Below are 122,883 nucleotides of genomic sequence, written 5' to 3'. Positions count from 1 at the left end.
TTGATATTGAGCATATTAAAGGAGAATCTAATTCTCTTCCTGATTTTCTATCCCGAGAATTCTTACAGGGAAAATCATGTCATCTTCAAAGTCCAAAATAAAGTCCAAATCTTCATACGCACGGCCGCCATCTCCTCCCTATCATTCACCTTGTCCTTCTGCAACTCCAAGACCTTATACGGTATTGGGATCATTACCACAAAATATTAGACCCTCTTACAATCCATTTTCACCATTAGCCTCTCCAAAATTACCAACCTATTCCAAAGCTGTTTCTCCTCCTTCTCCTTCCCAAATTATTAATCCTCCATTATTATCTCAACCTTCTTCGTCTCCTATTATTATCAAATCTCATTGGCATCCGGTCTTTCCTATTGAATCTGAAATACAACATCTGTCTGACCCTCAGAAATTACTTGATGCCTTTCTCCTACCGGACTGGCATTATGTTCCACAAAACATTAAGAAAACCCAGCATTTTTATGAATTTATATTAGTAGATACTGATTCAATTATTCTCTCAGAAATTCCTTGTTCCCTTCAAACTCAACCTTCTCCACCAGCATCTCCAATCATTGCCTTTCATAAAGTCACTATTAAGCAAGTTCTCACACTGGAACAATGGGGAAAAAATCCCTACTTGACAAGAAAATTTTCTCATCCCTGTGATCCTCCTTATTATGATTATTACGATTACCAGCAAGCATGGACAAAAATGTTTTTAAAACAAAACAAAAATTTGCGTCATTCATGGTTCCTTCATTTTGATAAACTACAGGAAATTAAAACACTCCCGAAATGGTTCTCACTATGGTGGGAATATTATGGACCTGAACCTCTTCTCCTTCCTCTTCCCCTTCAGGAAAGTCTCCAAAATTTCATCTCACAGAATGACAGCCCACCAGCATTAAACCATTGCTCATCCCTCTTGCTCTTCTTTCTCAAAACAAAATTAAATTGGATTATGAAATGGGAATACGTTATCAAACCTCATCCCTCTCTCAAAACCATTATGTTCCTAGCCCGTCAAGTTTCCATCAAATGGTGGGAAAAATACAATTATGATCATGTACTGAAGATGTTTTCAAAAGTTACCAAAGCTCCGGAAGTCCTAGTCCAGCGAAGCAGATTTCAAGCACAATTGGCATCCATTACAAACAAAAAAGATTTGAAAAAATTAGCTGAAGTAATGTCACAAATATCAGACAGTGACGATGAAGAAGAAGCACAATCCAGATTAACTCCACCACAGCAACTCGCATTATCACCAGCTCATCAGGCCTCTCCTTCCCAACAGGCCTCTCAATCTCAAGGCAACCAAGCTGCATCTCCTTCTCAAAATTATTCACCTTACCATCCGGTACAACTGATGGATTCTCAAGACCCGTTTGAACTGGAATTAGCAAATTTTGATCCTCAGAATTTGTAACTCCAAAAAATTATTATCTGATTAATCAGCATGACATGCAGATAGTATCTCTCTAAAAAGTTATTCGCGACAGATTATTGCCCAGCAAAGCGACAAATAATTCTGTACTAGATTACGTGTTCTGTACTATGTTTGTTTTTAGCGTCGGCCGACACTGTTCTTGTCTTTAATGTCGGCCGGTACTGTGTTTGTCTTTAGCGTCGGATAATACTGTTTATGTATTATTAAAGTTACTGTTTTAGTGTCTATATAAAGGGGTTCACGAGGCAAGAAGGGCATTCAGAATTCTAATCTGATCCCTTCCTCTCTCGCCCAAACCTCTCCAGTCCAAGTCCTGTCCTCCTTAGTCCTGTCCTCCTCTCTCTGTAAATCTTCAATCGTCCTTCCCTTATGTCTTCAGCTCCCAACTCCTTTGAGAATTAGTCTCCTTGTAAGTATTATATTTTTAATGAAGAAGTTTATTTCATATCTCTTTTCTTTAATTTTTATTTCCTCATGCATATGGTCGGTTATACCGCCTGCCTACTTTGCCATTATGCATATGGCCGGTCTTACCGCCTTTAATTAATACATTATACCTGGGATTAATATTTTTACTTAATTTATACGTAATATTTTTCATAATATTTTATACAATTATATTTTAAATAAAAATATTTTATAAAATATCTTATAAAAATAATATTTTTAAAAATATTTTCATTTTATAATATTATTATATAATATATTGTGGTATATCATTACTCTTCACGGATAGCTGGCGGTTGACACGTTGCTTGCCGCCTGGGCAGTACACAAGACTCATATTTTACTCCTACTAAGATTAGATAGATAGGGATAAAACTCATTCGGTAAACTCGACCGTCATTTTCTGCGCACACTGCACGGAGCGACAGCTCCAACTATTCATAGTTTCAAAACCAATGACCCGACTTCCAAAGCTGTCATTTGATTTTAATGTCGGTTAATCTTAAAAGCTTTTCCCATATTTATACGAAATTTTTAATTTTACTAATTTAGCTCTTATCTTTTGACCAATCCCCCCCCCCCCCCCCCCCTATTTTCGCTCGAAAACAAAGTTTTCATTATCTCGTGTCATTTAGCTCTATTCAAATTCACTTTAATCTATTTTAATTCATTTCATCTCATCATTATAATTTTATCAATTTTTTATATAAAATATAATAAATAATTTAATTTTTTTAAATTATAAAATAATTTTTTTAAATTTTTACGTAAAATATAATAAATAATTTAATTTTTATTTTATTATTTACAAATCATTTCAATCCGCCTTAACTTGTCTTTTAATCGAAACCATTCAATTTTTTTCTACCAAATAATATACTTGGAAAAGATAAAAAAGATTGTAATACTTTTAATAGCTTGACAATATAATTAAATATTTTGACAGAATTATGCCAATTTATTATACATTATGTTGTGTAATTGGTGCTGGAAAGGTCATTATTGTCATTTATTCGTCATTTCACAAAAGGTAAAAGAATAAATATTAATGAGTATCCTTTGAGTAATGAGAATTTTAAAAAAAAAAATTAGTGAAAATTCATTTTCCTTCATTTCACAAAAGGTTGGAGAATAAAAAGTCATAAATATCCTTTTACAATTATTTCTTAAATTTTGTTTTTTTTTTGGTATGTAAGGATTGCTGAGCACTCTTCGACTCGACTCGACCGTTTCTTTCTTAAAACCACCCCCTTCCCATCTTCGTTCTTAGCAGAACAGGAGCATTTTCCTCTATATTTTGAATTACAGAGTCGGAACCGAAGGGAGAGACAGAGGAGAGGAAGATGTTTTACTCGCAGTGCCTTCTTTCCGGAAAAGGACCGTTAGGCGCCATATGGGTTGCTGCTTACTTCTTCAAAAAGCTGAAGAAAGCTCAGGTCACCGAGACTGACATCCCCTCCTCTGTTGGTTCGTCTTCTTTTCTCTTCACCTTTTCTATATACTTCCAAGTATGCTCTTTTTTCATGTTGGGTTTGCCGTTTGGGGAACAGAAAGAGAAATTACAGCCATATTCAATTTTTTTATTGCTTCCGTTTTATGCTTTTTTGTTACTCCACTCATTTTCTTTTGCGGTTCTATATATTGCTTGTTGTATTTGAACTTGAATGTGGATGTGGTGAGGAGACAACAGAGTTTTCTTCCTCCTCCTCGGATTTTGGGTTCGTCTGGGTGCTTCTAAGTAATATGTGAAAATTGCTTGCAAATAGTTATTTTTTTTTCTCTCTCACGTGGATATATAAAAAGTGGCCAAATTAACTAACACACATCTTGGGGATTCTCTAAAAACTATATTTTATCTTTTACGTTTTGGTCTTTCTACGAATTTCTACCATTTTGTGACCTAGTTCAAGCTTATGTTCCTTGGTCACTACAATTAAAAATAGCTAGCCGTGTTCCTTTCTGTATCGTTGCTGGCCTTATAATCCGCGGATATGTTTTGGAGTGGCAGAGAAGTGTAAGTAGTTAGCATTCACTGGCTTGCTAATTTGGCCAGGAAGATTGGCCCGTTTGGATAGTGAAAGTATTTCATCCCATCTCATTATTATAATTTTCTTAAATTACTACACAAAATATAATAAAAAATTCAATTTTTTTAAATACCAAAACAATAATAATATTAAAAAATAATATTTTAACAATATTTTATTTAACTTTTAACTTTCATATAAAACCATCTCATCTCATCTCACTATCTAAACCGCACCTGAGATGGACAGCAACTTTTGTCATGAGTTTTTTCCCACGTTCTTTTTTATCGTAATACTTTAATTGAAAATTTACAAAATTTATAAAATTTCCCTTAGGGTTTTTTGTTCAGTTCTTATGTCCTGTTTTTGGGGCAAATGGGTGCAAAAGATTATATTTATGGTCGTATGATGACGCTTTTAGAGGTGATACTGTAACAATGTAGAACAGCAACGGTGAAGGTAACCAGCATTAGTTGAATTTGGGATAAATATAGCATCAACTAGGGTTGCATAAGTTGGGTAGTTAGACATCTACTTCCTTTAGCTATGTTTTTAACTTTTATCACATGGTTCATGCAACTAAGAGCCTGTTTGAGGTTGCGCTAGGAGTTTTTAAAAATGCTTAAATAGTATTAAAAGCTCTTAAATGGAAAAATTAGGTTATTTGGGTGCTACATATTGAAGTATTTTTTAATCTCAAATAAGCTAAAAAATACGTTTGAGGAAAAACATAATTTTGATGCCTTTCCTCAAACGCGCTTTTCCGAATAATCCGGAATGTAGTTCAAATTTTAAAAGACTGTCAATGGTCGAAAATACTTATACAATTTTCAGATAATTACAACTTTCAAACTTTTTAAAGATATGGTCATAATCTTTAAAATATCAAATGATCATCATTTCTACCTCAAAAAGTAATTTTTTAATTTATTTCCAAACAAATATAACATGTTTGAAAGTGTTTTAAACATATGGTTATTAAATAGTAAATAACTTTTTAATAGTAGAATTTATTATTTAAGCTATAAGTTATATTTTTCACCCCAATCCCAAACATGCACTAAGTGTCTGCTTAGCTTTAGATGTTGTAGTTGTCATTTTGTTGTGGAGTGTGCCGGTTTATCAAATTCTGAAGCTTGAGGTGCCGTTTGGATAGTAAGTTGATATGAGATGAGTTGTGATGAAAGTTGAATAAAATATTATTAGAATATTATTTTTTAATATTATTATTGTTTTGGGATTTGAAAAAGTTCAATTGTTTATTATATTTTGTATAGAAATTTGGGAAAATTATAGTTATGAGATGAAATACTTATTGTATTCAAGCCAGGCCTAAGTCTGATTCATGGGAGACCATTGGTGTACAAAATTATTTGTCAAATTTCCTTACACTTCATCTTAAACGCAGTCTCACTCTTTGTTTTGGAAATGTGGTTATTGTCAGCTGTATGTGCTAACTTTGAATTTTTGAGTGTCCTATCCAATTATATCCTCCTTTTGCTTCATGCAGATAAAATTTTGCAAGATGAGCTGGATGTCGTCGCATATAGAGTGCTGGCATACCTTCTTCTTGGTGTTGTGAGAATTTACTCAAAAAAAGTTGAATACTTGTTTGATGACTGCCATCAGGTGCTAATAAAAATCAACGACTTTGTGCTTAGTACAAAAGATAGTGCACATGTAGAAACCTTGTCTGCACCTTATTCCTCTATTACTCTACCAGAAAGGTTTGAACTTGATGCGTTTGATCTAGGGATTCTTGATGATGTCAGTGGGTAAGGTTCTTGTTGATTAGAAAAAGAAAATTGAGCGGTTGAGGCTATTTGCCTTTGTTTTTAAGTAAATTTTAACGTGTTTGTTTTTCTTACTTCCCAGAGGCAATGTGGTGCCACATGAGGAGATCACACTCAAAGGTTCTAAATTTGCTTAAAATTTTCAGATATTTCTTACTTAATTTGCTTGTGTTGTTTGTATAATTTGTTATGATGTGGAACAGATGGTGCGTGGAAAAAAAAGGGAATAGGGCAGTACTCTTTACACAAGGTATGCCACATATTCATGTTTTGCCATAAATGTTACAGTGGTCCTTAGTTTGAAAGGCATAGTATAAGTATATGCCCATGGGTATGTAAATGAGAGGAATAATAAAACCATTAGGAAAATACTTTAGCCACAAAGTGATTACACAAAAATACACCCACAAACTGATGTGGCTTGATGTGATACATCAGATTGTAAATTTACTTTTATTATAAAGTAGGTCTAACTGATCCCATGAAGCCACACTAATTTGTGGGTTTATTTTTGTATAATCCCTTTGTGTTTGAAGTAGTTCTCAAACCATTAACCACTATGATATGATAACATCACTTATGCATCACATACAGAAAGTCCGAAAGACATGTTGCATGTGTCTTGTCCTTTCTGAACCTGAATAATTTGCATCCGATTCGCATGGTACTCTTATGAGGACCCAGAATCAGAATGGGTGGAAACCCATAGATTGAACAGGTTTTTAGGTAAAAAAATCACACAGTCTCAGGCCTTGTAAAACAATTTTAATACTTTTTTTTTTTTTTTTATAACCAGAAAAAAAATGAATGTCAAGTTCAATATTTAAACCCTAAATTTGTAATGACCTATAAGGAGGTATGGTGACTTTGATATCTTCTTAAGAGATATGTACTTAAAATGCTAGCTTTTATGGTTTTGCAGTATCCTTATGGGGAGATTTCTGTCTTTCACAGTACTTGCTCCACTGATTACACTTTTGCTGACAAGTATGTAAAACATACCCCATCCCTTTGTTCTTTCTCATGAATTTTGTGTCATATTTATATGTAAGAGCAGCTCTAGTGTTATAAGATTTCTTGCCGTATATATTTATTGCCATGTTCTCTCTCTCTCTCTCTCTCTCTCTCTATATATATATATATATATATATATATATGAAGTAATTCCTGTTGCAGTGTTCTGTCTTCTGGTACTATGGAGATTGATATGGAAGTAAGCACATCACATTATCTAACCTGCATGGAAGAACACACAGAGAGTCTTCAAGGCAGAAGGTTCTCTCAAGCAGAATGTGTCGACCTTGAAATGTTTTATGAGGTTGAGGAAGAACCTATGGACCCTTTTACACCATTTGGTGAAGAAGTTCACCAAACTAATGGGGAAAAGACAAAGGCTCCAGCAATGGCACAGTCAGAAGAGAAAACACCTGCAGAAGCAAGCATGGGGAAGAATCAAGACTTTAGGTTTTCTAAAGAAGGATGCATGAACCCTGAGACGTTGTCTGGGACTGATGGAGAGCCTCTAGAACAGATTAATCTATCCGGTGAAGATCATCGAATTGATGGAGAGCAGATAAAAGTTCTAGTATTAGCTCAAGAAAACCAAATTCACCAGGTTATTAGGAAAACACATGATCTGAGCAACTCAGGAACAAGCATGGAGAAGCTTCGAGTTGATAAATTCTCTCAAGAAGAATGGATGGACTATGATATGTTTTGTGGGGCCAAGGTGGAACATCCAAAACTTGTTAGACAATTTAATGAAGGGCACCATAATGATTCGGAGGTAATAGAGATCCCAAATCTGGTATCATCAGAAAACAAAAAAAGTCCTGTTAATACAGAAGAGCGTCCACTGTCTATTATGCTTGATGGGACCCCTCAATCCAAGTTCCCAGGTGCATCAGGTGAGAAGTACCCAAAATAGTTTTTATTGTAACTTTAAAATCAGAATGCAAAGATGCTATTGCTTAGTCAGACAGTCAGAGATTTCCTATTTTACGTGTTTTAGTACTTGCAATTGTACATTTTTAAAACATTGTGGTCCTTTAGAAGTTTGTCCTAATTCCACAATTCTTCCCTCAACACAGGCACTTCCACACCAGAGTTTATTCTTACACCACTTACAAGAGAGCGAGCTCGAATTTCAAGGAAAAGAAAATGTTTAATTGATGAGACCATTGTGTTGCCTAATAAGTAAGTCCTGCTATCTCCTGTTTAACTCAATTTGTATTCATATGAGATAATTCAGTATTGTCCATGGATAATTGTCTACTTCCAGCATTTTTTTCCTAACAATGGCTATTAATTTATGACCTTCTCAAGAGCTACATTATGGATGATCCAATGCCCAAACTCTGCTGTTTTCGATATCATGAAATAGCTGTTTTTTATTCACTGTTCATTTATTTGTCTTTGACATCATGCTAGTATTCTTGTATATATAAGGAATGATTGAGATGAGCTGAGTTGACCTTAAAATCTTTCTCCTCACCAACTTTTATATGTGCGTGTGTGTGTACTTCTATATATATACATATCAACTGTTAAAGCTTGAAAATAAGATGGGAAGCCTTGTATGTGTGAACGTACATCAAGCGGCTGCATCATCATTTCAGGCGCAAAATAATTTCTGTTATGAGTATCTGATATGGACTTTATTTTTTTAGAAGTTTTATATGAAGCCCACCATCATAATTAATTTCAAGCATTACAAAGCATGAAAATGATTGGAGATTCCAGAATTAAGCTTTTTACCTAGCTCGAGCAAGCTTAGGTCTTCATCTTGGTATTTTGGTTTGTTTTGCTATGGTTTTTTCTTTTAAATGGAAAAGAAGAAATAGTGGGAACCATCATTGTGATTAGGAGCTTCATCAATTTGCACATAAGATTTCAAATGCGTGTTTTGTCATGGTAAACTTTGCAGGGTCCTTAGGCAGAGCATTCACGATGCAAGTGACTTAGTTTCTAAACGAAAGAAAACTGCTCATAATGGTCTAGCTGTGTGGAAAGCTTCTCGAATTTTCAGTCTCCCCCAGGGTTTCTTAGAGCCTTTGATGCCTTGTAAGTTTGCCATCATTATTTTCTGTGGTTCAATTGCTGTACTATCTTTTACTCATCAACATGTATCTCCAGGTATTTCATCGGAGCTTAGATCTCTCTTTTACACAAAGAAGCTGAAGATTCTAGAATCTGCTGAAACCATGAACAATCCTGAGAAGTTTTATATACAAGAATCTCCTACTGTGGGTGGATCAGATAAAGTTGCAGAATCTTTTTATGTTGGCAGATCAGAGCAAATTGCTATTGCTCCAAAAACTCCTGTCAAGTGCTCGGCATTGATAAGATCATTTGAAAGCCCAGATAATGCCAACAATGTTAACTCAGGGAGATTAAGACCTTGTAGTTCATTCAGAAATGTAGAGAAAGAGCCACCTCCAAGCAAGGATCAAGAACTAGATCTCAGTTTGATGAATGAGGTAAAGTGAGATCATTATGGGGTACCCTTAAAATTAGAAAAGACAAAACAATAATTTATTTATTTATTAGTTGAATTTGATAAGTTTGCACCCTACTAAGGCTAGAGGTCCCAAATCGACCTATGCAACAATTTGGTTTCCTTGAAGTTGGCAATATCTATATTTGGAATTGAATATTCTCGTTTGATAACTGATTGATTGTTGGTTTGTTTGTCTCAGGAGATACATTCATGTGGAGCAGATAACACGGAACTCTGTAAGAACTATCCCAAATTTATTTCATTATTTTAACATTGTTTTAGTTCTTGGGCTATTTTTTATTTCTTGTCTTAATTACTGTTTCAATCTCACGAGGATTATTTCTACTGTAGATGGATGGTCAGGCAGAACCAGGTAAGGTGGATTGTGCTTCAATTTTATCTCTTGGTGACTATCAGCTTTCAATAGTTCCTTGTAAAATTTGGTTTGAAAAACAGAATAGCAGCAAGGTACTTGTACAAAAATTTCTTTATTGGAAAGAAGGGAAGAGAGGAGGAGATTGTGAGCTTGTCACAGGTTCTAGAAGGAAGAACCAAGAAAGAAAGTGCAAGGCTATTCTATGAGATGCTGGTATGTTTTACACGAGTTTCAATTCCTTGCTGATCTTCAAGGCTTTGCCAGCAATGAACTGCTGTTCTATTGCTAATATCCTATTTTCAATTATTTGTCAGTAACTTTCCTACCTCAAATTCATCTCTCTCTCCACTGACCAATAATGATATGCTCTAGTTTTCGGGTAAAAAATTCCTTGCCCTCAACCCGCCCCCCCTCCCACTTTCTCCTCTCCCCTAGGGTTAAAGGAAGAAAATATTTATATTGAATCATCTATTTTTTTTTTTATCATTAAACACAGAAACTTACCTTAAACACAACAAAGTTGGGGAAACATGATCCAAAATCTAATAGTGGTGTGTGTGATATGTTTCTATCAGCTACTCTTTATCATTCTACACACAAACTTATGCCGGCCTTCCCTCATTAATTTAATCTTAAAACTTAACAAAGTCGGGGGAAATACAACGCGATCCAAAATCTAATAGTGGTGTATGTAAAACAACTTTGCAGGTGTTGAGAACTACAGGGTATGTGGATGTGAAACAGGATAATGCTCATGGTGACATTCAGGTCTGGAGACTCCCGAAATGGGACCAAACTTATGGAGCCGATGGTCCATGAAAGCACCCCCAGTATCTGTCTATTCATTGCATAGGAATAGGATTATAAAATATATAATAATCTAGCATGTTAGATGAGTAATTTTGACGTGTAGTCTCCTTTGTACAGAATATGCTAATCAAAAAATTAAGGTTCAGTTTAATGCAAAAGAGTCTCCTATGTAAATCCATCATCGTGTCTATTTATGCAGGTAAATGTGGCTCGTATGAGTAGCTTTTTATTCAATAAATACAGGACAGAGCTCTGATGATATTTCATATCAGTGAAATTTGACATAAAAAAAAATCCTTATTATTAGAGAAATGATAGTTGCAGTCGTTAGTGTGTAAGTGTCATGTAATCACTTTGAAAAAAGTGGATAAATATGGGATCTATATGAAAAAATAATAATTTTTTAATAGTAGACATTATTTTTTTTTAAAGCGACTGTACGGTACTTGTGCATCTCATAATTGCATTCGACTTCTTAGGGAATCCATGTAACCAAGCCCAAATCAAATGATGCAAACCCGGCCCAATTTCAATCAAGTCCATCAAAGCCCACATGAAGTACCCCTTCACGATCGCTCTAGGCTTATATGCATCTGTTTTGTGTCATAATAGGACATTTCTTGTCCCCAGATTTTGTCATTTTCCATATGCTGAAGGTGCTTTATATTGCAGTAGAGCTGATTGGCGGAGAGACGTGCGAGTGAAAAGCATCCTCTAATAATTATTTATTCCCTTGATAAGAATACATTTGAAAGGCTAATCTGACCTTGCCTCATCGATAACAGACTTGAATTTGCGGTGTAATTTGACCTTGTCTTGTTGAGCAAAAGTGGGAAAGCAAAAGACAAGGCACTGACCAATAGTACTATAATAATAGGAGCAAAAAACACCATCTTTCATTATTAGAAAGGCTACATCAGTAAAGTAAAGGAAGTTATGAAGCGCAAGTTACCTGTAGAAAACATTCAAAGCACAAGCCAAAAGAGATCATTTTCATTGATTGCAAAAAAATATATATATCTACGTGGAAGATTAGTTGTATTTCAGACATATCCGAGGTGCCGCTATTGTAGCCTAGTCGAAGGGATAACAGAAAGAGTTGAAGCGTGTGAAGCGGGGATGAATTCAGTCTTCTACCAAATAAAACAAATCATATATTGATGGTTTACTGGACAGGCGTTTTGACTTGAAGAGAACTACAGCCCCTGAGTTTTTCCTTGGCTTACAATCTGTTGGGAAATTTCTTCTTCATCTGATTCACTGCACTGCAGCTCTCATTTCTGCAGATCATGTTAGATTTTCCATGATAGCCTGAGCTCAGAATCTGCAGCTTCCATCTGGTAATTAGAGGTTTCACTTCTCGTATTGTTTTAAGATTCATGGATGCTCATGGTCTCTCTACCATTGAAAATGAGCATGTAATATACATAATGAAAAGCCTGTTTTTTTTCTTATTATTATGTTTGATAAGCTTGCGCTCTTCTTTGAGATGTTTGCTTGTGTTGGTTCACTTGCAATTTTACATCAGATTTGATCAAGACAGACCCAAAAAAAACCACAAAACATCCGATTTTTTAAACTGATTACCTGAATTTTTCTAGTCGATTGATCTATGGTGTCAAAATTCGGTCAAGCAGTTGCATGTGATCTTACTGAATTTTTCAGAACGGTTGGAGAAGCTTGTCTTTAATATTATTGGATTCCTCAGAGTCAAAATAAGGTTATCGTACATGCTTGGGATTTTTTCATTTACAACGTTGACTTCTTGTCATATGCAGATCTGCAAGTTGTCCAAGCTTACATAATGGGAATCCTCCACACTTTTTGGAACAGTCCGATTGGTCCTAAAACAACTCACTTTTGGGGACCTCTTGTGAACTGGAGCATTCCCATCGCAGTATGCTTTCAGTACTTTTACTATGCCAATCCAATGCATACAAACTTCAACTGTTCATGATTGATGTCAAACTAATGCATACCAACTTCAACTGGCCTATCCATTGATCTAAAAACTTTAAATCTGTTGGATACTAATTTTGTTAAACCTTTAACTTTTAGGATCATAATATTCCACCATGTTTTCAAATCCAATGTCGATTGCGACACACTCTATGGCAGCTCTTAGGTCGCCCTTTTATATTCGAACTCATGACGTAGTTCCTACGATGATAGAAATTGTTAAAGGCCTAATATCGATACTGAAATCTTTTAAACTGTTGGATATAAATTTAGTTAAACATTTGACCGGATCATGAAAGCTATTTTGAGATTAACATTATAGTCGTTGATCTGACAGGCACTTGCAGATTCGAAGAAACCCCCAGAGTTGATTTCTGGCAATATGACAACAGGTTTTCAATATGTTTTAGGCTCGTGACTTCTGTATCATTTCTTTATCTAGCCTGTGTTATGTGACCTCTGAATCACAACTTGTGATCATTGGTGTTGCAGTAATGTGTGTGTATTCAGCATTGTTCATGAGATTTGCATACATGGTACGGCCAAGGAACTACTATCTTCTTGTATGCCATGCCGCAAACGAGACTGTGCAGCTCTATCAGCTGTCGCGCTGGGCCAGGGCTCAAGGGTAAGCATCCCTATCCAAGGTAGTGCTGGTGTTATTCAAGGTAGTGCTGATGACAAAAGGTTCTGATGCGTGATTGGCTTATTTTGTGATAGACACTCGCAAAAGAAGGATGAGGACGCTGGAGGAGCATAGCGCGTGTGATGCAGAGATGATTCTAATATATATAAAAAATAATATATATATTTAAGGACGTACGATTTGCCTGCCATGTTTTGTGTTGTATAAATAAAGTAGGGAATAAAATAATGTTTGTGACAATCTCCTTCTTCTAGCCTTCTACATAATTTGATGTTGCTACCATCCTATCTATTTATTATTTTTTTATATTAATTTTCTTTTAATTTTTTTATTTTACTTAATGGTTAAATAAATGATTATTAATAAAATTATATATATATTTTTTAATTTTTTCTTAATGATTAAGGATGTTAAAAAAATACTTAAAAGAAGATGACAAAAAAAAATAAAAAACTCTAAATACACTCTTAAGTACTAAATGGATAGTAAGAGAATAGTAAACCTATCACTATTCTAATTTGATATTATGTAATGCTCATGGGATAACATGATTGATCTAATGGTCTATGCTTCAAACCCAATTCTTATTCAAATTTAATGGACCAAATAAATGAAAACATATCTTTTGTTTTTTTTTTTTTTTTTTTTTTTGGTGAGACTATGGTAAATTTGAAATAAATTCCTTTTCACACCAAATGGGTTTGTGTTATTAAACCTGGCAGTGCTAGAGAGTACTGGGAAATCTTTTTTTTTTTTTAACATTCTTTTGTTCTAAAATTATGTGTAATTCTCTGAAAAGAAATTCTATAAATGCAAAGAGATTATATAAAAGTAAATTTATAAATTGATCTTATTTCATACGATACGTTAGATCTACTTCGTAATAAAAATAGTTTTACAATCAACTATTCAACATCAATTCATATCAATTTGTTAATTTATTTTTATAAAATTTTTTGTGATTAAAATATTTCTCTTCCATGAAACAGTATGGGACCATCAATGGGCTTGGGCTATGGGTCTGTAATGAGCCTACTAAACCGAACGAATCCGTTTTAATCACTCTTGATTACTCGAAGATCTGACGGTCTCAAGTGTTCAAAAGAAAAAACAAAAAACAAAGGAAGAAATTGCAGTGGATCGAACCCGAACTCGCTTGAGGGGGACTTCTCTTTCTTCGCCCAAACCCTACTCTCTGAGTCTGCTCAGGGTTTTACAGGTCGAAATGTTTTCCTCTCCCTTTTACATTTTAATTTTAATTTAACAAGCCATTCTATTTGAGATTTATTTGTCTCTAATCTTTAATTGGATTTTCAGAGCTGAATGATCTGGTTGCGATTGTGAAGAAGGAGATTCACAGAAAGATAGAAATGGCAAGCCAAGCAGCTGTTTCTTTTAGTGGCAACGTGAAGGTACTACTTCCCTACTATTTATATTTCGTTCTGTACATCTCATAGATTTTATTCTTCCTGAGAACACAAGTTAAATTTTCTTTCAACCGAGACCTGTTTTCATAGAGCATATGTTAGGATGTCACTGGAGCACGCCATATGCTTGTGAAATTTAGTGATAAAAAGTTCTAAATGTTATGGATTTTTTATCGCGAAGTTTTTGAATTTTTTCTCTGTATTATCACCACCGATCTCTTCTTTACCGTTGAAAGTTCTGCTTAGCTGCAAGTATCATGGAATTGCTCAAAAAACTCCCTTTACATCTTTCTCCTTTTGTCGCCAACGGTTAAAAGAATGCCATAGTAAACTGCGCGGACTAGGTGCTTTTGTTTGCCACATACTTGGAGTGCTTTTAAGCTTGGTAAATGGTACTTAATTTTTTATATGTCGTCCCCATTGGCATGTGACTTGCTGATCAATGTTTATTAAAATGACCTAATCGATAACAGAACTTACCACTCAATATTCATACAGAAAGCACTTGCTGGGCTGAGACGTATAAATCTGGAAGGTCTGCGTTGGAGGGTATTTGATGCCAAAGGCCAGGTTTGCATTTACCTATATTTTCCCTATGTGCCATTAATTTATGCTTCCAATAGGGTTGGGTGGAAAAGTTCGCTTGTTATTTGAATTTCAATAATGATGTTGGTCTCTACTCCCTTTCAATAAAAGAAGTACCTGAGTTGATCAGCAAAGTATTATGAAACAGGCAGATATACATCTGCTGAAGAGTCTTAACTTCTTAAATGCAGTTTCTGTTAAATAATTCTCAAATTGGTGGAACCGAATGCAAATTGTTGATTCATCTTCTTGAGGCAAAGTTTTGCCAATAATTACAACAATTCTTCTTTTCTAGGTCCTTGGAAGATTGGCATCCCAAATATCTACTGTGATTCAGGGGAAGGATAAGCCAACATACGCTCCAAATCGTGATGATGGGGATATGTGTATTGTGCTTAATGCAAAGGATGTCTGTGTCACTGGAAGGAAACTCACAGACAAGTTTTATCGTTGGCATACTGGGCAAGTACCACTCTTTTCTCCAACTGCTTGTGAACTGTAGCAATGATTGGGAATTTGGGAGAATGATCAAGTTCTTGTTTTGTTTCTATATAATTTCAGTGCACAACTTTGTGACCAAGATACAGCCATAACGTAATCCAACAGTGAAGTTGGAATCTAATTTTGTATATGGTTTTTCAATATGCCCAGAAGCAAATATATAAACACTTGTTCTTTAGTTATATACTAATGCTTAGTGGTAATTAGGCGTATTCTGTGTATACTCCTTGTGTACTTGGGCCATGCCTTTTTCTATTACTAAAGTTTTACTTTTACTTATTAAAAACAAAAGTTATATACTAAAATACTTGTATAAAAAGAATTATATATTAAAGACCCACAGTGAGAGTAAAAAGTTTACTTGTTCTAAGTACCACTTGAAACCAAGTAGACTCATTTCAAATTACATCTACGAGATAAAAGCGAATTTTTAATTTTGCTTTCTAATTCCAACTAATTAATGCATTTTGATATTGAGACTGAGCATATGTTCCCTGTAGGTATGTGGGCCACCTCAAGGAAAGGAGTTTAAAGGACCAGCTAGCTAAAGATCCTACAGAAGTTATCCGCAAAGCTGTTTTGCGCATGCTTCCAAGAAACAAATTGCGTGATGTGAGTGTTAAAATATGAATCTTCTCTCTCTCTCTCTCTCTCTCTCTCTCTCTCTCTTTCTCTCTCTCTCTCTCTCTCTCCCTTGAATTTAGTTCTAAGAAGTATACACCGTCATTATGCAATATATGATTTAGTTCTAAGAAGCATACACCGTCATTATGCAATATATGAGTACGACTCATGTGCTATGATGTGTTAAATGCAACTAAATTAACTAAAAACAATAAATTTCATTGGTTTTGCTTTGACGGCAAGAGCAAGGGCAAGGGCAAGGGCAAGGGCAAAGTGCTGTTTAATTATTCTAACCTAAATAAATTAGTAGAAGCATTTTTTATGTGCTACTTTTATGGAAAAAAAAATGTCCTGGAAATATATTGCCTGACTCTGCATCCATAACATTGCGAGCAGCATTGCTGTCCTCAGCTTTATCTCAACAAGTTGTGAATCCTTTTAAAATCCAGGTACCGACCTACAAAACATCTTGTCTCTCAAAGAATTTATTCCACCTACATGGCTACATGATCGAGGCTGAAAAACTGTCCTGCAGAACAATATCATATCTCTATTCTGTAGCGAAATTGGTTGAGTGGCATGGCTTGAGTTGACCCTTGGAAAACTGAGAGTTGGCTGTTTGAGATGGACCCACCAAGATCACTTTCACAAATAAGATTTTTTGCTTGTTGCCACTTTTTGGATATAGAATCACAGAGACTATTCTTTGATTAAATAATCACTTGGATGAATTGTTACATCCCATGCAGCGTTTTGTTGCATATGCCTTTTCTTCCATATAAATGGTTTATCAAGACGTAAGTTTTGTTGCAAGAGTGTCTTTCTGTGGGTATTTCTAGGCACCAATTTCTGTTTTGGTTTTCTATCTAGTCATTTCGAAGTAGAATGTTACTTATCAGAAACAGAATATTTTGACTTGAGAGTATTAGCCATATGAATCAAATAATCTTATACTTTAGCTCCTTATGGATGCAGGATAGAGATCGAAAACTGAGGATATTTGCTGATGGTGAGCACCCCTTTGGTGATAGGCCCCTTGAACAATACATCATGCCTCCTCGAAGAGTTCGGGAAATGCGACCACGTGCAAGGCGTGCACTGATTCGAGCTCAGAAAAAGGCTGAACTGCAACAAGAGAGTGCTAATGAGACTAGAAAAGGTAAACGGAAAGAAGTCAAAGCCTACGTGAGTACGTAAAGAATAAATTGGAGTTTATTGGCATACCTGAGGGCCCATAAATGCGGACATGGATCAGCTCTTGTTTGGAAGGACAGTCAATATGTTTGGTTCGTCAAATTCTTTCATAGTTGGTTAGAATTCTAATTAAATGGTTTTATTGAGGTGTCAAAACCTAGAGCACCATAAGGAAGATGGCGACCAATTGACCCTGGGTTTTCCCAGTTAACTTCTCAGCTTGGATGATTTTTCAGACAAATTCCAAAGAATTCATGCTGGTGCCGTGAAACTTTGCTCCTTTTTCTCTTATTGAAAAAAACCACTAGTATCGAGGAGAAAAAGAAAACATTGAGAAATGAACCCACTTGGAACCATAATAAAGAGTCCAGATTCTATCGCATACATTCTAAGATTTTGAGGTTTCATTTTTTCACCGTCATAAGTTGAAGCGAACCAACTCCTTACTGAGGGACTTGTGCATTTTCAAAATTAATCAAAATGCTATTTTCAGACATCCGGTGCTAATAAAAAAATGTTTGGGCAAACCTCTAGGTTTGAGATGCATATGGCGGTTTGAGATGCATAATTTAGTTCTATACATTAAGAATTTAATAGAAGAGCATGCTGTTAAAAAAACTTAAGAATCTATGAAAGAAACTTCCAGTTGGACGTGGCAGCTTATAGAACATGTCCACCTCAGGACAAAAAAAAAAAGAAAAAGAGTACATTACTGCCACGAGATGCATTCAAACTTGGGGTAGGGTCTACATAGACGCAAGGTCATACATTGTAACACTAGGATCTCTGATCTCAGTTTCACATAAGAAGAGAAAAACAGACAAGGTGTGCAAGCAGCGAGAAAAACCAAATGAGCATTGGGCACAACCTTTTTTCTTTTTCGCTAATAAAAACCATGAGGGAAAATACAAAGATTCTAATCACTCGAAGATCCATCATTGTCGTCATCTTCATGATCTTTCACAACTTTCTCTATGAGCCTCTTGCGAACTCCTTCTAACACAGCTTTTCTTGACATATCACCCCCACTCTGGCCATCATTAAGCACGGGATCTGATTGGCAGAGAACTAATGCAACACCTAATTTCAGGGGGACACAGAAATAATAAAATGATGTTAAGAGTTCCGTCGGCATACTTGTAGGTACAAAGGCGTGCTTGCAAGTACAAAGGCAGCTTGTTGACAATATAACGAGCAAAGAGCACAGTTCTTGGGTATGATGACATATGGCTTTCAGCATAGGCTTGGGAGAAAAGCATTCTCCAAACTAAGTAATCAAAATCGTCTTATCATGTCGAGAAAGGCAAGGCCACCGACTTGCCCTTCGACTCAAAGATATACAATCCACCCAATATCTATCGGAAATCAACATTCTCGTTACAGCCACTGTGCTTCGGCTTGATTGGCAAAAGGGAGAGTCGAGTGTTTTAGGTTGAAATAATCCCAATTGACAGAAAACAGAACAGATCACTCGAGTAAAAAAAATTATGCATCCTAAAATTTCTATACATCAACATTTTCATCTAAACATTACATATATAAAAATAAAATAAAAAAATCATCTAAACACAAACTTCAACCAACAAAGTTAAAACTCTTCAATTACAGTTTCCAGAGCATGGTTCATCCACAATTTGAAGTTGCAGAAAATGCGTCAAGTTCCAATATGGTACAGGCTCTTTGCACAGCAAAACTACTCCTAAAGGTCATACTAAAAGTGCCCACAAAAGAAGCTCCATCTCCAATTTACCATAGGAACTGTCAACTAATATCATGTCCATGATACCCTTTTTTTAATGTCAGTAATATTATAAGCGCAAAAGGAGCAATCCAAGTACAACGAGATGCGTACAAGAAAGTCACCAAGCTAGAAATAGAAAATCATGTCTTTGATAACTCAAAACCAGTTACAGGTTGTAATCCAAAAAAGCATCAGTGTCATTCATTCCGGTTTAATTTCTTTCACAAAAGCATTTTACAAATTCTTAATTCCACAGAAGCTATGGTTCCATCAATCTGTGGAGAGGTGTATGAAAAATCAGAAAAAAAAAATCTCAAAGAGCTCCCTTCTCAAAAAAAGACAAAATAAAATGTACACATGACATGATTGACATCTACTTCTGAGAGTCCTCAGAAATTATCCACGCATACATGCATAGATCTCATATTTAAGAATAACATCTGATCAAGAGAGGCATCAAGGTAGCATAAACTAATAAAAATTAAGGCACACTTAGATATAAGATACCTTCAGGTGTGCATCTGCGGCCAAAACTATACAAGCCCACGTAATTTGCTTTCACTGCACCATTGTTGTATACTAATAGAGTAGGAAGATTACGATCCGGGTAGTTAGGGATGCAATCTGTCGATATTATCTTAACAAATTTCGTGGACGAGTACCTCGTCGCCAATTCTTCCAAGCATTGCATTAGCAGTGCACACTCCGGGATTCTATCAGGAAATCCCAACAAACATCAACATGAAAAATATATCAAGAAGTCCATCAAAAATAAAACAGGAAATGCATTTTAGATCTCTCATAAAGTACCCTTCTTTGTAGAGGATAACGACAACCCAAACATCAGGCGGAGCTTGTGAAACCTCTCGCACAAAATCTGACCCCGTAATGGAGATCACCGATCCAAACCTTGCTATCTTAGCTTCTTCCCTTATCTCGGCCAACCTCTTTTTCCTATTTTAGCACACACTATTCAGCGTCAGAAAATTCCAAATGACGCCCTTGGATTCGTCATTTAGTAAGATGAGATGGAATAGATAAGATTAAGAACATATGGTCAGGCCTGCCAGTTTTGGTTATGGATTTCTTAATTAATTTAAAAGGAAAGCTCAACCTCTTTGAACTAAATCATTTTCAAACTCCCCAGTCGACACTATTTATTATGTTTCAACAACCAGAACAAAGTAAACTAGGCTCCGTTTGTTCACGTAAAGAAAGTTCCCAAGTAAATCTAATTCTTAGTTATTAAAAGAATTAATGAGGAAAAGTCAAGGAATTACACATCTTGAAGAAAATTGAAAATGAAGTTTCATGATTTTTCATTCTAGTTCGTTTTCGCACAATTCAAGGCAACCAAACGATAGAAAATAAATAGCCGATTCAAAGAAACATAGGGACCTGTACTCCTCGAGGAATCGATCGTCGTCGAGATCTGGATCGTCTTGAAGTTCCTCGAGCTCCTCCTCGGTTTTATCATCGATCCAGGACTTATCTTTTGGGAGAGAGGATTCTTCCTGGGCGGGCGTGAAGGATGGGGGCTTGAACGCTGGGGGTTTCGGCGGTAAATTCCCGAGCTTCCGTTGAATGTCGTCCCACTGAGTCGACGCGCCCTCCACGTCCTTGTACACGAAGTGATAGTCCGCCATTGTTGTTCGTTCGAGCCTTCGATCTTTCGCTAACGCTTGCAGTTGCCTTCTGGCGTTCGATTTTGCTCCGTCTCGATTAGTTTGCAACTTTTTAGGTTCCGGGCTACTTGTTCTCTAAAGAATATAAAAGTCTAGCGCTGTAAAACCTCCCGGACCGAAAATTTCGGTTCATTCTTTTTGCCGAACCCGATAGTTAGCTATAGGTTCGATCGGTCTATTATCCGATTCGATTTATAAATATTCTCTCTTTTTTTTAAAATTATTATTATAAAAATATTAATTAACTTAGTAAAATTAAAATTAAGTGGTCTTTAACATTTTATATGAAAAATTCTACACATAAACTCCACATTCCTACATACCACTTAAAAATATGTAATTTTATTTTTTTACTCTTATATTTCATATTACATATTTCATAGTTAATATGTGCATAATTGTAAATGAATAAATATAGATAGAAGTCACTGTTGGGAGTAACCATTTTGCACACATGATGTGATATCATTTAGACCACACATCTCCTAAGTCTAAAATAAAAAAATAGAAAACTAAAAGCAGCCATGTAATGAATACAAAGTGTGTACTGCTACAGTACATTCTATCTAGCATTACTCATTGTAAATACCCTCAATAGAATTGAGACGGGTGTAAATACCCTCAATACAATTTTTAAACCTCAATGGAATCAACTGCGCCACTTATCTCATATAAGCCTTAAGATCCACGAAAAGAGGTAAAGAAAAAAAAATCACCCACATAAGTTTAAAAGAAACAGACGCATTGCTCGGCCGTCGACAATTGAGACGAGTGTTGGTTACTAAGCACAAAAAGAAAAATCAAGAGCGGCCCTTAATTCTTGATTGTGTAGGATGCAGCTGCTCAATTTTTTTTATTTTTTTATTTTTTTAATCTTCTGAAGTCCTACAACGCATGCGAAGAACGACTTGGGTTGGCTTGGCTTTAAACAAACCATTGATACAAAGCATATCTTGCACCATCAAGGTAAGTATCTTCTGTTGATAGAACCATCAAGGTAGAACTACAAATGATTGTCCAAAAGCCATGATGCAAAGCTGGTCCACGTATACAGGTTCCTCTCCTTTCCCAAACTCCAAAAAGATGGGAAGTCATGGTTCAACTTCAACCGTTCAATCCCTCATGAGTCGCACAATTTGACATTTGTCATGGTCTGGCCCTAAAGAAAGCAGATAGGTCAGCAAGCAAGAAACACTAAGGTAAATTTTAATGCACCAGAACCAGCAACGAAACACCAAATGCTCACCACAAAGATTTTCTTCAAATCAATCAATAATCGTACATAAGACACCAAGTTTCAAAGTGGGAACTGGGATTGAGATTGCCATGAAAGAAAAAGTAATCACAAATCGCATTCCTTGCAAGTAAATTCTCTCAGTGAACAACATAGCAATAATCAGCCGATACAGGATGTACAAGGGATTTCCCCTCGGAAGTAAAAAAAGCGGGCAAAAGAACCAAAAACTCAAAAAAATAAAAAAATAAACAGAAGAGAGCAGCACTCCGCCATCAGATTTTCAACTACCACCTAATCCATATGCCATAAATAGAATACATGTGAATGCAAAGGATATATTCATAATCTCTTATAAAAGGGAAAAGTGAACGTATAGGTTAACTCCGGTTCCTCTCTTTACACAGAATGTGCCACTCCTGGAGTACTGCAGCTTGAAGAGCACGATGTTCAGCCTCCTCTGCAGTTAACTTCGACAGGGTTGAAGGTCCCTTTGTTTTTCCATCTTCCTCACCATCTTTCTTGTCTTCCTTCTTTTTCTTCTTTTTATCCTCGTCTTCCTCTTCATCTTCCCCTTCATTCTCCTCCTCTTCATCATCCGATTTAGGAGTCTTTGGTCGAGGTTGGGCTGCCTTTAGTAAGGCAATTCGTTCAATTGAGATCCTAAGCCTCTCAGCAGCAGCCACCTTCACTTCATCTTCAGGGATGTATTCCACACCCCCATCAGTAAGGTCATCTAACCATCCCTGTAGGTCTGATCCAATCTCCTTTGTAATTGATGCATCAGAAGCTCGAACCACAAATTTGCACATCATGGTAGTTGTCTCATCTCCCAAATCTACATTTCTGCTCACTTCACTGGCCCCAAATATCATCATGCCCAAGAAGCCCCCATACCAAGTTTTTGCAGCAAAACAAAGCTGTTCCAAGTCGGTGCATTAACAGGTAAGTCTCTTTCAACTATATGCTCCAATAAAATAGCACAGACCAAATGCCACTGCTAATTATACAAAACAAATTCTGTCATTTCGACTCCAAATTAACCATCTCAAATCCTAGTTAGCAAGAGATTTCATTTATTTTGCCAATCTCCTCCAAATATCAGAAACGCTTCTGTTCTAACAAGGACAAATCAGAGCCAAAAGTGAAATTTGTCACTAGCAGAGGTCCTTTTATGACTGACCAGAGGAAGAGTTTTCAAGAAACAAACACTGACTAAATGTCACAAACTACAATAATGAAATGGACAAACTGCAAAAGAGATTGTCAACAGAAATATCAAGCAATAATACCATACTGTACCTGAAACCCTGCCACCGTCCGGATAATATGTGAACAAACTCTGTGGAATGGCTTAGATGACAGAGATTTCAGTCCACTTAAGAAAGGCGATGCACCATACTGTTGTGCAGCTGTAGCCTTGAAGCCACTTCCTTCATATGTATATGTACCTGTGTACTCCATTATAGCAGGCAAACTAGGCCATAGACGGAAAAATTCAACAGGAGAGATTTTATGGGGCAAAAGAAGCTCAGTGAGTGGAATTTTGTAAGGTTGACATCTCAAAATCACAGGCTCTCCCAGTTCTGGTCTTAAGCTTCTCTTTTGTCTCATGATTTGTGGATCCTCCTCTGCGTAGTCACCCTCATAATCTCCTGCAGCACCACTCCCATAGAATGGATAGTATAATACTTGAACCCAAAGGGCACACCTCTCAAAATGGGATACACCCACTGTCACACTGCTGAGTACTGGATCCTACAAATAACATCAAGGAAATTGATAACTGAAACGGACAAAGGAGGGAGTGTAGTTGCTATATTACACTGTAAGTAAGAAGATGAAGAGAAGAACTGCCAAGCTGTAAACTACAAGGCAATACCTCCTTAATAGATATTAAGGTAAAATGTAGCTTGCTGACCAGAATTATCACCACAAAAAAAAAAAAATAATAATAAATAAAATGGGGAGAGAGCATGAATTCCCCAGCAAAAAAGTAGTCATCTAGGTTATACTGCACCCAAGAAAACAAAGTCAAGATCATAGACCAAGAAACTTTAATAATAAGAAATGATATTCAAGGCCAATGAAAGAGAAAAAATAATAAGAAACTGAGAATGGTGATTATTTTCAGATAAAAGGAACAGAATGCAAGGATCGTGCACAAAATAATGGAAGGCAACAATATTTAGGAACTCCACCAGATGGATCAATTGAGAACATTATAATACCTTAATCCTATTATAACCAGGAAACCGACCCTATTTCTCTTAACCATAGACCACAGACAAAGAACGGTAAGGTTAATTAGTGGTTGAGAATTAGACCACTTTTATTGAGTGAAAATTTTTCATTAAACAAGAAGAAAAACTGGGAGAGTGGGCAGTAAGATGCACTGTATAGGCAGGAAAGAAAACCTGTGAAACAAGATTACGCAGTTGCCGAATTGCTTGAGGAGACCCATCCATAAAATATAATGCACCAGATAACCCAACTCGAATGTCCACCCGATTCAGTTCAAGTTCTGTTAAATTTAAGACCTGCAACATATTCACCAACAGTCAAAAGGATTTAATCAAGCACCAAAGCAGAGCAGTATCGGTCATACATCTATACAGAGTAAGTATCTTCATCAACCTAGGTTATGAAAGTTGGGGATAAAGCAGCATTATTGAATGGATTTGAATATCTATTGCTGGTTTGTGTCTTCCTAATGGCATGCACTGTATATTAAAAGAGATGCAAAACCAGCTTGCTGAGGAAGGGACGGGGTTGTCATTGGTGCCTTGCGAGGGGGAATTTTTAGGGCCTAGCCCACGGCTTGGAGCAGAGTCTGCAGAAGATGTTGTCCCCCTGATATCTCTCCCACCGATTAGCAATATAGCTGATTCATCATCGAATTGGGTTTTGGATAAGGTAAATGAGATACAGCAGTGTGTGGGGATTACCTGTGAAGGATTCGATGACCAATTCACAGCACTACTCACTGCAATAGAGGCGGGTCATGTACTTGGCACAAAATCAAGATCTAAGAAGAGCAGAGAGTTAAAGCGTCATACTTGGGCAATCAACTATAACGATAAGGGAGGTAGTTCAAGTCGAGGGAGGACCAGAGGGAAGACAGAACCAATTGTATAATGTTAGTAGGACCAGTGTGTTGGGGAATTTACAGTGACTAGGTATATGGGCAAAATCTGGTTTGGTGGGATAGGCATTGGTGCACTGGTGGTGGTTTGGGGCGGGCGCATTTTTGGGCTTGGGCTTTGTTACGTTCATTTTGCTAGATGGGTTTGTTGTTGGGCTAGGGCTTTGATGGGTTTATTGTTCCTTGTATCTTTTTTGCACCCCAACTAGGTGTTTTCTCTTGTATACATCCAGTGTACTTGGCTACGCCTATTGGTATTAATAAATTTTTACTTATAGAAAAAAAAAAAAAAATCTATTGCTTCTTTCAAGCAACTCAACTGCTCAGAATATGAACCAGAATATGTACCAAGTAAGAGTCATGAAAGCATGAGACATTGTTTGTTCGATACACACACACGCGCGCACACAGAGCTTCCATGGAAACTAACACAAAAGACAACTAAACCCCTACAAAAGGTACTAGGCAACAACTGGAATAGTAGCAATCAATATCCATGAGTTCAGATGGAGTGAATTCTAGCTACCTTACAAGTGCAAACAAACATTATCCATTCCGCATTATTGTTATTTCCCTCTTCAAATGTAAGCAAAACTATGGTGCCATGTTAGACAAGCATCTTCCTTGATTTTTTATTTTATTTTTATAAGTAAACTTACTTGAAATTTTTGAAGTATTACTTTTCTATAATACTAATTAACCATAAATAAAAGGGTGCACATGGGTTTTTTTTTTTTTTTGGGACAGATGGGTACACATAGGCCTTTTTAATAGTTACAAGTAGAACAAAGTTCAACCTTTAAATGAAGAGTGATCCTTCCATCACCCGAATCAGCTAAATGGTATGCTTCAACATAGCATGGATCACTGCTACCGGTCAAAGTAATTGCAGTTGGAGGAACCTTCAGTAGAGTAGAGTCGACTCCTTTAGTCAGCAAAAGAGTTAATTCACTAGGGTCAGGCCTCCATAGCTCTAAAATAGCCTTGTGAACCAATCCTTCCAACTTTCTATCCTGAGCAGCAGATGCCTCATAAAACTGAACAGTTAGTTTGTGGTGGCTAAATGGGTAATCTCCTCTGGCTTCACTAACCCCTGCCCACCTGAAAATGAAACCTAATTATCCCAGTCTTCAACATCTCCACTATACAAATATTGAGATACTTGTTCGGCAATTAGAAAAATACAGTTGAGGAAGTTGAGGAAATGACAATCAAGGAAAAGCAAAACTACAATGAATAAAGTTCAAATTTATTCGTCCACCATCTTGACAGGTTGTTGATTTGGACTCAAATCTGAATTGGAATAGGACATTTCTGTAAAATACCCAGACAAAAAATGGAGTTATCTTTTAGGGCGAGGGCGGGTGGGGGAACGAATTTAAGATGGAAAAGTCATATAGAAATAAGGAGAATACTGGGAAAATTCAGGACGTACAACCAAATGAAAACTTACAACATATCCTTATTCAGATTACAAGAATATAGAGTACACATACCTGCTCTCTAGATGACTTGCAACATATTTGAGTCTCTGCAATATTAGGCGGCACTGATGCTTGTTGACAGAATCAGCCAAACCATTGGTTCTAAACTCTTCAAGTTCTTTAGTCAGTAACTGCCCTGCCCTTGGGTGACGTGAACCCAACCGCTGAGCACATAAAAGAACAGCCTGAACATCTTGAAGCCTATTCGTGGTATCAGCAGATGAATCTATGTTGAACAAAACTTTATGCATATTTGCTATAATTATGTTAAGCGGATCATCAGGATCATCAGCTAGAAGTGGATCCAATCCTTCTAGATCTATGTGTTCTGCAATAGCCCAAACAATGCGGGCACATACTCTAGGGGTATTCACCTGCCAAATGGGGAAACATTTCTGATGACATGGAAAAGATAAAATAAAAGCAATTTAACATACATTACACAAAAAGAAAGATGCACAACTTAAAATGCCTTGGAGTTGAGTACCAATAATACAGAATACGTACACAAAGAAAAAAGCAGCTAAATAAAGAACAAACATCCGAGCAATATAAAATCAGAAAAGATCATAACAACCGTTTTCCTTCAAGTGAGCATTTTGCTATAAGTCCTAACAAATCAGATAACAGTTTCAGAAAGCTAAAAAAATGGAAGATGGTGCCATTATGCCTAATGTAGTGCACTTGGAATGGGAGGAATGGTCATTGTTTTGATGATAGGGAACGTTCATTGGGATGGTTTAGAGATTTTTTCTTCCATACCTTGTTATCTTGGGCTTTGGCTATTGTATTGAATGGGACTAGCTTGTAATTAGGTTTTTCTCTTGTATACTTCATGTGTACTTGGGCTTTGCCTAATTATGTGGATTAATAAATTCTTTTTTTTCATAAGTAATAAATTTTATTCAAAGAAATAGGCATAAGCCCAAGTATATAGGACGTATACAAAGGAAATACCTACAACTTCCAGAAACAAAAAAGAAAACTACCACCATAAAGCTAAAACAGATGCAGAAAATTATCCGCCATTACAAAAGCTTTAGCCCAAGAACTCAAAGTACTCAAGAAAGAAACCCTAAGATCTCCCAAAGAACGTTCTCTATCTTCTTACTTATCAAAATAAAATTAAGGGTATATTTGGTACGCAGACTAGTCGTTACCATGAATTCCTATTTCTATTTCCTCATCATTCCTACACTTCTACCTGGTGACAATACTAGTTATTCTCATTAAAATTAAATTGAAATTCCTAAAATTCCCAAGCTCCAATTTTTTTCACAAAAAGGTTAAAAACAAAATCAACATGGGCGCCCAGCAACCCCAAAATTTTTTAAGTTTTTTGTAATATTAAAAATGGGTTTGAAAAACACAAGGGAATTTTTAAAAATCCTGATCCCTGTACCCTAAAATAGCTATTCCTCTTTTTGCTTTTTTATAGGAATAACTATATAGAAATAGCTATCCCATTCTGGGAGTCAAGTCCGCATACCAAACATACCCTAAGTAGCTTCTACTCCCAAACTATGATCCTATGTTCCAACCACGTGGCCTTCTTATAGATCACTACTTCAACACTGTTTATTGGGTAATGGCCTGTGGAATCACTTGTCGGTATCAAGCAAAAGATGAGCTTATGGAGTTTATATAAAACATAGAAGTATAATTTAACTATTGACGACATGCATGACAGAAATCATGAGGACATAGCCTTGCAGTCACCAATGACAGTTCTATATATAAGAATAGTACTGCACAAACTAAACTACAAACCGTGTTTGAGTTCAACAACAATTCTTTGAAGAAAGAATAACAAATATAACGTAAGAGGATGTCCAACTGCCTACATATTCATTGCCAAAGTTTAGATCATAAGCAAGCATAATTAATATTATTCAAGTGGGGTTCACATACCTCGCGTAGGTCTTTCACAAGTTCACGCTGCAAGTTCTGCAACCTTGTCTCATTTAAAATCTGATCCTGAGAAGCACCACCCTTAACTGTTTTTACACCTCCCTTGTATCAAAGATATGGCACAACCTAACGAGCAACTTCAGGTAGCAATCAATTGCATAGGTTCGGCCATCACAGTCCCATTTGACACAAGGTCTACAAACTTCCACCACTTCCAATGCAGGCTCTGTCCAATTTAGTGCACCATAGCCAGTTCCATATGCTAAAGCTCCAATGACCCTGCTCTCCATACCCGAGTTCTTTTGCTCAGGCAAAGGTAGAGACAGCTGAAAGCAACTTTCCACCAGGGATGCCACTAACTCCTCCCTAAATAAGCTTTTACTCGTAACACTATTAAGATCATCTTTTATTCTTGTGTCCTCAAAAAGAGAAGCAATATCAGTTCCTGCTAGAGGTTTCTGACCTCTTCGAACGCTTTCCTTTGCAAAAAGATCAACACAGAGAGCTGTCCTACAAACACATGCCAAGGCATGCATGCGGTCTGATTCTGCCCTTAAGTTTCTTACCATAAGAAGCAGCCTCTTAAACAATGAAACCTAGGGACAGAAGATTTATGATCTCAGGTCATATTTAAAACTCAACCCTCAACATGGATAAGGTGTTACGGCATACACGCGTTTTTATCACTTTTACATGGAGTGACCTCTTATTCCCCTTTTCTAAAGTGGCAATTGAGCTAAAAAAGGCCACCATTCATGCATTCAGCAGCCTCCATCTAAGAAGCTTGTAAAAAATATACAAAAGGTTCATGGAGAGGAGCGGAACCAGAGCTACATAGTCATTTGGCTTATTTACAAGAAATTATTCAGGAACAAAAAAAACAAAAACAAAAACAAAAAATCTCGTTAAGCCCACAGATCTACTCAACCATACTAACCGAGGACAGGGTTCTTTTCCTGGTTTCATATTCGAAAAAATCAACCAAGTAGCGAAGATGCACACAGTTTTGTAGCTCCTAATGTTCAAGCAGTAATACTTATCAAAAGAAAGATTGCTCTCGCAGCAAATTAAACTAATAAAATTATATGACAACCGCTACCCATTATTCTTGTTGGCATGAGTATATACTCTAAAGTGACTTTTTATAGGGAAAAAATCCAAATCCAATTCAACAGGCAAATAAAACTAGCAAATGAGCACGTGGTACCTGCATATGAAGATCGAGGAGGTGTAGATTCGTAACAACAGCCCTGACAATACTCTCTCTTGCAGACGAGAATTCCTCCCTATCCCAAAGCGTGAGAATCGCAATAGTCGACTGCGAAGCCCATTCCGGCTTCCCTCCAGGCACATCGGCCAAATACAACATATTAATCGCCACTTCGAAAATCAAAGCTGGGTCCAACGACGACGCTAAGAACGGCGCCAGATGCGAAACCACGTCGGAAACTCCGACCAACCTTTCAGCATTCGAATCCACAACAGTCCTCCCATTGGTGCCACCAGATGAAGACTTAGATAGCTTTCGAATGACCTCGACGGAACCCGAAGCCACGGCCTTCACCGCATAGACTATAGGAAACACCGTGGCCTTGAAACTCTCGACTGGTAGGACCAAGGACCTCGCCATCAACGCGTTCCGCCTCTTCCACACGAAGTCCACCATCGACGAAACCCAATTCGACCGAATCGCAAGCGAGTTCTCACTATCGACTAGCTTATCACCCGCCAGTCTGCTCATTCTCTTCGAATCGAACTCCTGGAACAACCTGCCCATGGACTCGAACGCGACCTTCGAGACGTTGTCCGATTTATCGAGCATGTTCTGGCCAATACGGGTCCACCAATTGGAGACCCTGTCGAGGAGGTTCACACTGTTCTCGCAAAGCGTGACGACATCGTCGCGGGCGAGGATGCAACCTAGGGTTTCCGTGATGGAGAAGCGGAGATTATCGCTCGGAGAGCCGAAGCAGCTCTCGATCTCCTTGCTTGAATCGGCGATGAGCTTGCCGAGGCGATGGGAGGGTAACGCAGCGAGGATAGAAACGGCGGCGGAGATGACGTCGGGATCGGGAAAGTCAAGATCGTTGCGGACGCCGGAGCAGACGGTGTCCCATAGGTCGGCAGTGAGGCGGGTGGAGCGGATGAGGTCGAAGGCGAGCTTCTTGGACACGGCAGAAGCCGGGAAGCCACGATTTCCTCCACGGCGGACTTGGCGAGGACGGAAATGTCTCGGCCGGCAGCAGATTGCTGGAGGGCCTGGAGGAGAGCGCCGGTCTGTCGGAGAGCGTCATTGGAGCGGAGGTCCGCTTGGATCTGGGCGAAGAGAATATCCATCTTCCAGAAGACTATCGAGTTCTGATGTGAAACGGTGAAATGGACGTTGAAGTTTTTGTATTCCAGTTAGGGGTTATAATTGGAGCTGCGAATGGCGGACATGCTATAGTCTACACAGAGACGGGGGAATAGAGTTACGATGGCTGCTGAGAGTGGCTAGAGCCCATTTTTATATGGGCAGAGAGCATTGAAGTGACGGTCGCTGTTACTAATCGGCTTCGGTTTGGTTCGCAACCGAAACTCCTTTCTTATCTTTCTCTCTCTTAAAAGTAGTTTGGATAGTGAAATTATAATTTTTTATATAAAATATAATAAATAATTTAATTTTTTAAAATTTTAAAATAATATTAATATTAAAAAATATTATTTTATTAATATTTTATTAAATTTTTAACTTTTATCTAAATTCATCTCATTTTAATTCATTATTTAAACGGCACAAATTTTGAGCGTCGGACTAATACGAAAACCTTCAAAAATGAATTTTTTTTATAAAATATTATAAAAAGAGAAGTACTATACAATAAATTATATATAAGACTGAATTCATAAATTAATATGAATTTTATTTAATTTATTAAATTTATAATCTTATAATAATGTTCGATATAGTTATAGGTTGTACAAGTACGATGAACTACCGCACACTCTTTTTAAAAACAAATGGAGTTCAACATTAACAAAAGAGTACACGATTTTGTACACTCTATAATTATAAATATTATTTTTTATAATTTTATAATATGACATATAATATCAAATCACGTCACTTTATCGATTTGATTTATTTTTGTGTAAGTTCTTATTATCTAAAATATTTCTCTTGTAACAAACCTAGTCACATGAGTGTATAACAAATATATATAATTTGGGGAGTACTTGTATCTATCCCTCAAATACGCGTATGACAATTCATTGCATTACCTGGTGTCCCTTATATTTGATCAGTTCCTTAAGCCTGTCTACAACATAAAGAAAACCCTCTTCATCAATATAACAAAGATCTCCAGTTCTCAACCACCCATCTCCTACTAAAGTTGCAGAAGTTGCTTCCGGATCACCAACGTAACCTGCATCATGCATGGCTCCCATTGCATATATATATATATGGTCGGAAAAAAACTCAGGCCCATTGGATATTTGGAATTTCCTTCTGTTTTTACCTTTCATTATTGTAGGTCTTTAACCCACAGCTCTCCTTGCTTTCCCGGAGGCAAAGCATCAGCTGTATTTGGGTCTACAATTTTTGCCTCAAGCCCTCCTGACTCCTGAGAGCCTACCTGTTGAACCCCAGTGAAGAGTCTCCTCAACACTATTAAGGCCACAACTGAGCTGCCACAACAAATGCCCAAAGAAAATATTCTAGAAGGCACTGGACGTGCCTCTCCTTAACCGAATAGTGTGGTCCCTGTTAATTATCAAACTCAAATGAAATTTGTCTCAAATGTATTGATAAATGAACTGTTGGTTACTAAAATTGTGCTGTATAAATATGGCCTCTGGCCTTTTGTAATAGTGTGGAGAAATCAATATATTCAGAAATACAAAGCCCTCTGCGGCATTCCTTCGAGCACCTACTGTGCTTTCTCTTGCTTTAGTAAACACCAACTGTTAGGAACACTGGCCCCGTCGCTTCATTAAGCCCATAACCCTGCATTACGAGTAGTTAATTTCGTACCTAGATTATAAGGTTAGTATATTTCCAAATTAATCTCGCGCCAATTATATTTTTTGCCTTGTAATCTCAGAAGTAAAAAAATATACAGATTAATTAATTAGAAGTCTTAGGAATTTGTTGGTTTAATTTTTATTTTCAAATTAATAAATATTTGGAATTTTAATTTGTATCATCAACATGTACATTTAATATTTTTACCAATGTCATGACGACATTTATCAGATTTGACATATATTTAGAATGAATCTTACCAAATTAACACTTATTTTAGTTATAAAAAAATGAATTAATTCAGGAGTACTAATTAAATGCAAATAAAAGCTAAATAAAATAAATTAATTAAAATTATAGTTCTAAGAAGGAAAACGCGGCGACCCCTGAACACGTACGTACGTACCTACTCAAATACTACTCTTGGAAACTTCGCCATGAAAGCCGATATGACATTCTTCCCAAGCGGAGCCACGCCGCAAGTAACTCCTGCAACGAGCTCAAATCATAGCCGTTGTTACATCACTCTTTGACATGGCCGCCACCATCGGTGGTGTCAGCGCCACGTGGGTTACCCTAAACTCCTCGACGGCTCTCAGCATCCCCTCAGATCAAACCTCTCCATCACCACCATGGCCTCGCTCAGAGCCATCGACTTCACGCTAAAGGAGAACCCGAACACGTGGAAGTACGGCACCGTGTAGAGGAGCACCTTAGGGGACCCCTCCCCGGCCCTCGATTGGGAAAAACCTGCGACGATCGCTATCAAGTTCCGGTGAGTCAACATTATCAGAGTTGACTCAAAAGAGAAAAGTTAGTTGGTGCTAAGTGAAGATGAAGAAGAAATAAAGCATGAGAAAGACGTGGGAAAGCATTCTTTCATTTGATAAATTCTGTAAAAAGCTGTGTAAAAAAGTTGTGTTGTACAGTGTCCTACTTATAGAAGACATGAAATGTTCTATACAAGAATGATAATACATAAATGCCCTTAAATAACGGTATATGCTCCTGCTTGCTTTGTTTGTTACTTTTCTAATTCTTTTTGTTGAGTGCTGAGCAACCTGGCAGCTTGTATATTAGCTGGTAACATAAAAATTTTCAGCATGAAGAAGATTGGTGACGAGGATGGTTCCTGGGTTATCAGATGTTTCAAGCCGATAGGGATTTTGTGGATCTGCAAGATTTGTGTATTTGGTGGGAGGAGGTGGTGGGGGAGGATCGTTGGAGGCCATGCTTCACCTCTTTAATACCATGTCAGAGTTGGCTCAAAAGAGGGAAGTTAGTTGGTGCTAAATGAAGATGAAGAAGAAACAGGGCATGAGAGAGACATGGGAAAGCATTCTTTCATTTGATAAATTCTATAAAAAGTAGTGTAAAAAAGCTATGATGTACAGTGTCCTACTTATAGAAGAAATGGAATGTTCTATACAAGAATGATAATACATAAATGCCCTTAAATAACCGTATATGGTCATGCTTGCTTTGTTTGTTATTTTTCTGATTCTTTTTGCTGAGTGCTGAGCAACCTGGCAGCTTGTGTATTAGCTGGCAACAAACATCATCCCTTTGATTTTCCCAATGGTCTCGGACGAGTACATTATCGTCGCTAAATCGGATTGGCTCACTACGAAGCGTTCCAACTTTGCAATTGGACTCGTCGTCATTGAATCAAACTCAAGCGAGTCGAGCAGGATGGCTCTGGAAATAAGTGTGGGGAGCTTATGAGCTGTGGATGACGTGGCAAAGATGATTGCCGGCTTGCACAACTCGATCAGGCTGGAAATCTCTGACATGGTGCTGACTGGGTTGGCCGGCGAGATGACTATCGCTCGAGCAGCGAAAAGTATAGTATTGGAACTTGAACGAGGTTAGTGCGAAGAGAGAACGAATGTCGTGGCGCCTTTGGAGAGATCGATCGCAGATTGGAGGTAAGAGGCTAGGCTTTCAATTTTTTGAGTGAACTCTGAATACGATACTCGTTAGTCGACGTCCAAGTTTATCAGAGATACCAAGTCCTGCCAGGGTGAGTTGTGTTGGAGCAAGAAAGCGTATGCAGCAGCTGATAGAAGAGTGTCTTCTGCAGGAAGATCATCAAAAGGGTCTGAGGCTGTGGAACGTCTTTGTTATTGAGTTGAAACCATTAATTGGATCGATGGGAAGTCTGGGTTGGTCCATGTGAACAGAGCTCTATAAATATTTCAGTACTGTAATAAGTAAAACGAGAAGTCCATGTTGGGTTTATAGCAATTGTATAGCAGCCATTTCGACGTGGTATAAGGTGAGCTTCACATATCAATTTTTGCCCGATTTGGGTCTTGGGGATGCTTAGACGTTGGAATACGAAAGAGGAAGAAGAAGATCGTGTGACCCCGTGAGGTGCTTACCTCTCAGCTCGCATCAGATTAAAAAGTGAGAACCAACATTGGACACCGATTTCATTCCCCAAAAAAGACAGATTTCTTGCTTTTCCTTCTAACTGCATATTACCAATCAGGTAAAGTTTTTGGCTCCTTGGCCAAATAAAGAAAGATGTTCTAGAAGATATTATAGTACCATCGGTATCCTATTTATTAAAAGGAAAAGATACCAACGTCGATGATTGTCAAACATTAATCGTTGTTGGAATTAATCTTAGGTTTGATATGCACGTACACTACATATCTTCATCATATATATATATATATATATATATATATTAAGGAAAATGTGAAAATGTCAACAAAACTGGGGTTGTTTTCATCTGTATACTTTTTTCTTAGTCATACACTGTCATTGGTATTTTTGTCTTCTCTTTCAGTCTTTCGCGCATTTTTGTCAGCAGTGTTTCATGTGAGTGCATGGTAGCTACTAGCTAGGAAGTTCTCTGAACTAGCATTTAGCTAGCGCCAGCTTAGCTTAGAGCATTGGCAAGCTATTGCCAAGTCTAAAGTTTGGCTAGAATCTCAACTTTTGGTTATAGCATCAATTTTTAACTAGGTAGATTCACATTGGACTAACTATCTTAAAGTCAAAATAATAATGTAAATTTATATATTTTAATAATATTTGAGTTTTTTTATTTTTTATTTTTATTTTACAAATACACTTCATATATTTCTTAGATCTGCATGTCATGCATGTTTTATCATTCAAAGTTCCAAAAGTCAAAATAGTATTGAATAAATATTAATAACACAGTCCACAAAAATACCAACATAGTCCTTACAAATTACCAATATAGTCCACAAAATGCCAACACAGTCCATATAAATATCAACACAATCTATATAAATACCACATTCAGCAGGTTCAAGTATGCAACGGGAATCTCCAACCGATGCAACTTATGACCCATCCTTCTATTATTTCAAAGGTGACCGTTGTTCCTGATCTCTGTGCTGAGGCAACAATAGCAAATGCATCAATAGCATGCATGGAAATTATAGTACAAGAAAATGAAATAGATATTATAGGTAGAGATATAAAGCTACATAGCAAATTGTCCAACACACTAACCTTTACAATAAGCCTACAAAATATGTCCATCAAATAGCTGCAAAACATGGTTTAGTAAGAGCAACCTACAAAATATGAAGGGAATTGTGAAGGATCAAATACTACACTATAACATAGATGAAATGTAGGCACTAGTACTCCAATGATTTTCAAGCTCATAAATAACTAATATAGTAGTAAAAAGGCACAAATGTACCAAAACTGAACCAAAAACCACAAATCAGTATAAACAAAAATGGAGAAGATATAAGCAAAATCACGTCAAACTAACTGATGACTACATACTCAAAAGGCAAGCCCTTATATTCCTTGTCTGGCTCAAAATATTGTGAAGATCAAGTCAATCTTTTGCCAAAATGGAAAGACCTATATACAGAATATATTCACATAATACCAATCTCATTCACTAACTAGTCCTCACCTCCCAACGAAATTCCCCATATATACATGTACACACATGCATGGTCAACTGTTAGGATTTAAACCCATGCCATAAGACTTCACAATGTTAAAATGTTCATTACAACTATATCAATGAGTGGACTTGCTTCCGATATCACGATCTTCACACACACAAAGAATGCTCTAAAGTTTTCATAAAATCAGAAAAGTTTCTGTCGTTCAAAGAAGATTGAAGATTTATATATATATATATATATTAATCCATACGACAGTTTTACATACAACCTTTGTGTAAATAGTGTATCTGGGGAACATTGATGTATTTATTTGAGTTATCATAAACTTTGCCAAGAGATCAAGATTTATGGATTAAAACTATATATAGATTGTTTTTACCATGGCCTTACTCCTATTTTAAAGGCAGTGAATGCTATTGGATACCAGCAGCATTGGGTTGGAGTGTGTAAAAAATAAGAATTACTCTCTTTTCTATCATGCTTTGTTTCCTATGTATTCATCTTGCATTAAAAAATAGAGGTAATCAAAACATTTTCCAACTTTAACGGAAGAATGAAGCATTTTTGCACCCAATAATTTTGTGAGAACTTGAAATCAAATTGTTTGGATTGTTATTTATTGATCACGTTGTCATATTCTGCCTTTCTTTTATTTTCTTTTCTCTCTCTCTTATTTTTATTTTTTATTCTACTTTTCAAAAGTTAAAAGATTTGAGAATGAACTTATCAACAAAAAAAAAAAAAAAAAAAAAATAGCATGAGAATGAAAAACTTCCAAATTCTAAACTTGCCTTGTTTTTGTTTAGTAGCTTTGTGCTGATGAGAAGTCAATGCGTGTAAAGCTCAACTTTTCCCACAAGGTGTAATACTTATTTTGTTGACATATAAATGTTTAACATGGTTTTGCTTTATAAAATGAGGATAAAATAGTTTATTCACTTTTTATGTAGAAGGCCAAGATACATCAAGATAAAGTAGTTTATTCACTTTTAAATCAATGCAAGTTTGCAACTATTAGAGCCAGCTGAACCTGACCCTAGACAGTCACAGAATATGCACTCTGTACAAGTCATAGATCAATGCTCTGAACTAAGAACCTAGCCGGGACAATGGACCTTGTGAACCATACAGACGATGAAGATAATGGCTAAAACCTATGTATAAAACCCTTTGAATGCATGTTAACTAGACCTTTATATGTGTAACCAAGCTGATAAACACATGTAAGATCCATTCATTCAATTTATGGTAAAAATAATGAATAAAATTTTCAAAAACCAAAAAGAAAAGTTTAAGTTGTTTATGTCTTGTCTACTAAAGACACACATACAAGAGTAAATCATATTTTTATTGTACCCAGCATAAATGCCCAAGAATCTACCACAATGAAATTTGATTAGTGGCATAAATTATCGCACAAACATAATAATTAAACAAACAGATTTAACAGAGGATTTACAAAAACAAAACCATCATAGCAGAGGCCATCACACATGCATAGCAGAAATACACAACAGACACAGTACAAGCACAACAAAGAAATAGGGAATCTTTTACCTCCATGTAAATCCATATGGAAAACAAAACAATAAAAGAAAACCCAACTCAATAAAAGAATAAATTCCATATCGTATGAGAGTGTAAATCGAAACCCATGTAAGAAATCCATGTAAATCGAAACCCATGTAAATCAAAATCCATCTAAGAAATCCATGTAAATCGAAACCCAAATCGAAAATCAGTTTGTAAGAAATACCCAAATGGTGATTTTGTTGTGACAGATTTGGGATGAAATGAGCAGGTCTCTTGTGGGCTGGAAGACGACGGAGTGGACGATTTGTGGCTGGAAGATGACGGCGTGGACGATTGACAGAGAGAATAGGGCATGGACGATCGAAAAAGACGCAGGTCTCTGTGTTTCACACGTTTCGGGATAAAGAAAAAAAAAACGAGGGAAATGAGATGAAGAAATAGAAAGAACGAGGGAAAGAGAGAGGGCAGATGAAATAATAAAATATACATTTCAATGTTGAACAATCCCTTGCCAAGTATGGAGAGCTACTAACATTTACTGTAGCATAAATGTTAAACTTCAGATGTTTAGCTAGGTCAATGCTAGGGTTTATTCTCACATTTCTTTTTAATTTGGACTTGCGTTGGCAAATGGCTAGGCCATTGCCAATGCTCTTAGGCGAGTTTAGGAACAAATATTGATCTATCTATGGCATTCGCATTTTGCTTATTATTAATACCTTTGAGTTTAAAATTGTCTAGCCAACAAATTTTTAAAAAAAAAAAACACTTTGAAATTGATTCACATTTTGTTATTGCCCGGCCCCTTGTTTTTTTTTTACCTTAATTAGCTTCTTAAATTCAAAATAAAAAGACAACTCGACAATATACATGGAAAGCAAGTGTTTGATATTTTAGAGCATCCACATTTGGATGAGTAAATTTTCTAAAATATTACTCATATTTTTAAAATCTCTTCCGTCTCACTCCCTATTAGTTTCCTATTCTATTAAAATAATTTTTATCTATTCATTTTTTTTATTTTTGCTCTCACTTCCCTTTACAATATTAACAATTCAACTATTCTATCTTTTTCTTATGTTTTGAACTATTACTATTTAGATAATATTTTAAATAAAAATTTAAATTATTTTTTTGTGGGTACAATAATATTTTTAAAATTATTACATTTTTAAGAATAATATAATTTTTTGTCAAAACTCGCATTTCCCAACTCATATAATATTTTGTAATGATTAAATTTTAAAAATTAGTATGGAATTGAAATATACAATTAAATTTGAAATAAAAAAACTAGAAATATATAATTATTAGGGAATTGAAATCGTAACATTGTGAAAATGTGTGTTTGTTGATAAAAATTCGTTAAATTTATAGTAAAAATGACTTTATTTAATATTATAGAAATTTATAAAAAATTTATCTACCACACGTTAACAAAAATAAGAAAATTAAATTTTTATGATATTGTTTATAGTTTGGAAGAAAGAGTATTTATGAATAACAAATATATCTAAATATATATATATTTGGAAATAAAAATAAAAATAATGATTTAGGCTTGCTCAAAACTTTATTTTTACGATCGAAGTGATTGACATAAAAATAACTTAAAAGTATGTTGCATAAATTATTTTCGTTTAAATTTGAAGATGAGTTGAGATGAGTTGTAAATAGTAATAAAATGAATTGTGAATAATAATATGATAAGTTGAAATAAGTTAAAAATAATTGTGAATCCAAATCATATAATCAAAATGATAAGTTCTATGTGATAATTGATAAATTAGTATACCTCCGTTATATAGTATGGAGGCTGCAACTTGTAAATAATCAAGATTCTCTCAAATGAAATTAGGGTGTGTGAGTTTGTGACAATTAATCGTGGTTCCGTGATATTTTTTATTTCATAAGTATTAAGAGTGAAAAAGTAATTTTATAAAAGACCTAAATTTATAATCCAACATAATCGAGTAAAGTTATTTTTATAAAATTCGAAACATTTAAGCATAGTTTGTGTATTTGAAAAAGTAATTTTATAAAAGATCTAAATTTATAATCAAACATAATCGAATAAATTTATTTTTATAAAATTCGAAACATTTAAGTATAGTTTGTGTATTCAAATACTCTCGTCACGATAAATTATTATTATTTATCATTTTATTATTATTTATAGACAAGTAACGATATGTATATAATATTTTTCATAATATTTTTATAATAATATAAAATAATGATATTTTTATAAAATAATATTATTTTTATACGATATTTTATAATAATATTTTTTATTTTAAAATATAATTGTAAAATATATAGTTAAAAATATTTTGTATTTATCATTTCTCTTCGCAAAAACCTAATGCCAGTTCTTTATCGATCGGCTTCCCCTCTCTTATCCACAACCAGATAATAATCCCCTAGACATTTTAATTCATTTTAATTTCATCATCCAAGAAAAATATCTAACATTCAAAACCACACTCCACTGCTTCGTAAACCCCGTAACTTCTTCAACCTCAACCCTAACCCTAATGGAAGTCTGTCATATACACGGTAAATGCATTTTATCTCCAATTCGTTCCTCGTCTTCTTCTTCTTCTTCACATCGTCCTCTCTCGGTTCTCTCTAGAGTTTCAATCTCGGCTCGGAGTAACCCTCGGCTCGTGTCTTCCTTTCGCTCGGTTCGCCGAAGAAATTTGTGCTCGGCCTGCAGATTCGATACCTTGGTAGCTGGGAAAGATGAGAAGCCAAAGCATGGGGAAGTTGTGAGCAAGAAAGAGGAGGAGTTTGGGGACTTGAAGTCTTGGATGCACAAGAATGGGCTCCCTCCTTGCAAGGTTGTGCTCAAGGAGAGGCCTTCGCACAATGAGAAGCATAGGCCTATCCATTACGTCGCTGCGAGCGAAGATCTTCAGGTGAGAAACGTGTGGAATTCGTGGCTTTTTGATTGGTTTGGTTTATGACTTAGTCTTATTGCAGGTGGGTGATGTTGCATTCTCTGTTCCGAGTTCCCTGGTCGTGACGCTTGAGAGAGTTTTGGGGAACGAGACCGTTGGTAAGCTGCAGTTTTTGTTTGGGTCATTGCTCGTCTTGTTTTCAATCTTGGAAGTGATATATTCGTGTTAGGGTTAAAGCGTTTTTGCTGGTCGAGATGATGTCATTGTTAATGAATTCGATTGATTTAGAGATTATGCCCTCAAAAGGGTAATAGATGAGGGTCAATCACAAACGTGGTTGATAGGTTGGTAGTCTGTGCTGTGTACTATGATTAGCCGTGGTGTTCACATTCTTCTTTAAAGCTCAAAACATTTTGGAAAAATGGAGGCATCATTCATCCATTTAACTTGTATCAGCTACTTGATCCTTCATGCAGCGGAATTATTAACTACGAACAAATTGTCGGAATTGGCATGCTTGGCATTGTATCTTATGTACGAGAAGAAGCAAGGAAAGAAGTCTTTCTGGTTCCCATACATTAGAGAGCTGGATCGTCAGCGAGGGAGGGGACAGCTTGCAGTGGAATCCCCCTTCTATGGTCAGAAGCAGAGCTGGCTTACCTGACAGGCAGCCCACAAGGGTACTTTAAGCTCTTCATTTAGCTGTTGTTGGGTTCTGCTACTATTTAGTTAAGTTGGCAAATGGGGTTAGTAAAGTTTACTGCTTTCTGGTTGTGATGGATTAGGATGAGGTTCTTGAAAGGGCTGAAGGAATTAAAAGGGAGTACAATGAACTTGACACTGTCTGGTTTATGGCCGGGTCTCTGTTTCAGGTAAGCTTCTTGTATATTTTTATCAGGCAGTAGAAATAAAACTTCTGTTTCCGATTTTGAGTTCATGATGTGATATCATTGCGATCCCCCCTTACCTATAAAAAAAAATCATCGTGATCCCCATTTTTATTTTGTATTTTCATTTTTTGGATTTCACAGCAATACCCATATGATATTCCTACTGAGGCCTTTACATTTGAGATATTCAAACAAGCATTTGTGGCGGTTCAGTCTTGTGTGGTACATTTACAAGTAAGATTCAACCTGTTTGGGCGCATTTATGCTTTTTTAGTTCTGAAAGCATTCTTAGCCATTCTTCACCCTTCTTTAGCGAGCACCACCTGCTATTTTAGCAACTTTTTTTCTAAAAAAAATTAAGAGTGTACAAATTGATAATTGACCCCCTTCTGAATTCAGAAAGTTAGTTTGGCACGGAGATTTGCTTTGGTTCCTCTTGGACCCCCGTTGCTGGGTTACAGAAGCAATTGCAAGGCAATGTTAACTGCTGTTGATGGTGCTGTTGAACTCGTGGTTGACAGACCGTACAAGGCTGGAGAATCCATTGTTGTTTGGTATGATATTTGTTTACTTAAGATCATGTAACTTGCCATAAATATAAGCTGCTCTTTTACTCTTGATTGTGTAGCCTTGCCTCTTTTTACTGGCTTTAGCATCTTCTTTGAAAATTGAAGTATCTCTCACCTGCAGGTGTGGACCACAGCCAAACTCAAAATTGCTTTTGAACTATGGTTTCGTTGATGAAGATAATCGCTATGATCGTTTGGTAATTGAGGTAAAATATGCATATTTTCAATTTGTAGTTTCAACTTTACTGCTCAATGGTGTTGATATACGTATTATTATATTGTTTGTTCCAGGCTGCTTTAAATACCGAGGATCCCCAATACCAGGCTAAAAGAATGGTTGCACAAAGAAATGGAAAACTATCCGTTCAAGTTTTTCATGTATGGTTCAAGTATTTTTGTTAGGAGGGGAGGGAGGGGGCAAAGACCAATGTTTGGTAATTTATATGTTGATTTCATGTTTTCCTTCTGCAGGTGTATGTGGGGAAGGAAAAAGAAGCGGTTTCGGATATGCTACCTTACCTGCGTTTGGGATATGTTTCAGATCCTTCTGAGATGCAATCTGTTATTTCTTCTCAAGGACCTATTTGTCCAGTAAGTTTGTGTCATTAAATTCACTTTTAGGATATGAGTTAAATTTTTATCATGTTGCGCACTTGGAGTCGTAATGTGTCATCATGTACCTTTGAGGCCTGCACTGATCGTGCCTAATTATACTGCACAGTGCACATGATCCTTCATGCAATAACCTTATTGGCTCCGTTAAATAACAGGGCAATGGTCTGGTAAATTGTGATTATCAGCCATCTATATTCAGCAATGCAGACTGAATCTTCTTTATTGATCCTTTTTTTTTTTTTATTATTCATATGGTGACATGTTTTGCATTTTACAGGTGAGCCCTTGTATGGAACGCGCAGTATTGGACCAACTTGTTGATTATTTTATCACACGGCTTGCTGCCTACCCTACTTCGCTGGACGAAGATGAGTTTTTGGTAATCTTAACTTCTTTTAATGTGTTTGAATGTTACTTATAAAAGAAAAAGTTGTTTGAATGTTGATTAAACTTAATCTATTTTTTGCTTCGTTTTGGTTGATTTTGTCTATTACGTTAGTTGGCGGACAGTAATCTGAACCCAAAGAAGCGAGTTGCTACTCAGCTTGTTAAGTTGGAAAAGAAAATGCTTAATGCATGCCGGCAGGCAGCAGTTGATTTGATAGACCAGTTACCAGATCACACTGTATCGCCATGCCCAGCTCCTTATGCCCCTCTATTGAAATAAAAGGCATCTCTCTCCCTCTCTCTCTGTGATGTGCATGTGCATTGCTTATCCTGTTCATCCAAGTTGTGTTGATAATAACATTTTACAGAAACCCAATCTCCTTTGTATTGTTGGAAAATTTTGGAACTTTTTGCTTGGATATATCAGTTCGAATGGAAGAACACAATCCAGGTCAGTCAATTTAAATCTCATGAATGTAATGGGCTATTAGAAACCAAGTTAATACACTTGCATTTACCAGTTTTCCCATTCATTTCCGCCCTATCACACGAAAATTTATAGCACAATGCGTCAAGTATGCAACTTAAATGTATTTGATCCATGAATACACTGGAAAAGATGTGGTTTTCAGAGATCTGTCGGGATAATCTAAATCAAATGCAGAAACTTCTATAATAGGAGGAACATATATTGAGATGAAAATTTTTGGTTTTAGATGAAAGGTTAAAATATTATTTTTTAATATTATTATTGTTTTGAGATTTGAAAAAATTGAATTGAGATTTGAAAATTTTGAATTGTTTATTATATTTTATGTGGAAATTTGAAAAAGTTGTAATGATGAGATGAGATGAGAATTCTGAATCTCATCCCACTTGCCAAACCTGCCCTTAAACTGTTATATAGCATTCATTGCAGTATGTCAAAGATGATTGTATGCCATAATATACTCTTTAAATGATCAGCTCCGTACTCTGATTGAATTAAGTTTCTTTATCTTGCAGGTACATCTATGAAGCTGCACAATTTGGTGCAGTCATCGAATGCAATATAATTAATCACTGGCTCTAGCAGCCGTTAAAGAGAGAATCATGCATTTCAAGAGAGTCCAAGCTCTGAACTCCATGTTTTATTAGTTCCCTGGCGTATTTCGCCCCATTCCCTTAACCTTCTCATTGCTCTCCTACTTTCGTCAAAAGGTGCAAGTGTATCCTTAAATGACCATGTAATCACCACCACTTTGTGAATGAGTATTAGAAAAAGGATATATCCATGCAAGTTTGCAAATATTTTTGGATACTATTGTTCTTTGTAAATGCAGTTATGAATAATCAAATAAATAATCATTCGAGCGCTGTGAGGTGTTCGCAAAGGATGCATGCCCCTGGATATTATGCTGCTTCTTTTTTTTTTTTTTTTTTTTTTTTTTTTTTTTTTTTTTTTTTTTTAATGCTCAATTCGTTGGAGTGCAATTGAGCACTTCAAGTTACAGTTACCTACAGCAGCTGTTCCGTTGGGAGATTCGCTTGCCAAAATCCCAGTGAACATTTAGCGGAATGTCATATCACAAAGTTGCTAACATGCAAAGACAAGAATACGCAAATTTTAGCAGTATAAACTCACTTATCATTGTACATTAAGTTATATGGCAGTTTATGTAAAGACGTCAGTTTTCATTGCCGTCAAAAGTGAGAGCAATGAATAAATTGAAGAAATATTCTTAAACAAAAAACTTCGAACAGGCAGTACCGACCCCAAAAATGGTTTGACGCGGCAAGTTTGATCACAAACTTAATTTAGTTCTCCACATTTCTCCAATGACCTTCTTCGGCCGTGGATTATCCGGTCCCGAGTCCCTCTGTCCGGATGTAAAATACAACCATCCATCCCAAAAACCAGCTAATGTGGTTTTTATACGGAATGGAAGCTTTCCGATCACCGACCATGTCTGTTTTTGGTAAGCAAACGTAAATGTTAAACGATGTGAAATAAGAATATGATGCAGCAAACATGTTTGACAAACTATTACGTAGTCACAAATCCAAGATCTGGCTCTTCTAGAGAGTTGAAGTGGGGGGCATATTTAAAAAACATCAAGAATCAGTGAACAAAAATTGATTCCATTGGCAAATTCTTCTGAATCATTAACTATTTATGTGACTGATTATATGAAGATAGATAAATGGTTGGGATTAGTGTCGGCCATTTCCACGGAGTTAACTACCATCAGCAATAGTATAGGCAAACGAGTAGAATGACAGTATGAAGAAAATGGACATCTGATAAGATAAATGCTTTTCTTTTTCTGATTAAAGGGTACCTGATTAAGGCCTCGTTTGGATGTTGATATGAGACGAGAAATATGTGAATAATAGTAAAATAATTTGTGAATACTAGTAAAATTATTTGAGTTGAAATATTTTATTAAGTTTTGGAAAAGGCGAAAAAAAGTTGAATAAAACTATTATAAAGTTAAAATATAATTTTTATTTTGTGATTTGAAAAAGTTGAATTATTTTTTGCATTTTGTCTAGAAGTTTGAGAAAGTTATAATGATTAGGTAATGATTAGATGAAAAAGTTGAATATTTGAAATTGAAAAGTATTTATATTTGAGTGATATTTGGGAAGAAGATGAGATGAGATGGATTGAGATAATTATCCAAACGAGGCCTAAAGCTTGTCTGGGTTCGGTTCACCGCGTCAGAAGAAATGTTCATGATCTTGCATAAAAAGAGAGGATAGGATAAGAAGTGACTCCAAGAGAAAAGGTTGGCCAAGAGGGTTCCGACATGTGAAACAAAGACCAGTAACTGCACCAGTACCGAATCGCTTGAGTGAAGTTAAATGTTCCACGAGAACAAGAGCACAGCTGCAAACAAATTGGATGGGAAACTATGTGTACAAACAGGGAGAGTCTCTAGATAACCTAAAAGGCTTCATGTAACTGATCCATTCACTGTCCCATCTATAAACAATTAACGACCCAGAGGAATTACATTCTTATGTCCACTTTCGTTTGGATTCGAAGATGAGTTGAGATGAGTTGTGAATAGTAGTGAGATGAGTTGAGATTGATTGTGAATCTAAACCGGTCTAAATTGTTAATCAGTAAGGCTCCAAAAGAGGATAATAGATTGAATAGAACGATGTGCATATAATTTTCTCTGGAGTCTTCTAAAAGTCAGACAAGGTCATACCAGTGAGTCTAAATGAAACTGGAACACCTCCCCAACCAGGACCATCCTTTTGCTCACCGGATGCTTTTCTGTTGTACCTCCAGTAATGATGATTGAATTGTTGACAATTACCCAAGAACACTCTATATGGGAGTTGGGTTTTGGCATTGGTGGCAACACTTTCCATTTCTTTTCATCATCCAGCATATAAACATCAGCATACACTACCTAAGTCAATGAAGAATATAAGCTATAAAAAGCAAGATAACAATAGACAAGAAATAGAATAGTATAAAGAAAAATTAATAAAAAAAGTGCAAGTCAAAGATGATTCCAACAAAATGCCTAAGAACACTATATGGGAGTTGGGTTTTGGCATAGGTGGCAACACTTTCCATTTCTTTTCATCATCCAGCATATAACCATCAGCATACAATACCTGAGTCAGTGAAGAATATAAGCTATAAAAAGCAAGATAACAATAGACAAGAAATAGAATAGTATAAAGAAAGATTAATAAAAAAAAGTGCAAAGTCAGAGATTATTCCAACAAAATGCCTAAATCCTGTTCATGCCAAAATAACTAAGACTAACCAAACATCCAAGCACAATAACCTAACCCATAATACCTCGTGCCTGCGCGAGCACTTGAAAATAGGTGAGCCTGGTTTGGCCATAAAATCACCCTCTTGACCACCAATAACAAAAAGCCGATCATTGACCACGACACAAGCCCTGTGAATATAAAAAGTTGGTCTTCAATGATGGGAGAACAATCAAAGAAAAAGGTTCACCCTATATTGGTCAGCCAGTGAGATAATTTTGTCATGTAACTTCCGTTATAATGTGTCCCATGTATACCTTCATGTTAACCAAACAAACAATTTTCATGCAACTTGAACGAAATGCGTGTTTTAAATGTCCAAACAGAAATGCCAATAGCATCTCATAAATTGCCAAACCTATGCGGTCCCCCACGGGGAATGGGTATTTCAGTCCTCCATTGTTTCTCCAATGATTTGCCATCCTTTACTGCTATACTCCAGTGCTCCAACCCAGGTGTGTGGCGATTCTCCTTGCTGCCGCCCATCACATGGAGTCTGCCTCTCCATAACTGACTCGCGGGAGCATACCTGAAAATTTCCTGGCTTAAGTACTCTAAATATTCTGCTACTATAGACCCCTGATGGCAGCTCAATTGATTGGCAGTGTCAAAGTCAGACAAAAAAAAAAAAAAAAACTGTTTAGAAAACTGATAATCCGTTATTTCAGGAAATGCTAATCTGGGGATTTGGATCTTCTCAATAATGACTACGATGCAGACTTGGGCATTGAAAAGTAATTATAACAAGTTAATTGTAACTTCCGCTGCTACTATGACTGCAACAATGTGTTAGCACATGCCGAAACTAGTCCAGGAATGCTCTTTCCACTGCTTCAATGCAGCTGAAGTGTTCCAAATTTGGTGAGAGTGATAAAAAGTTACCCAAAAAAAATTTCTCGACACAGATTTGGTGAGCAAATAAGGCAAACTGACAACAAGGTAACAAAAGAAAGAAATCTGGTATGAATCTATGATTAAGCACAGAGGCAACAAAACTGCATCATAATGCAGCCATAGGGTTCGTGATTCTTAACGGTTAAATTGTCTACAGCTGTCACACAGAATTGAAACTTAGAACGTAAACATCTATTTTTTTATCATAACAACAAACAAGTGCATTTCCCATATAGCAATAGCAAAATTTCCTTTCATGCAAATTGTAATCAATTCACCTACCGAGGGGCTGGTAATGGTGGCATGCTTCTCCATTTCTTTGTCTCGGTGTCCAGAACAAATGTACGAGCTGTGGGCCCTCTGCATTGGGGGCCATACTGTCCAGAGACCACATATATGTATCTTCCATCACTTGCCACTCCTAAATGTGAATGCCCCATCTCTTTCGGCATATCAAACCTCCCTACCCATGTATTACTTGTAAAATTGTATATGTCCACATGAGAGTGCACCTACCAGACATAAACATGTGCATAAAAGAGATGATCCATATCAGTAACTTGAAACCCTTTAAAATTACAATCAAATATTCCGTGGAAAAGTTTGATCACAATTTTGAGCGTCTCCTTGAATTAGTAAGTTATAATCAATGCGAAATTGGGGTGCTTATAAGAGGGTGAAAGAATTATAATAATGGCCCAAGAACAGAAAGGTCTGTTTGTCAATGATATGCTATTGAATCATGAACTATGATTGAACCTGGAAAATTGGAAAAGCAAAAACTTAGTAGTGAACTCAAACATTGAACAAGTAAGTTATGGACAAAATCTCACATAGTCAAGAGAACCGTATCCCGCAAACACATATAAAATATTTTTAATCTGTATCGCTGCTCCATCAAGACGAGGTACCGGTGCTGGTGGCATCTCCTCCCATTGAAATTCAGGTGCAGGTAAATCAGCATAAGTTGCGGATAAGAACCTCTCAGGAGTGCCTTCTTTTTTCTCTTTGGCATTCTCTCTCTACATATGTAAAACGGACATAATCAATTACAACAGACTTCAGCTAGAGGAGTTGAGCAACAAGGGCAATCACTAAGTGAGTAGTATATGATCAGAATGAGGAAGTACCCAAGCAGAGATTAAAGAAAATTATTTACAAACTGGGATCGTGAAATTGTTATTTATTTCACAACTTCATTTTTGTCAAATTCATTTTTTCCAGTGAAACATAAACGGAATTGGAACTCAAGATGGTTATCCACAAAACTTGCCAGTTGGTTAGTGTGCTCACCTTGTCAGCTATCTTGGTGGTGGTGACATCCGTTACAACTACAACCCCAGATTTCTCGAGCACCCAGATCGGTGCAACGGACGAATAAAAAGAAGCAACATAAAAGGATGACGAAGCCCAAATAAAATGCACAACGAGAGCCACTCCAAGGAGGCCTGCGCACGATGTCAGAAACACAAGTTTCGCGGTGGAAGAATGGTGTTTAATGCGATTAAACCTGGCCATTTCTCATAACAATACCCATAGAACCATGCGTGATCCATTTATGTGGAAAAATGGAGCGAGTCGGTGATCGAAGGACAGAAATAATCAGGAGGAGCAAAAAGTAGGGCGCCAATGGTTTTTCGTTTAAAGTTGTAGTTTCAAAGGGGGAAATCCGGGGAAGGAAAAACTTTTGCCGGCGTTATTTTAAGAGCAGTGCTACATCTCTCAAGAGATGTACCCCGAGAACCCACCGAAAAGGTAAAAAGAATTTTTTTTTATTTTTCTTTTCTTTATTTTTCATGTATTTTTTTAATCATCATAAATATTTTTAAAAAATATAAAAAATTTACAACATCATTAAAAATACTTTTTAATCATTAAATAAAAAAAATTAAAAAAAGACACATTCAGGATACAAATTCGGTCCCAAAGCATTTCTATCATTTTAAAGATAGGATTGGATATTAAGTTGATACGAGAAGAATTGAGATCAAAGTTAAAAGTTAAATAAAATATTTAGAATAATATTTTTTAATAATATTATTATTTTATAATTTAAAAAAGTTTAATTCTTTATTTTATTTTATGTGAAATTTATAAAAATTGTAATAATGAAATGAGATAAAATGAAATAGGTTAAGAGTATTTTAAGTTTGTTTTTTTTTTAGAAATGAGAGTATTTTAGGTTTAGTGAACATAAACGGCCGTGATTCTTTTCACTAAAGGGATGTCGTTCTCGTTCGGAGTTTACTACTTATCATTTTTATTGAGGCAAATAATAATTAGATGAAATTAGATGATCTGTAAATAGTAATAAAATAATTTATGAATACTAATAAAATGGTGAGTTAAATGGAATTTTAGAAAATAAGATAAAAAGTTGAATAAAAATATTATTAGAATATAAAATATTATTATTATTTTTAAATAAAAAAATTAATTTTTTTTTATATTTTATTTGTAAATTTGTAAAAAATTAAATAATTATTAAATAAAAAGTTAGAAATTTTACCATCTAAACAGGACCTATGTATTTCTTGTCACCCAATTATGAATTGTGACTGTCGATGGCACAAGGCCGGTGAGCCCAAGCCAGTCCAACGCATGAGATGCAATTGGAATACAAATAATTGCCTTACACCATCCACCTTAATCATACTTTTAAGTATGTTTTAATTGGTTAATCTCGTTTACTTTTAGAAAATATCTCATCTCATCTCACTTTATTATTATAATTTTTTTAAATTTCTACACAAAATAAAATAAACAATTCAATTTTTTCAAATTCTGAAATAAAAATAATATTAAAAAAATATATTATAACAATATTTTATTCAACTTTTTAATTTTAATCTCCATTTCTATTAACAAACAGCCCAAATGAAAGTAAAACGACCACTCCTAGTTGAAGCCCATCATTCCTTATCAATCCATCTACCCCAAATTCTTGGCATAAACCACGATGACATGTTCTCGAAATGGGGTCCATATCTCCTTATTTAAACTAAATTAAAAGAAAAATAACATTTTATCTTCTTAAACTATTAGTATTTATGCAATACGACTACCAAAACTATTTCAGTTTCTAATTCAAATCTGCAAATTTCTTTTCACCCATTTAATATCCATTGGTTAAGATTATGTTGAATCGGCTTTTTTTATTAATTTTATAAATTAAATTTGAATGGGGATAAATTATAACAATGTTCCAAACTGACACCACAGTCACAATTTGAACAGTTTGATTGCTAAATTGCAGCAGGTGTATCAATTTGATTTTTTATTTATTCATTTTATCTATGGATCACAGTTTGCTGAATCCCAATAAAAAAAAAATAAGAAAATTCTATTCATCAGTTACTATTTATTTTCATATCCGACATCTATTATTTTGTCAAAATACAAAGTTTCACATCCAAAGAAGAATAGAAAAATATGTTTGTAATGACTTGTTGGTCAACTCGAGCTTTCAAATAATTAATTGTCCATTAAATTTGAAAGCTACTTTGCCCTTAAATCAACCGTGGCTCAGTGATATCCACATTTTTTATAGGTTTGAAATTTTCTATCAAAATAGAGAAAAAAAAAAAAAAAAGTTATGAACGCAGGAGGTGAAAGTAATTTTTTAATTCGCTTTAAATAATTATACTATAGGTTCTAAAAATCATACTAAATACTAATTAAATAATTTAGATTGATTACTCACACCAATATAAAAATATAAGAAAAATAATAAATAGATAATATAGCTAATTTAATACTAACATTGCCACATCTTAACTTTTATCAAATAAAAAACTCTTATATTTATTAATAACAATATACGATTAAAAAAAATACGAAATAAAACTCCATAATGAGATGGGCCTCGGTCGAAGCCCAAAGGCTTAGAACCCCGTATTCGTGGTCGTGGAAGAAGAAAGTAGAAGTGATCGGTAGCGTTTCTCCAATTTATCCTCGCCAGTCGCAGCAGTCCTTCTTCTTCTTCTTCGTTGGATCTCCGAGCTGCGTCTTTGACCACCAATCAACCCTGCCCGTTCCATCGCCTTCATCATCCCGTAAGTTCCTCTCTATTCATGTTTCATTCCTCTCCTCATCAGTTTAGCCTCAAGTCCTCGTCTTCGATCTGTGCACTACTCTAAAGTTTAGGCCTTGTTTCCTGTACATATCGATATGTATAAAACAGACTCTGGATTTTTTTTTTGGCGGGGGGGGGGGGGGGGGGGGGGGTGAAGAAAATCAGATGCGAGAAGGTCTTTTGTTATTTTTTTTAAATATTAGTTTAGACCGTATAAGACATTTGATTTAGCGGTTTCTGCATCTTTATCTCTTTCCTTGTCTGTGTCTTATGGTCCTTTTTCTTTTCTTCTTTTGTTCGAGAAATGAACACTAAATTATTTAGTTGTGTAGAGGTCTTTATTCATGCTTAAAAAAAAAACGAATGTATCTTGTCAAAAAACCAATGTAGCATGGCGGAGATTAATTCATGTTTTCACCAAAAACATTTTTGTTGGAACAAATTGAGAAATGGTAGAATTGTATCTTTGAGTATTTAGGTGTTCTATATGTGTTCTGTATGCTAATGGGGGACCTTAAGTATGAGTTTGACTGTGTTGATTAATTCGGTGATTTTATTTTGGAGTCAACTTGGAGAATAGTAGTTTTGGTTACTTTTGATACATCTTCCTACATTTGAGTTCAGATTGAAGGAAGCTGCATGAGTGGCCTTTCATCCAGTTCTCATGCATTATATACTCACAATCTCACAATGTTTGTCACAAGGTTCATGTATTGATTGCTGGTCTCTGGTTCCATAGATGTTTTATTTATTTAATTTTTTATAAGTACAGATACCAGAATTTTATCTAAAAAAGATTAAGAGCATTAGGCTACAATCCAAATACACAGAATGCATACAGTGGAGAGCACCTAGCCAAGAAAAGAAACAAAAAAATTAGTTCTGAAAATCTAGAAAGTATAAGAAGTTAGTATTGTTATGGGCCATTTTCCAATCATTCGTAGATCTGAACATTGGGGTATTTAACTTGTGCAAAATTCTCTCAGTCTTCAAAATTGGGCGCATTTATTTTCTTCATATACTCACACATTAAGAACAAAGGAGCCATCCTCCATACCTCGGCATGCAATTTTCTACCTGGTTTACCTCCCCAAGCAGTCAGCATCTCCACCACTCGTTGGGGAATCACCCAATCAAACACAGAGAGATGGAAGAATGAGACACATAAAGTCCTAGCTACATCAGAATAAAGCAACAGATTTTAGATAGTTTCCCTACTCTTAAGCATTAAGCATCACCATTTCTTACATGTACTACACCAATCCATCACCATTAAGCATTTTTTTCTCAAATGATCCATAGTTAGGATTTTCCCTAGTACGTTCATCCAAATGTTTTATTTATTGATTCATTCTTCTCTATTTTTTTCTTATAAAAAAAAATGATCTAAATCCTCCCCTTGAAATCATTCAATGATTGGGAGGTTTTAAGTGAATAATTGAGAGATGATGATTGTTCACTTTGAGGAGAATGATGTCTTTTGTACTAGGAAAAGATGAAGAAATAAAAAAAATTAACAATAAATTTGATCAGAGCATGAAGTACCTACAATGTAATGTACTTTCATTGTGCACTGAACAGTTATGAGTATCATTTCGTATTAATCCTCTTTGATAAACATCTCCCTCCCTATCCCCCCCCCCCCCCCTCCCGAAATAGAATGTGAGGGAGGGAGGGATTGTCATGCTCAGAGCCACTTTCATCATCTAATGCCTTGATCTTCATTAACGATTAACTGTTTAAATCTTCGTTATCGGTGTTCGCTGATATTAGTGTTGTAAACACAAACAACACACCTGTTGCATAAGAATAATAGCACTTTAGATAGTTTTGAAAGCAAAGTAGGAATTATCTCTCACTCTCTCTCTTCTCTGCTGCGCATGCATGCTTAGTTACTTGGTTTAGGGTTTTTGATGTTTTGTAACTTAATTCATAACTGAAGTTTATGCTTATTTTTAAGTTCTTTGCAATAATAACTCTTTGGTCTTTTTTCCTTTTGGTAGGTTGAATAAATTGAAAGAAACATTGACTGAAATGGCTGGACGAGTGATCCACCAGTTACTGAGAAGGAAACTTGAATCTCAGTCAACAGTAAGATTCCCTCTATCATATCAACTCTCCCCAGATTAAATTGATCTTGGCTTCGGCAGTTCCCGCCTAGATGTCCCAAATTGATGTTGATAAAAAGGGCAGAAGTTATTGGTTTTATGTGAATCCATGTTCAGTTCCATAGTATCCAGAATTTTCTTGACCTTGCTACTTTTTATTGGAAGTTGTATCTAATGTATACTTCTTGACTTGGATGGTGCCTTTTTGATCATCGATAAATTATCTGACATCATTTTTTTTTCTTTCGAGAATGCCTTGGGTCTTTTTTGTGCCTGTTGTTGGTCAATTGGCATTATTTTTACGTCCTTCAAATCTCTTAAAGTGACCAGCTTATAAAATATTACTTTGCACGCAAGAAACCAATTCATCATTGTATTTGCTAAATTGTTGCTGTAACTTGCAGACCTCTCCTTTTTTGTCATCTCTCATCACAAGGAAAGATGATGTTGGGTATACTGGCATGAATTCCCTAAGGGCACTTGCACTCCTTGGAGCTGGTGTTTCAGGGCTTTTAAGTTTTGGAACGATAACATCTGCTGATGAGGCTGAACATGGATTACCGCCTCCTCACTATCCCTGGCCTCACAAGGGCATTCTCAGTTCATATGATCATGCTTCGTGAGCTCTGATTGAACCACTGATTTATTTATATTTATTTTTTTCTTGGCTTTTGGACTCTAGCAATACTGCACTTGAGTTTGTAATGAGATAATTGCTGATAATGTTGACAAGCAAGGCAACCAAAATAGGATATGCTCATAGTTACCAGGGAAAATCTTTTTAAACTTGTTATTTTTGGTGTGGGATGCATATCAAAAGAATTTTTGGTGTGGGGACTTTCATAATGCTGTTCATTGTACTAATCTGACGCACTTTCCTGGAATGATGTTTTAATGTCAATTTTGCCTGAGCAGGATTCGTCGTGGTCATCAGGTTTACCAACAGGTCTGTGCATCTTGTCATTCTATGTCACTTATATCATACCGTGATTTGGTGGGTGTTGCATACACGGAAGAGGAGACAAAGGCTATGGCAGCAGAGATTGAAGTGGTTGATGGGCCTAATGATGAGGGTGAGATGTTTACACGCCCTGGTAAACTCAGCGACCGTTTTCCTCAGCCTTATTCAAATGAACAAGCTGCTAGGTTTGCTAATGGAGGGGCCTATCCTCCAGATCTAAGTCTTATCACCAAAGTAATTCCTTCTTTTGCTCAAGGCTTGTTCAGAATCTATATTATATGTCCCAGAAGTCTCTTACTGTTGGTCCTTTCAGGCTCGTCATGATGGTCAGAACTATGCATTTGCCCTTTTGACTGGTTATCGTGATCCCCCTGCTGGTGTCTCGGTAAATCCTTACCTATCATCTCTCGCCTTATATATTTAGTAATAAACCAAAAGGAACAAATAAATCAGGTTTCAAAGAAAGTCGTGAATTGGGCACCACCTTTGTAGGTTTTTTTTTTTTTTTTGGGGGGGGGGGGATCCAACATTTCTAATTCTCCCACATTAACATAATAAGCACTATTATATATTTATGTAGTACGAATAAGAAAAATAAACTAAAATCTGCCATTCTGCCTGGATATGGGTGCTAAAATTTCAATATTTCTGCATGTGCAGTCACGCACACGTGGCCGGCCACAGTTGGAACATCAATGATCTACAATTTGCTTTTCATATCATTGATTGAATCCATTTTTGTGGTCTAGTAGTACCTTTCATATCTTGTGCAGATGTACGGGTACCTTTCATTTTGTGCAAGATATAACTTGTCCCTGAACAACCACTTTTCCTTGTATGTAAACTACTTTGTCATGCTGTCTTTTGTTATGGGTGCAAAAGTAGGGAACTAGGAAATTGTTTCAGTTTTCATCTGTGTACGATTGTATGATCTGCATCAAGCCCAAAGGTGATATGCATGTTATTGGTAGAGTCATACGTCATGGATTTTAGTTGTGTAAAGCAGATGCTATATAACTTCCCATTGATGTTTCCAAATGTTCCATTTGAAGTATTGCAGTGCGATGCTTCCTCCTTCCTCACTGCATGGCTATTCTTAATTGATATTGTAGATTCGGGAGGGGCTGCATTATAATCCTTATTTTCCTGGCGGAGCAATTGCAATGCCTAAAATGCTTAATGATGGTGCCGTAGAGTATGAAGATGGTACACCTGCAACAGAAGCTCAGGTTGGTTTACCTCTTAAAATATCCCCCTGGGAGCAATAAGAACCTGCTTGCTGCAAGTTGCATGTTATCACATGTTCTTTTGAGAATAAAGTTCAAAACATTTTTGTGATGCTGTGGTGCAGATGGGGAAAGATGTTGTGACATTCTTGTCATGGGCTGCAGAACCCGAGATGGAAGAGAGGAAACTGGTACGTTACATGTGAGTCATGTTTCCATCATATGGAGAGTACTGAAAACCTAACTTTTTTTATTGTAACATTGTGTAACGCACAGATGGGATTCAAATGGATATTCGTACTATCACTGGCATTACTTCAAGCTGCATATTACCGTCGCTTGAAGTGGTCGGTTCTCAAGTCTCGCAAGCTGGTTCTCGACGTTGTGAATTAGCTTCCATCTGGCTTTTGGTTTCTACTTGTGCTTCTGGGGGACTGGAATCGACAATAATTATTATTATATCAGATCTAGTTTTTCTTGCCATGTCAAATATGCTCCAATTGGTAAATTATAAATGGAGTGAGACATGAAGGTCGTTCTTTATTGAGATTGAGATAAAAATAAGCTGCACCATACGCCCGATCCACTTTGCTTATTTCTTGTGGTATCAGTTCCAAATTTGTAAGGGTTAATTGGTCTTAATTAGTGTCAAAGTGTTCATTTTATTGGCGTTTTACAATTGCAATCTGTGACATTGAAGAAATGAGAATCAGCAGGTGATAATGCCCTATTCAAATTTTGGTTCTCCAAGTTCTCATATCGTGCAGTGTCACTAGCTCACTGAGTAATGAGCTTCAAATAGATAAGTCATATACAAGCCATTTGTAAATAAGTGGGCCTCACTAATAAATAGTAGTTTTTTTTTATGCTTTTTTTCAAATGGAGTTAACTTTTTTACAAGTGCTTGTTTGAGGCTCGTACAAATAATTTTTTTTGCTCGTTTTATGAGTGATTCTCCATTCGAACGCCAAACAATTGCATGCTCAGATTGCAGAAAGTTTTGGCTTTTGACTGTTTATCAAGATGATCTTCATCCAAGTTCTCATATCGAGCAGTGTCAGTAGCTTGATGTCGTACATTTTGTAAATTTTATCTAGATCAGTTGAAATATCCGAATAATTGTAGCCAAAAATCTTATTTCATGTAGAAAAATTATATTTGGTGGGAAACATTTCTCCGCATCGTTGGTTCACGTGACAAGACTTTGATTTATAATTTTAAGATTTTCTCAAAAAGCAAATTATATCAAATTAAATGAGATATTTATTTGTTAAGGTCATGTCTGGATATTGAACTGAGTTAAATTCTTTATGAATAGTAGTAAGTTGGGATGGTAGAGTGAGTTTTGTGAAGTCTACTTAAGATGAATTTTAAATGTATTTAGATATTAAGATAAGTTTAAATGTATTTATAGGAAGTTGATAAAGGTTGTAAGTCTCACGTATAAAGAATTGTTGAATTGAAAAAGGTTGTAGGTTCTACGTATAAAGAGGTTTTGAGTTGAGATGGGTTTAGTAGTTCAAGAGTTGAATGTTTGGATATTAAATTTAACTTAAAATTAAACTCAACTGAATTATTCAACCAAACGGGACTCAAGAGTACTCGGTCCAGATTTTCTAGGCTGTGAAGTAAGTTAAGGCCAGAAGCTGGATCCATGGAAACAGAAAGCCCAACTATGCCGGTTGATAAAAGCCAGGAAAACCGCATCTGGGCCTTCTTCCTCACAGAAAAGGTGCATAGGCATCTCCGTTGAGCGGTGCCGTGGCTTTCCGTCCGTCTAGATGGACGGATGTGCCCGACAATAAAAATATTATCATATATTAAGGAACAAAAAAAAGAAAAAAGGGTCGAGTCCAGACTTTAGAGCCGTATTCCACTCATTGTTCTTGTGATGTGGATTTTATTCTTAGAAACTAAAGTTTTTACAAACTTAGAAACTAAAGTTTAGTAAAACCATCAGCTGGACCCCACTGGCCCAACGACACACAATAGGAGAGACAGAAGCTCAGCCAGGACCCACAAAAAAAAATAAATAAGACAATTATGAGAGACAATCCATTTATTAAATTAAAAAAAAAAAAACAAAAATAGTGTAAGAAATGTGAATTCTGATCTAATTATTATATTAAAATAATTGATAAATATATTTTGTTTGATGGAAATTCTTTTTTATTCTATCTAATTTCATATTATTTAAATATTGATACACCACTGATGTTATATTCAAAACTGATTGATATTCAATAGATTTTCTGGTGTGTTAATACTAGTGTTTTAAATTTCGTACCGTACCGACTCATACATTTCTATATTATATATATTTTATCTAATTTGAAAATAAATAAATAAATAAAATCTCTTTACCGTTAATACCTAGTTTAAAATAATCAAATTGAGATACTTCTCCCTCAAAGTATCATATTAGAATACGTTCAAACCAAATTATTATTTAATTCTCTGCCTTTGTAAAGAATAATTTTGGTGCAAACAAAACCCACACTCATACATCGCACATTTTACACAGGCGCCAATAACATCAGCCTGTTGAGCAAAAATATCAGGGCGTAAACGTCACGCATGGAAGGTCAAGCGCGGGAATTGTCAAGGAGCAGTTCAAAGGGTGTTTACTGTTCCAGCCTAATGATATTAGACACGTGTCAACATTCTGTAAGCTTTTCCTAAAGTGTTTCCACTTGAACCGGAAAGGAAATTATGCTGCAACCAAAGGCAAGCCCCACGTGTACTCCCTTTTCCAAAAGTGCCGGACACTCTCCCCTTTCCCATTGGCTCGAAACGTGGGACCAATTAGAGGCCAATATTAGTCCTCCCAGATACGCCACGTTCATGTGGGACCCACCGCAACTACAACCCACCCAATCAGGTGCTGAAACTGTTTCAGTGTTGCCCTAGACACGTGGTGTTTCCTAACCCAGCCACCGTACTGCCGTTATCATTATCGTTTCCATCTCCGAGAAAGAGAGAGACAGAGAGCGGGACCAGGGAGTGAGCAAGAAAAGCCAGGAAACAAGGTAGAGGAGGGTGATGGACGATGCTGATCGCTGGAACGTGAAAAATATCGGTTGTCAGCGGCAAGATAAGACGATATTCAACCGGATGATGCTCAGATTCCGTCCGATTGCACCGAAACCGGCCACCAGCGGCTCCAACTCTCTGCCGGAGAACAAAAACAACACTTTTGTTGCGAAAGCAAGGAAGAAGAGAAAGTACGTCAGACTTCGCACGGATAATAATGGATACAAGAAAAAGAAGATGGTTCCTGTGGAAGAGAGCAAAGACGGGTTGGACAAGAAGATTCTGACACTGCAACTGTTGCCTGAGAAAGATCTAGACACCGGAGGCACCGGGTCTAAGGTGACACTGCAACTGTTGCCTGAGGGAGCTGAAAAGAAAGATCTAGACACCGGAGACACCGGGTCTAAGGTTGATCCTACCGCTGGGAAACTTGCAGCCGACGATAATGAGGATGGGGACCCCCGAATGGGGCTGAAGGACAAAAAATGGGTGTTTGCTAGCGTGAATCCCGATGCCGAGTCAGATCGGACAGTGGTTACGGCGGCGATGAGGGTGGTGGAGTCCTGGGTGACAGTAGCTAGCGTGACAGACACGTGCATGGATGTACGATGGTTAGGGTGTACGGACGGAGAAATAATTAAGAATCTCGAAAGGGACACGTGTCCGGGGTTTATATCAGACGGCTTCGACAGGGTACAGTGGGTAAATGAGGCGTATAAGAGGATGGTGAGTGAGGACGGTGACGGGCAGTTACCGGAGTGTACAGTGAGGTTGGTGGCGAAGGAGAAGTTTGAGTTTCCCTATTTACACCCGGGGTTTACGGGTCAAGTGAGGCTACAGCATACGTGGCGGAACCAGAAATGTTCAAAGGTGATGCCCTGTGATGTGTGGAGGATGGAGTTCGGAGGGTTTGCATGGAGGTTGGACGTCAAGGCAGCGCTAAGTCTGGGGCTTTAGGATGCGAAGCAAATATCAAACATCAAAGCGATCAGCTCTCAGGTAAGCAATAGTTCTATGACATTGAATATTAAAGTGATAAAAAGTTTTAGAAGTATTTGTAATGAAAAGGACAATGCAAACATGATCAGGATCATGGGCTTTAGCTGTTTTTATTCTTGGGGATGCAAGCTGGGAAAACTATATATATTATAATAGCCATAAAAACCACGTCAAGATAATTAAGAAAGCATTAAGGTTGAAACAGTACTGCCACGTAGGGGTTCTGTGAAATTCCCATTGGGCCACATTTTGATAATAAACTAGAAAAAATGATTTTATAATGTCTAAGATTCATCTCATCATCATACACAGCCATGAACTCATCTTTAGCTAGCTTTTGGTGAAAGTTTATATTTTTGGCTCTAAATTCTAATTAATGTACGATTGTTTGTTCTGTAGTAGTATTCTTATATGAGTTGAAGTGGTCTGAAAGTATCACGTGAGGAACAGCAAGCACCGCCAAACTGTTTTGACTCTTGACGTTTTAACTTTGTACTGTAAAAAAAACAAAAACAAAAACTTTATGTTTATTTATTTTTCCGTATTTTTTTGTACATTTTATTAACGTAATTAGTTGTGTATTTTTGTTAATATAAAATAATTTTTTTAAATTGTATAAAAATATATAAAAATACTGTATGTAATAGAATTAAAAAAAAAAAAAAGTGACAGCAGTAGTTGTGCTGTAAAAGTATACATAAAGAGTCAAAGACGACATACATTTCACAAAAGGTAGTAAATTTAGAAAACGACAGTCTTATTTCACACGAGATAATACGATAAAAAATAATAAATATCCGAGTGTTGACTGTTTGTAGATTCTAGAAATATTTGCCACGACCTTTTACGGTAAGAAAAGTAAAATATATTCGATGGATACGAAATATTATATCTATTTAAATTTTAATGATCGAAACTAATTTCAAAGTTTCCTTTCTTGGTACAAAATTGTTAGATAGGTTACTCACAGTAATACTTACACGTGGCACTACTTGAGAGACGGAGGCCTATCCAATCAAGCCCTGGTTTGAAACCCGATGACGTCAACAGATCTAGCACCAGATCCTCACCGGCATCGATCCCTCCACGCGTCCTCGTCCTACAAAGCTATCAATGACCGAAAACGACGCCTATCCCACACCCACTACTGCTCTGTTTCCATCATCTTAGACAGATCATTTTCCATCTCTCCGCATATGTAACAGCGTGAATCCCACGCTCTTTAAAGAGAGTGTATCAGTTAGGCGACCAACTGTTAGAACCGAACTTCGTTGTTTGGAGCTAATAACAGACAACCACGTGTGCGCTTTCTCGAACCTCCCCAAGGTTCTCACCCACATGACCAAACAGGCAAACATTACTCTAAGCCCTAGGCAGAGCCCACGTCTACCCATCCTTTCGGCAGTGCTGGACACCTCCTCTTCTCTCATTGGTTCCCTTGTGGGGCCAGACAGCGTTGCTCAATTACGCCGGATACGCTACTTTTCCACGGGGCCCACCCTAAATCTAACCAATCAGATCGCGTCACTGTTTATGGGTAGCCTGGACACGTGTTTTGTCACGCTAGGTTACTGTGAACTGCTGCTTTGATTATCGCCTGAGCTCAAACAGGGGCAGTTGGAGTGATGGAGAGATACATAAAAACAGAGAGAGATACAGTGCTGTTGATTTAGTAACGGATATGGAGGGAGGAGAAGGGCGGTGCATGAAAAGGTACGCGGTTGGTGTGCAGGACAAGGTTATTATGAATCGGATAATGCTCAGATTCCGGCCGATTGCGCCGAAACCGGCTACCGGAGGCTCTGTTTCAGGTGGTTCAGCGACTGATAACAAGGACGTGTTTATGAAAAAAGGAAGAACAAAGAGAAAGTATGTTAGGGTTCGGAAGAATCGTGGGACAAGACCCAAAAAAAACACAACCGAGGGAGAAATGAAAGAATATAAAGATGGGTTGAACAAGAAGGTGGTGACTCTGCAACTTTTGCCAGAGAATAGTGAACGGAATGAATCTCCCGAGAGTGGATCTGGGTGCAGTTCTGATTGTACGGAAACAATCAAGAACGGTCAGGGAATTGGGGTCCCACCCATGTGTTTGAACTTCAACAAGGCTGTCCGTAATGACCTGGGTAGGACGGTGGGGATGCGACAGATGAGGGGTGTAATGGAGTCGTGGGTGACGGTGGAGAGCGTGACCGACACATGCATGGATGTGCGAAGGCTGGGGAGTACGGACGTGGAGCGGATGAGAAATCTGGAAGAGGACGCGTGTCCCGGGTTCGTGTCGGACGAATCGAATAGGGTTTTCTGGGTGAATGGGGCTTTCAAGAAGATGATGAGCTACCGTAACGACGGCCTGTCACCGGAAATAATAACGGTGTGGTTAGTGGCGGAAGAGAAGCTGCCGTACTTGTACACGGCCTTTACGTGCCAGGTAAAGCTGCAATACAGGCGGGGGAAGGATAACTTCTCGCAAATACTGCCTTGTGATGCGTGGAAGATGGACGGTGGAGGATTTGCATGGAGGCTTGACGTTGAAGCTGCCCTTAGTTTGGGCCGTTGATTGGGATCAAAGGGCAAAGATTTAAAAGAACTCAGGTAATTTTCAACCAAAAAACTGTATCTTTAGGTCTCGTACGTAATATCGATATGTATTAGCAATATATACAGGAAGAAGTGAGTGAGAACGAAATGGATAAGCTCTGAAGAATGCTGTCATATATAACACAATTCTATATTAATATGAACGCACTGAAATGCCTCTAGTATTGACTAAACAATGGGAAAAGAAGTGATTGATAAGCATGACAGAACTCACAAAGGAGATAGCAATTTGTGGGTGGGAGAGTCACTTGGTTCCTCCTCCTACATTGATAGGATCATAGGAGTGCTTTTTTTTTTTTTTTTTTTTCCTTATTTTCAGTTTTGATTTTTCCCATCTTATTATTATAATTTTTTCAAATTTTTTCATAAAATATAATAAATAATTTAATTTTTTTAAAATTTTAAAATAATTATAATATTTTATTTAATTTTCAACTTTTGCTTAAAATCATCTTATCTAATCTCTCGTACAAATAGCATCTAAAGCAAAAACAAAACGAAATGAAACATGAGAATGACAGCTGCTATTGCATATTTGCATGTACGATATTTCCTTCTACTCTTATTCCCATGTAGGATATAGAAAATCCAGTTGGTCAAATTGGCTTGTTACCATATATATGAACTCGACATTTTCTAATCGGTGAGGCTTTACAGTGTTCACCGTTCAGTAACAAATCATCCATCAATAAACTTTGCGACCCTAAATAATTTATCCTTAGTATTCAAGTTTCAACTAGCAACTTCATTCCCCTAAACTAAATAATACTATTATATATATATATATATATATATATATATATATATATATAAGGTTTGGTGTTTATCAGGTGGAAATGGAACCGAACTTTAGAATAATCCTAGCTAACATGCTCTGAATGGTGTAACTTTGATTAGTGCTGCTTCTACAGCTAGCATAAGTAAGTGCACATGTGATTTGCATTTCCATTGGGTCAGTGTATAAAACAGCAAAAGCATTGACCTAATACAACTGCAAATTTCAACTGTAATTAACGGCCGATAATTCTCTGATCTGGCTCTGGCTCTGATCTCCCCGCCAGGCCACTCTTTACTTGTCGGCAGCCTTGTATATACAGTAAGTCATAGGTAGGCAAGTGTTAAAGAAAGACAGATTCTTTGGAGCTTGGAATGTCAACATCATCACGAAGTGATGAGCAAAGGGTCAAAAATAAAGTGGACGAATGTCAAGATCACGTGTGCCCAAAACACTATTGATATATATTTTCATAGAGTAAATAGATAGTAGCACTGTTATTACTTTATAGATCGAATATTAATTTTTCTGCGTATTACTATATATTCTTAGACCACAGGGAATCTAAAAACAAAAAGTCCTTATATAAGGAGTGGTTTGTATTCAGAGATGAGTTGAGATGGTTTATGAATGGTAGAATAAAAGTTGAATTGTTTATTATATTTTGTGTGTAAATTTAAAAAAATTGTAATGATGAGATGAGTTGAAGTGTGTTTTGGATTCAAACGAGTAAGAGTAATGATATACACACAACACATTATACAACACATTGCACAACACATTGCACAACAATATTATAAAATGAAGGTATTTTTGTAAAGTAATGTTACTTTTATAAGATGTTTTATAAAAATATACCTCATTTAAAACATGGTTGTGTAAAGTGTTGAAAAAAATATTGTGTATAAATCATTTTCCTTATATTAATTGGGATTGGCTTATCATGTTAATGCATGCGGGTACATTCTTCAGAATTTTGAATGTCAAACGTTAATCAGTACATGATAAAAAAATAAAAATTAGGAACAAAGGGAAAGATTGATAAGACATCACCCATTCTTTGTATGCATTACTCTCATTCTTAATTCTTATTTATTCAAATCGTTTATATGTATCTTACAACCGAAATGCTACCTAATTTGGGGGAATTACTGAGCCAAATAATTCATATCATTTGCTTAAAAGTGAAACACATGATAATATTTTAAATATTGGCCTAAAAATGTTTATTCATAAGTGAGAAAAAAAAAAACATTGGATTTATGTGTACTTAGTGCTATATATTTTCCTGTCACATATATATACATGATTAATCTTCGATTTAGAACTAATTCAGGATCTAGTTCAAATTCTAACTAATTGAAGACTACAAGTCTATAATATTGCGGAATAATCTCATATTGTCTGTAGACAAGATCTTTGGCATGTTTATAAGGAATGAATAATACCGGTTTTATGAGATGAATTAGGTCCATGAATTTCTTCATACAACTGCATTTAAAATAGGTGTTGTCTTGTCTATATGCTTATAAGCAATTAGGTGTGATCCGCTTTAAAATTATAGAGGTAATTTGGACCACCAAATTAAACAATGTAACGTGAATGTGGACAAGCCTAGGATCAAAGTGTCGTGACCGTTAATTTTAATGTCGGCCCCCAGCTTGTCGATTGACTACTAGATCTATTCACATTTAACTATAGTTAAATATATACTTATAAATTAAAAGATCTTCTATTTTTTCTTTTATCGGCATTAAATTAATAAACCCACCTCATTAGGGCTTTAATTACCATATATATCTTATTATTAATAGATCTCTCTCTCTCTCTCTGTGTAAAATGTTATTTTTGTTGCGATTATTAATATTGTTAATATATGCATGATTTTAAGTTGCTAACTAGCTATTTATTTTTGTTGTTGCTAACGACTTGGATTCAGTAACAAGGTTTTCTTTTAATTACGCGGGGACTTCTAAAGTTGAAGAGAAGGGTGGGTACGTACTTGACGTGTGAGAGACTAGTATTGTAGAAAGTGTACATTTTGTAATTAGAATCAGATCAAGACTATGGTTTTCTATTGCAAGCACTGTGATTAAGACGGACGGACGGACGGGCCGGGGGACAAAGGTGAAGCCGGAGTACTCGTGCATGGGTGGGTGAAAACCTAAATAAATTTTACTCGCCGATGCAAGTGATCATCGTCAGATGATGCTTAAGTTTGTCTGAGATTGCATATCATGTCGTCTACCATGCAAGAGGGAAGGAGCAACATGATAGGAGAGTGGACATTAATATACTTTGGTGACAAGAATGTTGACAATATATATGCAGCTAGCTAGCTACATGTTTGGCATCAACTTATCTAAAGAACATTTAATTTATGAAGGAAATTTTCTTACTTCAATCGTTCTTATTATATATTTTGGGGATTTATTTGCATTTAAATGACGTAGCTTTTTTGATCAATTAGTATGCTGGATTTTTTTTTTTTTTTAAAGAAGAGTACTTGGTACTCGAAACCGTTCATTTTAAACAGGGTTCACATGATAATATCATTGAAGTGGTGGAAAAATATTAGAGTAATGTTACATTCACAAAAGAATTACACAAAAATAATCTCACAAACTAATTAGACTTCCTCAAATCTGTTAAATCTACTTTACATTAAAAGTAATTTTATAATCTGACAAACCAAGTCAGTTTGTGTGATTATTTTTGTGTAATTTTTTTGTAGCTAACGATATTTTCCAAAATATTAATATTTCCTCATTGTTGTTGTTCAGACCATTAAAAAAAAAGGCAATTTTAAAAGGATTCCTCCTACTATTTTATGAAGGAGATGCACTACTTATACCAATTAAGCATAAAACCACCCCGATCATCGATTGATCATATCATTGTCTCAAAAGTGATCTGCATGCAAGCTATGCATTCAAAACGATCATCAAGAAAGTTTGAGTCGGATTTGTTCATCAAGAGAATGAAACCGCCGAACCGTAGAAGGACCGAAACAGAAAGAAATTGAACCATTTATTAATGGTGTTGCATGTGTCTTAAGTCCTTCTTTATCCAAGCTGCAGGGCCTCATAAATAACTACGCAAATGGACATCAGTTTTCATGCAAAACAAATCGTTGCTTATAATTGATGATTTTGTGGATCGAATTCATGATGCGTATGTATGTTGACCAGTTTAATTTTACATCATTTTTTTGTTTTCTAAACAAAGAAATTACTTTTAAAAGTAGAAATAATGAATTATAGAAAAAAAAATTCAGCTCATAATCTCATATACTATACAGTAACATGTAATTTCTCATTTTTACCGTTCAATTTAAACATATATATATATTGATATTTAAATATGTGTGTTTACACATCAAGAAAAAAAAATAAGAAATCACATATTGGTGTGTGGTGTGGAGATGATGAATAACATTTCTTTAAAAAAAATCAATTTAAATCTAATATCTTTATTTCAAATCTAACCGATGATTTTAAAATTGAGCTAAGTAATCTAAAATCTTCTAAATATTTTACCAAAATCATTTTAAATGAGGTTTTTGTAGTATTATTGAACAAAAACTAATTTTCAAGTAAACATTTTTATATTTTGGAGTCTCGAAAATAATATATTTTGAAAAAATTAATTTATTTAAATGATTTTATTATTTTAAGAATATTATTTAATAGTCATTAATTTATTTGACCCAAAACATGCCATTAAATACTATTCGCCATTTTTCCAAAAAACAACCCAAGTATAAACCGACCATTTTTTCAGAAAATGGCCTAACATATTCATTTATCAATCACTATAGGCAGGAAACGCAGGCGAGATTATCACCATCCCTGCTTACCACCATTCCTGCCGCTAACACTGTATCCGAGAATCACAGGCGGGACTTACCACCATCCCTACCGCGTGTATCGTAGGCTGGACTCTACACCCGTCTCTGCTTAGTGCTTACCACCATCTCTACAGTTTCTTTTCCTTTCTCTTATTCCTTTCAATCCATTCATTTCAAACATATCCAAAAATCATCTCTCACATGAAAACAAGTTTTCATTCACAACACATGACCATACATGAAATGATGCAATAAATGCCATGATGCCAAACACAACATAAATGCACGTAAGCATAATTCAATTAAATAAACAACACATCCTCACATCCAACCGACCTCATACTCCCCTCGTGGCGGTTAACGGCGGCCCGAGAAGGGCTAAGATTGGAAGGGGAATGACGTCGGCTAAAGGGGAAGAGAATGAGCAGGGTGGTGTTGGCCACGCCGGCGTTTAGCAACGTATTGGAGGGGACGAAGAAATGAATAGGGGAAGAGGGGCTCGTATGTGGGAGAAAGAAGCCCAAGGGCAAAATGGGAAGAACAATTGTTAGACGAAAATATTGTTCATCTCCTATTCGCACTTATATATAGTCGATGTGTGTGTGCGCGTGTGTGTATGTCATCAGGCCATCACTAGGGACAAGAAAAAAAAGGTGTAGGAGACAAGAAGAGACATAAAGCATGCAGATGTTAGGAGTCAAGAGGCATGAGAGTGTCAGGAGGCATGAGAGGGGTCAGACCCGCAACTACCAATGGGTATTATATAAAAAAGGGATGTCTAGACGATTTGACTCTCTCAACTTCTACTATTCTTCTTCAATCCTGGCAAGGAGAGCTCCAAAGGGATTTTCTTCTCTAACGAGTAGATCTCCAGTTTGTTTTTGTACAGTGAAATATGAGGGATCATGAGTTACTGTAAACAAATACATTATAGTATATTCCCCTCTCCAAACGGCAGTGGACTTAGGTAACATGTTGAACTACGTAAATCTGTATGTACATCGCTTTTTATTTTCTCTGCACTTATTTTCTATTCACTGCCATAGATGTACTCATCGATATCGTATAGCCGCACCAGAACACCGCCAGGAGCTACAAACAACATTGATCGAGGCCTAAGTCGTTACAGTGGATTGAGAATGACTCTTTCTCCTATTCTAGCCTGTTGAGTGACACGCGCGCGCGCGCACACACACATGTATCTACTATATATATAAGTGCGAACAAGCAGGCAGAAGTTGTCACATTTTTTTTCGATTTTGCCCTCCATTTACTCTTCAGTTTCCTTCATGCTCTGTCTTGATTTCTCCTAGGTTCTGGATTCTGCTTCTGCCAATTTCTATTCCAGTTATCTTCTTTTTTATCACCGTCTACACCGACTATATTTAAGTATAAAATCAAGTCTTTTTGCCACTTCCTATAAAAGCCTCAAACTTATCAAATTCTGATTTCTTTTTGTTTTCCACCGCTTCTACAACTCTAATTGGATTCTATTTTTAATTTGAGATTTACTAGGTACAAGCAGTTTGGCACACCAAACTGCGTACCAACACTCACATGATTTTTTTTATTACAAAAATAAATAAAAAAATGTCTTACATTTAATATTGGTATGTGCTTTGATGCACGAAATCGCTTGCAATAAATTTTTTTCTTTTATTTTTTTTTCACCGCTTGTGGCTTAGTATAAAAGTGATTGTCACCCTTCAATTTCCTCAAATTTTGTTCTCTGCTTGTCAATCTCGGCATCGCTAGGTATGTTTTCTTCTACTTCTTCTTGCCAGTTAAATATGTTTTATTGTTTATTAGGTAATTTCTTTAGACGCAATGCTTCGATGTAAAAAAAAATAATACATAAACTCCTACGGAATGTTGTTTTGAGACAATTCCAAAAAGGGAACGAAATGCAAAAAAGAAGAAAGCGAAAAACAACACTTGAATTTATACAAAAGTAGAGTCGATCAATGTTTGTTGGAATTTGTGAAGATTAAAAAGATATATATATATACTATCAGTAATTGTAGGGAAAGAACAAAGCAGATGAAATTCACTTGGGAAGGCGCGGGGGAAACCGAGGTTCAAGTCTTTTTATCAAACACTCGGTGTGCATTGCCGTTGCTCCCTCTTCCATCCTCGAATTCTATTTCGCTTGGCCCATATTACATTAGCACGTGCAAACTGCTAACATAAACAATATCTCAAAAAAAAAACTTCATATGTAAAAGAAAATTATACTGAAAATCGAAGGAGGAAGAAAATTGTATAATTTATTTACTTGTTTAAAAAAAATAGATAACAAACAAAATAATAGAAAAAGAAAATCAAATAGATTGAATAAGAACTTTGAACTTAGTAAAACAATAAAATAGAAATTCGGAATATATAATGAATGTGTGCATCTAAAAAAATCGCTAATACGAGCAAAAAAACCAATATATAGAAAGAAAAAATGTTTGCCAATTTTTTCAGATCTAAAAAATAAACCTTCGGATCTCAAGGACATGCAACAAAGAAAATTTATCCAAAAGAACGATAACAAAATCTGAATATACAGAAAGAAGAATAGGAGAATATAAAAATCATCAAGATCTGAAAAATAAACCTTCAAAATTGTAAGTATTCGCAAAAAAGAATTCTAACAAATCATTTTGAGAATCCTTACAAATCAAGAAACACATAGAGAGAGAGATTTAAGTGATAGAGAAGTAGAGAAAGAGAGGAGGTGAAGAAGAATCAGGAACGTTGGGCTTATGGCAAAGAACATTTGTGAGGAAAAAAAAAATTCAACTTAGTAAAGAAATAAACAAAAACATCGGAATATAATGAATGTGTACATCTAAAAGAATCCTTAATATGAGGACAAAAAACAATATATAGAAAGGAAAAAAAAATACAACTCTACAGATCTGAAGAATAAACCTTTGGATCTGTAAGGACTCGCAAAAAAAGAACTTATCGAAAAAAGAACAAAATCTTAATATACAGAAAGAAGAACTAGAAAATAAAAAGAAACGTTCAGATCTGATAAATAAACCTTCAGATTTGTGATGATTCGCAAAAAAAAAATCAAATAAATCAAGAAACACGCAAAGAAACAGAGATTAAAGAGGTGGAGAGGCAGAAAAATAGAGAGGAGGTGAAGAAAACTCTGGTCCGCTGGGATTATAACACATAGCACTTTCTGAAAAAATAAAATAAAAATTCCAACTCAGCAACAAAATAAAATAAAAAAAACATCTAAATATATAATACATGTGTAGATCTAAAAAAAACTCCTAATACGAGGACAAAAAACCAATATGCAAGAAAAACAAATCATAATTTTTCCAGATCTAAAGAATAAACCTTTAGGAGAAAAAACAAACAAAAGAGAAAAATCACATAAATAAAATGATTTTAAAAAAATTATAGATTAACGAAAAAGTTATAAAAAAAACATGCAGATGAAACAAAGAGCTTCAGAGAGAGAGAGAGAGAGATGAAAGAGATAAAGAAGTGAGGTGGCTGTCTTAAGTGTCATGGTGAATGTAGGAGACAAATAGGAGATAAATGAAAAAGATAGAGAAGGGGAAGAAGACTCTTGAAGATGAATGTTAGGAGAGAGAGAGAGTTATGAGATAATAATAGGGCGTCGGTGTCGGTGTCATGAAGGAAAGAAATAGAGTAGAAAAAAGGGTTCTTTTTTCCTTTAAACATTGGGTCCCTCCATATGCCCCTGACTTATTTTCTTATTTTTATCATCTGGGTATTCGTGCAGTACAGGTTACCCTTTACTGGTATATATATATATGAAATAATATTGGGAGAAGTCACTATTTGGCTGTATCCATTGCATACATGACATGACATTATCTAAACTACACATCTCCCACACATCATCCAAACAGGACTAAGAGAGAGAGAGTTGATGGATGAGAGGTGGAGAGCGAGAGAGACGTGGAAGGCAAGACAGAGAGACGAGAGAGAGGTGGAGGGCTTGGCTGGCTAGGAGGTGCACGTGGAGGAGTCACGGTGGTCAGGGAAGCTGCTCGGTAGGGCTAGAACCGACGCACAGCGGCGATAGGGCCGTTGGTGGCCCTGAGCTCGCGTGAAACCTATTTTATGGATAGTTTGCGTGTGTGCGACGGAGAGGGAGAGGGAGGTTCGTGGTGGCTGGGTCTGCGAGAGGTGGTCGTCGGTGTGAGGTGGTGGAGGTGCGGTGGGCTGGGTGGCCGCGTACGGCAGCGCAAGTGGAGAGAAATGGGTGAAATCTATTTCGGTTGGGTTACCGAAGGAGAGAGAGAGAGCTGCGCGAGGGGGAGATCGGTGGTGGCTGGTTTGGTCGCCAGCGTGAGGGGGAGTCATCGGTGGTGGCGGTGAGGCTGAACGGCGTATGGCGGCACCGGGCTGGGCTGAAGGTGAATCAAGCGTGGGGGAGAATCGGGCCAGAGGAGAGAGAGAGAGAGAGAACAAAATATTAAAAAAAAAAAATAGCCACGTAGCACTACAGTAGCTGCTCTGTAGCACTACTTTATATATATATATATATATATATATATATATATATATGAACCTATTTTTTATCCAAAAAAGAAAAAAAAAAAAAAAAAAGAACCCAATTACCCACAACATCGATCGAGATATCCATCCGCATCATTCATGGGGCAAGCTGGACCATGGGCTACGACCCCAGTGAGCCTGGATCAGGTTTCCATGGGCTCTGGCCCAGTTAGCCTTTATCAGATTTCAAAACCTATGTTTGATTTTCGAACAACATATCTACACCTATGTTTGATTCTCGCATGTCATCTTATGGAGGTTTGACAAAGAAAATGGATCTATTTTCCAACAACATATCTACACCTATGTTTGGAAAATGATACTTGAACACTAAAAAATATAGAGATTTGACTGAGTTGTTTATTTTCTTATTTATTATTAATTTCTGTTTAAATAAAAATGATTTTTATAAATGATTTATCTTTTTAAAAAATTGAAAAATTGAAAAGATAAATAAAAAGAAATGAGTGCCACATGCACAAAAAAATTTTACAAAAATAAACATACAAAGTGACAACTTCATATGATACATTAGATCTGATTTACAATAAAAGTATCTTTACAATTTAACATACTACATCAAATTATACCAATTTGTAGATTTAATTTGGAGAGATCACTTTGTGTCTAATGCATTTCTAAAAATAAATATTTGGATCAAATTTCGGTATTTTGGGTGTCTAGTGGCAATGCCCTTTTTACAATAACACATTAGGCTTTGTTTGGATCTTGAATTACTCTCAACTCATTTCAATTCATCATTACAACATTTTCAAATTCCAATATAAAATATAATAAACAATTCAACTTTTTTAAATCCCAAAATAATAATAATATTAAAAAATAATATTTCAATAATATTTTATCATCTCAACTCAACTCACTTCAACATCCAAACACACTCTAAGTACTCCATAATTAAGCATTCAAATTTCAAACCATAAAATTCACTTATTTAAACAGTATTGGTAAAATGTCTTGCTTGTTTTTATAAATTCTTTCAACTCATCTCATCTCATTACATCACATCATATTTAATCATTACAAGTTATTTACAACTTTTCAATTCATCTCATCATTATAATTTTTGTAAATTTTCATATAAAATAAAATAAATAATTTAATTTTTCTAAATTTTTAAATAAAAATAATATTATAAAATATTTTATTTTATTTAATTTTTAATTTTAATTTTAATCTTTTAAATTATTTTATCTCATCTTAAAAAACAATCACGTTTGAAAAACCTTGATAGATGCACGAGAAAAATGCAAGCTTTTACACTTTTAGTTGTATTGGGGAGGACTTGTATCAGTGCACTGTGCATGGCTCTAAATATGACAGCTAAATACTTCATTTCAGTCGTATCCGTAGGACCCCCATCAGGCTCCAATCTGACGGTGGTCGTTGTTCCAAGGGCTTCGTAAGGAGAGAGGGCCGTGGGCTTAAGGTCAGAGACTAGAGAGCGGAGTCCTACGCTCGTACTCTCTCTCCGTCCGACACCCGTCCGCCTCTTCTTCTTCGGCCGCTTCTTTGATGTAGGGTTTCGAATCATCAACATATCTTGATACGGAGCTCGTTTCGGAGGTCGGTAATTGGGTTATTGGACTGCAAGGAGAGGCGACGACGACGATTTTGGTAATTGTCCTTAGGGATTTGGGTCAGTCTGAAAGTTTTAATGTGTTTTCTTTGGTTTGTTTTAAGTTCTGAAAAGCTATTGGTGCTCAGGGGTGGGGCTTTGTTCAATTTTGTTATTGTAGAAAGCTTCGGTGTAAAAGTATGAGTTTCGCAACTTGAAAGCGAGTAACTATTACTGATGTCTTGAACTCTCCTAATGAAGTTTTGAAATCTCCTATTAACTCAGCTTGTATTTTCATTATTTCATTTGGCTTGAAACGATTATGATTTATGAAATCAAAGAAGTGGTGATGTACCTTACCTCATTGTTTATCCTTTGTTCCTTACAAAGTGGAAAATATTATAATAATGCTCTTAAAAAAAATCCGACCGGTAGGAAGTTCAGCTGAGTGGATTTATGTTTTCTTTCTTTTGGCGGGGTTCAAGTTTTAAATAAATTGATGTCTCTCCTTTTTTTTTTTTTTTTTTTCCTTACATTCCTCAGCAATTACAAATTGCCTTATTGTTTGTTTGGCTTGGAGGGAAATATAGATTTAGGTTAATGGGAGGATCTGAATAGTAATTTTAGCTCCATGATTCGAATATGCAGAGTTGTAGACCGAACTGTTGGGTGGCAATCGCTGCTCTGGAGCATGGTGGATAGAGGGAACAAAAAATAGTGTTTGGTTAAATTATAGGATATGATGGTGAGGAAGAACGCTAGATACCCTGGTGGGAATTATGGTAATGCCTTTGATGGTGCGGGGGAATTGGAGGGTTCTGGTAGCTCAGGGCGAATTGACACAGAAATTACTGCTTCAGAGGATTCAAGTGTCCCAACGAGGAAGTGTATTAATTTAAACTCCAATAATTGTGATGCATTTGGCGTCCCCATGCAAGTTCTTCCCTTGTCACACACGTTGCCGTCTGAAAGAAAGGAGTTAATACGTAGGTTGAAGTTGGAACTTGAACAGATTCGGGTACTTCAGAAGAAATTTGAATTGCAAAAAGCTAATGCTGTAACTTTGTCATCTTCTAGTGATATTCTTAGCTGCAGTAACGGACAAACTGGGCCACGAGTAGAAAATTTCAGAAAGTCATCAGCAATGACTTCTGTACCTGGAAAGAAATTGAACCCTCCAGGCCATGGTCCAGGAAAGAAATTGAATCCTACTAGTTCCAAGCATCGGGGATGGAATCGTGGTACTTCTGGAAGGTTTGAATCCACACCAAGTACTGCAAATGTAATTTTGATGAAACAGTGTGAGGCACTGTTGAAACGATTGATGTCCCATCAGTATGCATGGGTTTTCAACACACCCGTTGATGTAGCGAAGTTGAATATTCCAGATTATCTTACTGTTATTAAGCATCCTATGGATTTGGGGACAATAAAGACCAAGTTAGCTTCAGGAGTGTACTTGAGCCCGTTGGATTTTCGTGCTGATGTGAAGCTCACTTTCAACAATGCGATGACCTATAATCCACCTGGAAATGATGTCCACTTAATGGCTGATACTCTTGCTAAGTATTTTGAACTGAGATGGAAAGCTATTGAAAAGAAACTATCCAAGACTGATGCACAACTGTTAACGGAAAAATCTGGCCCTTGTGAAGACATGGTAATTGCTAAAAAAGTGATGCCTCCCTCAAAAAAGAGGAAAATTACTTCACTGCATCTTGAAGTTATGCCAAAGCCTGTGAAGCGTACAATGACAGATGAGGAGAAGCACAATTTAGGCAGGGAATTGGAGTCTTTGCTTGGAGAAGTGCCTGCTCATATCATTGATTACTTAAGGGAGCGTAGTTCTAATGGAAGGGAATGTGGAGAAGATGAAATTGAGATTGATATAGATGATCTCAGTGATGATACCTTGTTCACTTTACGAAAACTTTTGGATGACTACCTGCAGGAGAAACAAAGGAAACATCTAAGATCTGAACCTTGTGAAATAGAGGTATTATCACAGCTTTCCTCCAATCCCAAAGTATCGAAATGATAGTTTTGTATGTCTAGTTTTAATTTTTATAAATACGTGTTCCTGTATTCTCTTTTTCAGCTGCTTAATGAATCGGCGCCGAGCAATTCATCCATGCAACCATGCAAAGGTTACATTCTTCTTCATTTGTTGCATATGTAAAAGCCAAATTCACGAATTGCCATTAGGAATTTATGTTACTTATTTCCCTAATTTCCATTAGGACTTTGTGTTGCTTATTTTTTCCTATGTTGTACATTTGTAGGGAATGACCCAGCTGAAGAGGATGTTGACATTGGTGGAAATGAGCCTCCCATCTCAAGCTACCCTCCAGTGGAGATTGATAAGGATACTGCACATAGAAGCGGCAAATTTATCTGTTCAGGCAGCTCCAGTGGTAGGTTGAGTTTGTCATCCTGTCGTCTATATTTCACTGGGTATCATGAAAACATCTCATCTCATCTCATCTCATCCCATCTCATCATTACAACTTTTCCAAATCCCCATACAAAATAAAATAAATAATTCAACTTTTTCAAATCCCAAAACAAAAATAATACTAAAAAATATATTCTAACAATATTTTATTCAACTTTTTAACTTTAATCTCATCTCATCTCTGAAAACAAACGAGCCCTAAATCCTTTATGCTTATAGAAGAACATACGTACTACTGTCTGCAGATTCGGACTCTGGGAGTTCTGAAAGTGAATCTGATGGTGATAAAGCTTCAATTCCAGCCAATATGCCAAAGGTATTGGTGGTCCAGTCTAGTTTTTATTGATAATAAATTAATTTTTTTGCGAGCCTCTTTTTCTTTTTACACTTCCCTAATAAATGATTAACCTATAATAGAACAATCAATTGATTTGGTAATACCTCTCATAGGGATGGTTGACTAACTCTTGTGCTTTTCTTGCCATCTTTGCTTCATTATTATGGGTTTGTGTTGTATGGATTGGATTGATATTCAACCTGCATTCAACTATATCTTATTTCTCAGGGACCAGAAACTGTGAATTCTGGAGTCCAATTAGATGAACAGACTAATGCTGTTGATGCTCTTGAAGGAAATCGTGAGTGTACTTTTTACAATCCTTTTTATCTTGCTTGAGTATTGTATAAAGGAAAGATATGATTCTTGGAACCCATCACATGAAAAAGGTGTTGGAAGAGTTAAGGTTGTTCGACACAGCTTCAATTTCCTTGGACATCATTGGTAAAAATAAACCTGGGATAACTGTTATTTGTAGCTTTCTCCGAGAATTTAGAACAGCCATTGTTGAATGTTGTAGTAAATTGCAATTTCAGCCATACCTGCAATTTTGTCTTAAAAGAAGTTACTTATAAAACAATGCTTTCCTGTAGACATAGAATTGTGATATATGAAGGCATACACTTTGTATCTAATTATAAATTGGATCGCTAGTTTGGAAAGAACTATCAATTACTTTGGCAAACCTATGAAACATGGACATTTCGCAGGGTTTCCTTGGCTGTGTCTGACACTTATGATCACTTCTCTGATACGCCTTCTAGTAGAGTAAATAAATTTCTAAGTAAAAAAAGGGCTCATACATTAAGTGTGCCTTAGACACGGTCTTAACGCACTTCACATGCCAATTCAGCCAATTAATCACTGGTTCTTTTTAGTGAACTTTGTGTTATATTTATCTGTCTGCTAATGCATGGTTACATGCAGAATCTGTCAGTGGATTGGATCAAGTTGAACAGAATTCCCAGCAAAAGCCAAGTTCTGTTGACTCAGATTGCCATCAAGATGGTGAGCATAAGATTCTGAAGGAATCTGTCCTGTTAATTTTGGAATAGTTTCCAACTGATCATCCTTAAAAATTGTAGGGGACAGTGCTCCAACTGAAAGGCAGGTCTCCCCTGAGAAGCTTTACCGGGCTGCTCTTTTGAAGAACCGATTTGCTGATACAATCTTGAAAGCTCGAGAAAAGACACTGACACAGGTTGGTCATGGATTTCAGTTACTAAAAAATTTATTGTATTTATGTATTTCTGTTTTGTGTGTTAAATAATTTGGATTTGACTGGATTCAATCTATCTGGTTGAGATCAGCATGAGAAGAGGGATCCTGAGAAATTGCGTCGAGAAAGAGAGGAGCTGGAATTGGAGCGGTGGAAAGGTTGTGAGTTAATACTTTTGATGTTCTCTTCTGATATTTCTGTTTTACCGATGAGAAGGAAATATTTCTGTTTTGTTTGGAGACAAGGTTGAACAATGCAGGTGTTAACAAAACAGTTTTTTTCATCATGGACCCAGAAAAGGCCCGGTTACAAAGAGAAGCCAAGGCTGCTGAAGAAGCTCGAAGACAAGCAGAAGCTGAAACTGCTGCCGAGGCTAGACGGAAGAGGGAGCTGGAGAGAGAAGCAGCACGACAAGCATTGCTTCAGGTAAAAGAGCAACTTATGTTACCATGTATGTGGCTACATGTCTCCATGGTTTCAATCACTTATTCTGGCTCTTGCAGATGGAAAAAACTGTTGAAATCAACGATAATTCTCGGTTTCTTGAAGACTTGGAAATGCTTCGGACTGCCCCTGCTGAGCAATTACCAAGTTCCGCAGACGAGACAAGCCCAGATCACTCACAGGATGGCTTGGGTGGTTTCAAGTTTGGGGGCTCAAACCCCTTGGAACAACTCGGTTTGTTCATGAAAGTGGATGAAGAAGAGGAAGCTGAGCCACCGAGTAATCCTGTAAATGATGTCGAGGAGGGAGAAATTGACCAAGTTATATAGTATTTTGTGTTCGCTAATGAATTGGGCAAAGAATAGAAATGAAGTTCGTAGCTTACGTCGTAGTGAATCTGTTGAACCCATTATTTAGGATCGCGTGTTTTTCAGCCTGTACATTGTTTAAACGGAACCGAAAAAAAAAAAAAAAAAAAAAAAAAATCCTGAACCGAACAGAACAGACTGATTGAAAAGAACTTTGAACAGTAGTAAAAGTAGGACAGGATCCAATATCTGGTATGGGAGAAATTAGTCGATTTGTATGAACATTTTGATGCAAAATGAATCTTGATACCCTCCATAATATTATTGGCCAACTAACTTTGGAGTACAAATGGCAAAGAATGTCCGGTCAAGATCGAGCTGGACATACATTTTTTATTTTTTTTTATTTTATATGCAAAACAAGTATGTTTCTCACCATAGAAGAGAATTGAGAAATGCTTTAGTCCCGAGTTCGGGACCCAAAAAATGTCTTGGGATTTTTTTTTACCGAATGATTAAAAAAATATTTATTAATGATATTGTAAATTTTTTATTTTTTTTAAAAATATTTATGATGATAAAAAAAAAAAAAAATTATACTACTCGAGACATTTTTTGGGTCCCGATTTGCAGTACTCGAGAATTATAGGATAAGAGTAGACCAGGTAGTTGAATTATGGAGGTTCTGGTTGTTGAACCATTCTCGATAAGTACGATGATGCCATAAATTTCAAAAATCTGTTTTTCCATTCAAATTTTGATATTCAATTTTCTTCGCCAAACCAATCCCCACTCGCCCTCTTCATTTATTATCAATTCCCCTTCCCTTTCCTTTCATTTCAATTTGACAATTCAATCCCAAAGGATTTCAATGGAAACTCAAGCTTGCCCCCTCCCTCTTCTCCCTCTATTCTTTTCCATGTTCCTCACCGTCTACCTCGTTGCCTACTTCATCGTTTTCCGGTACTGGAGCCCCAAGATCCGACCTGAAGCCTCCAGCTGCTTAATCTCCCTTGCCCACGGCACACCCGCTGTTCTCTTGGCTACCTATTCCATACTCGCCGACTCGTATCCCGATTTTGCGTCTCCGAACACCGAACGCCAGAACTTAGTCCTCGACTACAGCATCGCGTACTTCTTAATGGACCTTCTCCATTTCATCGTCTTCAACCCCAGAGACCTCATCTTCATAGCCCACCACTTGGCGACGCTCTTCGTCTTCCTCACGTGTCGGTACCTGGTCTCTCATGGCGCCTACGCCATACTCGTGCTCCTCATCCTCGCCGAGGTCACCAGCGCGTGCCAGAACACTTGGACGCTCGCGAATGCTCGGAAGAACGACGTCGTATTCGCCGCGAAACTGTACGGTCTCCTGTCTGCCCCTTTTACACGGTGTATTCGATTGTCAGGGGTCTCGTGGGACCGTATTTTGTGTACAAAATGTTTGCTTTTTATGCGAGTGGGGCAGCGAAGAGTGTGATTCCAAAATGGGTGTGGATTTCTTGGATTGCTGTAATTCTTACTGCTATTTCTGTTAGTATATTGTGGGTTTCGAATCTTTGGGCCGAGTTTTACAGAGAAAGAAGGGGAAAACTGGACAAGAAAATTAGATAGATATATGTATAGCAGTAGGAGCAATGCTACGTCGCCCAAGGCAGTGAAGAAGACATACACTGTCCTTGCCTTGCTCGATGATTTGCAGCCATATTTGGGTGTTCCACGTCTGGCACAGAACACCATTATGGATGGAAGGTGTCCACGCAATTGTGGAGTAGCTGCTAGCATGGCGACCGCAATGGCAAACATGGTTATTTTTGCTCAAACTAGTAAAAGTTTGAAATGTATTTAGCCTGTGCCTGTGGAACTTATTTGGCTATATATGAAGTTATGTTTCTTTAGTTCAATAAAATTCTCTTTACATTTCTTTGATATTAATATCTTTCGGTTGCTAATTAAGTGGTCCTTACAGTTCCCTCACAAATCTTTGGATAAAGTTCAAAACTTTCTTCCTCTATTATCGTTACACAACGGATTAGATATTCTGTGACACCATCTATGATCTACCCAACAAAATTGTTTTGCATATTTTAAATACAAGGCTAAGACAATCAATATGTATTGCAAATGAAGGAAACACCACGCACTACAAAGTGTCAATATTTTCTGCAAACAAATTACATAAGCCTCAGACAGCACGAAGGATGGGGGCCCATAAGCTATACTGAAAATCCTCAAATCCATTTTCTCATACATGATTGCATTTGGTAAGCACGAAACGCCTATACCCAGTTCAGAAAAGCATAAACAGAGACAACGAGAAGCCTTATTCATAAATTTAAACAAAGCAAAATGGCAAAGAAAAACAGTGATGGCCTGCATAAATCCCCTTTGAGACGGTTCTGCGGCCAGAATTCCCTTTCCCACAGAGAAAAGTAGTGTATCAATACTCCATATTCCAAAGACAACCTATTTGTGTCACAATGATTGCGAAACTCAGTTGTAACATAGTCTGCACTCTATTGTCGTGATCATCGGCAGCATCTTTTGCTTTCCTTATTATATCTGTAAGATTGCGTTTGAAGGGACCCCATGTTTGTCTAGGGAGGATGACTTAAGAGTAAAATTGATAGTCCTTGGCTTTAATAATGATAGTTCTCAATCCTCCAATAGGCGATACAATCATCAAAAGAACGCCAAGTACGATGCAGACCTGAAATGAATTTAACCCAAATAAAATCAGCTAATCTTGAATATCTAAGCAAATGAAATGACAGGGAGAACAATAGAACACAAATCAAATTAGCACTTACCCAATTAGTCCACCAAGATAAGCTGAACTTCTTTGGTTTGTAGATGACAAGCCACATGATGCAGGGGAGCTGAGGAATTGAAAATAAAACCATAATTTTAAGTCCCATTTAAAGGATGACAATTATTAAAATAATATTTACAAATAACGTTATGCTCAAACGAGGAATGGCATAAATATCAAAGCAGAGTGCGGCTTACAAAGTACGTAGTTGGGGCAAAAGCAAATCCTCCAAAAAATCCAAGAAGCCCATCGAAGAAAGGGAAGGTAATGCCGATGAACATAGTCAATGCTGCAAAGAAAATGTTCTTATCACCTTAAGTTCAAAACCAACCAGTGGTTGTCATCCTGCAACCTTGTTTGGCACAAGCAAATGGAGGGGAGGGGAGGGAGGGGAAGGGGGGAGTTTCCTTACCCACATATACATTGCGTGAAATGAAACGAAGAATCCAACTTGGCTTGAAATGCAATTTCTTTACCAGTACAGTTTCTATCATGTCAAACACTGGCATTGCATAAATCTGCATTAACAGAAAGGAAGCAAAATTCATTCAGTAAAGCAAAATATCAATTAATCTGAGGATATGTACACCAGAGTTTGAAGTTTGAACATCACCTGATAGCTTCCAATAACATGGATGACAACAAACATGTTAGCCATTGCAATAAGCCACCTAGGCTTCTCCAAGGACATGAGAATATTATCTTCTACTTCATTACCGAACACCCAATAACCAATCAGAGCAACAGGGAAGTAGCACAAAGCGACAACTATATAGGCAACTATGACTCCTCTCCACATGGGCCCTTTGGAAGGCTTTTCCGGTGTAGATGGGATTGTTGCTTGGATCTCAAGCACCACATTGTGCCCAGCATATGCAAAAGCCACAGCACCCAAGGCATTAAAGAAGTTGAAGACTGTTCCGGTTGTAGACTTGGCTTTATAACCGTAGTCCACATTTGGCTGAACGCCTTTGTCAACAGAAGCGCCCCAAGCAATGGTAGAGTAACTGCCACATAACATAACAATGACATATTATTGTAACTATCCCACTTCTGTTTTACTTTTCTTATCTTCTTGTTTTTTTTTTTCCCCAGAGTTGTTGGCTTCATAATAAATTCTTTTATTGCTTGCAACAAAAGCTGGCGCATGGATTAGAGAAATGGAATGCAAGAGACATTATACCTCAAGGACATGACCGCTGCAGCCAAAGACACACCAGAAATGGCGTTCAAGTTGGGGAGATGGGCGAGCACAAAGTGAACAGAGGCAAAGATCATAATGAAGTATGTTAATTTGATGTTTTTACAATCTGGACAGACGGTATCATGGAACTTCTTCAGCGATGTCCCACCGGTGACCATATAGACTATGTCCACACCAACCTCAACGATAAGTTGTTGGGGCACCACGATATAGAGACCAAGTTTTTCACCAAAAGCATACTGACCAAGCTCATGGTATCTATCAAACCGTCTCCCAGGTACCATCTCATGCATCTCAACCATTTGCCATAGTGTGTATAAAGTAATGACCCATGATACAACTAGAATAACTACACCAGGACCCCTGAAATTGAGAAAAAATAAAGCTCAATATAGCAATTACCATAAATGTAAATTCTATACATGGTGAAGGTACAAAACGAACCAGAGATCTCTGAAGGTGATCTCCTTGGATGCAATTGATGAAGTAACTCTAAATCTGTCTTATGGAAACTTTAACGCAAACTTACCATCCAAGCTCTGACATGGCGTAAGGGAGACCAAGGACACCAGCTCCAACCATGGCAGTGACATTGTGGAAAGCTGAATACCACCATTTTGCATTCCTCGAAGAAGTAATCGGAAGCCATTCATCAATAGCTTTCTGATTCGCTAGTTTTTCATCAATCTGTAGTCAATAATTGTACCATTCCTCATCAGTATGAACGACAATGTAAATACCATTTCATAAAAAACAAAAAAATAGTCAAGCTATTAGCACACTAATGCTCATGCTGGTCAGCAAAGTTGAACCAGAAAGACTGGAGAAACAAACAAGGCAAGACCATTCAAAAGGTAATGCTTGCCTTTCATTGGTTATGCAGAAAATTATGATCTTTCTAAGTGCTAAATCGTAGAGGGTTTTTTTTTTTTTTAATTTTTTTTTAGGATCCTAGAGGGGTCTATAAGTGTAAATTACCATACAAGTTCTACATGATTTTGGTATCTGATTTTAGCCAATGTTGATGGTGGGGATCCGCCAAATCTATGGGGAGAAACAAACAAAAAGGCCATTATAATTGTCAGATGGTATATAGCTCCATAATTTGCTTCCAAAGAGTCCTATTATCGTGAAAAGTGCTCAAGCTTATTCGACACGCATTATTGACCCATGACGTTGAAATTTTCCATTGGCTGCTTAGGCATGAACCGACATCCTCAGCCAACCAAGTAAGGCCCAGCTCCTAAAAGATAGTGATCAACAGCCTCCAATAACTTTTCCATCCACACAATTACCTAGTAACTTTCCTAGGAATATTAGGTGGTGCAACTATTCCCATACTTTCCAATCGCAGGTATCTTGCTCAAAAAAAAAAAAAAAAAAAATTTGCTTTGACATGCAAACTGCAGAAGAAAGAAGCACATGGATAATTGCTAAAATCTTATCCGTGTTCTCTAGCTCATTTGGTATATGCAGTATGACTTCATTTTCAAGCGTATATTGCTGTCAAGCATAACATTAAAGAAATAATTGACATAGGCATCCTATTGCCAGCACACAAGGCCCATTATTTAAAGAGGAATGCTCAGCCATTATTCACTCCCACACTCCATACTTATAGTTTTTGTTTTTTTTTTCATAGGTGTGAAGTGTGAGATAGTGAATAGTGACTGATGAGAATAATTTTTCTTATTTAAAAAGTCCTTAATTACAATCTCGGTCAAATTGTTTGAACTTTGAAGGCCAGGCCAAAATAAGGATGAGAAACAATATATATATATATGTATGTATGTATGTATGTATATTTAAATACCAATTGAATGAAAACTGTCAGCATGATGATGTGCGTGCCGAATTAAGATGCATGCATGTTACATGGAAGAAGTTCCGTTTTATTAGGGGTGTCTATGAAAAATCAAAACTAGACAATAAGCCGTGAGTGGAAAGTTTTGAGTCCAGGAGATCAGTGCTTTCAGCCAAATGAATTGCGGGGTCCTGCTTTGACCAAGTGTATTGTTTCTGACCCTTCTGGTAAACATTTCAGCTCAAGACTATAGAGGAGGGGGGGGGGGGGGGGGGGGGGGGACAGAGAACAACAAAAGCCTAGAATCAATCTATTTCGTTATCCCTTCAAAGGGGAAAAATTATCATTTCCCTGGCCAATTGAAGGGAGAAGATTGATCTCGATATAATTTTGGAGATTCAAAAAAGTAGTGATAAATAAAATATATGTGATGAACATGTACGTCGACCCATATCCATTTTCCTAAACAGAAAGAAAAGAGAAATCAAGAAGTAAATCCCACGGGGACATCATTATCTATCATTTAATGGGTAATTAGCTCCGAAAATATCTATATATTTGCAAGGCAAGAACAAAGAAAAACAATATGTACATGACTCGGAATTGTTTGCTACAATATGCTTGTGAATGGCTTATAATATCTTACCATTTTTATTTAAGAGGGATCATCTAATTGTTGGAGTTTGTGTTCTATGGGAAGCATGTAATAAGGTATGAAAACGTTGAGACATTAACTTTTAAAAGAAGATAAAATAAGGAAGAGCTCAATACTGAAGAACTCCAGCGATTTTGGGAATTTCAGAACTTCCATTGTGTGTGTGTGTGTGTGTGTGTGAGAGAGAGAGAGAGAGAGAGAGAGAGAGAGACTAACGTCAGCGCTGTCGTATGAGTTCTGATTATTGGGAGCTTGAGTTCCCATGGCTGTACGTGTTCGCTGCAGATAATTGCAGAAACCCGACAGGTAGAAATGGCGGAAGAAAGCGTGAATATAAATGCAAGACGTTCCAGCTTACAAAAATACCGAAATGGATCTGTGTATTTATAAGAGTTTGGGCCGGAGAGATAGAGAGTGGGATCTGGGAAGGAAGGCCAAGAGTTTCTTGAAGGTGACGTGCGTTTTTGTTTGACTCAGCGAAGTCTTCCTCTACGAAACAGCAACGTATTCTAATGGTGGACAGACAGTGAAGCAGAGACTTTCAGTTTGATAGAATCTTTTGCTTTTTGAATTGTATGAGTTCAGATATGCAGAAATTTCCAAGAAACCACACCCTCAGCCTACCCCCTCGCTCGGACTGCAATAATCCTACTTTTTAGAGCGGCCGTGCGGAACTTATACCGCTTGCCATTGATAGAGTAATGCTACCTACGAATACAAAGTTTTAGCTGTAAGCCGCGCACGCGTTTTGTCAAACAATGAGTTTGACCTGAAAATTTTGATTTTTTTTTTTAATTTTGATTTATTATTATTATTTGTGTAGGATTCACTTTTTTTTATTAAGTAGGGTAGGGAGAGCATCGACTCCACTTTGTCAGAATTCAAATCCGACAATTGCATATAATGTTGTAAAAGTTTGTCATAACCGTTAATATAAAAAAAAAAAAATGTATTTAAACATTTTATAATTGTATAATTCCGTAATAAGTAGTGTATCTGCACAACAACTTATAAATAATGGAATTACCTATAATTGATTTTCTGAATTTGGCTTTCATTTATCAATGATAGAAATAAGAAAAGTGTTACAAGTATAAAAATAATTTATAAAAATAAATTTATAAATTGACATGATTTAATATAATATATAAATATATTTTATAATAAAAATAATTTTATAATTTAATATAAGATATTAACCCACGTTAATTTATAGTTTTACTTTTATAGAGACTAAAGCTTTTCTTATAAGTTTTCACTGCCCACAACCAATTTAAATAATTAATTAACCGATAAGGATCATATAATAAAATGGTATATGTGGTCAATTTAATTTATTCAAACGTGCACGCGCGAGGTTGCTGACTTTCTAGACTTCTTAAATATTACATTAATATGATCTTTACACATCTTTATCGTATCTAATTTCCTACTACTTTTTCTGTTGAAAATTATAACCGTAAATCCGATCTGATCCTATAAAGTTTCAACCTTCTATGACGCTTCATCACGTTTGGTTTATAAATCTCAATTGTTTAATTTCAAGTTAAATGACTACGATTATTGACAACTCAGCATTTACGTGGTTCGTTGATTTTATTATTTTATTAAGGGTTCATTTAGATAGTGAAAAGAGATGAGATGAGATTATTTTACACGAGTTGAATAAAATATTATTAGAATATTATTTTTTAATATTATTATTGTTTTGAAATTTTAAAAAAATTAAATTGTTTATTATATTTTGTATGAAAAATTAAAAAAATTATAATGATGATATGAGATAAGATAAGATGGCTTCTGTATCAAACGATAAATCAAGCTTGGTCGTATTTTAAAAAAAAAATTATTCTCATCAACCATTATATTATATACCCCACATCTCTGCACCCTATAAAATATATATTTATATCCTATGAAAAATATTCTTAAATTTTATGAAAAAATTATAGGTGTGAGGTGTGATAAATGTTTATATTGCCAACTATCTTTTTCTAGAATGCCTTGGTATTTAGAAATGCTCGGAAGAAATGATAATGTTTATTTTGAGTAAAATTTATCTCCAATTATTTAATCAAATTGGATAGACCAATTCATAAACTAATGGATACGCCATCGAATACTTGTGCCGTATTCACGTTATCTGAAAAATTGATCTGTACGAGCAATAAATATTGGATTTGGAATATACTATTATGCTCGTTCTTTTTAATATTTCTATTTGATTGTTGGTTAATTTATTTATATTATTTTACTTAATGATTAAAAAAATAATTTAAAATATATTGATATATTTTATTTTATTTTTTAAATGTATTTAAATATGTTAGAAAAATGTAAAGAGAAAAAGAGAAAAAAAAAAAACTTTTTTGGGGCGGCATAGTAGCCATTGGATTCTGCAATAGGTGCATGACGTGTTTATTTCACTTCCATTATTTCGTGTAATTATATTTTTATTTATAATTTTATTTACAATATTTATTTTGTTAATTTTTTTAAATTAAAATTTAAAAATTAAAATTTCATGATTTTCAACATATCAATAATTGATACGTAGAGATTTTTAAAATATTAGCCCATGTGATTAAAATCCAAGCGGAAAAAATGGTTCTTATAAGGCTTTTATTTTCTTCTCAATTTTGTTGATTTTGGAGTGTTTGCCCATGCAATCGTTAGTTAGATAATGAATCACTTCATTCATTCCAATGCCTCTGGAGATTCGATATAAACATTGACTAGATTCGAGAGCGATCAATACTCATCTTTAAAACGCACGCAATAGGAGAAGAAATTGAAATTTACTTGGTTTTGCTTATAATTTTCAACCAATTCCTACTTCGCGCAGTTTGTATTTGACACATGACGATGATGAGTACAGTATTAAGTACTGCAGTTATTTGTGAAATTTCTCGAACAAAAGCCTCTAGCGTGATCCAGTTTTTTGAATAAATGCTGCAACAATCCTACGTGTCTCACAAATTCCACGAAAGGGCAAAAAGTCAATGCACACCTTAGACAGTCAGCCTGCCTTTGATTCAACGTATCCAAGTGTTCACATTATCATTTTGAATTTTCGACCGTTTGTGTGCATTCTTCGTGTCCAAAGGGTATACGGATCAGTACCAAATTAATCATGTCCGTACGTCATCTGAAACTTTTGAATTGTAAAAGGTCAAAGAAAGCCCACAAAAGGCGAAAAGGAGGTCGTTCAAAAGGCTTCCACTTCAATTTTTACTTATAATAATTAGGAAATGTTTGTAATGTTTGTACAGTAAAGCTTGAGAGATGAGTTGTGATAAAAAATTAAAAATTGAATAAAATATTATTTTTTTATATTATTATTATTTTAAAATTTAAAAAAAATTAAATTATTTATTATATTTTATATAATAATTTTAAAAAATTATAATAATTAAATGAGATAAATTAACATAATTTTTATATCCAAATCAGACATAGTTTATTTGGTTTGCACTGAAATCAACCTATCTTTTTGTTGATCTATGCATTCCTATAGCTGTACAAAGTTGACTATCGATGAGAACGTTGACTTTTATTCGTTGATCCCTAAGCTCGCTGGAGATATAAAGACTCCTTGGAGTTTAATTTACGTGAAGAATCAGGTTTTGTTTGTAGTATTAGGCGGCCGATATTCAATGTGTTTACGCCAAAGTATTTAAATTTACTTGTGACAACGAGAGTCCAGCATATATAAATTAATTGATATTTTCTATAGTTTTTTTCTTTTTTATAAAATTTGACGAGGAAATAGAATATCCAAATACTCAAGTGGAGAGTTGGGCCAATTAGTTTTTTTTTTTTTTTTTTTTTTTTAAGATGGTTAACGGGTGACATAAGGTTTTAAAATAGTTGTAAATATGGTTCGTTTGTTTTTACAGATGAGATGAGTTAATGTTAAAGTTAAAAAGTTGAATAAAATATTATTAGAATATATTTTTTAATATTATTTTTATTTTGAGATTTGAAAAAATTAAATTATTTATTTTATTTGTATTGAAAGTTAGAAAAATTATAATAATTAAATAAGATGAAATGAGATATTTTTTGAAAATAAACGAAGCCTAATTTCACGTGACTTGTGTCCAAAAACCAATTGCTTGCAGCCATTTTGATTTAATTTCCCACGCAAATGAATTGAGTGCGGGACTCGATCTTTTTATCTTAGCAAACCAAAACCATCATTGTCTGAGTCTGAGAAATGACTTAATTTGTAGTCAACACAAAATGCCGTTGTGGACTTGTTGACCTGTGGTACCCTCCCACGTTCCTCAATTTTGTCGACCACTTTATAGAGATAATATCATGTCGTGTTTTGCACAAATTAATTGACCATTTTATAGTGCTAGCTTGTTTGTCCTCCCTCCTCCTCGCCACTTGTTTTACGGCTAGCTAGCTCCCACTGCTACTTTTGCTGCCGGCATGCATTGCGGCTTCCTAAATCAGATTCACATTATTGAATTCGTTGATTGCAAGCCACAAATTAAGTCGGTACCCTCTCTCATTTAAAAGACATGCAGAGAGGTAAATAGAGAAAGGAAAATACTTTATATACAAAACGATTACATAAAAATAAATCTATAAATTAATGTGATTTGATATGATTAGACGTTAAATTATAAAGTTAATTTTATTATAAAATAGATCTAACAAATCATATTAAATCACATTAATTTATAAATTTAATTTTGTATAATCTGTTTGTGTATGTAGCAAGTCTATAAAAAAGTATAAAAAAATTATTTTTTATTAATGAGATTCACTTTTTCATAAAAGACTTGGCTCGTTTAAATAGTGAGATGAATAAAATATTATTAGAATATTATTTTTTAATATTATTATTATTTTAAAATTTTAAAAAATTGAATTATTTATTATATTTTATATGAGAATTTAAAAAAGTTATAATTATGAGATGAGATAGATTTTTTTATATCCAAACAATATCTTATATATAACTTATTTATTTAAAACTTATACATACCATTGCTTAAATAATCGAAACCGTTCATGGTATTTTATTCAACAGCATCCGAGAAAACGAGAAGTACTTTCCTTTCGAAGGTTAATATCAATGACTAATTAAGGATAGTTTGTTTTCAGAGATGAGATGAGATGAGATAAGATTAAAGTTAAAAAGTTAAATAAAATATTGTTAAAATATATTTTTTAATATTATTTTTATTTTAAGATTTGAAAAAATTGAATTATTTATTTTATTTTATGTTAAAATTTAAGAAAATTATAATAATAAAATAAGATAAAATTAAATATTTTTTAAAAATAAACAAGACGTTGCTGTTACCTCTTGCACATGGTTAGTACAATTATTGTAGTTAGTGTTATCCGAAAGTTTCGAAATATGTGACACTTGTTCTTCTAACTACGTACAGAAAAGTCAACATATTTGAATGAATATATATATATATATATATATATATATATATATATTTATATATAGAGCTGGCTGGCCTCTTCGGAAGCTTGTGGTTGGATCTACCCTGACGATGTTAACGTGGAAGAATTTCATATATGCTTGTAGATTAGTCTTTGTTTCTGTTTCTTTTTTGGGTCTCAACTTTCAAAGGGTGGAAATCTAATGACATCAGCTGCTGAAATTCTTTGCTCTTATTGGGGGCTCCACGCAAGCTATATATATAGTCACCATGACACTATGAATATGTAATCAGCAACATTATAAAAATGAAGATAAATAGGAGAAAATAAGGCATTTTGGCTCCAAAAAGACTAAAGGAAGTCAATGTTGATACCTCCGAGTCCATGTTTTTATTTTTATTTTTTTCAAAAAAAAAAAAAAAATCATGATTTATAATGCTATTGCTTGTGACATGTCAAGGAAATATCTCTATCATTTTCAACAAAATGTAAGCAAGTGCACGAATTTCCATGGAAGCTTCGTGGAAAGTTTGCACATGAGAGTACAAGTGGCCTACACTTTTGTAAGAATTTGTCGTTGTCATGCGAACGTGGAATTGAAGTTCTACTAATAATATATTATGGCTACGTTTAGATGTTAGAAGTAATTTTAAATATTCTGTAAATAGTAATAAAAATAATAATTTATAAATAATAATAAATAATTTATAAATAATAGTGAAGTAATTTTAATTAATAAATAATACGATTACTTCTCGAACAGGTCCGATTCCACAAAGTTCACACACAGCTCCGTTTTTAACTTTTTATCATCTTCGGCTCAAATAATATCTTCCAATACGGGTGGGTGAAAGAGCTGGGCTCACTTGGCCCACTTGTCTTTAAAAACAAAGCACAACTTGTTTTCGAGGCCCGTATTGAATTTTGAAAACATATTTGTGAAGTAAAAATGTTCTACTTTTAGATAATGGTATTTTAGATTTGAAGAGGACTTGGGTGATCAAAGTTAACTTTGGTTCGAGAATTATTACATATATAAAGAGATTATACAAAAGTAAATTCATAAAGTGACTTGATTTCATGTGATCTGTTGGATCTTCTTTACGATAAAAGTAATTTTATTATTTGATGTACTACCTCAAGCCACGGATTTCTTTTTAAATAAATGTTCTCGTTACAAAACACATTAATGTAAAAAATTCTATTACAATCATTCAATAAAAACATTTTTTAAACTTGTTTTCCTATCATTCTACTCTTAAGCCGAAACACATGATCTTTTATCCTATCTACAGCATCAGAAGTCATTACATTACGTCCTGTAAAGCACATAGTACATGCTGCTCCATATATCTTTTACCGGAGCAAAAGGAACGAAGGAGAACAGATAAAAACATACATGCTTAATACATAGTAATTATACATTTTTTTATTCTGCTAATCAGCTCTCAATACAGCATGAAACATGATCAAGCAGACAGTATTGAAGAATGATTGCAGAATTAGTACACATTCATGGTGCAAACGTGCTACAAAGAAAAAAATGCAGGAAATGCTACAAAGTTCTGAACTTCAGGAACCAGTAGAGGACTGGACTGATCTGATTCTTATTCTAAGTTAGTGCATTTTCTGTTTGAGGCCTCTTATCATTAATCAAACCACTGAAACAACGGGACACTTGAAACTCTGGCCTTGCTGCTGCCTGCTTACTGGGTCTTTCACGGATTCGCCTGATGTACCGAAACAGAAATACTGGCTCCTGGATCTCCTATGATTGGAGCCTCGTTTAATCAATTCTGGGGCTCCATGATCATGAAATGGTTGATTTGAGCAAGATGGTCCTGCCACATCTTCTTCAAATAAAATGCCTTTCTGTTTATCCAATGAATTAGGTGAAGAAAGTGATGATTTTGAAAATGAGCTGGAACGGGAGCGGCGTGGCACTGAAATACGTGGCATGGCCTGCATGACACCATGCACGAGCCCTGATGCAAATCTTTTCTTAGCAGTTGGACTTGATTGGTTACTCCTGACAGCAAGTGTCCGTTTGTTGTTAGGAAGTGATGAAGGCTTCGAAAATCTCAGTCGAAGTGGAGTAGGAGTATCGTCCGAACTGTTGCATTTCTTGTGTTGTTTCACTGAACCTGCATCACTCTGTTTTTTGAATCTCTCAGGTTTCTTGTCTCTCACCCTGGGCCATAAAAGCACAGATTTCAATCTTTGTGCTGCGGTATTCACAGAACCTGGTTTCTTGCTGGGTTGTGAGCTATTGTTCTCGTTGGTTGTGGTATCTGGACTTTGTTCCAGTGGTGATGAACTCATGGCTACACTACCCTGCTCAGCATTTGCATCTAATGCGTTCTCAATGCCGGTATGCAAGAATATTTCTGCGTCGGAGATTCTAAACAAAGTTCCAGGACTGCCACCAATGCCTTGCATCTTTATGCGGGAAGCAATGGCTCTTCTTGCAGTATAATCCTGACTGCCAAATATTGCCCCAGCTGAAATTAGCTGTCTAATTAGTATATCCGACGACGCGGAACGCGGCCGTTGCCTGAGGTAATCAAGTGGGGTCAACCCATCTACATCACGGACATTCACATTGATTGATCGAGCAGTCATCAGAAGTTTCACAAGGTCAGAGTGAACGTTCCCTATGATGGCCATGTGAAGAGCAGTCCTTTCATCATTGTTTTGGGCATTGATGACATCCTCCATGGTGAAAAGCTTCCCGCATACCAGATTCTTCATGAGCTCAATTTGTCGGTCTAGCCTTCGAAAAGCGGATGTCTGGAAACCGGACACGGCCCTGTGGAGAAAAGTTTCTCCAGAACTGTTTTTCAGAGAGATGGACGAAGGAGATGCAGAAATCAGAGCTTCCACAGCTGCTAATTGGCCCCTGTAAGCAGCCACATGCAATGCTGTATTGCCCTGATGATCAGTGGAGTTTATAATATCAAAGGATGCTATCAGATAGTTAACTACCTGCACAAAACAAGATAGCATGATTTTTGTGAGAGATGCAGGCAGGCAGGCAGGCAGGCAGGCAGGCAGACAGAATTTAAGAAAAGAAAAAATTTGCTGCCATTCAGTGTCCATTGTATTGTAAATTCAAATATAAGTGTCATCCATCAGGATTCTGGAAACTAATGTTCATAAGAAATATATATATACATATATATATGTTTGCAATTCTTATCTAAATCTTTCAAGCATTTCATATGCTGTTACTCAAGCTTCACTTCCATGATTGCACATCTTTAAGTAGTTTTTGAAAATTCAGTCAGTAGTTTAAGGTGACTCAATCCCTTATAGAGCAAAACAAATCGATGATTAGATTGATGGCTAAAAGCTAGCTGTTCAAAACATCGGTTCAAACTTTAAATCAGCTAGTTAGAGCCTACCTCAACCTGCCCTTTGCCAGCCGCAGCATGTAGGATAGTTGAGCCCTGAACATCTCTGTAAGAAAAAATATCGGAGCAATCAGCAAGAAGGTCCTTGAGAATCTTCAAATTTCCTCCCCTAGCAGCAGCATGAACAGCCCTGTTTATCATCTCCCACTTGTAAACAGAAGGGATCTCCCCAACGTGCTCCGTCAGTTCTCCACCTTTCCCGGTTAAAAACCTGGGGGAGACTGCAAAATCAAAAAGGAGCCTGAAAACCTCGGAACTCTTACTCCTGGCTGCTGCATAAAACATATCAGTAACACCATATTCTCCTTCCCCAAAAACAAGCAGAGGATTCCTTTCAAGAAGTTCTTGAACAAAACCCAAGTCTCCTGCGGAGGCAGCAGTGTACACAAGCCATCCGCCATAGCCAGCTAGGATGAGAGAGTTTTTCCCTCTCTTGGATTCACACTCGACAAAAAGCTTTCTTGCAACCTGAGAACGGCACTTGGCAACATCATCGAACTTCTCTTCACCATCCCAGACTGTTTCAAGTCTTCGAATACGTCGTAAAGAGGACAGCTTGATCAGGTGATTGCTATCGATACGAAGCAGCTCCCGGACCAAGTCATAGTGGCCATTAGCAGCTGCCCAATCAATGGGAGAAGCATACCACCATTGATCTCCGGTGCTCTCCCACCGAAGAGGAAAATATGTTGGAGGCATTGGGAAGACCAGAAACTAGAGAATGGTGGAATGCGATAATAAAGACCACTAACTGCTATGTGAGCTTAACCAAAAGTCAATTGAGCAGAGCAGAACTAGAAGGAACGAAAAGATGAAATCACTCAGATGGCATTATGAAAAGACTTTCCCGAGTTCTATGCAAAAGAGCTGGATCAGAATAAAGTTAGAACAAACATAACTAGACGTAAGATTGATTGACAGGAAAAATGTATACAACTAATAAGCCGGATGGGCGAGAGTTAAACCAAAGAAAAATCAAGAGAGCCACATGGAGAATTAAAGATCTGCACTAAATCTTACATAAAGAGATAACAGAAGGGTACCCTTCTAGTATTAGTGAAAGCAGTTGAACTAGCTACCAGCAACAAAACCAATTAATACTCCGGCAAAGGAAATGAAGGATTAAGTACGAAGAACAACAGCAGCACGAGTTTGTGAAAATAAAGGATGCTAAGCAAGTGTTGATGCCAAGTTAGGCAGTTGGGAATTAATTATATCAACTAGATTATACAAGAAAGGAGATAGCCATCATTGCTTACACGAAGCAGCTACAGGTAAAGAAACAGGCCCTTCAAGGAAAAGTTGGAGAATAACATAGTTACATGGTCAAAACCGGATTCATTTCAGAAGATAGCGAGGCATACTTGCGAACTTGATGAAACATGCTTTTTGAGTTTTTGCTGGATGGCAAAAAAATTAAATTACAAGCTGAGATTCCTCTTATACAGTGAAAGTGCAGTTAGGAACACAGATGATGATGGGCATATCTGAGAGAACCTCACACAAAAAATAATAATAATGTAAAGAAACTATATCTCAGGAGAGAGAGAGAGAGAGGGAGAGAGAGAGAGAGAGAGAGAGGATGTTGTTTTTTCACTTACAGGTTGGAGTGATGATAGAGGTGGCAAGCTGAACCACTTGATGGCAGCTTTTACTCTGCATGACGATGTTGGGGGTAATTATACTAAAGCTGATCAGGAAAGATTTGCTGAACCAGACTTTCTTCTCTGTTTGAAAGAGTTTTAACCGAGCATAAAAATGGCCCTTATAATTTCTTGATCACTTTAGTAGTCTTTGGATAACTACACGCGTGGTTAAAGTGATGGTTTATCTTCAGATACCATGCACATGCTTGTGCTTGACCTATTTTATTCAAGTACTCACTGATCCTACCATAAAGTGCTTTATCTTTCCATCCAAACTTGATATGGAAGTTGATTGTTCTACTCAGATTCCTTTATCAACGCTTTCTGATCTAAAAAATTGATCTCCACGTTTCTAATCAGCTAAAGTCTAGGAATAAGCAATCGTTTTAGAGTCCATAGTTGTAGCCGTAATGCTTGGTGGATAAACTATGAAGTCTGAGATCCAACTTAATACTAAGTCACATGATCACTATGTATCCAAAAGATCAAAGATAATAAGAAGAGGTGAATTTAATCATAGTATTTATATTCTACCATATTCGTTACTTAGTAATAACAATTTAATTGTTCAATCATTAGCAAAATCCTTCCCACAATAGAAATAGGATACTCCTCATTTCGTTTGGAATAAACAGAATCCCGACAATGCTAAAAACAGCATAATTGATTGCTGATATAAAAAAGTTCAAAAAAACAAAAAGTTGGAGAAGCCATGTATGTGGTCAGATGAGTTTTTCAGGACACTCAAAACCAACTTTGATTGTAGCACTAAATCCTCAGGAAAACTAAATCAGGATTTCCAAATTTTGGTATTTTGGGGGTGCTACGGTGACGGGCTCACCCTTTGGTCAGTAGCTATGACTCAAACTGGACATTCCGCAATGGGAAGGAGCTCATATGGTCATGTCCAAGGAAGGTTTCTACGCTGGTCGCCCTGCCTCCCTTTTTTGTTGAGAAAAAAAAAATGACAATTACAATAATTTTAAAATGATATTTACATTTTATATCACTCTTTTCCCAGCAAAATCTGGGATAAAAATTAGGATCCAACTAAAACAAATAGTGTGATTAGTTATGCGATCTACTCCTTTCGGAACAATAAATGTCAGTAACCCTATAAGCACATGTTTCTCCATTGGTCCTTCAAACTTCAAACCCTGTGTACGTGAAATATGGCATAATGTGAGAGAAACACATTCGATGAGAAGCCTAGTGTGGGGGGTTGTTAATTGGTTCAAGCTTTATATTGGCCCTTGCACTTCTCCTGCAAGTTGGCGAGCAGTGCTGGATCCTGGCTGGTTTGGCACTTTAAAAGCCGGAAACTGCACAGCTTTAAAATAGAAAAAGGAGGGCGTGTAAGTGGCATCTTTACTTTTTGCGGTACTGCCTACATCAATTGCCATAATATAGGGTGGGTTTACCTGCTTTAACAATAATAATGCATATGACTTGTTGCCCGACTTCTATCATTTTCTTGCTTGCTTTCTTTTTCTTTTTCCTTTCTTCTGCTTCCACCAGCCACTTTCCTTCTTTAGTGGGAGTCATGAAGCCTCATCTTCACATGGTACAAAGAAAAGAATAAATCTCCATCTTAGCACACAGGTCACTACCAACACCATTATAGCGAGCTAAAGTGTCGGATTGTAAATCATGCTGCAGTATGATGCTTCATGCTCTGCAGATATATCTTCCAAACTATTGAGCAACAAGAAATCTGGAACACCTTTATTTATCTTATAAAATGATAATGATCATTATACATTATGTCACTCTCTCCATATGTTCTTAATCCATGCAAAAAGAAAAAGGCAAGCTCATCAAGGTCACTTGATACGAAATCATAAGGCCTTTCATGAGAAGGGGTGGACCACCAAGTTCAATGATGCCAGGAAAAAGGGGAAAAGAGATGTACATTTCAGCTAGTCTTTAAGGATAACCGATCCCCCACCATTGTAAAGTTGGGAAAGAGGGGATGGAACAAGAGGATGTGGCTTCCACCTATGAACTTTGATGGCGGAACCGAAATTCTGGACCCAGCTGAATAATGCAATGAACAAGATGGAATAGTCTGTATGAACCTTACCTCACATGTTTAATCCAACGAGGGAGAAACAATGCCGTAGAGCAAACTCAATGAAAGCATCTTATAATGTTGCATCCTTACCTTGCAACTGGATGGAACCCAACATCCAATAGAGCCTGTCAATAAGTTATCTTAATTTTCCAAAGAAACGCCCACAAGATCCAATATGGACAGAAAGTATAACTAGACGGTTAGGCAGAGGATTATTTTTCTCACTTTTATCAAATAATCTCCATTCTATAGTTATATGGATCCAGCACCTCAATTCGCGGATTAAAGCTTGCATAATGGTGCCCAAATAGAGTATCATGTCGGAGGTCCAGCACCTCAAGGCACATAACTAGAGGATTATTGTGGTTCTGTCTAACAGTCAAAACATCAATGAGCACAAATCCTACCATAAAGAGAGAAGATCATAACCCAAGACCACCTAAAAAACCACAAAGAGACTGTACAACCCAGTCCCATTATAATGTTAAGCAAAAGGTAATAAATACCATGGTAGGGTTCTGCCACATCGCAAGCGACAACATATCAGATCTTTTTACCAAGTCTTTTTACACCATTAAACTTGGTAAATCTAGAAAGTAAACAAAAAAGTGCCGGAAGCTACAGAGAAATGCCAATCACTTCATCTCTGTCCTGATCCCATTGGACCATTTCCACACATCCAGGTTAATCACTCACAGGAATCCCAGAACATAAAAATGAATCACACTTCACAAGGTAATAATGCCTCTTAACCAATTTTCTTTCTCAGTTCTTAGCCTTAATGGAGTTGTTTTCCTTGATCCTTGCTCGGTTGTCCAATTTAACAAAGCGTTTGAGATCTTCGTAAGGGAGAGTTTCAACGTTCTTCCTCCTTAATTCACTCAATGCTGGGCATTTATCGAGCAAATGCCACAGCCAATCAGGGTATTCAGAATCAGCCAGGATCTTGGGGTCTGCCCCATCCTTGAGGATATTGGCACCAACCACTGTAGTAGACTTGACTTCTTTGCTAAGAATTGAAGCTTTTGGTGCATCACTGGCCGCACTCCCTTTAGAGCCCTTCTTTGCTTTACCAGCAGAATATGTTCGTTGGCATATCACCCCAATTGCCTCCTTGCTAACGATGATCCCTTTAACCGATCTAACATGGTTCATTGCCATAACTTTATCCCTGCAACATTATCACTAATGAATAGCAAGATGAAAAAGATAGAGACAAGAAAACTTGGGTGCATATCCTTATACAATCAAATTTACACAAACTGACTACTATCCAAGTGCTCTACCTCCTGCACTAATGTATCATTAATTCTGTTCAACCAATTATCTCCTTCTAAAGTTAAGTTTCAAGGGAAGCTGAACATAGGCCTGGAATGAGTGCATTGTGAAGTATTCAATTGAACATAGGACAGACAAACAACATTTAACAATTACATCGACTTCTACTATGGCATTATAGCTAAAAATTAAAAAACCAGTGCTCATTCTAGAAGTCTAAGCTCATGGGCTAACAAATTAAAAATAGGAGAAAGCTGCTTTGTACCTTCCATCGATAACATGGAACATGCATTTCATCCTTCAAAAACTTGTATGGTATCCAGTCCACGATGAAGGCAATGGAGCAAAAGCTTTCTAAGTATTACATTGATGGTAGCAACATGAAAATATAGAAATGTGGCTAGAAGAAAGTGACACCATTAATGAGCATGAAACCAAGAACATAAACAGCTTCTCAATGTTGTTCTCGTGTACATAGATACTCCACTCAATAACCAACAAAAATTATGCAATGGAATTATAGTCAAATCTACTAATCTTTACTTATTCTAGCTTTTCAGGTGCTCAGCCTCATAAAGCTCTAAATCCTCAATTCAAATTCCCAAACACTTTAAAAAATTCATGGTAGCCGTAACAATCATGGAATGGCTTAAGTGCAATATAAGCAATTCAAAAATAAAATAAAACTTAACAGCACGAAGTTAGTCTCCTCGTTCCGCAACAATTGGTTATAGTAACCCAGAATGCATATCTATCTCCTACCCTACCAGATGAATTTTAGCAAAATAAGCTTCAAAAGCATCCAAGAACAGTAACAAATTTGAAAAAAAAAAAAGAAGCAATAAGGTCTAATAAACCCACAACTTTTCAAACCCCATTAGATTTCATAATTTTACAAGATCAGACTAACACACATACTCTGTCACGCCCATGCGCAAAAGAGCCCAAAGAAATAGCCAAATATCTAAATTACTAACGTCAATGCCATACAACTTCAAGTGGCCTGTAAACAAACTCCTAGTCCTCGGTTCAGTTTGGGGGTCAAACTGCAGACCGAACCGAGGAGGTCTGGCTCTTGGCATGCAGACCAAACCGCACAGAATCCGGCGGTTTCCACCAGCCGGCACCGATTGCGAACTCCTTCAATTGCCGGCTGGTAGCTTCAAGCTCAATATGTTTGCAGCCACAAAAGAAATTCACACACACACACACACATGCGAATATATTGAATCGTGAAATGCTTGGATCAGAGCAATGAAGACAGCTGACCCCACACAGAGAGATGATCTTCAGAAGAATAGAAAGATAAATTGAGAGAGAGAGAGAGAGAGAGAGAGAGAGACCTGTGATGATTGGGAGAGAATGAGAAATTACCAGAGAGAGGGCGAAGATGGCGGGGAAGGCAGAGCTAGGACGTTCTACGGCAAGGAAAACAGCGACGCTGCGGCGAGGGAGAGACAGAAAGAGATGGAAGATGAAAATTTTCAAACCATACAAGAGCACACCATCGGGGCGGTAAAATGGGAATTTTTATAGAGATTCGAAGGCAAATACCTGGTTCGAGACTTGCAGATTAGGGTTTCTTCTGAAACAGAGCGTTATGTTCTGCAGAAGGACGGAGAGAGATGAATAGCTGCTCTTTTTTTGGGCCTATATTGAAGGGCCAAGCCCAAGTAGTCGTGACGTTTATTCTGGCTTTGCCCCCAAATTTATCTAAACTCCAAACCCCACCAAAGCCCTCCCTAAAACCCTACACTCTCTAACGATGGGTAGCCCAGCTGCTGTTTCTTTCCTCACCACCATCGCACGCGCCGCCTTTGGTCTCGGCGCAGCCGCGACGGTCCTCAACTCCTCGCTTTACAACGTTGACGGTGGGCAGCGAGCCGTCATATTCGACCGTCTCCGCGGAATACTGGACGAGACCGTGGGGGAGGGGACACATTTCCTGGTACCATGGCTCCAGAAGCCCTTCATCTTCGACATCCGAACCAAGCCCCACACTTTTTCCTCTGTCTCCGGCACCAAGGACCTCCAGATGGTCAACCTGACCCTCCGAGTCCTCTCTCGTCCCGAGGTCACGAAACTGCCAGAGATCGTCCAAACCCTAGGGCTCGAGTACGATGAGAAGGTCCTCCCATCGATCGGAAATGAGGTTCTCAAGGCCGTGGTGGCGCAGTTCAACGCCGACCAGCTCCTCACCGAGCGGCCTCAGGTCTCGGCCTTGGTCCGCAATGGCCTGATGGAGCGGGCCAGGAATTTTAACATCGTGCTCGACGACGTAGCGATCACGCACCTGTCTTACGGGGCGGAATTCTCGCGCGCCGTGGAGCAGAAGCAAGTGGCCCAGCAGGAGGCCGAGCGGTCCAAGTTCGTGGTGGCGAAGGCGGAGCAAGAGAGGCGGGCCGCAATTATTCGGGCTGAGGGAGAGAGCGAGGCGGCCAAGATGATCTCGGACGCCACTGCACAGGCTGGGATGGGCCTTATCGAGCTCAGGAAGATTGAGGCAATGAGGGAGAACGCTAGCACGCTGGCCAAGTCGCCAAATGTGGCATACCTGCCCGGTGGTCAGCAAATTCTCATGGCTCTCAATGCCTCGCGTTGAGTCCGGTACAATAATTTTTGTTACCGAGTTGTTTTGTTTGAAATTATAATGGTAGAAATAATAGAATCGACGAGTGAAGACCCAAGTAGGCAAGAAGTTATCAGGATATTTTGGGGTCATGTTCTATTTGTGATTTTTATTTTTATATGTTTTGGTACTTTTGTGTCGCTAATTAGAACTTGGGCATCTTGATCTCTTCAATTCTGTTCTGATTGGTTTGATTTATTTAACTCTTGACTTCATTTTATCCCATAAAATTTGCTCGTGGAACTTGGATTTTGTGGGTTGCTGTTTGTGGTGTCGTGTTGTTTTGCAATGATAGAGCCTTGTGAACATAGGATTTTGTTCATCAATGCTGTAATTCCAAGCGTAATGGAAGTTGTAAACATAGTGTTTAGAAGGAAGCTGTACATGGAGTTTGGGCTTCTGGTTCATTAACATAGGACCCGCTCTATTTCATTCGAACAACAGTTTGAAGCTACTTTTGATTCAAAGACAACAAGAGAAGTTCTGACATATGTATGATGTAGACTGGTTTTGTAGTTAAGATTTTCTTTGTGGAAATAACGTAGTAATTTGAAGGCAGTGTTCATTATATTCAGAAGTATTTGACCGGTGGGAAGTTGCAAATTGCTAACTACTTGTCTTCAAAAAAGTTGCAAATTGCTATTTTTTTTAATGTAGTTTACCTGATTTCATGTCATGCCAATTACATTCAGGAGTTAGATGGTGCCTGATGTAAAGAAAGATAGGACATTTTGTATGAATGATATCTGGAACTGTGGAATGCTTTTGGTAATTGAGATAACTACGAGATATTTTTTACTATATCTTGATTAAATGCGCTGAATCTATTCTCTGACTATGGAGGTGTTGTATGCTTGCTGCATAGCTAAATTTAGAAGGCCTTGACTCAACATCCCAAAAAGGAAGAATTGAATGATGCAATTATTATGTGAATGTATCATTTTTATGAAAATATCGTGAATTGTATTATTTAAGAGGCAGTGCACCAAAGTTGACAAAAGTGTCACTGTTGGTGGAATGAATATTATCACAAAACATCTAGTTCACATGTCTGAGTGGCAATATTTTTATGTGTATGAATTTTTAATAGACTGAATCTGCATGAATTTTTAGAATCCTTTTCCCCTTCTGGATAGCCTGGATAGGTTTATCTCTTATATACTCCTTGTGTACTTGAGTTTATGCCTATGAATAAATATTTATTACTAACTTATAAAAAAAAATTATTTATTACTAATAAAAAGATTCTTTGATGTGTTATTTGTTTGTTTCAGGGCATGAGGATGGCATAACAACGTGAAAAGGTCGCGGATTTGCATTATTGATGGCTTTAGTTTATAGTTGATGAAGTTTTTGTTTTGGTATCTAAGACGATAAAGATTCAAACTTTCTTTTAGCAATCAGAAATTCTGAATTTGTGGTGTTTTTGGAGATCAAGCTGAAAACGCATGGATTTTTTTTCCTGTCCTGCAACCATCACCTTGTTTCCCATATGTTATAACTTCACCTATGTTGTATGTCGTCTTCCTAAAGTTGTTTTGAGAATCGGCTGTTTCTTTTTTAATAATTTATGGCCCATCACGGGTGGCCCTATATTGCCTATACGTGCACTGTAGTATGGGATAAATAACATGATTTATTTCTTTAAAGGATGGCTTCCTTCTGTTACATTTGCATGCATATAAACCCTTTGGCAATGTATGTATGGTTGTAAAGCAGCACATGATGTGAAATATGTCCTAATATCATCTGTTTAGTTAGCATGGATAAGATCAAGGGCAAGACTGAATTATTTCCCGAATTAGCTGATGGAGATATTCACATCGGAAGCTACTACATGCTGAGGGCTTTTGTAGCTAATTTTTAGCCAGAAAATTGACATGAGATATGGATCGGCCATCTATACTTTGTTGGCAATTCTATCCAATGCCTTGTTTTTCGACGTTCGCACCCTCCATACGTACGTACATACGACCATCACTTTCATTGTCGCAGAAGCATGTCTTGTGGTTGAGACAAGCTGCAATTCTACTTTTTTCTGGATGTGTTGCACGGGTATTGTCTGAAGTTAATATGCAAGTCTAGATACAGCCCAAGCCGTGGAGTGGAAGCAGGGTTTCTTGAGAAGACAGAAGCCAGAAAGGTTGGTAACAAACCGGAGTCACTAAATGCTTTCCGCCCGGTAACGGGAGAAATTAAGACATACAACCTCGCAGTCCTCACCATGAACAGTCGAGTTCCAATGTGTCCATTGTCTGCGTTTGAGCTAATGCATTTAACGAATGAGGTACTTTGAGCTGAGGCAAATATGAGCCATCAGTGATCAGCCATTTCTGTTTCTGGCTGACCAATTTCGGCAAAATTAAAGAATTAAGTACAAAATCAGTTCAAAAGCCCCTTTTTGGGGGGCATCAGTTCAAAAGCTATTACTCGTTTACAAAAGTTTCCTGAATTTTCAATTTTCGTGTATAAACCAAAAAGATTAAGAGTAACATCATCACCTGTAAAACACATCAAATAACTATTTTGCACAGCGCATGGCCAATCAAAACCAAACACCATCTCTTCAAAAAAAAAAAAAAACAAATACCACAGGTTTTCATTACATTAAAAAAATAGTTATGTTCTAAACAAATCAGTTCACATATATCAAGCTAAAAAAATACAAATGAGATTCAAGCTACTATAGATAGAAAGGGGAACAGAAGAAAAGACAAACAAAATTTTAATCCACAAGGACCGCAAGCTGATGCCAACCACCTACGCACTATCAGCAACCAACATTCTTGAGAACCCCTGATTTTCAATCAATTTTTCTATGATCATCTTCAGTGCAGGGGCGCTTGCCCCACATTTTTTATCAATGAAGCAGGATCTACCTTCTTCAGCTGCCTTGCAAAGCTGTGGATCCAAAGGTACTTTCCCAAGAAAAGGTACACCCATTTCCCTCGACATTCTTTCTGCACCCCCACCACTACTGTCAAAGACTTCACTACAAGCAAACAAATTTTGAATCTCTGGTGCGTTTTCTCTCACATACTCCTTGAACCACTCTGTAACATCTCTCTGTTCACCTGTCTCTGTCATCTTTGTAAACTTGAAATCCATCACTGGCTGGCACAAGCCACTCATGTTCTCAACAACCCCAAGAACCTGGACTCCAACTTTCTTGCAGAAACTCACTTCTTTCCGCACATCAATCAAGGAGACTTCTTGTGGAGTAGTGACTATAATTGCACCATCTATTCCAGTAGCCTCGAGCAGTTGGACAATTGAGATGTGCTCATCTGAGGTCCCAGGAGGAGCATCAACAATCAAAAAATCAAGTTCTCCCCAGTATACATCCTTCAGGAATTGCTTGATGAGCCCATTTTTGCGTGGACCCCTCCATATAACAGCTTCATCAGGGTTAGGAAGCATGAATCCAATGGACATGACCCCAAGGTTGGACTCAACGTAAACAGGAGACCAGCCAAGGTTGCTCTGGTGGACATCTTGACCTTCTAGGCCAAGCATCTTTGGGATGCTGGGGCCACAAATGTCAATGTCAAGGAGACCCACTTGGAAGTCCATAGCTGCCAGAGCAAATGACAGTTGGGCAGAGAATGTACTCTTGCCAACTCCACCTTTACCCGATAAAACCAATATCTTATGCTTAACAGTAGCCATTCTTTCAGTGATTGCAACCAAGTCTGCACAAACAAACATCGGAAATGTTATGACGAAAAGCATACCACTTTTGTGACATTCAATACAATCACAGAACACAACATGCACCATTCCAAAGCAAACATGACCAAATGCCTTGCAGGTCGTGCATAACTGTAATAACTGAATTCCACACGGTTAATACACTTAGCAGAACACCCCCACCCCCCAAAAAAAAAAAAAAAAAAACTCTCTCTCTCTCTCTCTCTCATACACCCACAGACACAGCTCATATTTGGATTAAAAGAATCTGCATGAAATTATCAATAATGTAGCTTCGACACATAGGGTAATGCACAAGACCATTAAGACAATGCAACAGCCGGCAGTTCAATCTTGGAGATGCAGTATGCTTTCATCACGGTGCAAAAAGAACTGGAACCAAATATGTATCCTACTCATTATAAGGCCTCCAAATAGGAATTATGATGTTTGGTAAACTTAATGGACTTTCAGCAAAAGGCCTCTCTCTCAAAATTTATCCAAGCAGAATTAAGGGAGGACAGAAACACGAGCTACCAACCTGAAACATATAGAAATGATGATAATTAAAGCTAGAACCTGAAACTATTTCAATAAATGCTCGGTAGATGACATATAAGAATCAGGGAAATATTCTTATTAGTATCTTTGATTGACCCATTTCTTTTGGCTGCCTCTGCTTTCTTATGATGGTGTGTGATGCTATCTAAGCATAATTTTTAAGTAATCAGATTCTCCCTTTCCTATCTCTTCAAACGTTTGGGACAAATGGTAATTTGACATGGTATTAGAGTAAGTCTTGAGTTCAAATATTGACACACATTGCATTCTATTTTAGAAGTCAAAATCTCATGTTTTTGGATCCATTTATCAAGGAAAATTCTGAATCCACAGCATAGGTACAAGAGAAAGGATAAAAGAATAATGGTTAAGTAATTAGATTTACCCTTTCTTATCACCTAAAGCTTTTGGGAGAAGCAGTAGTTTAACATAATATATGTAATGGCAAAACGTTTGTAAGGATACCCACTGACTAGAATATTAAATCACTTGACTTAGCACGACCTTTTTCAATTATAAAAAACACTTCAGAACATAATCACAAATGAAGACTTCAGAAAGATATCCACAACCTCATGACTATATGTTTTCACCTTTCTATTTACGCCAAGGAAGTAGTTTGTATTCCTTGGTACTTTACTCAATGGATAATATTATTGTGAGCAGATTGAATCCACTTATAAAAAAAGATACCCACAACCTCAAATGCATAAAGAATGACTTGGTATACCTGTCCCATAGTTCGTAACAAAGGATAATCATAAGGCCACGTGCTAAGAGAAGACACACTAAAGAATTCTACACCAGAACTTCCTGTCTCTCCCGTTTTGGACATCTGACTTATTCCAAGATGTAAGCAAAATCCTTCATCACATTGTTTACTAGTTCGGCACAGTTCCTATCTGGGTGCAAGTAACAACGAGCTCTCTAATTGCAATCATAATTCCAGGAGTCACAAGGACTCAAAGTTTACAAAGTAACAACAACAAACATAATATCGGCACAGAACACATGCATGGATGTGGCCCAAGGCTAAATTTGAATAACAAACCAAAAAGTCAAAATAATTAATCAAATCCGAATTCAAAGTCAATATGAAAAAAAAAAAAAAAAAAAAAAAACGAAATAAGCGAGAGAGAGAGAACCTGGGTCAGGGCCTTTAGGAGCAGTAGCACAAACTTCTTGATTAGGGCATCCTTCGCAAGCGTCAGATTTTCCAGCAGAATCTGATTGGGTACCAGGGCAATCTGAATATCACAAAGAAGGGGAAAAAAATAAGAAATTGAGAAGTAACTCAACGAACAAAAGCCAGTGATCCTTGAAGATAATAAGGTTGGGAGGGACGAATAACAATGGGAGAAACTTACGCTCGTTAGCGTTTTCGGGAATTTCACCGTTCTCCATGTTTGCGGCTTTGTCCTCTGCTTCAGGTTCAAGCTGAGAGGCGGAACCAAAAGAACATAAAAAGAGAGATCCTTCACGTCGGGTCTGGAGTCGGTGGGTTGTGGTTCGGGTCGACATCCACGGTTGCATGTTGACTCTTAAGTCGTTGAACCCAAGCCACGCAGCCACGCCGTAGTTGTTGACTCGAAATCTTAATTATATCCCAAACCGACGATACATGTCCAACGCGACACCATTTTCTTTTGAGTAATTTTACTTACGATTGTAAAGTGTATAAATATTATATAATTATTTTTAAAAAAATAAGATTAATTATTAAAAAATTAATTTTTTTTATGTAAATATTATATTTTATTATTTTTTGTAAATAAGATATTAGTAGAATAATAATGTATTATTAAGAATTAAAGGCGGTAAGACCGGCCATATACATGATAGTAAAGTAGGCAGGCGGTAAGACCGACCATATGCATGAGGAAGATTAAAGAAAAGAGATATGAAATAAACTTCTTCATTAAAAATATAATACTTATAAGGAGATTAATTCTCAAATGAGTTGGGAGCTGAAGACATGAGGGAAGAATGATTGAAGATTTACAAAGAGAGGAGGACGGGACTTGGACTGGAAAGGTTTGGGCGAGAGAGGAAGGGATATCAGATTAGAATTCTGAATACCCTTCTTGCCTCGTGAACCCCCTTATATAGACACTAAAACAGTAACTTTAATAATACATGAATAGTACCGGCCGTTATAATAACAGTATTAGCCGACGCTAAAGACAAACACAGTACCGGCCGACATTAAAGACAAGAACAGTGTCAGCCGACGCTAAAATCAAACATAGTACATAACACGTAATCTAGTACAGAATTATTTGTCGCTTTGCTGGGCAATAATCTGTTGCGAATAACTTTTTAGAGGGATAATATCTGCATGTCATGCTGGTTAGTCAGATAATAATTTTTTGTAGTCACAAATTCTAAGGATCATAATTTGCTAATTCCAGTTCAAACGGGTCTTGAGAATCCATCAGTTGTACTGGATGGTAAGGTGAATAATTTTGAGAAGGAGATGCAGCTTGGTTGCCTTGAAATTGAGAGGCCTGTTGAGAAGGAGAGGCCTGATGGGCTGGTGATAATGCGGGTTGCTGTGGTGGAGTTAATCTGGGTTGTGCTTCTTCTTCATCGTCACTGTCTGATATTTGTGACATTACTTCAGCTAATTTTTTCAAATCCTTTTTGTTTGTAATGGATGCCAATTGTGCTTGGAATCTGCTTCGCTGGACTAGGACTTCCGGAGCTTTGGTAACTTTTGAAAACATTTTCAGTACATGATCATAATTGTATTTTTCCCACCATTTGATGGAAACTTGACGGGCTAGGAACATAATAGTTTTGAGAGATGGATGAGGTTTGATAACATATTCCCATTTCATAATCCAATTTAATTTTGTTTTGAGAAAGAAGAGCAAGAGGGGTGAGCAATGGTTTAATGCTGGTGGGCTGTCATTCTGTGAGATGAAATTTTGGAGACTTTCCTGAAGGGGAAGAGGAAGGAGAAGAGGTTCAGGTCCATAATATTCCCACCATAGTGAGAACCATTTCGGGAGTGTTTTAATTTCCTGTAGTTTATCAAAATGAAGGAACCATGAATGACGCAAATTTTTGTTTTGTTTTAAAAACATTTTTGTCCATGCTTGCTGGTAATCGTAATAATCATAATAAGGAGGATCATAGGGATGAGAGAATTTTCTTGTCAAGTAGGGATTTTTTCCCCATTGTTCCAGGGTGAGAACTTGCTTAATAGTGACTTTATGAAAGGCAATAATTGGAGATGCTGGTGGAGAAGGTTGAGTTTGAAGGAAACAAAGAATTTCTGAGAGAATAATTGAGTCAGTATCTACTAATATAAATTCATAAAAATGCTGGGTTTTCTTAATGTTTTGTGGAACATAATACCAGTCCGGTAGGAGAAAGGCATCAAGTAATTTCTGAGGGTCAGACAGATGTTGTATTTCAGATTCAATAGGAAAGACCGGATACCAATGAGATTTGATAATAATAGGAGATGAAGAAGGTTGAGATAATAATGGAGGATTAATAATTTGGGAAGGAGAAGGAGGAGAAACAGCTTTGGAATAGGTTGGTAATTTTGGAGAGGCTAATGGTGAAAATAGATTGTAAGAGGGTCTAATATTTTGTGGTAATGATCCCAATACCGTATAAGGTCTTGGAGTTGCAGAAGGACAAGGTGAAGGATAGGGAGGAGATGGCGGCCGTGCGTATGAAGATTTGGACTTTATTTTGGACTTTGAAGATGACATGATTTTCCCTGTAAGAATTCTCGGGATAGAAAATCAGGAAGAGAATTAGATTCTCCTTTAATATGCTCAATATCAAAATCAAAAATACTTAATATAGCTTGCCATCTGGCAAATATTTGTTTGGCAGCCAGGTTTTTCACATCTTTAATTAAAACTTCCTTGGCTGATTTGCAATCTATTCTAAGCAAAAACTTTTGATTCAATAAATCATCTTGAAATTTAGAAATACATAATACAATAGCTAAAATTTCTTTTTTAATAGTACTATAATTCTTTTGAGTAGGATTCCAACATCCTGAATGGAATCGAACTATTTGTTCCGAGTTGGATGATAATTTTTATTTCATAATTCCTCCGTAACCTATATCAGAGGCATCTGTTTCAACAATTTTAAAAGTATGAGGAGATGGAAGCCCTAAGCATGGTAATTTCTTAATATGAGCTTTAATCTGTTTTATAATACTAGTATGTTTTTTTGTCCAAGGAGGTGGATTCTTTTTTAATCTTTTAAATAATGGTTTGCATAATGGTCTGAGAGATTGGTAAAAATCTGCAACATAGTTGAGACTTCCTAGAAATCTCTGTAATTGATTTTTATCTTTTATTTCATCTGGAAATTTATCAGCAAATTCTATTGCTCTACTAATTGGTGTAATAGTTCCTTGATAAATTTCATGTCCAAGGAATCTAATTTTCTCTTGGAATAGTTTTATTTTTGATGAGGAGACAACTAATCCATTTTGTTTGATGACTTGAACAAAAATATTTAAATGTTTCCAATGTTGTTCAATAGATGAGGAAAATATTAATACATCATCTATATATACTATTGAAAAATAAGTGAATGGAGTAAAGATTTCGTTCATGATATTTTGAAATTCACTAGGGGCATTTTTTAATCCAAAGGGCATAATATTCCATTCAAAATGTCCAAAGGGGACTGTGAAAGCTGTTTTATATCGATCTTTTTCAGCGATTTGGATTTGCCAAAACCCGCTTTTCATGTCGAATTTTGAAAATATTGTAGCATTATATAATCGGGATAATAAATCTTTTTTATTAGGAATTTGGTATCTAATCCATTGTAATACCTTATTTAAAGGTTTATAATTTATTACTAAACGAGGAACTCCTCTTTCTAATTCTGCCTGTTTTTGGACATAAAAGGCAGCACAACTCCATGGTGATTTACTTTTCCTTATTAATCCTTTTGTTTTTAAATCATTAATTTCTTTTTTACAATATTCTAGTAATTCGTTATTCATTTGGATAGGTCTAGCCTTAGTTGGAATGTTTTTCTCAGAAAATTCTTTTTCATAGGGTAATTCAACTATGTGTTGTTTTCTATTCCAGAAGGCATTGGGTAGGTTAGCACATATTTCATTTTCAATTGTAATTTTGAAATTATCAATTTTTTGGGTTAATAATGGGTCTTTTAACTGTTCTCGAATTCTTTTATATTTTAATTCTTGTTTTAAGAAGTTTATTTGGTTTTCCTTTCTTCTAATTTTATTTTTTGTTAAGAAATTAATTTCTCTGGTTAATGAAATTTTCTTTAAAGAGTTAATTTCTTTTGGTACCGGGGGAAATATGAACTTAAATTGTATTTCTTGTCCAAGTATTTTAGTAGAGATTCCTTCTTCTGTTACAAAGAAAGGGTAAAGTAGTGCAAGAAAGGGATTTCCTAAGATTACTTTGGTATTAATATTTTTTACTAAGATGAATGTTGTTTTAAAGCAAAGTCTATTATTACATATATGTGCATTGGATAATTTATAATTTATATTTAATTTTGTTCCATTGGCTTGGGATAATGTTTCTCTTGTTTTTTCAAAATATTTAGAAGGTATTAATCCCTTTTGTATACAATTTAAGTCTGCTCCTGTATCTAATAGGGTAATTGTAGTAAAAAAGAATTCTTGATTAATTGAAAATGTTACTTCAACATACCATTTTTGAAAATTTATCTTATTAAGAATATTAATGAAATTGTCTGTTTCATCTAATGTTGAACATTCTCCCTGTTCAATATTATGTTTTTCTTCATGGAAGTTTTTTCTATTTTTCTCTATTTTTAATAATATAATTTCTTGTAATAGTTGTTCGTTTGAAACTTCTAATTTAAGATTGGATGTTTTTAAATTTCTAATTTCCTGTTTTATCTCATTGATTTCTTGTTGTATATCTTGAATCGTAATTTTCTGTTTGTCAGTTTTAAATCTACTTATTATTTCTGAAAAATTGTAAGGTGTTGAGGATGAAGTTATTGTAGTATTTTGATTATTAATGTATCTTTTAATTTTTCTAAATAATCTTTTCTTTCTTGAGGATTGTTGATTTTGTCTATTAATTCTAATATAATGTCTTCTTGTTTTGAAAGTACATTAATGGTTTTGTTACAAATACAATTATCCTTACTTAGACAATTACAGATATGTACTTCATCTTCTTCTAATTCACTATCGGAAGATTGTTCTGAAAAGCTTGATTCTTTTAATTGATAAATTTCTTCTTCTTCTGAAGAACTAACCTCATCTTCACTTGATTTTATTATAAAAATGTCTATTAATTTATCTTTTAGTGTTTCTGGTATATCTAATTCATTAATTTGTTGTTTAACTTTACAGTTTGATTTGTAATGTCCTATTTTTCCGCATTTATAACAAACAATCTACTTTTTCTTTTTATTAGTCTTTTTTGGATTTTTTAGTGGCTTATTATATATTTGTTTATCTTTTATCTTTTTATAAGGTTTTCTGTATTTTCGTTTTTTATTGGAATAATTGTTATAAACTCTTTTTCCCTTTTTGTGTCTTCTTGAGGGGGCTAATAAATGAGTGTAACCAAATTGTTCACAAAAAGTACCTAATTCTTTTCTAGCAAACTTCTTTTCTTTCTCCATTTGCTTTTTTAATCTTAAATCATTGCACATAGTTAATCCAGTTCTATTAATCTTACTTATTATATCATCATATGTAAGATTATGAAAATCAATAGTACCGTCTGATCTTAATAATGATTCTCGTACCTTTTGGGCGAAGTAATATGGAAGTCCGGCTATGAACTTTTCCTTCCAGTATGGCTGTTGACAATCATTTCTGATCATAACTTTAGTTAGAAATACATCTTTATACCAACGGAAATCAGATAATTGAGGGCATTTAAGATTAATCAATAAATCACTAGTTCTTTCTTTAAATTGAACGGGATCACCTACAAAGTGTTTAGTTAATGCATATATTAATGTATTGACAGCATCTTCTAGGGGTAAATCATTTTCCGTTTTAATTATTTGCATATTTTCATCATATTTATAGGCTGTTAATATACGTGACCTTTCGTCATATGAAAGATAATGATCCCACCAACCCTTTAGTTGGCCAGTAAATCCTGTAACAATAATGTGTGCTACCTGATGATCAGTTTTTCTGTTACTTTTATAGACATTGGCTACCATAATCATTTCTTGAAAATGATTTAGTATTTCGTATTCAGATAATCCGTCTATATTCCATTCGTATAATACATCTGGTGCAAAGGCTGATCTTACTATATGTTCTCTTTCCTCGAATTGCATATCTGGTGGAGTAGGTCTGGGATACCAATTACGAGTAATAGAGACATGATGTTTTGAATCTCTAGCCGAAAAGTTATTAACATGATCTCCTCCAATCTTGTTTATCTGTAAATCTAGATTTTTGAATTGGTTTTCAATATTACTAATTTCAGAGTCAGATATTACGGGTGAGTCTATTTTGCTTAATACATTAATATGTGGTTGTTTTGAGGTGGTGACAGTGTTACTAATAGTTAATTTTTCTAATTTACTAGAGATCTGTTCCAATAAATCATTTTTGTTTTTGGAAAATATTGATTTAAAATGGGATGAAATTTCGTGGGGAACAAATAAGGGAGTTTCTTCTATTTCTTTAATAGTGGGTTTTATAGGAGATATTTGGGTTTCAATCCTTTCTAATTGCTTACCCATGATTTTTAAATATAAATTAGTATAATTGTTTTGTTGTATTATATTTTTAATGAAGAAGTTTATTTCATATCTCTTTTCTTTAATCTTCCTCATGCATATGGTCGGTTATACCGCCTGCCTACTTTGCTATCATGCATATGGCCGGTCTTACCGCTTTTAATTCTTAATAATACATTATTATTCTACTAATACATTATTATTTTATACCTGGGACACGCCTTTGGTATCAGAGCCATTGGTGATAGTATTGTTATTACTATTTTATTTTATTGCTTATTTTATTGCTATTGATATTTCTATCTTATTTTCTTGATATTTACGATGGATTTTTATTATGCTCATAGTACTGGATTTCGCGATTTGTATGAGTTAAAATGTACAGAATATAATTTAAGAATGGATCTACAAATCTTGATGGATAATATAAAAGATCTTAAAAGACAACAACAATTAATGAGGCAAAATTATACATTAATGATGACTAAATACCATGTATATCAAAGTAGGCAGTCTGCAATAGAATACTATGAAGCTGACTGCACTTTCCTTAGAAAAGAAATTAATGCCATAAGAAACCATCTAAAAATACTTGCTTTATAAAAAAAAAAAAAAAAAGAGTAAAGAAATCATTGATACAAATTTTACAAAGATAACCCATAACTAGAGAGAAAAATGTATATTGGGAAGCTTGTGTTGGTAAGCCAAGAAAAACCGATAGTCAGCCCATTTAAGCCAGAGGGCTCTCAGGGTGGTCCCGGTGGTGTTCCCTCAAGTTCTTAATCTACTTATTTCTCTTTGGAAATAGGAAATTTTTGTTGAAAATCTGAATCAATGAATTCTTTATTCAAACCTAATGAATCTACCACTAGCATCCCTATAGAATCTGATAATATTAATCAATAAGACTATAGTATATTAGATATAGAAAGAAATCTACAAGATTGGACAATTCCCGATGTTCCAAACAATCAAATATATAAAATCTCAACTTTTTCTTCTAAATTTTCATTCCTTACAAATTATACAATTAAAACAGTAGAGAAAACTATTAGTTTAAATAATGACTATGAATCTTTACATCTCTTAACAAAAAAGGCTATTGATCAACACAAAAAGCAAAATTATTCTTTTATCCATATTGGATTAGTACAAGTAGCTATAAAGCCACTCACTCGAAACGGCTTAAATACCTCAGTATTGCTTTGTTTAAGAGACGGAAGACATTATAACTTTCATGATTCATTACTTGGAATGGTAGAATCCAGCTTGTTCCAAGGACCGGTCTATTTTAACTGTTATCCCAATTATTCTTTATCATTATTTGATGGTAATATTTTACACGCCTTAATACTAAATATTAAAACAAATGGCTATCAAATGATGAAAGGGTCACATGTTTTAACAGTAGTCCACAGGATTCATTATAAATTAATGAAAACAACATTAGAACCACAAGCTTTAATTACTAGCCCTAAAGGATATACATTATCATTACAATCTAGCACACAAAATTCTAGTATACAAATTCCTAAACAAATCAATTGGAATCAAGTCACACTTCCTAATGAATGGCAATTAGAAAATATCACTCCAACACCCAAAATAGAAAATAATTTTAAAGATAATCTCGAATATATAGATCAAAAAACGGATGGGACGGTTCAAATAGCTTTTCAGCCTTTTAGAAGATTTTTCTCACATTATTCCTCTCCAGCACATTCCAGTTATCATACACCCAGATCTATTCTTACATCAATTTCTAGAAATAAATCTCAAAATTTTGACACCAGATCTTTTGATACTAGATCCCAAAATCTTGACACCCAGATTCGAGGGATCATTCCTGGAAATATTATTGATACACCAGTATATGCTATTAGGAATCCTGATAGAGCATCTACCTCCCAAAATCCTGAAAAAGAACCATCTTCTCCAACGTATTCTCAAGTAGTTGGAGATGATGCCCAAATATATACCCTGAATAAAGAAGAATTTAAAATTAACAAAGAATATCTCAAACAAGATTATATGAAAGAAGAAAATAGTCACAAAAGAATAACATTTTTCTCAACCTTTACAAAAATAGAAAGAGATTATATTCAAGAAAAATATTACGAAGATTTAGAGAAAATACAGATCAATATTCCTTTCTTTACATGGTTTGAGATATATAAATCAAACCAATTATCTACCATAAACAGGACTACTAATCAATGGATTAAAGGAGAAAATAACCAAATTATTTATGAAGAATATCCCCCTTTTGAAGCCATCAAGTACAATCAAAGGAATACTCAAATTCTGGCTACACCAATAAAAAAACATAATATTACAAATACTGAAAAAAACCTTAGTTATTGTACAATTTATAATTATAAATATTTTTTATCTTTTTTTTTTTTTTGTTTTGTTTTGTCTTTTCTTGTCTTGAGATTTTTTTTTTTTTCAGTCTGATTACTAGTTTTATCGTTGATGCTGGATTTAATTGCCTAGACACGAAGGGGTTTAAGTGACATCTTCAATGGAGATTTATCGTTATCTATTCTTGGTCATCCGAAAGGTTAAAAAGAATGTCGGTTACTATTAGTTTTTTTTTTTTTTTTTTTTATTGTTGATGCTGGATTTAATTGCCTAGACATAAAGGAGTTTAAGTGACATCTTTAATGGAGATTTATCGTGATCTGTTCTTGGTCATCCGAAAGGTCAAAAAGAATGTCGACTACTACTAGTGCTGTTTTTTTTTTTTTTTTTTTTTATTGTTGATGCTGGATTTAATTGCCTAAACACAAAGGGGTTTAAGTGACATTTTCAATGAAGATTTATCATGATCTGTTCTTGGTCATCCGAAAGGCCAAAAAGAATGTCGACTATTACTAGTATTGTTTTTTCGGGAATAATCGAATTCTGCCATCAAATATGAGTTTCTTCCAATAGATGATGATACAGTTTACAAGTTCTAGATACAGTACTGGTGCCATTTCATTGCGGTTACAACACTTTAACAGTGTGTTGTGTTTATACCCTAACAACGGACATAGATAATGAGAAATCATCACCATGGGAGGATCTGGTGCATGAGTTCAGACACAATTAATATAGCATCATACCCCCATACGCCTACATTCCAAATTCTGATCCTCAAGCAAGTAGGATAGCTAAGACCTCGTTTGTTTTTTCAGATGAGATGAGATGAGTTAAAATTAAAATTAAAAGTTAAATAAAATATTGTTAAAATATATTTTTTTAATATTATTTTTATTTTAAAATTTGAAAAAATTGAATTGTTTATTTTATTGTGTTAAAATTTGAAAAAATTGTAATGATTAAATGAGATGATAGGAATTGTGAAAACAAACAAGGCTTAAGATTGCACCAAACGCAGTCTTTTGCGGGCCCTAACCGACTTTATCGCAAAAAATATTGACATCTAGATAGGTGGAGGTCGAAGAGAAAAACATGGGATGCAATATGTGTTAAAGACTCAACCCAATCCTTCATAAGAACTCGAATAAGATGCATAACAATTCTCACTCATTACGAAACCAGGGGAAAATGGAGTAAGGTTACCTTATCAAGAATGAGATGCTACTCCATGGGAACAATAGCAACAGAACAAAAACGGACATACAATCCTCCTCATCTACTGGTCGATTACAATATTACGAGGCTGCCAAGACCAAATCACCAAATCACAAGACATTGGGAATGTTTTTTTTTTTTTTCCCCCGACCAGGAGACAAATGGGAATGCTAAACCTATAGGTTACTTGAAACGGAACAGCTTTGCAACAGATCCCATGAAAAATAATAGATCAGTCAAGGTGCAACAGCTGCCTATGTAAAGCAAGGTGTCACAGAGCTGACACAAAACACAAGTGTCATAATACCTCCAGCACTCTCTGCTTTAGTATGATTTCTCCTTATCTGCATCGATTGAAAAAATCCCAACTTTTATGACAAGAGTGGTCTTCAGCAAACATTACCAGAAGCAGATGCTACCAAACTTCCACAGTTACGCGTACAAATTGAATTCTTCAGTGTCATCAAAGAACACAAAGCATACAGACAAGAACCACCGAAGCATGAGATCATCCTTACTTGACACAAAATTATTAATCAAAAGCCTATTTTTATTTGACCAGCATTCCTCTTTGTTTCTTCTTCTTCGTCCTCAAAGAACACAAATAGTAACGCCAGGAGCCAGAGAAGCATTAGATAATCCTTACTCGACACAAAAAATTATAAATCAAAAGCCTATTTTTATTTGACCAGCATTCCCTTTTATTTCTTCTTCACCCCCACCGGGCGGGCGGCCGCCAGTTCCCTTCTTTCATTCAATTCGTTTTCTTCATTTTTTTTTTCTTTATTTTATTCTTCTCCTCCTTGAACATCCTATATCAAGGCAGCGACAAGGCACCAACTACGCTGTTAGAGGTCTGCTAGTGGTACACTTCCACTGTCTTCACAAGCTGCATATTCTTCACGATTACAGGAGTTCCCACTCCTACCATCTATGCAAGTGGCATTTGCATTATTCATCTGGGCAGCCAGCCAAACGATGTGATTCTACCACAAAACCTACATCCAATGGCGATGCACAATATCTTCCCTATCTGCCACAGAAGCAAAACTGGTACCAGGTCTCTCGATGAAAGATGGTGCACCTTTTTCACCTGGCCTATCTTGGCCATTAGGGAGCTGCTTCCAACAATCCAAACAAAGGGAGTCTAGACAAAATGTTTCCTCATAATCACGGTCCTTAATGCAGCGCCCACAATTGATACAGCGTGCTATGCAGAGTATGCAACCCCTGCACAACTGGGCAGTCTGATGTTTCCCCTGACAATTCTCTGCTGGACAATCATAAACTAGTCTAAACTTCTGGCACCTGGGGCAGACCTCAACATCGATGGCACAATCATCATCAGAAGAGAGATACGACTTCCCCCCATGATAAATCCGTGGTCGGCGGGCACTCAGCTGCATATGCTTATCTGCATTCAGCAACAACTGCAATTCTTCAAACTGTTTGTCCATTATACTGTGGATGCCCCCGATTCTTAAGTGCTTTATTCCGGGCAAGCCAACAGACTTGAAGGCCCTTAAGTTATCCAATAAGCCATCAACACTAAGTCTGACACATCCTGGGACGCTTAGCTGCATACAAGAAGTTAGCCAATAATGAATTAATAAAAGTTCAAGATAAACATAATAATCGAAAAGGACAAGGAATCAGTAGCAACAGTTAGAAACCTTTGGTTCTGCTGACTCAAGATTTAGATGAAAACCGAAAAAAGAACAACCTGACACATGCAGCATCAAGAGCTGCAAAAGATGTCAAATTTTTTGCCATATAGATCCCAACTCAAATGAGATCACCAATGAAACAAATTGGCCTGGGTAATGATACATCTACAACTATTTTACAACTCTTTACAATTAACCAATGTAATTGTGCCACTTCATTAAAAATAATTTTAAATTTACATAACTACCCCCATTTGAAATAGAGTTGTAAACTAGTTGTAACTTTATCATGGTTTGGGCAGGTGCGTTTTGGGCTTGGGCTAGGGCTTTGTTAGGTTCATTTTCCCAGATGGGTTTATCTTTTTTTTTGGCACCCCAACTAGGTGTTTTCTCTTGTATACATCCAGTATACTTGGCTACACCTATTGGAATTAATAGATTTTTACTTATAAAAAAAAAAAAACTTTATCATTCTCCGACTGGCCTATGTTATAAGCATCAGTTAGTATAATACTAATTGCTGATTGATTTTCATTTATGGTGTTAATTTACTATAGTAGTATGAATATAATCAAGACCCATAGAGTATAAAACTGCCTAATTAGGACGGTTATGGAAACCTGCCGAGTCCTTATGGATAGAATCATTGACCTAGCTGCAATTAAGGGGAATGAGGCTACTAGAACCAAAGAAATCAAGCCTGCCAAACCCATTAAGCCTAGGATTTTCTGCTTATTGAATTGAAGTTTGGAAGTTTCAACTTCCAAACTTTGGTGCTGCATGGTAGAAAAAAGTGAAGAAAAGGTGGATCACTTGCTCCTTCAATGAGGTTGACATGGCTTTATGGAATAATTTTTCAGCAGAGTCAGGTTAGCATGATTATGCCTCGGAGAGTGGTCGATCTTCTTGCCAACTTGAGAGGCCTTTAAGGCAATTCCCAAATTGTAGCAGTGTGGAAGATGGCTTCCATTTGCTTATTATGGTGCATTTGGATGGAAAGAAATAACAGGAACTTCGAAAATTAGGAGCTCTCTCTGGATGATCTTAAAAGTTTCTTTTTCAATACATCATTTCTCTAGGCTATAGCTATAGACTTCAATGTGAAGATTTAATGATTCCTAAAAGTAAGTTCTTCACTATTTGTGGTACTTTTCTTATTTGGTAATAGTAAATAATGATGATAACAAATAGAATAGAAATAAATTAAGGGCTTGAATCATGCATCAACAGACGAAATTTTCATGACTTCCTTGTATCTATCTCAAGCTCCTAATTAGGTGCATTCTCTTATATACGTCCTTTGTATTAGGGTGATGCCAATTTTTTGTATTAATAAAAATCCGTTTTATTTATAAATAAAAAAGGTTGGAAGCTTCTAAGAAATCCATAAACCACTGGGAATCTGCAGCCAATCAGGCTGGCTTTAAACTGGGCTTTATGCCTTAAAACTATAGCTTTTTGTTAACCAAACACACCACAATTTTTCAGATTTTTTTTTTTTTGATAAGTAAACGATAATGTTATTAATAAAGAATAGGCAAATCCTAAGTACACAAAATGGTATACAAGAGATAAGACCTATCTAGGTCACATTATTAGAAACTAAAAAGTCATGAAAAGTCAAGCAATTAAAAGCTAAAGCTATAGCCCATAGAAATAAAGTACGAAAAAAATGAGTACCAAGTTCCTCTAGTGACCGCTCCTTGTTTTCAAAAGTCCGCTCATTCCGCTCTTGCCATAAGCACCACATAATGCAGGTCGGAATCATTTTCCATACGGCTTTGATTTGTGGGACTCCTCTCGGAAGTGTCTAGCTAACCAATAGATCAACCACCGTTGCAGGCATTACAAAATATAAGTCAGATCGGCTAAACACTTCCAACCACAAGGCTCTAGCTATCTCACAATGTAAGAAGAGGTGTTCTATTGTCTCCCCGAATCTCTTACACATACAACACCAATCGAGGATAACTACTTGTTGCTTCCGCAGATTATCAATAGTCAGAATCTTCTCCAACGCTACTGTCCAAGTAAAGAAAACCACTTTAGGAGGTGCCTTATTCCTCCAGATTTTCCTCCATGGAAACTGAGTATTTGCTAGATGTGAAAGGGATTTGTAGAAAGATCGGACCGAAAAAATGCCCTTACCCACAGGTGTCCACCACAACCTATCAGCTTGCTGATTGTTCGGCTTCACAGAATATAATAGGCTGAAAAAAGCCTCAAAGCGGTCTACTTCCCAATCTTGCACCACTCTACTAAAAGTGACATTCCACTGCACTTGGTCCCCTGAACGAAGCATGAGGTCCGCTACTGAAGCATCTTGAGTACAAGCCACACGGAAAATAGCTGGAAAGGAATCCTTAAGGGCCTCATTCCCTCACCATATGTCCCTCGAAAACTTGATTAAGGACCCCCCCCCCCAAGAAAAAAAAAACAGTACTCTAGCATGGCTATAAAATTCCCCCCATCCACGTCGAATATACTTCCAAAACGCCACACCATTAGCCCCATGTGGTTCTTCGGTACACCATCCGCCCCACAAGGTCCCATATTTGCAATCGACCACCTACTTCCATAAGGCGTCTGATTCCATGTTATACCTCCATAATCATTTCCCAAGTAAAGCCTGATAAAAAGTTCTCAATTTTTTTACACCCAAACCTCCTGATGAGATTGGTCTACACACCTTGTCCCATCTCACCAGGTGAAATTTGGATTCGTCCCTCATCCCACTCCATAAGAAATCCCGATACAATTTTTCAATCCAAGCCGCCGCACTAGCAGGTATGGGAAACAAAGATCCCAAGTGCTCTTGATGAGAGTCAAATGTCCACCCTTCAACAAATACAATCTCTTCCACCCTGCCAATCTCCTTCCTATCTTCTCAATAACAAGATCCCAAATAGATGAGGCCCTTGAGGCCACCCCCAGAGGCAATCCCAAATAAGACATGGGAAGAGAAGCTACCTTGCACCCAAGTATACCAGCTAGTTGCCGAGTATCGCTAGCATTCCCCACTGGCACTAACTCTGACTTGTCAAAATTCACTTTCAAGCTTGACACTGCTTCACAGGAGGAGAGAGCCTTCAATGCCTTCAACTGATTGTGGTCTACCTCACATAATAAGAGCGTGTCATCTACAAAAAGTAAATGAGACAAAGTAATAATGCCCCTATTGGGGTTACCAATCGGGAATCCAGCCACAAACTGTGAGCAACCACCGCGGATATCATCTTACTAAGGGCCTCCATAATGATGACAAAGAGAAGTGGGGATAGTGGATCACCTTGCCTCAAACCACGAGAACTACTAAAGAAACCTGTGGGACAGCCATTGATCAAGATTGAGAACCTTGCCGTTGAGATGCACCAACTAATCCACAACTGCCATCTAACCCCAAACCACATCTCCCCAGCAAGTATAAGAGGAAATCTCAATTTACATGGTTGTAGTCCTTCTCCATATCTAGTTTACAAATAACCCATGGCACCCGACTTTAATCTACCATCCAGGCCTTCATTCACTATAAAGACCGAATCCAGAATTTGACGACCTCGAACAAACGCATTTTGTGGCTTCGAGATGATCTAACCCAAGACCTCCCTTAACCTGTTTGCAAGCACCTTAGAGATGATTTTGTACACCCCATTCACAAGGCTAATAGGTCGAAAGTCCTTAATCTCCGAGGCTCCAATCTTCTTTGCGATCAGCGCAATGAAAGTGACATTAAGGCTTTTCTCAAACTTCCCAACCGAGAATATTTTCTGAAACACATTCATGATGTCCTCTTTCACTACCTCCCAGCAAGCTTGGAAGAAGCACATTGAGAAGCCATCTGGACCGGGAGCTTTATCTTTAGCCATGTGTCTCACTACATCAAAAACTTCCACCTCTTCTAAAGGCCGCTCCAACCAAGACGCTGCCTGAGGCTCAATAGTGTCAAAGTCAAGGCCATCAAGCTTAGGCCTCCAACCCTCTCGTTCTGAAAGCAATTGTTCATAGAAGCCCACCACATGCTTCCGAATCCTAGGGACCTCCTTGCATTCCATACCATTAATATTCAACATTTCAATGGTATTAGTTCTTCTATGGGAATTAGCAAGTCTATGGAAGAACTTTGTGCTCCGATCCCCTTCTTTTGACCACAATGCTCTCGACTTCTGACGCCAAGAGATCTCCTCCAAAGATAGAATTCT

General features: G+C 36.3%; 18 protein-coding genes, 1 long non-coding RNA gene and 1 pseudogene across 28 annotated transcripts in view; 10 read left to right on the top strand and 10 right to left on the bottom strand.

Annotated features, from left to right (window-relative positions):
- Positions 1–3,000: 3,000 nt before the first annotated feature.
- Positions 3,001–10,580, top strand: LOC121250965 (sister chromatid cohesion 1 protein 2). Its single transcript, XM_041150234.1, has 13 exons — positions 3,001–3,364; positions 5,435–5,699; positions 5,800–5,837; positions 5,921–5,967; positions 6,640–6,704; positions 6,894–7,624; positions 7,808–7,913; positions 8,644–8,780; positions 8,853–9,196; positions 9,416–9,452; positions 9,568–9,589; positions 9,673–9,805; positions 10,301–10,580. Exons 1-13 carry the CDS (start codon positions 3,241–3,243, stop codon positions 10,409–10,411), a joined length of 2,160 nt encoding a protein of 719 aa, XP_041006168.1. The 5' UTR covers positions 3,001–3,240; the 3' UTR covers positions 10,412–10,580.
- An 861-nt stretch (positions 10,581–11,441) lies between these two features.
- LOC121248471 (mitochondrial pyruvate carrier 1-like) lies at positions 11,442–13,313 on the top strand. 3 transcript variants are annotated; one of them, XM_041146945.1, is made up of 5 exons: positions 11,443–11,742; positions 12,181–12,299; positions 12,699–12,753; positions 12,854–12,989; positions 13,082–13,313. In XM_041146945.1, the coding sequence occupies exons 2-5, from the start codon at positions 12,207–12,209 to the stop codon at positions 13,119–13,121; spliced, it is 324 nt and encodes a 107-aa protein (XP_041002879.1). In that variant the 5' UTR covers positions 11,443–11,742; positions 12,181–12,206; the 3' UTR covers positions 13,122–13,313. The 3 variants fall into 3 exon arrangements, with proteins under 3 accessions (XP_041002880.1, XP_041002879.1, XP_041002878.1); XM_041146944.1 differs by having other exon boundaries at positions 11,445–11,752; XM_041146946.1 differs by lacking the exon at positions 13,082–13,313 and having other exon boundaries at positions 11,442–11,752; positions 12,854–12,993.
- Positions 13,314–14,088: 775 nt separating this feature from the next.
- LOC121250469 (50S ribosomal protein L13-like) lies at positions 14,089–17,546 on the top strand. Its single transcript, XM_041149599.1, has 6 exons — positions 14,089–14,226; positions 14,325–14,419; positions 14,933–15,004; positions 15,315–15,481; positions 16,021–16,132; positions 17,120–17,546. Exons 2-6 carry the CDS (start codon positions 14,378–14,380, stop codon positions 17,339–17,341), a joined length of 615 nt encoding a protein of 204 aa, XP_041005533.1. The 5' UTR covers positions 14,089–14,226; positions 14,325–14,377; the 3' UTR covers positions 17,342–17,546.
- Positions 17,547–17,960: 414 nt separating this feature from the next.
- Positions 17,961–20,825, bottom strand: LOC121250468 (phosducin-like protein 3). Its single transcript, XM_041149598.1, has 4 exons — positions 20,478–20,825; positions 19,890–20,033; positions 19,587–19,792; positions 17,961–18,418 (listed from the first exon to the last, which is right to left on the bottom strand). Exons 1-4 carry the CDS (start codon positions 20,723–20,725, stop codon positions 18,255–18,257), a joined length of 762 nt encoding a protein of 253 aa, XP_041005532.1. The 5' UTR covers positions 20,726–20,825; the 3' UTR covers positions 17,961–18,254.
- Positions 20,826–22,091: 1,266 nt separating this feature from the next.
- LOC121250467 (protein TPLATE-like) lies at positions 22,092–31,132 on the bottom strand. The gene is given in 9 exon segments (XM_041149597.1): positions 22,092–22,918; positions 23,301–23,756; positions 24,416–24,538; positions 25,941–26,244; positions 26,640–27,001; positions 28,539–28,642; positions 28,645–29,134; positions 29,746–30,725; positions 30,728–31,132. Coding segments are annotated over 9 exon segments (3,507 nt in total). The 5' UTR covers positions 30,876–31,132; the 3' UTR covers positions 22,092–22,378.
- A 329-nt stretch (positions 31,133–31,461) lies between these two features.
- Positions 31,462–34,855, bottom strand: LOC121250477 (annotated as a pseudogene).
- Positions 34,856–40,345: 5,490 nt separating this feature from the next.
- Positions 40,346–44,712, top strand: LOC121250397 (ribulose-1,5 bisphosphate carboxylase/oxygenase large subunit N-methyltransferase, chloroplastic). The gene is given in 14 exon segments (XM_041149525.1): positions 40,346–40,912; positions 40,977–41,052; positions 41,371–41,517; positions 41,520–41,573; positions 41,678–41,766; positions 41,926–42,018; positions 42,184–42,338; positions 42,475–42,559; positions 42,645–42,731; positions 42,825–42,944; positions 43,246–43,347; positions 43,468–43,638; positions 43,724–43,806; positions 44,361–44,712. Coding segments are annotated over 12 exon segments (1,560 nt in total). The 5' UTR covers positions 40,346–40,528; the 3' UTR covers positions 43,636–43,638; positions 43,724–43,806; positions 44,361–44,712.
- A 231-nt stretch (positions 44,713–44,943) lies between these two features.
- On the bottom strand, positions 44,944–49,715 carry LOC121251117 (kelch repeat-containing protein At3g27220-like). 2 transcript variants are annotated; one of them, XM_041150438.1, is made up of 7 exons: positions 49,326–49,715; positions 48,866–49,054; positions 48,315–48,544; positions 47,497–47,667; positions 47,164–47,269; positions 46,556–46,762; positions 44,944–45,304 (listed from the first exon to the last, which is right to left on the bottom strand). In XM_041150438.1, the coding sequence occupies exons 1-7, from the start codon at positions 49,548–49,550 to the stop codon at positions 45,140–45,142; spliced, it is 1,293 nt and encodes a 430-aa protein (XP_041006372.1). In that variant the 5' UTR covers positions 49,551–49,715; the 3' UTR covers positions 44,944–45,139. The 2 variants fall into 2 exon arrangements, with proteins under 2 accessions (XP_041006372.1, XP_041006373.1); XM_041150439.1 differs by lacking the exons at positions 44,944–45,304; positions 46,556–46,762 and adding an exon at positions 46,769–46,973.
- Positions 49,716–51,912: 2,197 nt separating this feature from the next.
- LOC121250395 (cytochrome c1-2, heme protein, mitochondrial) lies at positions 51,913–57,132 on the top strand. Its single transcript, XM_041149523.1, has 8 exons — positions 51,913–52,087; positions 54,111–54,198; positions 54,620–54,834; positions 55,131–55,410; positions 55,490–55,561; positions 56,289–56,405; positions 56,528–56,593; positions 56,679–57,132. The coding sequence occupies exons 2-8, from the start codon at positions 54,142–54,144 to the stop codon at positions 56,793–56,795; spliced, it is 924 nt and encodes a 307-aa protein (XP_041005457.1). The 5' UTR covers positions 51,913–52,087; positions 54,111–54,141; the 3' UTR covers positions 56,796–57,132.
- Positions 57,133–59,284: 2,152 nt separating this feature from the next.
- LOC121250184 lies at positions 59,285–66,214 on the top strand. 4 transcript variants are annotated; one of them, XM_041149179.1, is made up of 2 exons: positions 59,285–60,434; positions 61,390–61,525. In XM_041149179.1, the coding sequence occupies exon 1, from the start codon at positions 59,445–59,447 to the stop codon at positions 60,390–60,392; it is 948 nt and encodes a 315-aa protein (XP_041005113.1). In that variant the 5' UTR covers positions 59,285–59,444; the 3' UTR covers positions 60,393–60,434; positions 61,390–61,525. The 4 variants fall into 4 exon arrangements, with proteins under 4 accessions (XP_041005113.1, XP_041005115.1, XP_041005114.1 ...); XM_041149181.1 differs by lacking the exon at positions 61,390–61,525 and adding an exon at positions 60,837–61,178; XM_041149180.1 differs by lacking the exon at positions 61,390–61,525 and adding an exon at positions 60,834–61,178.
- LOC121250185 lies at positions 62,116–63,350 on the top strand. Its single transcript, XM_041149183.1, has one exon. The coding sequence runs from the start codon at positions 62,116–62,118 to the stop codon at positions 62,992–62,994; it is 879 nt and encodes a 292-aa protein (XP_041005117.1). The 3' UTR covers positions 62,995–63,350.
- A 3,461-nt stretch (positions 66,215–69,675) lies between the features above and the next one.
- On the bottom strand, positions 69,676–71,169 carry LOC121250337. The gene is made up of 2 exons (XR_005937765.1): positions 70,674–71,169; positions 69,676–69,838 (listed from the first exon to the last, which is right to left on the bottom strand). It is a non-coding gene; the product is annotated as an uncharacterized LOC121250337 (long non-coding RNA).
- A 2,404-nt stretch (positions 71,170–73,573) lies between these two features.
- On the top strand, positions 73,574–78,629 carry LOC121250009 (transcription factor GTE8-like). Its single transcript, XM_041148911.1, has 11 exons — positions 73,574–73,837; positions 74,427–75,774; positions 75,877–75,925; positions 76,061–76,192; positions 76,479–76,549; positions 76,799–76,871; positions 77,498–77,578; positions 77,656–77,771; positions 77,881–77,947; positions 78,085–78,215; positions 78,293–78,629. Exons 2-11 carry the CDS (start codon positions 74,518–74,520, stop codon positions 78,560–78,562), a joined length of 2,247 nt encoding a protein of 748 aa, XP_041004845.1. The 5' UTR covers positions 73,574–73,837; positions 74,427–74,517; the 3' UTR covers positions 78,563–78,629.
- Positions 78,630–79,190: 561 nt separating this feature from the next.
- On the top strand, positions 79,191–80,470 carry LOC121250087 (TLC domain-containing protein At5g14285-like). The gene is given in 2 exon segments (XM_041149021.1): positions 79,191–79,917; positions 79,920–80,470. Coding segments are annotated over 2 exon segments (741 nt in total). The 5' UTR covers positions 79,191–79,412; the 3' UTR covers positions 80,156–80,470.
- Positions 80,471–80,666: 196 nt separating this feature from the next.
- LOC121250086 (lysine histidine transporter 1-like) lies at positions 80,667–85,714 on the bottom strand. The gene is made up of 8 exons (XM_041149019.1): positions 85,233–85,714; positions 83,087–83,244; positions 82,537–82,920; positions 81,967–82,360; positions 81,766–81,871; positions 81,551–81,642; positions 81,352–81,420; positions 80,667–81,251 (listed from the first exon to the last, which is right to left on the bottom strand). Exons 1-8 carry the CDS (start codon positions 85,278–85,280, stop codon positions 81,153–81,155), a joined length of 1,350 nt encoding a protein of 449 aa, XP_041004953.1. The 5' UTR covers positions 85,281–85,714; the 3' UTR covers positions 80,667–81,152.
- Positions 85,715–91,845: 6,131 nt separating this feature from the next.
- On the bottom strand, positions 91,846–95,689 carry LOC121251164 (inversin-like). 2 transcript variants are annotated; one of them, XM_041150517.1, is made up of 3 exons: positions 95,446–95,689; positions 93,836–95,244; positions 91,846–93,416 (listed from the first exon to the last, which is right to left on the bottom strand). In XM_041150517.1, the coding sequence occupies exons 2-3, from the start codon at positions 94,541–94,543 to the stop codon at positions 92,085–92,087; spliced, it is 2,040 nt and encodes a 679-aa protein (XP_041006451.1). In that variant the 5' UTR covers positions 94,544–95,244; positions 95,446–95,689; the 3' UTR covers positions 91,846–92,084. The 2 variants fall into 2 exon arrangements, with proteins under 2 accessions (XP_041006451.1, XP_041006452.1); XM_041150518.1 differs by having other exon boundaries at positions 93,836–94,711.
- Positions 95,690–98,009: 2,320 nt separating this feature from the next.
- Positions 98,010–100,528, bottom strand: LOC121251171 (54S ribosomal protein L37, mitochondrial-like). Of its 3 annotated transcripts, none has more exons than XM_041150530.1 (4): positions 100,397–100,528; positions 100,217–100,283; positions 99,108–99,196; positions 98,010–98,735 (listed from the first exon to the last, which is right to left on the bottom strand). In XM_041150530.1, exons 3-4 carry the CDS (start codon positions 99,137–99,139, stop codon positions 98,330–98,332), a joined length of 438 nt encoding a protein of 145 aa, XP_041006464.1. In that variant the 5' UTR covers positions 99,140–99,196; positions 100,217–100,283; positions 100,397–100,528; the 3' UTR covers positions 98,010–98,329. The 3 variants fall into 3 exon arrangements, with proteins under 3 accessions (XP_041006464.1, XP_041006465.1, XP_041006466.1); XM_041150531.1 differs by having other exon boundaries at positions 99,108–99,149; XM_041150532.1 differs by lacking the exon at positions 99,108–99,196 and having other exon boundaries at positions 100,397–100,525.
- Positions 100,529–100,570: 42 nt separating this feature from the next.
- LOC121251169 (prohibitin-3, mitochondrial-like) lies at positions 100,571–103,120 on the top strand. The gene is made up of 2 exons (XM_041150525.1): positions 100,571–101,449; positions 102,746–103,120. Exon 1 carries the CDS (start codon positions 100,608–100,610, stop codon positions 101,442–101,444), a length of 837 nt encoding a protein of 278 aa, XP_041006459.1. The 5' UTR covers positions 100,571–100,607; the 3' UTR covers positions 101,445–101,449; positions 102,746–103,120.
- A 928-nt stretch (positions 103,121–104,048) lies between these two features.
- Positions 104,049–107,248, bottom strand: LOC121251168 (cytosolic Fe-S cluster assembly factor NBP35-like). Its single transcript, XM_041150524.1, has 3 exons — positions 107,090–107,248; positions 106,868–106,969; positions 104,049–105,163 (listed from the first exon to the last, which is right to left on the bottom strand). Exons 1-3 carry the CDS (start codon positions 107,241–107,243, stop codon positions 104,232–104,234), a joined length of 1,188 nt encoding a protein of 395 aa, XP_041006458.1. The 5' UTR covers positions 107,244–107,248; the 3' UTR covers positions 104,049–104,231.
- Positions 107,249–117,167: 9,919 nt separating this feature from the next.
- LOC121251167 (F-box protein SKIP14-like) overlaps positions 117,168–122,883 on the bottom strand; it is a 10,928-nt gene continuing 5,212 nt past the window's right edge. The window contains exon 2 of the mRNA XM_041150523.1: positions 117,168–118,594. Coding sequence (XP_041006457.1) covers positions 118,016–118,594 — 579 coding nt within the window. The 3' untranslated portion in view covers positions 117,168–118,015. The remainder of the gene's footprint in view (positions 118,595–122,883) is intronic.

This window comes from Juglans microcarpa x Juglans regia, chromosome 2D (assembly GCF_004785595.1).
Source record: "Juglans microcarpa x Juglans regia isolate MS1-56 chromosome 2D, Jm3101_v1.0, whole genome shotgun sequence".
Classification (NCBI taxonomy): Eukaryota; Viridiplantae; Streptophyta; class Magnoliopsida; order Fagales; family Juglandaceae; genus Juglans; species Juglans microcarpa x Juglans regia.
Note: the sequence above shows the minus strand (reverse complement) of the source record. Positions and strands in the feature narration are given on the sequence as shown.

Coding starts and splice junctions, on each gene's coding strand:
- LOC121251169 (XM_041150525.1), top strand. CDS start 100,608: ATGGGTAGCCCAGCTGCTGTTTCTTTCCTCACCACCATCGCACGCGCC.
- LOC121250184 (XM_041149178.1), top strand. CDS start 59,445: ATGGACGATGCTGATCGCTGGAACGTGAAAAATATCGGTTGTCAGCGG.
- LOC121250009 (XM_041148911.1), top strand. CDS start 74,518: ATGATGGTGAGGAAGAACGCTAGATACCCTGGTGGGAATTATGGTAAT. Junction 76,193..76,478: donor CTGTTCAGGCAGCTCCAGTG/GTAGGTTGAGTT, acceptor TACTGTCTGCAG/ATTCGGACTCTGGGAGTTCT. Junction 76,872..77,497: donor TGATGCTCTTGAAGGAAATC/GTGAGTGTACTT, acceptor GGTTACATGCAG/AATCTGTCAGTGGATTGGAT.
- LOC121248471 (XM_041146945.1), top strand. CDS start 12,207: ATGGGAATCCTCCACACTTTTTGGAACAGTCCGATTGGTCCTAAAACA. Junction 12,300..12,698: donor ACTGGAGCATTCCCATCGCA/GTATGCTTTCAG, acceptor TTGATCTGACAG/GCACTTGCAGATTCGAAGAA. Junction 12,990..13,081: donor CGCTGGGCCAGGGCTCAAGG/GTAAGCATCCCT, acceptor ATTTTGTGATAG/ACACTCGCAAAAGAAGGATG.
- LOC121250468 (XM_041149598.1), bottom strand. CDS start 20,725: ATGGCGGACTATCACTTCGTGTACAAGGACGTGGAGGGCGCGTCGACT. Junction 20,034..20,477: donor CGATTCCTCGAGGAGTACAG/GTCCCTATGTTT, acceptor GTGCTAAAATAG/GAAAAAGAGGTTGGCCGAGA. Junction 19,793..19,889: donor GTTATCCTCTACAAAGAAGG/GTACTTTATGAG, acceptor ATTTCCTGATAG/AATCCCGGAGTGTGCACTGC.
- LOC121250965 (XM_041150234.1), top strand. CDS start 3,241: ATGTTTTACTCGCAGTGCCTTCTTTCCGGAAAAGGACCGTTAGGCGCC. Junction 5,700..5,799: donor ATTCTTGATGATGTCAGTGG/GTAAGGTTCTTG, acceptor CTTACTTCCCAG/AGGCAATGTGGTGCCACATG. Junction 5,968..6,639: donor GGCAGTACTCTTTACACAAG/GTATGCCACATA, acceptor ATGGTTTTGCAG/TATCCTTATGGGGAGATTTC.
- LOC121251171 (XM_041150530.1), bottom strand. CDS start 99,139: ATGAAATGCATGTTCCATGTTATCGATGGAAG. Junction 98,736..99,107: donor TTCCATGTTATCGATGGAAG/GTACAAAGCAGC, acceptor ATAATGTTGCAG/GGATAAAGTTATGGCAATGA.
- LOC121250469 (XM_041149599.1), top strand. CDS start 14,378: ATGGCAAGCCAAGCAGCTGTTTCTTTTAGTGGCAACGTGAAG. Junction 14,420..14,932: donor CTTTTAGTGGCAACGTGAAG/GTACTACTTCCC, acceptor ATATTCATACAG/AAAGCACTTGCTGGGCTGAG. Junction 15,482..16,020: donor TTTTATCGTTGGCATACTGG/GCAAGTACCACT, acceptor TGTTCCCTGTAG/GTATGTGGGCCACCTCAAGG.
- LOC121251164 (XM_041150517.1), bottom strand. CDS start 94,543: ATGCCTCCAACATATTTTCCTCTTCGGTGGGAGAGCACCGGAGATCAA. Junction 93,417..93,835: donor CTGGCAAAGGGCAGGTTGAG/GTAGGCTCTAAC, acceptor TGTTTTGTGCAG/GTAGTTAACTATCTGATAGC.
- LOC121250395 (XM_041149523.1), top strand. CDS start 54,142: ATGGCTGGACGAGTGATCCACCAGTTACTGAGAAGGAAACTTGAATCT. Junction 54,835..55,130: donor AGTTCATATGATCATGCTTC/GTGAGCTCTGAT, acceptor TTGCCTGAGCAG/GATTCGTCGTGGTCATCAGG. Junction 55,411..55,489: donor ATCTAAGTCTTATCACCAAA/GTAATTCCTTCT, acceptor TGGTCCTTTCAG/GCTCGTCATGATGGTCAGAA.
- LOC121251168 (XM_041150524.1), bottom strand. CDS start 107,243: ATGTCGACCCGAACCACAACCCACCGACTCCAGACCCGACGTGAAGGA. Junction 106,970..107,089: donor TCCCGAAAACGCTAACGAGC/GTAAGTTTCTCC, acceptor TGTGATATTCAG/ATTGCCCTGGTACCCAATCA. Junction 105,164..106,867: donor TCCTAAAGGCCCTGACCCAG/GTTCTCTCTCTC, acceptor TTGTTTGTGCAG/ACTTGGTTGCAATCACTGAA.
- LOC121250086 (XM_041149019.1), bottom strand. CDS start 85,280: ATGGGAACTCAAGCTCCCAATAATCAGAACTCATACGACAGCGCTGAC. Junction 83,245..85,232: donor ACTCATACGACAGCGCTGAC/GTTAGTCTCTCT, acceptor TATTGACTACAG/ATTGATGAAAAACTAGCGAA. Junction 81,421..81,550: donor TTGCCCCAACTACGTACTTT/GTAAGCCGCACT, acceptor TCAATTCCTCAG/CTCCCCTGCATCATGTGGCT.
- LOC121250185 (XM_041149183.1), top strand. CDS start 62,116: ATGGAGGGAGGAGAAGGGCGGTGCATGAAAAGGTACGCGGTTGGTGTG.
- LOC121251117 (XM_041150438.1), bottom strand. CDS start 49,550: ATGGCCAGGTTTAATCGCATTAAACACCATTCTTCCACCGCGAAACTT. Junction 49,055..49,325: donor CCACCAAGATAGCTGACAAG/GTGAGCACACTA, acceptor TTACATATGTAG/AGAGAGAATGCCAAAGAGAA. Junction 45,305..46,555: donor AGTTTCATTTAGACTCACTG/GTATGACCTTGT, acceptor TACCAAAAACAG/ACATGGTCGGTGATCGGAAA.